Source organism: Equus przewalskii, chromosome 4 (assembly GCF_037783145.1).
Source record: "Equus przewalskii isolate Varuska chromosome 4, EquPr2, whole genome shotgun sequence".
Lineage (NCBI taxonomy): Eukaryota > Metazoa > Chordata > Mammalia > Perissodactyla > Equidae > Equus > Equus przewalskii.
Genome location: NC_091834.1, coordinates 79,941,208 through 80,085,386, shown reverse-complemented (window position 1 = coordinate 80,085,386; position 144,179 = coordinate 79,941,208). Strand labels below are relative to the sequence as shown.

The window sequence follows — 144,179 nt, the reverse complement described above, 5'->3', positions numbered from 1 at the left end:
ATCTGGAATCAGCAAGATTAGCTGAACTAGGCCTGGTGATTAATACAGCGACAAATAAACACGTAAGAAAAACAAGACAGTAGGAATTTTTAAACGCATCTAGTAATGATCTTGCCAAATTTCTGCTTAAAACTCCATGACTTCTTCCCATGAGCCCTCCTTAATAAGGCTTCTAAGACTCTCCAATATCCTTCTGCCTCTTCTATCTCACCTCCTGCCTTTCCATAAACATTGTGCTGTAGACAAATTAGCTTTGTGGTCGCAGGCACCTTGTTCTCACAGGCTGGCTCCACTTTGAGATATGATTTCCTCTCCCCACTCCTAAGGCCTGTCTTAGATTTGCTATCTGACACTCATCTTTTAGGTCTTGGGTTATATGTCCTTTCTCTTGAAGCTTGTCCTTGAATTCATGAGACTAGCTATTGTTCATGCTTTTTCTCTATAACACTTCTAATATAGGAGTAATAGCTCTGTGCTGCCATTCCTGCTTGAATTGTCTGCCTCCCAACCACCCTAGACTGGAAGCTAAGAATGTCTCTTTGCATCTTTATATCCCAAGAACTTAGCTCAGTGCCTGGGAAAAAGTAAGGTTCCAATAAACATGTGGTACATGAATGAATGAATGAATGAATGAATGAGTCAATTGCTAGCAGACTGGCACTGAAACAATATCAGCCTGTGCCTTAGAAAGAAGACACACACATACACTCAACTTCAATGTTTTCTTGAGTTTCAGGACATCTCTTTGCCATTAGAATTAAACTTCATTCCTTATGCAGGAATTAATTTATGCAATATCCTGTTTTGACATTTGTTATTGAAACAGCTGAATCTTGAAAAAAATCAGCCAACTAATCAACATTTATGGAGAATCTATTAAATGCCTAACTCTGTGAATTAAAAGTTTTCTGGCTCTAAACCAGTGAGATTGCAGAACAGAAGTTCGGCACTTTGAGTCATGTCTTAACGTTTACAAAACAGTATAACAAGTTTAGTAGCAAAATATTAACTGCTTATCACAAAATCACAAAAAAAGGTCTAGCAATATATGTGTCATCTGTTATAATTATAGTCTTCTTACTTTTCAAGACCCCCTCTCTTCTACGCTTTCTTTGGTTTATCTCTACACTTAAATAGGCAGAAAAGTCTAATTTTTGCATGATTTTCTGGCAAAAATGTTGTTTCTTGTGGCTCCCATGGAATACCCAGAAAATTTTTTCTCTAAGTTTCGATATATGAGTAAGGTTCTAGTGATCTTATAGGCCATCTAACATCATTAGGATCCAGAGATATGAATTAAAACATCAGCGTCATCAGTTATCAGGATTGCAAAAGGGACTGCAAGAAAGATGTCTAGTGAAAGATCTAAGGGATAATGCAGGAGAGGATGTTTTATAAGTCATAAATCACTACATAAACTTAAATGTATATGTTTATTAATTCTTAAAAATATTCCAAAAGGGAATAGTGTATCTGTGGAGATCTCTCCATCATGGAAGGATCTGAGAGTTTGAGATTGATTGACATTTGGTTATTGGTAAGGATAAAGAGTGAATGGCAGTGTTGAGATGAAGGATATGATCACTGGGGAAAGGTAGGTCAAGTAACCAAGGGATTAGGACATTAAAAGGATTCTCTATATGGAGATTAAATTTCGTTAAGGATCATGACAGATAAAATTGGAAAGCATGACAATGAGCCTGGAACTAAGCATAAGAGAGGGGAGTGGCCTACGGATTGGTGACATAACTCAGAGAAGAGGATGGGATAGTTGTAAGGTAAAGTGTGCTTTTAAAAGTCCTTGCATTTTACTAAGCATAACATCCATCTACATACAAGTGAAAAGTAATTCAGAGAAATACATCTATGAAGGCAGTGTGTGGTACATGCCTTGGGGTTCATAGGGTCTATGCAATGAGTCCGTCAGGATATATTTCCAATAGGCAGGGAATTACTGTACTATATCAAGCTCAACCTGATATCTCAACTGAATTATTTAAGATCAGAGAAGGTGGCCCAAGTTGTCGGACATTTGAATTGCTCCTTGAGTAATTTGTTATTACTGCCACAAAATCAATTCCAACTCCTAGAGACTTTGTGTACAGCCGAGGGAACCCTGCCTTGTCTTTTTGTACCATCCTCTCACCTTCTACTGCCATATCAGACAAGCCTCTGCTGCTATTCATAGGGTTTTCATGGCCAATTTTTTGGAAGTGGTGGCCAGGTCCCTCTTGTTAGTTTGTCTTAGTTTGAAAGTTCTGCTGAAGCCTGTCCACCATGGATGACCCTGCTGATATGTGAAATACCAGTGGCATAGCTTTCAGCATCACAGCAACATGCAGCCACCACAGTATGACAATCAACAGATGCGTGGTGTGGTTTCCTGACCATAAATGAACCCGGGCCTTGGCAGTGAGAGCACTGAATCTTAACCACTAGAACACCATCTTGAATAAGACTTTTTAATTCTATGCCTTTTCTTTCATAGTTTTTAGGTATTCTTCTAAAATCTGAGTGTGAAAAAACTTCCTGTTCTTTGGTTTCTTTAATGCTTCTCATCTGTTTTTTTTTTTTTTCTCCTTAATTGGAATAATTTCAAGAGTATGTTCAGAATTTCACTTTTTAATGATGCTCCAACCTCTGTTCCTATCCAAAAATCACTTTATTTTCATGTACTTTCCACCAGTAAGGTCTTTGCAGATGTCAGCTTTTTGGTTGTTTGCTTAGTTAACTCCTCCTCGTCTTTCAAAGCCCAGCTCAAAATATGCCTCCCTGACCTGCCAGTCCCCAACAGTGAGACACTTTACTAAATGCACTCGCAGCGTGGTCCCATCCCCCAGCATTTATCAATACCAGAACGAAATGTTTAACACAGTAATTTTCGGTTATTTTCTGTCCTGACCACCACTGTCTTCCCTGTGCCAGACATGCTACTTTGCATAGAGTAGATGCTCAGTAGCTAATTACTGTATCAGTGAACAGATGTGAGAATGAATGAGGAGCTCAGCATCCATTCATTCATTAAGAATTTTATCATTAGGTGAAAAAATTACAAAGCAGCTTTATAAAATTACACCATTTTTGTTAATAAAAACAAAAATTAAATGTCAAAATATCTACAAAGTGTTAAAAATGGTTATCTCCAAGGGATAAAATTAAGGGAAATTTTATTTTCTTCTCTTTTTATCTTAATTGTATACATTTTTATACTTAGCATTTATTATTTTAGAGTTAAAATAAAGTGCCTAAATCTGCTTGACGTATTTTTTAGAGGCCCTTTTCCTTATTTGGTTTATATCTATTTATTTGAATATAGGAAATATCATCTCCCAAAACTGGCATATTATTACTACCATCTTATAGTTGTCGAAGGCTTTACAGTCTCTAGTGTTTTCTGATAGACCTAACCTATTTGACCTTCAGAGAGAATCCAGAATATAAGCAGGATGGGTCTTGTTCCCATTCTACAGATAAATCTGTGAATATGCTTTTTTTTTTTTTTTTTTTTTTGCTGAGGAAGATTAGCCCTGAGCTAAAATTTGTTGACAATCCTCCTCTTTACTTTTTTTGCTTGAGGATGATCAGCCCTGAGCTAACATCTATGCCAATCTTCCTCCACTTTATATATGAGTCACCACCATAGCATGGCTGACCAGTGGTGTAGGTCCGTGCCCAGGATCTGAACCTGTGAACCTGGGCTGCTGAAGCAAGCACACCAAACTTAACCTCTATATCACAGGGCTGGCCCCTGTGAATATACTTTTATAACAATGTTTAATAGTCTCTTCTTTTCTATTACTATATTCTCCAAGGTTCTTATCACTAAAAAGTACTTGCTCATCATATCTAAATCAAGGAAGGTGGCTCCCTATGTTGTTTCACCTACTCTTTGAGGAATGATGTTGTCAGAAAAGGGAGTCAAGATTTTATCCTGTGTTCCACTTTAACCATTTTGCAAGAGCTATTTGGAGAGTTGAAATTTCCATGATTATCAACTTTTTCATTCGTTCAATAAATACTTACTGAGCAATTACAATGTGTTAGGCACTACAGTTATAAAGGTAAAAGACTTTCCCTGGCTTTAAGGAATTTGCAGTTTAGAGGAATATAAACACCCAGAGAAATATATGATGTTTTAGAAAAAGCTAAAGTGGGAAAAAACTGGATGCAATGAAAGAGAAGAATAAGATGGACTTCACTTAGCTTGGAAGGATGAGTAAAAGCCTTCCGGAAGTATGGGTGAGAATTCTCCAGGTGAGGAGTGGGGAGGAACGGTGATTCACTCAGAGGGAATAGAAAGTGCAAACACCCTAAGGCAAGAAGGCGCTTGGACGCTATGAGGAACTGTCGGAAGGTATTGCTGGAGCAGAGGGAGTAAGTTCAAGAATGGGACAAGATGAAGTAGAAGAGATAAAATACAGCTCTTCCCTTTCCATTAAAGGAGCTTGTATTACATTCCCAGGAATCAGCCAGTGATTTATCAGCTTCCATTATGATGAGTCAGTCTTTATCATCGGCCCTTTCTGCCAATTCCCTGTGCTAGCTGTAAGACATGAGTTACCTTCTTACGTAAAAAAGCCAACTTCACCTTGTTTCTTATCCTCATTTTGTGCACTGCACAGAGAAAATCGAAGTAGTTATTGTGATGTCGGAGAGTACTTCTTAATTAGCAAATTATTGAATTATCATTATTATTTATCTTTAATTTTTACAAGTTCCTAAAACTTTGTATCTATGATTCTATATAGAGAGTTGGTGATAAGTAAGTTCCTAATTAAGGTGTTAGGAAATTTATTGATGAGTGAATGAAATGATAGAAATGAAAACAAATTGCTGTGGAAATTCCATAGTTAAAGGATACTGCAGCAGAGTTTTGAAATATAAGAAATACTAACCAATTATTTGTTGTAAGTCTGGATTTTCTTTATTGGTTGTCAATATACCTTTTTCAGTTATAGCTGAGCATATGTGCGTAAAGTCATATAGAGAGCAAAACATGTGGCACTCAAGAGAGTATAGCTTATCAGGATAACAGAGCTGGATGAAGGAGTCATTTCTGTATTTCTGAATCCACGTAAGAGACGAGGTTCCAAAGGGAAGGAATGCAGAGGTCACCTAATCTAGGGGAAAAGAAACCCCTGCAGTTCATTACAGAAAGAAGAAACCTGGAGGGAGAGTGACACAAATACACTCACAAAAATGAGGGCATCACTAGATGCCTATGCGGAAGTTGAACTTCAAGACAACTTCAAGCGGCATCCTACAGAGAGCAGTCACTAGTGCTGTAGTCAGTTTAGGCACTTATTTGTCCATTTGTTATTGGAGGGAAAAAAACTAAAAATGCTCATTGGATTGGATTTAAAGAAATTTTTGGTGATCATATGGACATAACTTTCCAGGGAAACAAATCAATGTTTAGATAATATATGAGAATTTATTTAGCCAGATCTGTTAGATAACTAACACATGTTACACACCAGCTAACTGAATACTCACTTTGCATATAGACTGTAAAATGCCTGTTATCCGTAGGACGTATTAAGAAAATTTTCAGACTCAAAAGCAATGTTAGGTTAAACAGGGGAATTTTGATAGCTCAAACACAGTTCTTGCTGTGAGTATATTTGATGTTGCTGCCCTTATCAAAGAGTGTGTTTGCAGCGCACACACACATTATATATATATATATATTTTTTTACAGAAATGAGTATGTTTCAGAGACTACAGTTGCATTGTGAAGATTTATTCTCTAACAGCATAAAACACATTTGACGTGATGTTCTTAACCCATCCATTTATTCTTTAGAATCAGTTTTACTTAAGCCTCCTGAGTTTTGCTAAGTCAATTTTAGGTACACTTTTAGAATTTTCTAATGCTCTGTGATAAATGGCTTCAACAGAAGACTCTTTCCATACATCTTTCAAAACTATCATATAGACCATTTAGTTAAAGTTAGCTAAATTAATTCTATAATGACTGGAGCCTGGATTTCCTTATTTATGAAATTAAAGCATATCCATTTTTAAATTATTTTCTACTGGAAACTGTCCATGTCATAGTAATTTTCTTAAGGGTGTATTGTGGGTGTGGCCACATCAGTCTTCTCTAAAATATCTGGTTTATCTGTGTCAATTGATAAACTGTTTTTAGAAATGGTCTCATTTAAGCTGCTTCACATGCCTCCCCTCTATGGCAATTAAGCTGTTTTTGAAGACAGAGAATCCAAGGATGTCCACACAGGGCTGAGTCTTAGGGAAATCTCCAGAGCCAAGTACTTATGCATCACTGACCAAGTCTTCTGGAGCGCCACTGCACTCTGCGAAGAAGGTTTTACTTTATTTCTTAAAATTCTGATTATGACCATTTCTGACAGTAGAAACTTATTTGCATACACTAGAAAGGTACAGCTATGTATCAGTAATGGCGAACTTTTAATAAGCCTATACTTCTTAACACCCCACTTTTCCATCCTTCTAGAAAGCCAAGCCCTCCCAGTAACTTTGCATGTATTAACCAAGCCTTAAATTGGAAATCTTAATTGGGTCTGTTTAACATCATTTTGCCATTTGCGTTTGGTATTTTAACTAGCAAGACGTTTCCTCATGGATCCTAGTGAGTTAGCTCTGCAGACGAAACCTTAGATGATTAGCCTAGTTGGCTTGGTTGATTAGAGAGCACATTTCTAATGTGAATAAAGTCATTAAATCCCCAGAAGCCAGTTACCTTTGTCCTAAGGGCACAGTCCACACTGAAATAATAGCAAGTTTTCTTATCATGTGTTAAACCAGCTGAGAAAATGAGGATGACAGAGCTCAAACCTGTCAGCACTAGTAAAGAGCAATTTGGTTCAAATATTCTTATAACCATGTATGGGAATGCTATCTTTACAGAGAAAAAATAGGCAATTATTGGTGTCATGGATCAATTAATCATCAATTGCTTCTGCTTGTATAGTTATATATCTATAAAAATATATTTGTGGGGCAGAAGGATAGAAAAATGAGAAAGACACTACATTAGGGAAAAGGATATTGTGAGATTGGAATGAAAAGGAACTTAGAAATCCTCTCTCCTCATTTTATAAAAGACAGGGCTGGAAAGACTGAATGAGTGGCTTATCCACTGTCGCTAGGATCATAGGAAAAAAAACTGAGTGTCAGTGATGGTTAATTTTATATGTCAACTTGGCTGAGCCACCAAACCCAGATATGCAGTCAAACGTCCTTCTGGATTTTTCTGTGAAGATGTTTTTAGATAAGATTAACATTTAAATAAGTGGGCTTTGAGTAAAGCAGATTGCCCTCCATAATGTGGGAGGGCCTCATCTAGTCAGTTGAAGGCTTGAATAGAACAAAAAGACAACTTCACCAAAGGAGAGTGAGTTCTGCAGGAGACAGCTGCTGGACTTGAACTGCAACATTGGCTCATCCCTGGGTCTACAGCCTGCCGGCCCATCCTGCAGATTTTGGACTTGCAGCCTCCATAATCACATGAGCCAATTCCTTAAAATAAATCTCTCTCTCTCTTTCTGTATATACATATGTATACACATCCTGTTGGTCTGCTCCTCTGAAGAACCCTGACTAATAGAGTGTCAAAAATTATATATACCTACAAGTGGAAAGAATAGGTAAAAACATCGTGTCTTCCCTTCTAAACTTTTTTTTTCTTTTTAATTGTTTGGATACGGCTTTCAAAAACCATAACAACAAGAAGTATAGAAAAAGATCGAATTTCCCTTTAAATTAGTATCTTGAGTCATGAACTAACTTTGTTTTTTTGAGGAAGATTGGCCCTAGGCTAACATCTGTTGCCAATCTTCCTCTTTTTTTTTCTCCCCAAAACCCCAGTACATAGTTGTATATCCTAGTTGTAAGTCATTCTAGTTCTTCTATGTGGGATGCTGCCACAGTACGGCTTGATGGGCAGTGTGTAGGTCCACGCCCAGGATCCAAACCAGCGAACCCCAGGCCGCTGAAGCAGAGTGTGTGAACTTAACCACTTGGCCATGGCTCCAGCCCCATGAACTAATTTTATCTTCTCTTACTATGAAGTGTTCAACTCAACAATGTAAACAAACTGCATAATTGTAAAGCCATTAATTATCTAAGAACAACAACAGAAAATTTTCTTTTTATTACAAATTGGCAGGATCAGTGTTTTTAGCCTATAATTGGGGACCCAAATCACATGGATGTATATGCTTATTTATCCCTCCTGCCTGTCCCTATGCTATTCCCATTCAGCTTCTCTTCCTTTGAAGCATATCTCAAGCCTCACCTTGACCATGACGTTTTCCTATTGGCTACAGCTCATGTTCAACTCCCTTCTCAAACTCCTTTTTCATCTCCCAGCATTTTCTAATTGCCTGAACCACTCAATATAGTTTTTAATTCTGTAGGTTTATTCTTTAAGATGAAAGAGAGACATTAAGGCTTATAGAAGATGCCTGGGTGACTTAATCCTCTAGGAATTAATTGTACAAGCAGTGTCATTGTAGGACTCTGAGGACAGTAGGAAGCATGATTTTAGTAACTTAAAATTGGACTCTTCTCCAAGAGAATTTAGGTAATTGTAGTGTAAGATACACAGAACCCAGAGATTGGTGGGAATACTGGCATGTCCCCTATCCCAACAACTAGAGGGCCATGCCTTAGAAAGTGATTGTACACAAAGTTAAAATCATTTCCCCAGTCTCACCCCAAACAGGATCTTGAACCTTGTACACACAGGGAGGGACAAAAAAGTTGTAACATTTAATGGCCTTGCCTTCTCAAGCAAGGAGATTTTAGAGAGCTGGGAAGATACATCACTGGCAAAATTAGTAGAGTGACTATGAAAGTTTGTTGTCAGTTTTCCAAAGGAGGGTAAAAATGGAGAACTCTTTTAGGGGACTTCATTTGGTCCTTGGCAGAGCAGGCTTACAGGGAAATAGCCTTCATAGTTGGGCAATTTTCAGTATGGTGCAGATATAAGGAGCTGCAATGATCTCTGGAGAATCCCGCAGAAAGCCACTGGAGAGCCCTTGACGTGATGTGGATGGTGGTGGAGTGGGTGTTATGTGATGGGTGTAGCAAAGAGGAAGCAGTGACGTGGTCTCCAGCCAGAGGAGTGTGGGGCTTCGTCCATTAAGGTAGCAGCAGCATGCCTGTGGAATCAGTAGTAGCCAGGATGTATTTGGGATGAATGATGGAATTATAAGGACCTAAATTGAGGAAAACAGGATGTAAACTCAGATAAAAAGTGGGATTAGAGTGTTTCAGATAAAATTTGTGGGCTGGTCGCATACAACATGAGAAGAGCTCTTGGGGACATGAGGCAGCCTGAGGAGTCCTGTGCTTTGGATTTTCCTCATCCCTCGTCTTTCCTGTTCTTAAAAAGACTCCTTCTCTGAGAGGCAAAACTCTTTTAAAGCCTAGCAATACTTTCCAGCTTTGTGACTCCAGATGTTTCTAGGGCAATATTAGATAAGAAGCAGCAAAACCTTAATTTATCGGGGGTTTTCTTTTCTTTATTTTAGGAAAATACAACTTTCTGTCTTTGCTCTCTGTCTCCTTGAGAAAATGAGGCACAATTACTGAAGCGCTTCTGAAAGAATTCCATCATCTTGCATTTAGAATTCCTTTGGGTAGAACTGAGTAAGAGATATGCAGGAGAAAGCTCACTTTCAAAATGTGCCTTGTTTGCATGATGTTCGTATAGATCACTTCGTATCACCTATCCTCTTTCTCACAGCTGCTCATTCCACATTAACTAAATGCCATATCAACATACAATTCACAGCAACTGGTTTTCTGGTTTTGAGGTAATTTGTTCTGAAGTGACAAGTACCTCTGACATTGCTTCTGACTCTTCATCTGTCTGTGATCGTGGAGCTCAATGTTGTGGCAGGAGTAAAGTCATCAACTATGCCTTCACACAGAGCAATGTGGTTAATCTTAAAGACATCAGGATGTTAAGTTTTGTCTGGAGACATCATCACGTGTCCAATTAACTCCCTGCTTCTCTTCCCAAAAACACACTTGAGATTATGGAATATTTCATAAACTTAGGCATTTGAAATGCGGTATTTAAAAAATAAATGCTAATGGTCATTAAGTTTCTCGAGAAAAAAAGTTTAAGAGAAGAAAAGTTCTAAAAACTTTTAAAGAACCAAACATCTGATTCAGTATAACTAGAAAAACATTTCTCAGGTTTAAGAGCTTAAGTAATATTGATTATAAATGTATAAATCTTTTTATATTCCTTGAGACTGTGACTTGCATCTTGTTCATACTCCTTTGCCCTATCCCTTGCCCTGATGAAACCACCTGCCGAGTTCTGAGCTGTCTATGTGCCCAAATGACAGACAACTGAGGGTGGCCCCCAGCCCACTGTCAGAGAAGAATTGAAGTCCTCAATCTAAGAGCCTGCAGTGAACTGAATTCTATCAAAAACCACAGAGAAAATTTGTAAGCACATCCTGCACCAACAGAAGCTTGAGATGACTACAGGCCTGCCTATAACCTGGAGCCTTCTAAGAGACTTGACCTTGATTTAGAGGACCCAACTAAATTATGCTCAGATTCCAGACCCACAGAAACTGTAAGATGATAAATGTTATTTTAAGCCCCTGTGTTTTGGGACAATTTGTTACACAGCAATAGATAACTTATATACATTCCATAGAATGTTCCTATGCCTCCATCTCTGAAAGATACCATTTATTTGGGGAGTTAATCACAAATTATCTTGCATTGTTTACTTAGTGTTAATTGGTTATTTTCAAATGATGTTCTACAGAACCTTGAGAGGTGTGTGTGTGAATATGTGTATGCTTTGTGTATATAGTGTGACTGTGTGTTTAGAGGGAAAGTTTAAATGATAGAGTGAAGTGGGAAGGTCTCTGGGCCCATTTCCCCTGCCTTAACTAGAACAGTTCCTCTTTTACCTCCTAAATGTATTAGGATATGACATAATGTTTAATTGAGAAAGAACTGTGCTACTTTTAAAAGTTCAAAAATTACTGACTTAAATGTTTCATGCATTGTTAATGTAATGTTTCAAGCAATATAATCTTGTCTGCCGCAGAACTTGATGCAATGTAAGCTTTTTAAAGACCAAGAACTATACGATACTTTTAGACAGTCTGGAATTTTCTTTCAGGTATCCAAGTCTAAAGCTTCTAAACTAGAACTCTTAAACTCCACTTTATGAAATATATTCAATCAAGTAAAACAAACCTAGATAGTCTGTAAATCAGGCAACAGTATTACCACTTTATGACTTGGGAATGTGATTAGCATGACAATAAATTTTGGTAGCAAAATTGATTCTACGCCTGAATGACCATTTAAACCATAAAATAGTAGAATCTCAGAACTGAAGGAGATCATAAAGGTTATTATTACGTAAAATACCCACTTGATGCTTTAACCTCCCTATAAGCACTTCATAAAGTTGCTAGTCTGTTCAAAAAAAACTATAATTCCAAACTGGAGGCTTAAAAAGCAAATTCACGGGGCTGGCCCAGTGGCATAGCAGTTAGGTTCATGTGCTCTGCTTGGGCGGCCCGGGGATCGCCAGTTTGGATCCCAGGCATGGACCTATGCACTGCTTATCAAGCCATACTGTGGCAGGCGTCTCACATATAAAATAGAGGAAGATTGGCACAGATGTTAGCTCAGGGCCAATACTCCTCAGCAAAAAGAGGAGAATTGGCAACAGATGTTAGCTCAGGGCTAATCTTCCCCCAAAAATAAATAAAAAAATAAAAATTTTAAAAAGCTATTTCATGACTTGGACTGAGGATATTATTCCTGGAAATCCAGAATTTTGGCACATACGTCCTCAATAAGAATTCAATAAGCTTAATATAACTGGTAAAGTTGCCTCTGGAAGTAAAACATTCTATAATTATAATAAGGCACAACACAGTTAGTACATTAATTCATTCACTTATACTTTTATTTATTCTCCTATACTGTTCATGCAACTTTTCAAAAATGTTGTCTACATTCACCTACTCTTCTCCGCTTTCTCATCCTTCTGCACATTACTCAACACTGCACTGTCTTCCACTTACACCACTCCATTGAAATTGCTCTTGCTAAGGTTAACTATGATTTTATATGACAGTATTTCTTCCTGAAACTCTTGAATATATGTTTCATCATTTAGAAGGCCAAATCATCAAGATGTTGTACTTTACCAGATATTCAAGGTAAAAGGAAATGAGGGCCCAAGATGACTCCTAAATTAGTTTTAATAACCTGGTTACCCACACTTCTACGCTTATCCCAGGGAAATATCTAGAATATTTGTTCAGATTTCCCCCCTTATTAATATCTCTTAGACCTTGTTGTGATAATTTCAGTACTTTGTAGAGAAAGAACGAAAAAAAAGAGAGAAGGCTCCTGAAGAAAAAGAAAAATTAGTAGACGCATAAGGAAAAAGCAGAATTAAGAGGAAGAGTTTTCAACTGAGAGTTGAAAATGAGGAGTGACGAAAGAAAGGTCTAGGCACAGCTGTAGTATGTAAGAGATTTGACTATCAGTTGGAACAATGAAAGAAATGTTAAGAGGTGTGTGTTGTCAATTGAACCTTTTTAATGTTCTAAAAGGAGCACCAAAGATCGAAAGATGAGAATTACAAATTGCCTTTATCAAGTGCACTATGTATTCTTTTCATGTCACCTAGGCTGAAACTTGTAGGATCCTAAGACTGATTCAGGTAACATATTATCAGTATCCTTTTACCAGGGTAAGATGTGCTCCTTTCCTTGGTGCTGTGCTTTGAGATGTTCATATTCTTCCCTCATAGGCATATCCAACCTCACAGGACGAGAAGGCTGTAGGACTAAAATAATAGGGCACATGGAGACATAACTCGCAGGCTTCAAGTGCACTGAACCCTTTAACACTCTGTCCACGTCATCCCATACAGTTCCAGAGCCTAGGTGGTTATCTTCAGCGGTACTACTTTCCAGAGAATGGTCATGACAGCTTGTATGGCACACGGAGTGGCAAGAGGCAACTGTGTGCAGGAAAGCAGGAAACAGGGCTTGAAGATGGGGCTCTGGTTACATCCTTTGTAATGTGGGATGGGACCAGGGATGGAAAGAGAAAGGAGGCTGGGCCTGAGACGCCCCAAAACCTGTCCTGGGAATGAGAAGCCAAGAACCAGGGACTGGGGGATGAGTCTTGTCTTACTGCTATTCTGGAATGGAACTCTAAGAAATTCAAGAATTTTAAATTCAAATCTAGGTTGTTATGATGGTTGGAAGATAGGTCATATTTTATCTGACAATTTGTCATCCTCGTTTCTAACTTAATATTAAATAATATTATATTATATTATTATTATATTATTATTATGTTATAATATTATACTTTATAATAATAATATTCATCTTTTAAAAATATTTAATAACTATTTAATATGACATTTAGATCTCCATTTCAACTTTTTCCCTAGGCCAGGCAAATGCCAGGGATAGGCTTTCTTGTTATTATATCTTGAATGATGTGAGGGAGGTGAACAAGGTGGACATTTGAGGTAGAGTTTTATATACATGCAGGTGTGAAACAGCTTAGCATATTTGTCTAGTCTGACAATCTCTGCCTTTTGATGGATTATTTAATCCACTTATATAGATATTGATATAGTTGAATTTATATCTGCCATTTTACTTTTTGTGCCTCTATTTTTCCTTTATTTTCTTTGCATTAAACGAATATTTTCTAATGTATCATTTTAATTTCTTAAATGATTTTTTAAAATATTCTTTTCAGGTTATGTTTTTGTTTTGGGTTTTTTTTTAAGTTGTTGTTGTAGTGTTTACCATATACATCTTACTTATCAGAATCAGCTTCAGCTTTAGACTGGCTTAATTGAACTGACACATAGAAACCTTTCTCCATGCTCTATTCCTTCTTCCTCCTTTTTGTCATATTCTTGTTATACATATTATATCAATTAATGTTACAAACCCAATAATACATTGTTCTGATTATTACTTTGCCATCTGTAGTCATTTCTTAGCCCATTATAGCTTCAATTGCCCCCCTCCTTTGTGCTGCTATTGGCAAATACATTACGTTTCTGTATGGTATTGGCTCAACTGTATATTTTATATATATATACACATATATATATATATATATTATCTTATATAATCGCTTTTTAGGTCAGTTGAGAGAAGAAAGGAGAAAAATATCCATTTATGCTGTCTTTTATAATTACAATTACCTTTACTCTATTCTTTGTTTTTCTGTGGATGGATTCAAATTACCATTTGGAGTGGCTTGCTTTTAGCCTAAAGAACTTCCTTTAGGATTCTTTATATGACAGGCCTGCTAGCAATAAATTCTTTCTGTTTTCTTTATCTGGGAATGCCTTGCTCTAGCCTTCATTTTTTAAAGATAGCCTTGTTCTTTATAGGATTCGTGGTCAGCAGCTTTGATGGGATTTTTTTGAGCACTTGGAATATGTTACCCCACTGCCTTCAGGCCTCCATTGTTTCTGCTGGGAAATTAGCTGTTAATCATATTGGGGTTCTCTGATAAGTGACAAGTCATTTTTCTTTTGCTGCTTTCAAGATTTTCTCTCCATTTTTGACTTATAGCAATTTTACCATGATATGTCTGTTTATAAATCCTGCTTGAAGTTTGTTTATCCTCCTTAGAATTGTTGAACTTCTTGGATGTGTAGGTCAATGTTTTTCAATAAATTTAGGGAGTTTTCAACCATTATTTCTTAGAATACTTTTTCTGCCCTTTTCTTTTTCTCTGAGCAACATTCCCACTTTAGGAGCTGAGTACTCAGTGGGGAAAGAGAGGTACCAGTAGCCTGAGTTCTTCTCAGCTTGCATCTCCTTGGAGCCAGGGCAACAGTGATGGATACCCCGATATTGTCAGCAGTTCTTTGCCCTAGGTAGAGCCTTCATTGCATGAGTGGTGACTGGGCAGAAGGGAGCCCCCACCTCACAACCAGACTCATTTGAAACTTAATCTTGGTAATAAGTAGCTGGGGGCAGGATGAGAAATACTCATGTCCTGTTCCTCCCCAGAAGAAAGCCCTTTGACTGGTGCTGGAATGAGAGAGCCCTTTAATCTCAGCTGCACAAGTCTGGAATGGAGTGTCTGCCTCACCAAGCTGAGAGGAGGGAGAAGAGAGAAGTCTTGGCTCAAATACCACAGACTCATGCTTTTCTTACTGAGTTTTCATAAATAAATGTTTCTTCATTTGCTGTTTTCCCTTAGGGCCATTTTAGAGCCTTTAAAATGATTTTTAAAAATTTTTCACCAGTTTCACTGTAGAGCAGGTCCACGGAGCTCCTCACATGGTCATACCAGAGCAGCCTGGCATATTTGGCCTGTTAGGTGATCTGCAAGCTGTCTGGTGCTGCTGGAACATTCAGGGCACATGAGTTATTGTGGTAGATGAGTCCAGAAATACAAAAGGCAAACATAGAATTCATTCTTTTAGTAATAAATAGCTACTGAGGGGTTTTAAGCAGAAGAGAGGTAGGAGCAAATTTGCATTATAGAGCAATTTTAAAAAAACGTTAAAGAAGCCGATGTGAATTTTCAGTGTGCTTTAGCATCTATTTGTGTCTCTCTATCTCTGCACTGAGTTTCTGTACTAGATCATGATTTAATATAAGAGAAGGAAACGAATAGAGAAGAAGGACAAGAGATATCTTTGCTGCATTATATATTAATGCACTTGAATATTACACACTTTGGGAAGGATGGAAACTAAATGATAAAAAAGGAAGGAGAAAACCCAGTTAGCCAGCCTGATCTGGGAAATGCTGTGCGCTATGTATGTCTTGGATATTCCCAGTGCATATTAGCATTTAAAAGACCCTCAGCAGTACTCAAACAAAGAAATTTGCTTAACTTTGTTTGTCTGTAGTGCCCAAACTTATTTACCATTAGGGACCTTTTTCATGTATCATCTATAAACTACCCTCAATACAGCTCTGTGATGAAATAGTTTGTAAAATTGAAAATATTGAAAAATTTTTAAAGGTAAGTGACAAGTTTCTAACTCAGAAAATATTCATGAAACGGAATAACTCATAAAAATGGAATGGATAAATATGCCTAACTTTAATTCTAAGGGAAACAGTTGTACCCAGAGGGAAAATAAAAAAGCAGTATACCTTTTGAGCTGTCTAAGGAAAAAAGCAAAGAAGGAGACTACTTCAGATATTTATTTGAAAATCTTTTAATAGTGTTAAGTTTTCAGCGTTTGGTGATTAATTTAATTTTCAAATATGGTCTAGAATTATTCAGTGACTGAAGAGTGAGGCATATGTTTAAGTGGGATCATTTTACATTAAAAACTACAGTGTGATTGTTAAGTAATTGGGTAGATTTTATATGTCACAAAAGTTAATCCTCAACTTGTTTCCAAAGGAGGGGTTTTGTAAAAGCCTTTGCAAAATATAGACATCATTAGTATTAGCACATTCTCTTTTAAAGTAACTATTCTGAAGGGCAACATGTACATTTTACTTACCTGAAAATTAATCCAAGAGATTTCTGAATCAAAATAAGAGAATAAATATAGACAAATGTAGTCTCTTCATCCTATACCCAGAGAACACCTACAGAGTATAAAAACTAAAGAAAAAAATACTATGAATAAGGTTTATAAGTCATTTGCTGGAACTCCAAACCTCATTCTGAAAAGCACATCTAACTAAGAAGATGAAGCCTGAAACTGAAAACCAACACATGCAACTTAGACTTTTAGATAGCCCAAAATAAGAACCTCTAGCTATCCACTGATTTGAATGCTGTGACGTAGAGTCATAAGCCAGCATGAGTGTAGCAAGAAATGTCACTGGAGGTTCCAATGTGATAGCACAGAGCATCAGGAAAGGTGAGACTGAAGCAGAACTCATGACCACATGTCATTCCTATAGTCTACAACCCAGTCCCCAGGTGAAGGGGCTGTTGAATAAAAGCACAGTGAAGGAGAGATGATGGGAGATATTGTGATTTAAAGAGTTTTGGTGTAAGCTACAACTCTTGAATGCCAAAAACTGAAGAAAAAACTATCTCCTCAATAACAACAACAACAAATAACAGATTTTGTGTGCTTGTTCTTTTGTATTTATTTATTTTTTTAAGATTGGTCCTGAGTTAACATCTGTTACCAATCTTCCTCTTTTCTTTTTCTTCTTCTCCCCAAAGAGCCCCAGTACATAGTTGTATATTTTAGTTGCAGATCTTTCTAGTTCTGCTGCATGAGACACCTCCTTAGCATGGCTTGATGAGTGGTGCTAGACCCGCACCCAGGATCCCAACCAGTGAAACCCTGGGCCACCAAAGTGTAGCACGCAAACTTAACCACTTGGCCACAGGGCTGGTCCCCTGTACTTGTTCTGAGAAGAAACTGCACAATGACCCAGATTACTCTTCTCTCTTCCACCCCAAAACCATGCATTTTAGCAGAAAGTTAAAAATTAGTAATATTTTTGTTATGGTAAAAATGTCTAATTCTACTTCAAAGCTGGTATCATGCTTCGCAGTCAAATATTTGAAACAAGTCTATTAAAAACAGAAATGATGGCCATTATCTCCACTGTTACTTAATATTTTTCCTGGAAGTAATAGCACAATTAGAGAAGATAAAAGATTTATAGATGTAGAAATTGAAAAGAAGAAAGTAAAACTGTTTTCCTGGAAAACTCAAAAGAATCAACTAAAAAACTACTAGAAAAGGTAAGAGAATTCAGTCAGTGGATGGGTTAAAAATTAAAATGCAGAAATTGATACCTCTCATATGTGCAAAAAACAAGAAATTAGAAAATATATTGGGGGCCGGCCCAGTGGTGCAGTGGTTAAGTGCATACATTCCTCTTCAGCAGCCCAGAGTTCGCTGGTTCAGATCCTGGGTGGGAACATGGCACTGCTCGTCAAGCCATGTTGTGGTAGGTGTCCCACATATAAAGTAGAGGAAGATGAGCACGGATGTTAGCTCAGGGCCAGTCTTCCTCAGCAAAAAGAGGAGGATTGGCAACAGTTAGCTGAGGGCTAATCTTCCAAAAAAAAAAAGAAAGAAAATATATTGGAAGAAAAGATGCCATTACAATAGCATCCAAAAAATATAAATTACCTAGGAATAAAACATAATGTAAAAATGTGTAAGATCAATATGAATAAAACTTTAAAATGCTCTATGAGGAGATGAAAAGAAGACCTGAACAATTGGAGACATGTGTTATTAGAAAACAACGCTCAAGATTAAGAAGATGTAAGTTTCCCTAAAGTAAATCAAAAGTGTAATATAATCTCACTAACAATATCAATAAGATTTTTAAATTATATATAAGTTAATTTTAATGTTAGTGTGAGCAATTAAACTAGAAAGAGAACCCAAGAATGCTCTGAGACTACAGAATGTTGTAGTGGACAAGCCTCTTCAGATATCAAAACATGATAAAGCTAACCAAATCAGTGTGATACTGGCACATAAATATACAGACAGAAGTGAAGTTGAAGAGATAGCTATAAGAATGAAAAACAAACCAGACTGGGAGAAAATATTTGCAAAGCATATATCTGATAAAGGACTAGTATACAGAATATATAAAGAAATCTCAAAAAGCAACAATAAAAAACAAACAACCCAATAAAAAATAAATGGGCAAAAGATTTGAATAGACATTTCACCAAAGAAGATAGACAGATGGAAAATAAGCAAATAAAAAGATGCACAATATTAATAATGATTGGGGAAATGCAAATAAAATCACAATGAAATACTATTACACCTCTACTGGAATAGATAAAATTAAAGTCTGATGATGTCAAGTGTTAGCAAGGATGTGAAGAAACTGGAGGTTCATACACTGCTGGTGATACTGAACCTCTTAATCTCAAGTTCATGTGCCCAATGCACAGTAAACCAATCACTGAGACATTGGTGCTTGGAGATGGAGAAAGGTTTATTCATGTTGACCAACATGAGAAAGCAGGGGGATGGGTTCTCTCAAATCCACCTTCACAAGAGAAGAAAGTAAGGGGTTGTGTAGAGCTAAGGGCCTTGGCAGGAGGAGTTTTGGAGAAACAAAGGGATAGTCCATGTTTCTTTCACTCCAGATAAGCCCCTGGGCAATCTGACTTCTGGGCATCAATGGCAGCTGGAGGCTGGTTATCTGGTGATCATAACTTCCTTGAAGGCATTCTCTTTCTTCTGTAAAACAAGCTCATAAATCCTTGTGATCCTTGAGTCAACCCTCAGGTTAAACAAGAAAACAGAAAATTGGCAAGATTAACTTCTTTTCATCAATGTCTGTGTTGCTAACAAGGTCCAAAGGTAATCATGTTCTTATTGAATATTTACAGTAACCCTCAGGTACTCATCTTCACAGGTAGAAATGTTAACCATTAACCAGATATAACCACTTTGGAAAACAGATTGGCACATTTTTAAAAAGTTAAACATACACTTGCCACATCTAACCAATTAATAGATATTTACTCAAGATAAATGTAAGCATATGTCCATACAAGCGCTTGTATATGAATGTTCTTGATAGCTTTATTTGTAATAGCAAAAACTGGAGACAGCATAAAATTCCATCAATGGGTGAATGGATATACAAAGTGTGATGTGTCTGTATAATGGAACACAACTCGGGAATAAAAAGAAATAAACTTTCTACAGAATATCTGACCAGTATTCTTAAAAACTTACAGTCATAAAACTCAAGAAAAAGCTGAGAATTGTCAGCTATCAGAGAAGACTAAGGAGATGAGAAGATTAAATGCAATGTGGTTAACTAGATTGGATTCTTGCGCACAAAAAATTTAGTGGAAAAATGGTGAATTCTAAATAAAGTGTACAGTTTCGTCATTGGTGTTGTGAGAAAGTTAATTTCTTAGTTTTGACTAATGTACCACAGTTATATGAGATGTTAACATTCGGAGAAGCTGAGTAAAGTGCAAGGAGCTTACTGTACTATCTTTGCAACTTCTCTGTAAATCTAAAATTATTACAAAATAAAAATATTTTTCTAAAGGAATGAACTTTCGATACACATTACATCATGGATAAATTTTAAAATTATTACAAGAGTGGAAGAACTTAAGTGAAAACACTTAAGAACTACCCTCTCAGCAAATTCCAAGTATACAACATAGAATTATTGACTACAGTCACCAGGCTGCACATCAGATCTCCAGAATTTGTTCCTCTCGCAGAACTGAAGCTTTGGCCCCTTTGACCAACATCTCCCCTTTTCTCCCTCCCCCCACTTCTTACCTGGTCTACTGGCTCTTACAAGCTGAAACTAAATTCCAATATTTCTTCATTGATAAAGCTCCCACTAAGAGATTAACATAAGATTAAAAACCATATTAAAAGCCTTTAACATAAGATATTGCCTGTGGATAAGGAAAAAAGAGAAAACAAACAAAAAACAAGGCCAAGGATACTTGTGAAAGAATGCTGTCAGCCAATTAAGTTCAAGGAAGGAATTGAGGTGATACTTCAACCAAATATTTCACCGGGAGGTGTAGATTATGTTATCAAATATCAAACACCAAGATACGTTTTTCGACTCCTGTGCATTTAAGAAACTAATCATGGTGATGCCCACTTCTTTCATCACCATCTCATCTTGAAATTGGTTTTCAAGATCCTAACTTCAATCTTCAAATCTTAATAGGGCACAACATTCCAGAAAACAGTTGTACAGAACAGCAAAGCCTCGGTTCTTGATGGTTCCAGTCTTTCTAAAATGGTTCTCCCAGCCAGCAGAAAATATTCTGAAGAGAGAACAATGCACTGAGCACTAAGACACTCTTAAAGAGGTAGGAATTTTTGTAGAAGATCAGTGGAAGCTCCATCAGAGAAATGGTAGAATACTTTTGAAGAAACACACTGTTGTTTCCACCACGCAGAGCCAGCATGGACTCCCCCTTCAAAATATGGTTTGGACGTCAAGATTGATAACATCACATATGCTCCAAGAGGGCATAAAAAGGTTTATTATGACCATAATGAAGCTGTGTTGGGAGAATAGAGTAAGACCCAAAGCAGTCCTAAAATGGCTTGAGAGACAGTAGAGAGGGGCAGTTGGCTTGGAGTTTTATCCTGGTTGGAAGGGGGACTGGGGTGAGGGTTCCTTGTGTGGGCCAGAGTTTGGAAGGTTTGAATTTCCTGCTGATACCAAAGGAGGGAACCCTGGGCTTTCTTATCAGCTTACCTAGACATGCTGCAGAAGGAGTACGGGAAGTAGTTGGGCTTGAAAGCTGTCATCAGTCAAACATCAAAATTGGAATCACATTCTTTTTTTTTTTTTTTTAAAGATTGGCACCTGGGCTAACAATTGTTGCCAATCTTTTTTTTTTTTTTCTGCTTTATCTCCCTAACCCACCCTGTACACAACTGTATATCTTAGTTGCAGGTCCTTCTAGTTGTGGGATGTGGGACACCACCTCAACGTGGTCTGACGAGCAGTGCCATGTGCGCTCCCAGGATCCGAACCCTGGGCCGCCGCAGCAGAGCGCACAAACTTAACCACTCTGCCACGGAGCCGGCCCCTGAATCACATTCTTTATTATACATACAAACAAAGGTAGACAAAAATAGCAACACGAAACCCTTTTTTCCAAATGCCTAGAGGGCACCATTACTGGATATCTCACACATATCTCAAACTAAGTTACAGTTATGCTCTGCTTAATGACGTTTTGGTCAACTATGGATAACATATACAACGGTGGTTCCATAAGATTAGTATCATATAGCCTAGGTGTGTGGTAGACGGCACCATCTAGGTGTGTAAATACACTCTGATGTTCGCACAACAACAAAATCACCTAATGATACATTTCTCAAAATATATCCTCATCATTAAGTGATGCATGACTATATTTGGTTCATTTCCCTCAGCTCAGTTTCTCCTCCTGTATTCACAATCCACCCAATTACCCAAACCAGTACCCTATGAGAAGGCTCATTCCTAATGTCTGTGGGGCCTAGGATAAAATCACAAATGGAAGCTCCCAACCTGAAATTCACTCCTCTCTCCTTCCACTTCCTTCCTCTCAAACTATAATGGGTCTTGTGAACATATGCCCTTATGTTCAATTTCTCTTCACCCACCCCCAAACAGCGGACCCATATAGTCTACGGATTCCTGCCTTTTTGCTTTCTCTCTCATGCTGCTGCCCCTGCCTAGAACTGCTCCAATACTTCCTCTACGCCCACCTCTATCTGCCAGAGTACTACTGTTCCTTCTAAACACATGAGAAGGGCCCCCTTCCCTGAGAAGCCTTCCTTATCTCCCAGAGTTAGCAACTCCTTCACTGCTGCTTCCGGAGGCAATATATGGTGGGGTTTGAAGTCCGTCAGAACTGGGCTCGAATCGGGCTTCCACCAGTTATTGTGTAACTTTGGGGAAGAAAACTAAATTTTCTAAGCCTCTTAAATAGGAGAAAAACTATCTGCTTCTTGGGATTTCTGTGACTATTAAATGTCATGATGTATGTGAAGCACAGTGCATGGCACATGGTGGGTCCCCAAGAAATAGTAGCTATTGCATTAATTGATTGAAAAATTTCAATCAATTGAAATTGATTGAAAATATAGATAGATACTTGTCTCTATTGTTGCATTCTATCATAATCTTTTATTTTATGCAATCCATAATACCTGGACAGCGAGTTCTCTTCATATAAGTGTTCAATAAGTATTTGTGACGTGAATTGCTCTCCTGTAACTGAAAATTGGATTCAAATGATCCGCATGTGGTCCCACAGTCCCTTTCTTACTGTCTTTACATTGTTCTTTATTCGCATCTGCAGCTGCTTCCTCCAGGGCCTCTTTCTATTTATGGTCTTGTCTCTTCAGCACTGATGTATCTGGATAAAGATGAAAGCTTAAATGTGAATTTTTATTACATTGCCTTTAAAGCACTCTCTTCAGAATTTCTTGTATATAACTTTTGGAAGAATGTGATGATTTTTAGACCCAGGCTGAAACTCACTTCTGCTTCTCAAAGGATCAACGTAGTCTGAAAAATTTTTTAAAGGAATCATTTTTTATAGAAATTATTTTAGAGTGAGTGAGAATACTGGTTACCAAGAACCTGAATATAGTATTTAAGTCCTGAAAGAGAGCCATAATCAATCAACTCCTCAAAAAATCAGTACTTACTATGTGCAAAAATAAGTACTTACTATTCCCTGTTAGAAAATGGGTCCCAGAACTCAATAATGTACATAAAACAATCAGAGAACAATTAGGTAATCGTTTGTGGTCTCTGTCTTTACTTGCAAACCAATTTCAAGGAAGGAGGAAATGAAAATGAACTTGGCTACTCAAGGAAGCTGCATCAAAGACGTAGAACTGGCCTGATATTTGACCTAGCCACAAACGGAGTCATGATGTTCACACAGCAGAAGGGAAGGGAGGATGTTTCCAGATCATCAACAGTGTGAATCAATGAATGGAGAGAAAGCTGAGTGTGGCGTGTACAGAAGAAGGGAGTAGGATGTTTGGCATTCGTGTATGTGAGCTTGATGGCCTGGGGCAGGGAGTAAGTTGAGTTGATACATGGGGTGGAAAAAAGGACAAAATGACCTTTAAAATCAAACAGAGGAATATGAATCTATGGATGAAGAAAGAGTTACTAAACACTTAAGCAAGGCAGGCTGAAGAGTGTGCCTTCAAAAGATCCACCATGCCTTCTAAGGGATTAAACGTAAGGGAGGCGTAAAGCTATTGGAAGGATAGGTGAAATCGGAAAGGCACTTCCAAGGACTATACAGGAGAGGGAAATAGCAAAGAATTTGAGGTCTCTAGCCTGTGAAAAATATGTTTCTATTGACAAAATGAATAATTAAGATGGAGAGTTAGAGTTATTTCTTTGTCTTGGTTTGGTTTGGTTGGTGGTATTCTGGAAAGGAGAACATATAAATTCAGCTTTAGGCAATAAATATTGGAATGATAATAGAATAACAAGTAGAAAAGCCCAGAAGACAGTAATACAAAATACAATTAAGGCTAGAAATAATATGTCATATCAGGAGGTTCAATTTTGAGTGAATGGGTGAGAAGCTATAGCTAACTGCATAAAAATGAGTGAGAGATAAGAGAGCTGCTGTTCATTCTGAAACAGAATGATTGAAACTTCGAGTTCTGTAGACTGACCCTGTGGTAGGTTCCTGGCCTCAAATTACTATTAGTAGATGATCCTGTGCAAAGGAATATGCTCTAAAAGTGATGAGTATTTAATGCAGAGGAGTGGGTGTTCAGCGTTGGGTGAGGATGCATTTCCTAGTTTTTACCTGTTTAAACATATAATGAAAGAGATGGTCTTTCATAACCCACAAAATACAAGTGGTGAGAAAACATTCAAGAAGATTCCACCACACAATGGAGTCAAAATCAAGTTTGACACTATGATTACTCTCTAGAAAAGATCTTGAAGTAGCATCATTCAAACAAAAGTCTAATCAATCTCCAAGGAAATACCTTAACTATATCCTACCACTTTAGCCTAAAATATTCTCAAAGGCTCATTTCCAAATGCTTTTTAATATATCAAAAGCTAAATGAAAAAATCAGAAAATCCTGCAAAAGTGCCTTGGATGCCCTTATTGAAATGCAAAACAGGTGCATTTGTCTATTACTAACTACCACAAATCTTCAACGAATATGGCATCTGTTCTTTTAATAACACGGGCTTAAAACATGCCTTTTGGATTCATACTAAGGTCTGTGGACTTTAATGTTTGGGAGGAAAAAAAAAACATCTATGGCATAAAATCAGTTTATCTTTTTAAACTTTTCACTAATGTAATTGAGAAGAGCTTAGTTTTGAAAAGGTTCTTTGTTATTCGTGCTGTGCCAAGATTTAGTAAAGAGTAAATGTCAGCCATTTGTTATTAAGTGTAAGACCTCCAACTTCAATTCCTGTGCTCATTTTACAGCGTCTCCTCTGTCTCTGAGTGTCTACTTCATTCCTCTCTCCTGATTTCCACCCTTCAAGGCTTAGCAAGAACCCCTACTAGTCTGTGAAACTTTTCCTATATACTTATATACTTGTGTCACATTCTCTCTCCCTCCTTTAATCCTGTACAATTTACTATTTTTCTGGTATTATCATTTAACATGTCATATATCTATATACATTACATACATACATATATACATTTATGTTTGCACATATACATATACAGACATATATGTAGGGAAAACATATGTAGTATATATATACTATATGTATATATAGAGTGTAGTATATGTAGCACATATATACTATGTAGTTGTATACATAGTGTGCAGTATATATAATACATATATACTATGTAGGATATATAGTATACGCAACTTTTATATATGATATGTGCACTTATGTATGACACGTATAGTGTCTTATATACATATATATGACAGTATCACTATATGTGTGTTATATATATATATCTACATACTTATATATAATCTTATAAAGAGAGAGAAAGTTACCGTTTGTTGAGGGTTACTATGTGCCAGAAACTAACATGTATATAATGTTATTCAGTCCTCTCCATAACCCTATAAATTGGTTATTAATATCACTTCCACTTAGATTAGAGGCAACTAAGATTTAAAGAAGCTAAGTGAGTTTCATGCAGTTTCATAAGTAATGCTGAGTAATGAAGCTGGAATTAGAAATTCAGACATAGGCTGTCCCAGTCAGACAGGCAGCACAAAATTATCTATTGATTCACACCTTGGACATTAACCTCCACTGCTCAGAATGGCATGAAGAGTATGGAAGATAAAGGATGTTTCATAAGATGTAGCAGAAGAGGAATAATCTGGGAATTGTGTGTGCTATGGACAATCAAAGGCAACAGTTTTGTGGCAAAGGGTGGCAGCTAATAGTGACCCACTATTTTTCTCTACAGTGGTAGTGTCTTGGTTGTCAGCCCCCACAGTGAGGCCACAGCCTTCCTGCATGCCGACTAGCCCCTTCCTTAACAGGTCAAAGACCACTCAGAATATGGAAGTCAAGAATTACAAACTTTTGGCCTCATGGGCTAATTAAATATAATGTTGTCAATTTTTTTTTCAAGTAAAGATGACAGAAAAAAAACCCACCATACAGTAGCATGATTACTTCATAAACAGTAGATATTTTAATATCAGAAATATAGGAAGAAGTTCATCTCAGAAAAAAGGACTATACTTTAAACTGAGAGAATTTAAAATTCTTTCCTTTTTATCTATATTATGAAATTTTCCTTCAGCCTTGGACTGGTAAAAGCTCTGTTGTGAGGGGTGACCTGTGGCACAGTGGTTACTTTCACACACTCTGCTTCAGTGGCCGGGGGTTTGCCGGTTCAGATCCTGAGTGAGGACCTGCACACTACTTACCAACCCATGCTGTGGCAGGCATCCCTCATGTAAAATAGAGGAAGACGGGCACAGATGGTACCTCTGGGCCAATCTTCCTCTGCCAAAAGAGGAGCATTGGTGGTAGATGTTAGCTCAGGGGTAATCTTCCCCAAAAAACTCTGTTGTGAATTAATGCCAGTCTTCCGACAGTTTTAGGGAAGCACCACTCTAAGCAACGTGGATTCTGATAGCAGCAGGCTCAGAATAATGCTCCGCCATGTTATCTGTTAATTTTATGTGTTACCTCTTACAGAGGAGTGCTTGGAAATATAATGTCTCCATTCAAAATAGAATCTCTCCATTGTTAGCCATTTCAGGCGGTCTATCAGGAATCATGCTTTGTTTTATTAATTCAATCAACAAATGCATGTTCCAGTCATTGTGCTTCAGACCAAGGGCCTTTTTAGTGTACTTGCACCTTTCTGCCTTAGAGAAGTTTCTGCCAAAAGAACCCCTGAGAGCCACTTAAGGCCATCACCTAGCTCAGTTTATGTTTCCAAAAATCACATTCAGAAGTTACAAACATCGTTGAAAATCTTTCACTAGAGGGTCTCCCTTTTTCATTGTTTTTCAGTTATAAGATGATTGACTAGAACCAGATTATCTCCAAGGTCTGTTGTAATTCTAAAATAACATGGTTCTGCCAACACACAAGCATCAGAACTTGATATTATGATCATAGCTGGATGTGTCTCAGTATGCACAGCAGTATAGCAGCCAAGTTTAAGAATGCCTTTATTCATTAATTTTTCAATGCCAGAATATGTGACAAGGATTCCAGGGAAAAAATAACAGGAGAAAATTTAAAACCATAGGAGTTTTGAAGGTTGAAGACTAGGTACATCCTACAGTGATGCTGTAGGGGGAAGTGCTCCAGAAACTGCCCCCTCAACTTAGGGAAGTCCCATTTTTCTGTTTGCCTCCCTTTATTTGTTCAAGGAGGTGGCCTCGTGCCTTTATCTGTGTTTGCTTTGGTGTCAAAGCTTTAAACCTTTGACAGTGAAAGGGCACACATAAATAACCATGTGTTCATAAGGAAGCATAAAGACCCTTCCTGAACAGAATAAAAAGTCTCCTTCCTTGTTTGGAAGACAGGGCATTGTCTTTTTGACAAGCTTTACTCTCAAGCCCGGGAGACACCATTAGAGCACTTTTCCTTTCTTCCCGATAAAACCACTGAGACTAGAGTGGCAAACGATCGTGTCCTGCAATTGTGGCACATTAGAGAAACGGAAGGTGTCCCTCATCCCTGACCTGTGCTTTCACCTCTACTATGGCTTACAATTAGGCAGAAGGATAAAAGCAGCTTCAAGACCAATTCCATTTTCCACTTCAGCCCTTTAGAGTGGCTGCATTGTAGGAAAATAAAAACATTTCTTTCCTTTTAATATAGGCCAAAGTCTGATGAACTGGAAATAGAGGGAAAATGCACATGAAAGATCTTATCTGTGGGGTGGGCCGTTTGTGTCTGACATGTGTTATATTTTTCACTTAACTACATGTAGGGTATTAATTATGGTGCAATTCTGCTTCACTGCCTGAGGAGCAATGGCAGCAAAAATGCCTCAGCAATGTTTTTAACAGAGAGAGTATGAAAAAGAAGTGGAGCATCTTTTAAAATATATCAGATTCTTAAAAGAAAAAAAAATCTCTTGAATGTCAATGCAGAGCTAAATCTGGAAAATGGCACTTGTCTGATATCTGTTCATTCATTTATAGGAAAACCCACAGAGGTATTGTTTATGTTAAATGTCGAAATCCAGGTTAGCAAAGATGCTTTGTACAGCAATTAAACCAAGTGACTTACCCAAATAGGCAAAAAACCTAATCAAAAGGTTTTTTTTCAAAAGATGCTGAACATCAAAAAGATGGTTCCTCTAGCACACAGAACACTCTATTCCTAATGAATATTTGTTAAGGTTCTGTTATCTCAAATTATTGATGTGACTCTTCTCTTCTTGAGCCATGGGCAGTATAGCAGACAGTGAAATGAAAAGTTCAGAGGACTATGTTGAAGGATATTAAAAATTACGCCTGCAAAAGATGACAACGTTACAGTGCTATGAGTTTCCAGGGAGTTCGCTGCCATTTTTTTTTTTAAAGTGTGCCAGGAGTAACTACCTGAACTGACAACACCCGGTCAACAAAGAACCAGATATCCAAGCTCTTAAAGCAGTCACATTCAGCAGGAATGTCAGTACTAAGAGCTAGAATATTTCTTGAATCGCCTCTGTTATGTCCAACTGCCCAACCAGGGATTAAAACTTTAAACATCATCACCAACAATAAAAAAGTTAAGTCATACTGATACATAATCAAATCTGCAGGTACTGTATTTGGAATCCAGTGATTTGGGTGCACTGGATAAGAATAAGCTTATCTTGCAACTTAGATATTGACTTTATAACCACTAGTTTAGAAGATAGTACCTCTCAAATAAAATTGCTGGTGATTGTGATTTAAGCAGTAAAGTGGCCACCATTGTGACAGGTAGCGCATCTTGCAGTGCGTTTTTAAAGAACAAGATAATTACATCCATATCACCTAAGCAGTGATGCATTGGGGAGCCTTTTCCTTACCCAGAAATAGTCTGAGCCTTTCTCCTGATTTATAATCACCTTGGTTTGCTCAGATGTATCCAAAGCCCACCTGTCCTCATTGCCTTACATTGCTTTTTGGACAAAACCATTATGAAGAAATTAATGAGGCATTCTTTCCCTCTTTTATCCACTTTCAGAACAAACTAAGATCACTGCTCAATTTCTTCTTGCTTATATGTTCACAGGCCCTACCATATCCTGAATACGTTTAAATCATTCCTCCTGAAATATATCTCTGGTGTCTATATCACCAGTAAAGTGAGATTCATGAACTTACAGATAAATGCATATCATCTCAAATTTCAAACTATGGCTCCTTTTTGAAATGTGAGAAAATTATCTAGAAGAATTTAATACGGTTTAGTCAAGCTGAAGTTGCACAGTTCCTCATCGTTTCAATGACTCCAGAGTAACTACCAGCTTAATAACTTATAATGCATCCCTTACGATATGTGCATGACAATGGAAACCTCTGGAATATTAAAATCACCTGGATAGATTTTTAAAGTCAGGACCCACCTCAGACCAAATAAATCACAATCTTTGCAGGGGTTGAAATCCAAGGTATTAGTACATTTTAGAAAGCTTCCTAGGTGATATAAATGTGCAATTGAGAGCCACTCTTCTAGGATAGATAAGGTTGTTTGGTGCAACAATGATTCTTACTTTCAAGGAGAGAAGTAACAATGGATATTGCTGTTATTGTTATTATCATTTGGCTGGAAAATCATATTTAGTGTATTAGACGAAAGCTTCCTCAATATGAGGACAGGGATCATTATGTCAAGAATTTTTCCAATATATCTATGAAGAACTGTGTTTATCCCCTATTTAGAAGGTAAACTTATAAAGGTAGAGTGAAAGATGCAGCTTTATCTTGTCAGGTTATGAACCTCTTCCTTCCAGTCTTAACCAGCGCAACTTCCACTAGACCACCTTTGCTAATGGACATGCTAAATAGACATAGTGGTAGGCGGAATAATGCCCCCATCGAAGGTGTCCATGTCTTAACCCCCAAAATCTGTGGATATGTTGCCTTACGTGGCAAAAGGCATTTTGAAGATAGGATTAATTTAAGGATCTTGAAATGGTAAGTTTATCTTGGATTATCTAGGTGATCTTAATATAATCACAAAGATCTTTATAAGTGGTAGAAGGAGGTGAGAATCAGAGAGATTTGAAGATGCTAAACTGCTGGCTTTGAAGTAAGAAGAAGGGGCCACCAGGCAAGGAATAAAAGCAGCCTCCAGAATCTGGAAGACGCAAGGAAGTGAATTCTTTCCTTGAGTTTCTATAAGAAATGCAGTCCAACAACTCGAATGACCCACAGCTAAAATATACAACTATGTACTGGGGGGATTTGGGGAGAAAAAGCAAAAAACAAAAAAAGAGAGAGAAAGAAAGAAATGCAGTCCTGCCAACACTTGATTTTAAGACTTCTAACCTCCAGAACTATAAGGTAATAAATTTGTGTTGTTTTAAGTCACTAAGTTTGTGGTAATTTGTTATAAGAGCCGTAGGAACCTAATACAGACATGTTGAATTACCTCCAGCATTGCTCACCCAGAAGATCCCCTTCCAGTTTTCTCTAGGTCTACCACTCATTCATTTATTTATTCAGAAAACTGAATTAGATATTGAACACATAGATATAAAAATATAGCCCTTGCTCTCAAGGAGTTCACAGTTAAGTGGGGGTGTAGAAACAACCATGAACAATTTAGCAAAGGACAGGAAAGATTTTCATAGTGCTGTGGAGTGTCTCATCCAGGCCAGTGGGGTTGTCAAAGTTTGCTTGGGGAGATGATACTTGACCTGTTTCTTTGAGGATGAGCAGTGGAAACACTAGGGGGAAGTGAATGAGGTGGGAAAGTTGGAACACTATAGGTTGAAAGTATAGGATGAAGGGGATAAGTAAAGAATTAATTATGTATAGGCCAACAGCATAAATAATTAGTATGTAGGGCTGTAATATAGGCAAAGGGTATAGCTAAACTCACGTATGGCTGGAGCTCAGATACAAATTATGCAGTGTTGAACTACGAGATGTTCAAGCTCGCATACCCATCATTCAGCAACGCCTCACGGGTATGCAGCACATGCACTTTGCTTAAAGGGTGACTCATCCCAAAATAAAAAGGCATTCCAGGAACACCTTAATTTAGTCATCACCTGGTACCTTGATCCTCATGCAGATTAGGCTTCCTGTAGGCCTAATTTCCTAACTTTCCAGAGATGTTCAGGTAGAGCTGGCTGTAAATTAGACCCGAGTGGAGAGAGCTAAAAATCCTGTTTCATTATATAAATACCCAGTCTGGTCTCCTATGTTGTTTTATGGGTGATGTGAAGAGTGAATGCATTTTGAATCATTTGGGGCAGAGTGGAAAAACTCCCCTACTCCCATTCCATTTTTGCCAGATAAACAGTAATAGAAGTAATATTGGGGAACAGAATTCTTCAACAATAACCAATTCAACATTTCAAATAGGAGGAAAAAGAAGATTCATATTGCATGTATTTGTGTGTGTGTGTGTGTGTGTGTGTGTGTCTGTGTGTGTGCGTAATCCTGCTCCCACTTCTTCTAAACAGGTAAAAACTTCTCAGGAATGTGTCTCCCATACTTTCTCCCATTTTCTCTTTCCTCCTCTAGTCTCTTACCTCTAGATTCATATAGGAATCTACCATCAAACATGCTTCTGGAATAAATTAAAGGTAGTCCACAATATGGTATACCAGAGTCTGAGTCTAAAACCCCAAAGATGGTTATTTATATGACTAACCATTATCAGCATTGTCCACCTTACTTTCTTTCATTATTGTTACTTATATTTCTTGTTACACGTGTCTCCCTTGAGGGATTAGAAACAATTTGAAAGGAAAACATGTGTCTTACACTTTCATCTAGCTGCATTCAGTGATTATGGTACATTTAGGTAAGCCTTCATTAGAGAATTGTTCATGTTCAAGTCGTCAGAGGTTGTCGTTTAGATAGTCCTTGGTGATGGGGCCTAAGGCATAAAAGGGAATTTCACATTACCTGCAGCAAATCAAAATTTGACTCAGTCATGGCTTTTGTGCTTTATCCTTTAAAATGTTGTCTATGTAGCATTCAGACTTCTGAGACAAAAACGTATTTGTTACCTAATTCTTTTGTAGTAAAAACTCTCATCACAGCCTCATTCTGGAAAACATCTGAAATGTAGGTTTGCCTGTCCTGCATGAATTTTCGTGAATTTTCCTGATACTAAGGTATTATGATTCAGCAAAATATCTTCCCACCACATGGCTGCTATCCTCACATAGCCAAAAATTTCTCAGAGGGAATATACGAAACAGTCGAGTCACTTTCAATGAGGCTCATCATTTTGTTGTTTCCTCCTCTCTTGCTCATGGTGGCGCTTAAGAGCCTAAGGGAGTTAAGAAGTGGAAGCAACCAAGGACTACTAGTTACTGATTCCAGTTTATTAACTCGTAGGATTTTAGATCTCTGCCGTACTTTAGAAATCATTTTGGCCCACTCGTTCATTTTACAGATAATGAAACCAAGACCCAGAGAGGTTAACTGACTTGTCCGAGTGCACACACCTTGCAGTTTCAGAGCCAGGGCTACGTGCTGGGTCTCCTGGTTCCTCTCCAGAATTTATTTAAAGGATATTTTATGTTCCTTCTATGAAACTGGTAAGTAGACTATGGGCTAGTTCTTTTTAGTCATAACCTGGGTGTTCCAATTATCTACTTACTACCGTGTAACCAACTACTCCAAAACTTAGTAGCTTCATTCTTTATCACTCATGATTCTGTGGGTTAGTATGCTCAGCTTGGGGTGCTTCATAAACTTGTAGCCATGTAGTAGCTGATGCTGGAGTTGAGTCATCTGAAGGCTTCCTCACTCATGTCTTGTACCCGGGTTGAGAGAGATGAACAGCTGGAGGCTGGTTGTCTTGAGGCTAGCTTGGGCTTCCTCACAACATGGAGTCTTAGGGTTGTACTTCTTACATGGATGTTGGCTTCCCCCCAAATGAGTGTTCCACAAGACCAGAGCAAACACTGCAAGGCTTTTTCTAGTCTCACAAGGCCCAGAATGCTATTTCTCTTACATTTTCTCTTGCATTCTATTCTATTCTATTCTATTGATCAAGTAATGTATTCAGCTCAGAGTCAACCTTTCAATAGGTGGAGTAGCAAAGAGTTTGTGGCCATGTTTAATCTACTTATTTTTACATGTATTTTACATATATTATTTTACATGATGAATGCCTTATTTTACCTAGAATTTTAAATCTCTGTAAGGGTAAAATGCAGTCATTATTCAGGGAAAATTAGAGGAAACAGCAGTTTGTCTAAAGATGAGAAATATTTCCTGTCCCAAAATTATTCAAGGACAGCTCTGAATGGTTGTCCTCATCACTGCTAACTTGTTTATTTCTGCAGATAAGTCTCCATCTGCTTAGACAAAGAATACAGTTTATCTAAGTTTCTAAAATGGATTCCTTTCCTCTCTCATAATTATAGGTCCATTAACCTACCAGACATTTAATATAAAACGTATACTGTTTGCTTCTTGACGAGTTGAAAACCAAGGCTTCTCCAATCAGTGGTTTGCATTGGGAGCTAAGTTACAGGTACAGTATTTCTTCTATCAAAATGTTATATTTTTAACAATTCACTAAAAAATCTGGAAAAAATACAAAAAGCTAGTTGACACATTTTGTGCTTTTTCCTTCAGCTTTGGTTCTGTGAATAGAAATGGGCTGTGAAGTATAAATTAGTATACAAAATGCCTAGAAGAAAACAGACAAAAATATAAGTGGTTTTCTCTGGTTGATAGGAATATGTGCCTTTTATTTTTACTCATATTTTTTATCTACCAAGAACATAAATGATTTCTGTAACAAAACAATAATAAAATTTAAAAGGAAAGATTATAGACAAATTTTCTGAAAATTTTTTTCCCGGCAGATTCTCTTCCTGTTGTAGTCTCCATTTTCAACTATTTGCTCTATGCCTAGTAAGTAGTAAAATAAGTCACATTTAGTAATTGCAGCTGAAATTTACACATCATAACCTGTTTATCTTGGAGATTAAACGATAAATGACATGGTTCAGTGCCAGATATGCACTGAATGTTTTACTAAACAGAAGACCGTAGTTAATATGCCCATCAAATTATATGCATTTTTAAATATTCCAGGTTAAAACAGTTATAGCCAGACTGGAGCATAAAAGCTTGAAACCAGGATCGCTCCTTTGAAAATGCATATTAGAATACATCCGAAATGACCTCTTGAGGAATACCTTGGGATAGTAGATAAGTATCTCCCTCAGCTCAGCTCGTGCCCAGGCAGAAGTGGTGCAGCCTTCTAGTAAGGCTTATGTCTGGGAGGACAACCCTGATTGTGAAAGCTTATAGCTTTCCCTTCACTGGCAACACTGAGTCGCTGTACTCAGGACATTTGTTAATTGGAGGGGTATAACCTCAAAGCTACTCTGGCCCAGGTCTTATCAGAAATTAAGTTAAGAGAAATAGGACTCATGGTGTGACTCACCCACACTAAGATCTATCATTGAGAGATCAGAGCGCCAGAGACGCCCTCCCTCCCATCTTCTACTCCATCCTCCTAAACAGCAAAATTATTCTTTTTGTGTTTTTTCTCCCCAAAGCCCAGGTACATAGTTGAATATCCTAGTTGTAGGTCTTTCTAGTTCTTCTATGTGGATGCTGCCACAGCGTGGGTTGATAAGCAGTGTGTAGGTCCGTGCCCAGGATCCAAACCAGGCCGCCGAAGCAGAGCATGTGAACCTAACCACTATGCCGCCGGGCCAACCCCAACAAAATGCTTTTACTAACCCGTGGTTTAAATGATGTCACATCATAGGACCTGATAGGAAGAGCTCTGTGTGGGACATTATTTTATTTACTCCAAGATGCTATTGTGGTTGTCATTTAATATGGCACACAGTTTGTCCCATAAGAAGAAATGCATCTCTGTTCTTAATGCAGTTGTGCTTTTCCTGAATATCTGCCTTACTTATGTCACAGTCATTGTGCATTACGTAATTTCTGTACTTTCCCCCACTTTGTGGGTGCTAGAAAAGTGAGAATCAGGTTTTTGCACTACCTCAAGAAGAGTGTGGGATATCACCCCGGAAACTTGGTGCAATAACTTTGCTTCTGGCTTCATTTTAGTTCTCTGAACTTATTTTCCTTTTGCCTAGATTCCTCTAAATTTTAACCTTCTGTTCTCATGGTGTTCTGTACGGGATCTCTATAAGTTGTGTTAAATGAATTTTGGAACAAGGAAGGAGAGTGAAGACATTAAACCAAATGCTCCGGATTCTCACCAATCATATGATCAAGGCATGCTCTTGATCCCCAGGTGAACCATATTAGACCAACTAGAGGAGTCAGCCCGAAACCAGTATTAGGGGAGGAGAGGACTAGATTTAAAAAGTATGTTTTGTGAACGTAAGTAAACAATATAATCTGCAAATAAGAAGAGGGATTCCTAGGGGCCAGCCCAGTGGCATAGTGGTTAAGTTCATGTGCTCTGCTTCAGTGGCCCAGGGTTCTCGGGTTCAGACCCCAGACGTGGATCTACACATCACTCGTCAAGCCATGCTGTAGCAGCATCCCACATATAAAATAGAGGAAGGGGCATAGATGTTAGCACAAGAGCAATCTTCCTCAAGCTAAAAGAGGGAGATTGGCAACAGATGTTGGCTCAGGGCCAATCTCCCTCACGAAAAAAAAGAAGAAGAAGAAGAAGGATTCTTAAAATTTGCATTCTAAGGTTGGAATTGTCAGGGAGTTAGCAAGTATTCTTTGTTGGGAAGGTATGGGGAGCATTGACAGAAGAAGAGTTTGGGGGAAGAACCACCAATAGTCATTATGAGAAAATTGAATAACTTTCTTCCATAGTGAAAAACAGTGAAGGGACCTTAACCTGTTGTCTGAAGTTGCTTTTTTCATTAACAATTTAGTTACACTGTATTAATAAATAGTTCTAACAAAATGTGATGCAACTTTTCTTTTGGTCACAGTTGGTTTTCTTCACAAAAACAATTTTGATAGTTTTATAGGTGTCACACAGTAGAATTAATAATAAAACCAAATGTCAAGGAGAAGAAAACCATTCAGAAAGCATATTGCCCGTGCTGGAGGGCTCTGCTCTGGTAGTTTCATGCCCTGTGGATAATAGCCTTTCTACTATTATAAATACAGTAGAGAAGGTATATCTATGTTTGTTTGTTTATTTTTTCTAATGACTACAGTTTATTTATCTAGTGCTGCTGGCTTGTAACTCTTACATTACTCTATTGAATAATTAAATTTGTAATGTTATAAGAACATACAAAGGTTTGGCATTCTAGGCCATCCTCCATCTTTCCACGCATCCATGGTAGAGCCAATAAACAGTGTTTTAGCTGAGTTTCTTAAGTCATTCCATTTTGGGCTATCTTAATAAAACCAACAATTAGAGGGCTGCTAAATGAAGTATGTTCCACCATAGTCCAAATGAAAAAAGAGGCTAACATGTAAACCGTAACGTAACCTTCTATATGTGTTGTCAAGCTGAATTCACTCATCAGTTTTGGTCTTTAATCATGTTTTCAGTATTTAGGTGGTGAAATAAACAATACTCATTGATGATGACTAGGGCTTAGCGGAGGGTATTTAACTTGAACTGCATGTCATTTTTATGTATTTGTCATTCGGGAAGACAGCAGAGCTAAAAGGAAAGGGCATGAGAAAATTCAAGAGACTTTGATTCCTAAAAGTAGTTCCTAGGCTATTAGCCTTGTGAGGACTTCGTTTCAGTTAATAGTGTAACTATTACTTTATCAAGGGTGTATAAGTGATCATATCAAAAGTAGTTGAAAATCATCTGTATTCCTTTTTTTTTTTACTTTTTGACTACAATTAGCCCTGAGCTAACTACTGCGAGTCCTCCTCTTTTTGCTGAGGAAGCCTGGCCCTGAGCTAACATCCATGCCCATCTTCCTTTACTTTATATGTGGGATGCCTACCACAGCATGGCGTGCCAAGCGGTGCCATGTCCGCACCCAGGATCCGAACCAGCGACCCCTGGGCCGCTGAGAAGCGGAATGTGCGAAGTTAACTGCTGCACCACCAGCCAGCCCTGAACATCATCTGTATTCTTAAGATTAAAGATCCTGTGGTCTTACTTCCGTCGTTCACTTACCACACAGAAATTCTGTAGAAAATGAAACCAATTTATTCAGTTTTTTACCAGTGAAAGATTAAACCACAGACTCTCTCTTTATGGAATTTTAATTATAAATAAAAACTGTGTGGGGCCAGCCCCGTGGCCGAGTGTTTAAGTTCTCGCGCTCCACTCCCACAGCCCAGGTTTTCGCCAGTTGGAATCCTAGGCAAGGACATGGTACTGCTCATCAGGCCGTGCTGAGGAGGCATCCCACAGGCCACAACTAGAAATACACAACTATGTACCAGGGGGCTTTGGGAGAAAAAGGAAAAAAAAAATCTTTTAAAAAAAAAAAAGCTGTGTTGAATATCTTAATGGACTTTACCTAATCGCATGAGGAAGGGTATATTTTTAGCCTCTGAAGGCACAGTGAGAAATGCCCCTCTACCATACTTCATCATCTGAAAATGTATATTTAGCATATTTCATACACAAGGGCCTATGTCACAGAAAGTTTCATAATATAAAATACAAAATAAATATCAATAACTTTCCACTTGTATCTTGCTTTGGTCCTGATTTAAGATCAGGGATCATGCACTGAGAGTATGATTATTTTTAATTCAGAAGAGAATCCAACATACTGTCAGAGAAGATACTCAGCTGATCCGAGCTGAAAACAATATTATTTTTATTTACTAACTGAACGATCTTTGTCTTGTTTCTAGAAGCTGAGTACTAGTTACCTTACAGCAATAAGACAATTTAAAAAGAAGAAGTTTAAAGAGAGCCTCATTGCTACCTGGGAGAAATACGATTCTCTGGGCTCCCCAAGAGGAAAACCTCCTGCAGAGAAAATGACATTTCAGCATAAAAGCTTGACATTTCCAAGGTCTTGTCCTAGGCTTGTTCATAATCCTCCCAGGATTCTCAGTACACAAACTGATCTTAACCATCAAAAAAGGAACACCGGTGACATCGTCTTCTTCACTTCGCACCAGATGTGCTAAGATGTGCTAAGCAGAGGTTGTTGAATTATCTTCCTCTGTTGCACAGTTGCCTTCTCATTCTTTCTCTAACCTAAGGGTCTAGAAGGGATGAAGAGTCCCAATATATTGTTCCCTTCTTGGTGATTATTTTTCTTCCTTAGAGATTTTTTCATTCCAGACTATCAAATTGCTACTTAAATTAATCTGGATGAATAGACCATGTCACACAGCTTGGTGAATGGAAGAGAATTATATGAAGTAGTAAAACTGGGCATGTGGTTGTCCATTCCCGACAATTCTGACTACATGACATTCATTTGGTCTCTCAGGTGAAATAATTTTCATTTTTATCACTAATAAAAATCAGTATGAGAGATCTGGAGACACTATTTGAGTTGTAAAAAATTCTAAAAGCTAAAAATATTAAAATTTAAGTTCCTTAATTGAAAATGGGAATGCTTTATGAAAAGATTAATCCTCAGGGCTGGCCCAGTGGCACAGCGGTTAAGTTCCCACATTCCACTTCAGGGGCCCGGAGTTCGCCAGTGTGGATGCCAGGTGCGGACCTACACACTGCATGTCAAGCAATGCTGTGGCAGGCGTCCCACATATAAAGTAGAGGAAGATGGGCATGGATGTTAGCTCAGGGCCAGTCTTCCTCAGCAAAAAGAGGAGGATTGGCGGCAGATGTTAGCTCAGAGCTAATTTTCCTCAATAAAAAAACAGGGTTAATCCTCAATTTTGCTGACAAACTGATTACTTCTAGGTGGTTTATGAATTTCTCAACATCAAAAATTATCAAGGCTTGCAACAAATAAATATTGTTTGTTAAATATGAGAGAGAATAAGACAGCACAAATTTCTCCTCTGAAAAGCAATGGAACACTAATGTTACTTATAGCAATTAAACACTTCCCACAAGACTGTATTCAACAAAAATGAATGGATCAATGAGAATGAATGAACGAAATTCCACATATTGACTCAAATGTACTCACATATTTAAATGCTGTTTAATGACCACAACCCAAAGAATCAAAAATTATAGTTATATCCAGAGCACTCTACCCAGAGCTTTTAATTTCATCCATACTTGTCTCTGACCTTGGGGCTGTTATGGTCTGTAACCACAGTGGTCTCCAAGAGTGTAAAAACCAGCTTGTGATCATACCAATATTGATCCCCATACATATACTTCATGGTGGAAATTCAGAAATTGCAGGCCACATCCCTAGTATGTACATCATCAGGAGAAATTTACATAGAATAAGTTGGACAGATGTCAAAAGCATAAGACTAATTGCTATAAGGACAACATTCTTTGTTGTTGCTCCTTCTCCCCACTTGACAAAGATAAAAGTAACCAGGACTGAAGACTCCCAAACACTTCAACCCAAATGACCAACTGACTGCCATGGAAATGAATTCTTAAGTAGTGAATGGCAAGGTGCATTTGAAGTTTTTTTATATCCGGGATCCAAAATACACAGGAAAGGCTCTAAAACAGACCACTCAAAAGACAATTCAAATGATTAAATAGATGATTATAAGCTACAAATAAATTTCAGTATTTAAAACAACAGGAAGTATGAAGTTAAGGGTATTTGACATTTTTAAAGAAAATATAGACATCTTTGACATTGGCCTTAGCAATATTTTTTTGGACTAGTCACCTCAGACAAGGACAACAAAAGCAAAGATAACCAAATGAGATTACATCAAACTAAAAAGTTTTTGCACAGCAAAGGAAAGCATCAACAAAATGAATAGGCAACATAGTGAATGAGAGAGGATATTTGCAAATCATACATCTGATAAGGGGTTAGTCAATATCCAAAATATATGAAGAAGTTATGCAACTTAATACCAAAAAAATAAACAGCTTGATTAAAACATGGATAGAGGACTCAAACAAACATTTTTCCAAAGAAGACACACAGATGGCCTACAGGCACACGAAAAGATGCTTGATGAGAATTGCAAATCAGAACCACAATGAGATACCATCTCACACATGTCAGAATGACTATTATCAAAAAGACAAAAAATAACAAGTGTTGGCAAAGATATGGAGAAAAGAGAACCCCTGTACACCGTTGGTGGGAAAATAAATTGATGCAGCCACTATGGTAAACAACATGGAGATTCCCCCCAAAATTAAAAATAGAACTACTATACAATCCTGCAATTCCACTTCTGGGTATTTATCCAAAGAAAATGTAAACATTAATTCAAAGAGATATATGCGCCCCTGTGTTCACTGTAGCATTATTTACAATAGCCAAGATATGGAAGCAACCAAAGTGTTTATGGATAGATGAGTGGATAAAGAAGATGTGATATATATGTACAATGGAATGCTACTCAGCCATAAAAAGAGAATGAAATCTTGCCATTTGTGACAATGTGAATAGCCCTAGAGGGTATTGTGCTAAGTGATATAAGTCAGATCTAGGAAGGCAACTACCATATGATTCACTCATATGTGGAATCTAAAACACAAAACAAAACAGAAACAGACTCATAGATAACAGGAAACAAATCGGTGGTTAGCAGAGGCTGGAGAGGTTGAGGGGAAAATAAACAAAGAGGATTAAGAGGTACAAACTTCCAGTTATAAAATAAATAAGCCATGGGGATGTAATGTACAGCATAGGAAGTATAGTCAATAATATTGTAATAATTTTGTATAGTGACAGATGGTAACTAGACTTATCATGTTGTTCATTTCATAGTGTATATAAACATCAAATCACTATGATATACACCTGAAACTAATAGGATAGTGTATGTCAATTATACTTGAATAAAAAAAGAAGTCAAAGTTGTGTAATAAAAATATTGATTTAAAAGTGGGAAAAAGGAGAATATTTTCCCCACAAATTAGCAATAAATGAAGAGAGAAATATTTGTTTATTTAATTTTTTGGTTTATTTTTGCATAATTTATGTAATGAATTCAAATACAGTAACTTGGATTACGGCTACAGAGTAAATTTTACCTCATATTCATTAGTATAGTGACATGTTCTCAGCATTCTCAGGCATTTTTATGCTGTGCTTATTACCAGTGAAATCAATGATATCCTGTGGTCCAGAACTTGAAACGGACTTCTGTTCAGTACAACTCCCAATACTCGGGGTTCAGGAAGATGGAATTACTGCTATTGCCACTTGAATTTCCTTCTGAGGCTTAAAAGAAAATCCTCTCCATAGAACACCCCACAAAATAATCAGGGGCAAACACAGGTTTTACTTGTGGTTGGAGTTTTCATTTTTAATCTACCTTTATCCATAAGACGTAGAATAAAAAGCTTATTGCCTAGAGATATTCATTTGTGGTTAAAAGGTCCTTGACCATTAGGTCGGGATAAGCGAGAAGACCTCAAAAGTGTGGCTGATACATGTCCGTAATGTCTGTGAGACAGGCAGTCAGAGAGGAAGAACCACATTTCTAGGAGAGCAGCATGTCATTGTAAGGATGTGACAAGTCCAAAGTATGACATGCAGTAAGGGCAAAGAGGATGGTACAGTGTGGATGACCCATTAAAAAGCAGCCTTTCATGGAGTGAGAAAATAGGTAACTCTCAATATTTTCTAGAGAACAGACCCAGTCAAGAGATTTTAAAAGAAGTTACTGAGGACTTGTCTTTGGACGATTTGAATGTTTGGGATGGACACAAGTACAAATTGAAATTCCTGTTTGGATTATATTTCTGCAAGTGACACATCTTTCCAAGAATATGTAACATGGTCCATGGATCTATAGACATATTTTATATATATATATATAGTGACAACTATCAAATCTGTATTTCCAAACCTGATATCTTTCCTAAGCTCCAGACCGTAGATCCAGCCACCTGTGAAGACCCTTCTTCAGTTGTCTCAGAACCCAACGTGTCCGAAGCTAAACTTATTAAATTCCCCTAAAACCTCTTCCTCTTCCTCCATTTCTTTTTCTTCTTCCTTTTCTGCATCCCAAAGCCAGTGAATTACACTGCGAGCCACTCATTTTTCCCAAGGAAGATACTGAGTTCTTCGTTGACTCATCCCCACCCTCTTGTCTTTAACTTCTGGTCTCCAAAGAGTGGGTTCCATCTGCTAAATGATTTTCAAATCCTTCCACTTCTTTCCATTTTCAATGTATCCAGTCCAGTTCAAGACAATATCATCTTTCATAGATACTTCTGTAATTATCTCCCTATATCCTTCAAACTTTCCCCAATGCAACATGGTCTCCAAACTAGTCAAACTGATTTTTGTGGGATGGAAACCAGTACGTGTCACACCTCTGCTTGAAATCCTTTAATGGCTCCTCGTGGACTTAAGTATAAATTCAAATTCCTAAGGTGATTTGCAAGGCCTTACATGACCTGGATTTTCCCTGATCTTCCAGTTCATCTCTGGCACTTCTTTCATCTGCTCTAGAGCCAGTCATGTTGAAGAATTTACAGTAAGTTTGCTCTTGCTTCTGGGCCTTTGCATATGAAATCACTTCTTGTCCTTTTTCTAAAGGATATTGTTATTCATGCTTCAAACTCTATTTTATTATTAGTCATAATAAGAGTAATAATAATGGTTATCACTTATTAAGCACTTCTATGTGCTTAGCACTATACATAAATTTTTTGGTTTGCACAGCAGATCCATGCAGGAGCATATTAGTTGACAATTTAAAGATGAGATAACAGGCCAAATAACGTAAAGTCATTTCTTACAAATCCCTTACCTCTTAGACATCATATTTCTGGCTCACCAGGACCTGGATTGGTTCTCTGTTCTTGTGCTCCATATGCTCTGTGAGTACTCTATCTGGGGCATTTCTCAAGCTACTATCTCCCTTTCTTATTTGCTGTTTGTTCTCTGTTTCCCATGCTATAATTTCCTTACACTCCAGAAGCAAATCTTAGTCCATATCGTACTCCCTACCACCATGACCTATCACAATGGCTGACACCAAAGGCGTTCAGAAAATATAATTTATTGAATCAATAGAATAATAAATGTCCTTTCCTCTGAAGTTTGCTCAGATGCTCAGAAGGAAGAAACTATTAGATATTATTTATTAACCTTCTCCTATCCCCTGTACCCAAAGATCTCAAGGCTTTGTGGAATGAAAAAAGATTCTCTTCACAAAGCTGTTGGAAATGCCCTGCTCTTTGCTTCACTCTTTAATGCAAAAAGACTAAAACTTGAATTAGATCCAGAAAGACCCCAAGTGCACAAAAGGAGGAACACATTAAAGACAAAGCTGCTATTTTGAAATTTGTTTAAATTTAAAATTTGTTTAGATTACACAACAGCCAAATTCTCTGTAAACTATGCTGGTAAAATAAAAGCTCCCTGTCTTTTTTTCTGCGTCACTAGCAACTCTTGCATTATTTAGTGAAAAAGAATCCTCTCACCAACTTGAGCCAAGTAGCTTGTACTCATTGAGCAAAACCAAAAAAGGTGGGAGTGATATTTCATCCATGATTTCAGCATATATTATAGTAAAAAGAGACCCGCACAGTCCGATCATGTAACAGAAGCCCAGAGATCTGTTCAGAGTATGGCAAGCTCTTCACTGTTTAATTATGGGAATACAAGCCTTTTAACCTCTTGGTGCTTTTTTAAAATATAGAATGTGATACATTACCCACGTTTGCCTCTGATGGTGTTAAAATTACAAATAAAATAGTAAGTTGGGAGTGCTTTTAGAATTGTATAACAATAATAAGGAGTTGCAAATTTTATTTCAGTGCTGATACTGTTATTCAAGGTTGATTAGCTTATTTGGGTAGAATCGTAAAGAATGTACCACATTTCATATTATTGAGGGTCTATTAATCATTTACTGCCAATATTTTCTATGTGCCCAAAGCTGAAGGCCAAAGATCTCATTTATTTGCCTTTCAAATAAAGTAAACATTTTAAGAGTAATTCAAACGAACTTAGATATAAATACCCACAAAATAAATCCTTTAAAGTGAATTTTACATTCAGTACATGCACTTTTCTGAAATATCTCTTTTTTGTTGTTGTCATTAAAATAAAATAAAATAAAAAGAATAATTTCCATCTCCCCAAAATGCAGATATTACTTAGGTCAATTTTTATATTGCTTACATACGATTTTCAAAACAGTTAAGTCATGACTCTCATACAAATATAAAATGAGCATGAATCAAAGATTTTATTTAGTTCATTAATTAGTGAAGAAACCAGTAAGATCTTAGAACCAATTTAAAGAGAATTTGAAGAACAGACATATATGTATAAAGGCAATTAGAAATGCTGAAATACATTTGCTAATAAATGCAAAGCAGTTTAATATCCCATAGGGTAATAAAATATAAAGTTTGGAGTCATCTTTTCTACAGAATATAAATCACCCTGGACAAGAATAATTTGCAATACTCTCAGTTTCCTACAACTTAATATTTTACTCCCACAGAGTTGTAAATCTCTCTATTGAATAGAAAGACAGCCAGAGCTGCACATCCCTGCAGAATCAGATAACTTCCCAAGATCCACCAGGTAATACCCAGCCATCCACCAAAAGGACACCTGGGAATCTCTTGCCCATTTCCAAGTCTGACAAATTTTCCTGACAATGTCTATGGAAATAAAACATAGAAAGGTGTGGCTGGTAGAGGCCCTTCCTTCCTTAACATATTTTTGTTCTGAAATACTCACAAGCTTAAGTCTAAATGATCACCAAGTTAGAATCTTTAGTTGTTTCAAGATAGACCCTCAAATTTCTACGACTAGAAAATGGTTCAGGAACTAATTATTGTGTAAGTCCCTATAAACATATCATCTTTAAGATAACTGTAACTGGACTTTTCAAAGAAATAGCTCATAAAATAAAGCATTTTAATATAGAACATCATCCAAAATAAAGGTTTTGCTGTTGTTGTTTGTTTTACTTTCTATTCTATATATGTCCTATTTTGTAATGTAATTTGGGTTTGGTTTTACATTTTTTTTCCTTAGATCTCCCTGCCATGTAATCTTTCATTAGATGTAAACAACATCAATAATTTCAATTCCATTTAAGTTTCCAGTAACTTCAAATAGCACAATTAATTGCTTTGGCTTCTCTCCTGATGAAAAGTAAGCTCCGTGCAGCAGGAGTGTTCTCTTATTCATCAATGCTCTACTCCCAGCGTACCTGCTGAGGAGTGAGGGCTCAATAAACATCTGTTAAGTGAATGAATATGTTGGCTGAACTGCAATCTGAATCATCCCTTACGAAAAAACAAGAATACTGAATTGACTTTACCCATTCAACTTTCATTCAATAAATATTATTTAGTATTTTTAACCTCACATTTTTTATTATAAGGTATACATATAACTCATGAATGAATAAACATAAAGTTAAGCATATTGAGACAAAATGACAATTTCTATTCTACATTTTTTCCATTGAGCACAAGACGATCTTTGATGCTCAACAACTGAAATATGATTTTTTTCAATTTTCCTTCATTTTTAATAGATTAATAGCAAATCACTTGTTTATTGCGTAATTCTCTAACAAGGCCAAAAGATAAATGTATTACTGAAAAATAATGAAATGGAGTCTCTCCTGTTAATATCTTAGGTTTCTCCTTTTTCAGAATTTAGCTAACAAAAGAAAAAATATCTCTATATAAAAATAGATATCAAGGACTTTTTGGTTTTTATTACGGCTGAAGAATGCCCACCAAATCAGGGCAAAGTTAGACCAATACTTTGTAATTTTACATGGAGTATATTATAGTTGGGAATTTGAACTCATAATGACAACACTTAATTAGATAACCTGGAAATATAGATAAATTTCTAGAAACAAATAACCTACCAAGACTGAATCATGAAGAAATACAAAATCTGAACAGACCAATATAGCGGGAAAGGAAATTGAATTAGTAATCAAAACTCTCTTAAAGAAAAGTCCAGGACCAGATGGCTTCACTGAGGAATTCTACCAAACATTTAGAGAAGAATTAATGACAATCCTCCTCAAATTCTTCAAAAGAATTGAAGAGGAAGGAACACTCCAAACTCATTTTATGAGGCCAGCATTACCCCAATACCAAAGACAGATAAGGACAGTACAAGAAATGAAGACCATGGGCCAATATCCCTGATGGATATAAATGCAAAAATCCTCAACAAAATGCTAGCAAATGAATTGAAGAAAAATTAAAAGGATTGTACACCATGATCAAGCAGGATTTATCTCTGGGATGCAAGGATAGTTCAACATAGGCAGATCAATAAAAATTATATAACAAATTAATATAGTGAAAGAATCATATGGTCATCTCAATGATGCAGAAAAAAGCATTGACAAAATACAACATCACTTCAAGGAAAAAACTCTCAACAAATTAGGTATAGAAGGATTGTACCTCAACACAATAAAGGCCATTATGAAAAACCCACAGCTAACATCTTACTCAACGGTGAAAGCTTGAAAGCTTTTCCTCTAAGATGAGGAACAAGGCAGGGGTGCCCACTCTCACTACTCCTGTTTGACATGGTACTGGAAGTCCTAGCCAGAGCAATTAGACAAGAAAAAGAAAAAGAAATAAAAGACATCCAAATCAGAAAAGAAGTAAAGTTTTTTCTGTTTGTAGATGATGTAATCTTATATATAGAAAAAAAGACTCAACCAAAAAACTGGTAAAGCTAACCAACAAATTCAGTAAAGTTGCAGAAAGAAGAATCAAAGCACATAAATCAGTTGCATTTCTATACACTAAAAGTGAAATATCTGAAAAAGAAAAAACAAAACAATCTCATTTACAATAGCATCAAAAACAATAAAACACTTAGGAATAAACTTAACCACAGTGAAAGATCTATACACTGAGAACTATAAAACTTTGATGAAAGGAACTGAAGAAGACACAAATAAATGGAATGATATCCTGTATTCATGGTTGAGAAAAATTAACTTTGGGACTGGCCTGGTGGCATAGTGGTTAAGTTCACCTGCTCCACTTTGGTGGCCCAGGGTTAGCAGGTTCAGATCCCAGGCATGTACTTATACACCACTCATCGAGCCATGCTGTGATGGTGTCCCACATACAAAATAGAGGAAGATTGGCACAGATGTTAGCTCAGCAACAATCTTCCTCAAGTGAAAAGAGGAAGATTGACAACAGATGTTAGCTCAAGGCCATTCTTCCCTATCAAAAAAAGAAAAATTAATATTGTTAAAATGTCGATACTACCCAAAATCATCTATAGATTCAAAAAATCCTTACCAAAATTCCAATGGCATTTTTCATAGAAATAGAAAAAAAATTCCTGAGATTCATATGGAACCACAAAAGACCTCAAATAGCCAAAGCAACAAGAACAAATCTAGAGGCATCACACATCCTGAATTCAAACTGTGTGACAAAGCTATAGTAATCAAAACTGTATGATGCTGGAATAAAAATAGACACACAGACCAATGAAACAGAATTGAGAGCCAGGAAATAAACCCTTGCATAAACCTTTTTTTGATAGGGAAGAATGGCCTTGAGCTAACATCTGTTGTCAATCTTCCTCTTTTCACTTGAGGAAGATTGTTGCTGAGCTAACATCTGTGCCAATCTTCCTCTATTTTGTATGTGGGACACCATCACAGCATGGCTCGATGAGTGGTGTATAAGTACATGCCTGGGATCTGAACCTGCTAACCCTGGGCCACCAAAGTGGAGCAGGTGAACTTAACCACTATGCCACCAGGCCAGTCCCAAAGTTAATTAAACAAAGTTAAACAGTCAGATAGTATTTGACAGGGGATTCAAGTGTATTCAATGGAGAAAGGGTATTCTCTCCAATAAACGGTGCTGGAAAAACTGGATAATCACATGCAAAAGAATGAAATTGGTCTCCTATCTGACACCACTCACAAAAAATTAATTCACGATAGATTAAAGACTTAAACATAAGACCTGAAATGACAAAACTCCTAGGAGAAAACACAAGGAAAAAGCTCTTTGACATTAATCTTGGCAATGATTTTTTTTGGATCTAACGCCAAAAGCACAAGCAACAAAAGCAAAACTGAACAAGTGCGGCTACAACAAACTGGAAGGCTTCTGTCCGGCAAAAGAAACAACAGAATGAAAAGGAAACCTATGGAATGGGAGAACATATGTGCAAATGACATATCTGATAAGGAGTTAATATTCAAAATAGATAAGGAAATCATACAACTCAATAGCAAAAAAGTAAACAGTCCAATTAATAAATGGTCAGAGGAACTGAATAGACATTTTTCCAGAGAAAACATAGAAACATCCGAAAAGTATGTGAAAAGACGTGCAACATCATTAATCATCAGAGAAATGCAAATAAAAAACACATGAAATCTCACTTTGCATCTAATAGAATGGCTATCATCAAAAAGACAAAAGATAGCAAATGTTGAGGATACAGAGAAAAGGGAACCCTTGTGCACTGTTGGTGAGAATGTAAATTGGTGCGGCCACTATGGAAAGCAGTATGGAGGTTCCTCAAAATTAAAAGTAGGGGCCAGCCCATGGCCAAGTGGCTAAATTCCCATGCCTTCCACTTCAGTAGCCCAGGTTCGTAGGTTCAGATGCCAGATGTGCACCTATTCTACTCATCAGCCATGCTGTGGAGGCATCCCACATACAAAGTAGAGGAAGATTGGCACAGATGTTAGCTCAGGGCTAATCTTCCTCAAGGAAAAAAAAGAGAGAGAGAATTTGTGATGGATGTTAGCTCAGGGCAAATCTTTCTCACCAAAAAAATAAATAAAACTGGAACTATCTTATAATCCAGCAATCCCAATTCTGGATATATATCCAAAGGAAATGAAATCACTATCTCAAAAAGATCTCTGCACTCCTATGTTCGTTGCAGCATTATTCTTAAGCCAAGGTACGGAAACAACCTAAGTGTTCATCTACAGATGAATGGATAACGAAAATGTGTATATATACAATGGAATATTATTCAGCCATGAGAAAGAAAAAAATCCTCCCACTTACAACAACATGGGTGGACCTTGAAGGCATTGTGCTAAGTAAAATATGCAATAAGTCAGACAGAGAAAGACAAATACTGTATGATCTCACTTATATGTGGAATCTAAAAAAAAAAAAACCATAAAAACCAAGAGTAGAATGGTGGTTGCCAGGAGTTGGGGAGTGAGGGAAATAGGGAGACATTGGTCAACAAAGGGTACAAACTTCCAGTTATAAGATGAATAAATTCTAGGGATCTGATGTACAGCATGATGACTACAGGTAATAGTACTGCATTATATGCTTCAAAGTTGCCAAGAGAGTAGATCTTAAGTATTCTTACCACACACACAAAAGGGTAATTATGTGAGATGATGGAGGTGTTAAGTAACCTTAATGTGGTAATCATATAACAATATACAGCTGCATCAAATCATCATGTTGTACAGCTTAGACCTCCTCAATGGTATATGTCAGTTATATCTCAACAAAGCTGGAAAAAAATAAAAATGTTTTCTTTATGTTGACTTTTATTCAGAAAGTTCTACAACTTTCTTTTACGCATGGATCGTGTTTGTTACCATATATTTTCCACATTACTCATACCATTTCTTATTATCTTGCCCAAGCTTAATATGGGATTCTTTGTTAAAATTCCTGTTTGTTCCAATATAATATAGGTAAATTATCTGTCATCGCCCCTGGGCTATAATACTCCTGGTGTATTGTATTCTATAGTTCTGGGAAGTGAGAGTGGGGAACGGGGAAGAAAAGGCTCTTCTGAAGCTGTGTGAAACTTTTGTTGATGGAACTTGCCTCCCTCCTCTCTGGGGTGGGTGAAATGTCCAGGGTACTCTTGGAGTTCAAGTCTTTCCCCCTACTAACTTTGGAGTCTTTTGTGAGAGGTCTTTGTCTACATCTCCTCACCAGCTATTTCTACTCTCCCTCATCTGAAGTGGACAAACAATGAGAAAATCACCACAGTCACGTTTCTGCAAATATCAGGCTATTTATAAGAATTTTCAGGGTGCTATCATGTCACCCATGGCACTTGCACCAGGTGGTAGTGGAAGTGGGACTAGGAATCTCTTCAGAATCCTTGGACTCTCGTTACCACCCCTTGAAGTTTAAGCCATATGGATAAGACCCTTCCCTTGCTTTTGATACTTATGTTTTCAATATGTCTTGTGTTTAGATTTTGAATGCTCTGAAACAAGGATCCAAATTTATTTTTTCCACATGGATAACAAAATTTTTCAGCTCCATTTATTGAACAGTCCCTCCTTTCCCCAGTGACTTGCCATGCTTCTTCTGTTGTATAGCAAAGTGTCGCATATATACATGGTTCTTTTTCTTAAAAATTGGTCAGTTTCTTGACCCCTTTGGTAATTTCGTACTATCTTAATTATTATAGTGTTATAATAAATCTTTATTTCCGTAAGAAGAAATCCTCCCTCTTTCTTCTCTTCCTCCCCCTCCTCTTCCTCTTTCTTCTTCTTGGAGTTAGACATTGAAAGGATGATTTGTCAAATGATTATTTCCCTGAGGGATAAACGCAGTGCTAATGAAGCCAAGGTTGGGTTATCAGAATTGTAGAGACAAACTCTTCCAGGATCACAATCTCTACCTCCAGACACTTGTCTTTCTAATGGCTGTCAGAAGAGAAAGAGGACTTAACCAAAGCCTATTTTCATTATTAAAAGCATTGTATGGCACTGTCAGCAGTGATGTCTGTATGCTAGACATCAACTCATTGTCACAGCACCACCTGATGTGTTGATGGGTGTCCATTACTGAGTGTGGGGCAGGGCCTGGCAGAAAATAGTCTTAATGTCCTCCCAGGCACAATTTCTTAGCAGATGCTAAAAGAGGAAAATTTGATTGGCTGTCAGTATGAGAAGAAATCAGTGCAAGGTGAATAGTTTTTAAGGAAGTATGAATTTTTCTCTCTTACACTTTATAAATGTATTTTAGAACCCTAGAAAAGAAAAAGAAGAGTGAAAATGTTCATTTTCCGAGAATATGATTTCTTTCAGGCGTTGAGCCTATAGACCTGAAACAATTTACAACTGAACTAATGTCTTTAATGTGTGAACTTGAAGCGTCTGAAGACATAACACATGCTCCAGATAAACGCCCTCAGAGACAAGCGTGTCATTTGGAAGACTTTCCCCATGAATAACATTACTGACATATGCCCTAACAAAGTCTGTCAGATGTTTTCATTCTCAAGTGAAGAGAAATCCATCTGGTACCCAGAACGAATAGTCTCAGATCACTAAAAGAGAAACTTAGTATTCTATTCCAACTAAAATTTAGGCAAATTCAAAGAAAAAAAGATAAATCTTTGATCACTAGAGTAATTTTCCACCCAAGTTATCAGGCATGATTTTGGTAGAGAGAAATGTTCTCTCAGACGTGAAATGCTCTATTGATCTGTGATAATTTAAGACTGACAACCATTTCCAGTAGTCTGTTGAGTAGGTACCACAGAGACTTGCCTTCATCTGGGGGCAGGTAGTTAAAGTGAATGTGGAGACTTACATATTCATTGATTTATTCAAGAACTATGGGCCAGGTATACGGTTAAGTGTTAGGGACAAAAAGATCATGGTCTTCCCTCAAAAAGCGATACTGTAGGGGAAATATACAAAGAGATCTTTAAAAGCAATGTTGAAGAGATGGAAAAGGGCTCCACAGAGAAGAATAAAGGGAAGGAACGCTTCACCTAGCTGGACGTCCACAGATGGCCTCTGAGACCATGACTAGAGATTCATTTCACACAATTACTTACATTAGTAAGTTTTTATAATAACAACTCTTAAAAAGTTATACTGCCTTTCAGATGATTTCTTTTCCTTTTTCATAATGAGTTTTTTATCCAAAACCACAGTAAATAAATGCGCTCTAGGAAGTAATAGTTTAAAATTATAGTTTCAGGCAAAGACACACACATTTACTCAACAGAAAAGTCTGTAGCCAGAGACTATCATATGGAACAAATTTGAATAGTATGCCATCTTTAGGTGAACTCAAAACATGTTTGGAGGGATGTAGGTCAAATGTGTGGAATGAAAAGTTTTAACTTTATGTAACTTTTCATAGAAAATGTGTACGTGCACTTTTTCTGTAGACTTCAAAGCACTCTTGTGTTTAACCTTTATTTTGCTCTAAAAGAGATATTTCTGCACTACAACTTTTCTTTTAAGTGCAGTTAGAGAAATTGATGAGGAAAACAGTGCAGAAAAAGGAATCTACATTCAAAGAATGATTGTCTCAAACCCTTCCATCTCCAACACCGTCGTGTCTTCTGTTCCTCATTTAGTGCATACAATCAATTTTCAGCGCATTTCATTTCATGCACAATCTACATTTCTTTACTTGCAAACTTATGTTTTGCTTATATGAGCTTGCTTTTATTGTTTTATTGCTAAATGTTTCTATCTGTGAAAATTGCTTGGTTATTTTATGCTGAGATAGAATACATCATGATCTTTCTCATTCAAATTAAAGGTATGCTTTTTAATTTAACAACTTTTCACTTAGTAGCAGAATTTTCAGGAAAAAGCTAAAGTTGCTAAGTAAAGAATTTATGTACAAGTCTGGGTTAGATCTTAGAACGTTCTTTGGAGTAAGCCAGAAAATAAAGAAGTCAGATGTGTGTGGAGAAGTAAAGGAATGGGGAGAAAATTTAAGGAAGTCAGGTCAGCTCAGGTAAATACGTGGAGTAAAGAATGAATGTTTTTATTAAAAAAGAGATAGGAAGATTTGATCATTATTCCTGAAGGTGTGATTTCACAATTTCAGGATTGAATATCATTGAAAACCAACCTTCTAAAGATCATTTTAAAAAGAAATATGGTAAGTGCATGCATTGTGAAGATAAAAATGTACAAATACAGGATGAATGGCAGAGGGAGAGAGACTGTCTTAATGTCCGAATGTTACATAAACAAGTGCTCATGCTCAGGATAACATTTTCATGAACAGAATCATGCACAGATTCTTTTAGTCTGATATCACAAACAGCTTAATTGGAAGTGAAGATGATTTGCTCCGGGTAAACATTAGTTGACTCAAAAAGCACTTTTACAAATTTGCAGTCACTAATGCTGAACATGCATATGAATAGTTTGAATAAAATTACTTCAAGAAAATGTGAGTGTAAACTATTACTCCAGAGATTTAGCCATGTACTATTCTATACTATTTCTAGTTTATTTTGATTTGCTTTGATTTGATTCACTGTTTCATGAGTGTCTGTTTCTATTCAAGACTATAAGCTTCTCCAGAATAGATTTTATACACTACTGTCAGGTCAAACTCTCTTGCAAGCACATTAAAGCAGTTAACAATTGTTGAATTAAATTGCATTGGCATATAAAGACATGATGAACTCAAAGCAGACAGAACAGAGTGGACTGCGGAAAAGTGATAATCTTTCACTATTCATCACGTGTGAAGTCATCACTGACATGCCATCAACAGGGTCTGACTTCCAGTTAGGTTTCTGTTTGTAAGATGGTTGGCAGGGCGGAAGAGAGCAGAGCTGACTGGCCCATATTGGACTTCAACTCATGACCTTGCTCTCTTTAACACAGTGGCCCAACCAATTGAGTTTACCCAGCCATCTGTTCATCTTTACAGTTGGCAGGAGAAACAGTGCCACTTGAGGTGTTTTTTACGCAATCACAATAGGTCATTCCTTCTGACAGTAAAAAATTTTCCTATCTGATTTTTCACACCTCTAGCAAATAATAAAAGCTAATTACTAGTTGAAAATAATAAGGATGACAGTTAATGTCTCAGTACTGAAACTGCTTCTACATTTTGGTGAGAATATCACCACTTTTATGCCCATGTGAAAGAATCCTTATCAAAACCCATTCTTTGTTATCTTTGGAAAAAAAGATTAAAGATATAGATTTTCTCCAACTTCTGATGATTCGACAACAATTTTTCGATTTTACAATACTGTGAAAGTGATGCGCATTCAGTAGAAACTGTACTTCAAATTTTGAGTTTTGATCTTTTCCCAGACTAGTAGTATGTGGTACAATACTCTCTCATGATCCTGGGCAGCAGCAGAGAGCCACAGGTCCCAGTCAGCCCCTCGAGCACAAGGGTGAATAACCAATACACTTACAACCATTCTGTACCCATGCAACATTCTGTCTCTCACTTTCGGTACAGTATTCAATAATTTACATGAAATATTCAACACTGTTATAAAATAGGGTTTGTATTAGATGATTTTGCCCAACTATAGGCTAATGCAAGTGTTCTGAGCATGTTCAAGTTAGGCTAGGCTTAGCTATGATGTTCCATAGGTTAGATGTATTAAATGCATTTTAGACAATATTTTCAACTTAACTTTGGTTTATTGGACATAACCCCAATGTAAGTCGAGGAAGAACTGTACTAAGTACCTATTCAAACGTTAAAAAATTGCTGCCCTTTCTTTTGGGTTTTCTTCAAAGCGAAGAAGGGGTCCAGAAAGTTATTATTAGCAAAAGAAACTAAGAAGCTTATTTAACATACTCACATACTCAAATTGCTCATCTTTCCTTCTTTCCAATTAAAATAACTTCTCTGACCATGCTTTTCAAGGAAAAAGAAGATGGAAATTACATCCCTACTCAGCTCCATGAACTAGGCTTCTTGGAATCCAATGCTGGAAGAGAGCCTAAAGATAATCAAGCCCAACCCTCTCACTTCGTGGTAAGAATACTGAGGGTTAAGGTCACAAAAATAGTAAGTGGTAGAGCCACTCCTAAAAAATATCTAGTATTGGTCATAGTATAAAGATATTGAATTAAATAAAGTTAAACACAACTCTGTCTTTGAAATTGGGGTAGGCAATTTAAAGACAAGAATTTCCCAACTAGTTCTATTTTTGAATCTCAATGACTTTATTTCACTTGTTCTTTCAGGCTCTACTGGCTAAACACCTGTATAGTTAGGATGAGGAAGATGTTTTGGAACAGCTATTTTGGCTTCATTTAGGCAGATTGAAAGAGCAAACTCAAAGTGTAAAAGTATTCTACACATAATAGGAACCCCTAATACCCACTGTTTTATGCCACTCTCAGCCTATCGATTGTATCAGCTAGAAATGCCTGGGAGCACTCACCCGCCCCGCACCCCCTCACAGCGAGCTTCCCACAGCCATCTCCCCTTTCCAAACCAATGTTACGCACAACTAGACTGGACTGACCCTTTTGGTTCTTACTATGATTGCAAGATGCCCTTCAGCAATAACCATTACGAAACTTTGAAGAAAAAAAGAGTTTATTGCTTACAAGCCCTGGAGTGTACAAAGCACATCTGGGACCACACTGCGAGGTCTGTGGGGAGAAAGAGAGAGAAAGCATGGGCTGTTACACAGCTTGCTCTGCTCACCATGATCTGAGCCAATTAATCACAAGTTAAGGATCGAGAAAGGAAGTTTTATTTCAATTCCTGGCATAATCAGGAAGATGGCAGACTAATGTCTCAAAAAACTGTCTTCAAGGATTACAGAATCTTGAGGCAGTTATACTGGGAAAATGGGCAGTGAGGAGAGGGTCCAGGGATGTTGGTACCCAGCCATGATGGGCTCCAGACATCACATTCTTCCATTCTTCTGTCACAGTGAAGGATACCTTGTAGGTGTGTTTCCCACCTGTGGTCAGCTCGTTCCTGGAGAGAAACTCATAAAACAAAGTTTTAATTTATCAAGCTATAGGAGAGTACATATGTAAGTGGAGGGCATAAATCAGGAGAGCATATGAAGGTTTTTAGAATAAGTGCATAGCAGCGAGTAGTCACACAGAGGAGGGGCTGGGGTCGTTTAACGTAACAAGATGACTTCACTTATGCTCACTTACAGATCCTGGGGTCCTGCTTTTACTGAGGTGGAGGGCGAGGGTCTAGGGTTTGCTGGCTCACTCTTTATTGGCAAATTTAAAACATAAGAGTGGGAATTGAAAGCGCAGGGAGAGAGAAAAAGAAAAAAAAAGCAAGTGGCCCAAATCACTAGTTATCTAAATCAACCAGATTTCTAAAACAAAGGAGCCTCCTGGGTGGTGTTGGGGGCATGTGTCCTGGCTCTTTATGGAATCACGTGGCTGGCAATGTATTGATTCAAGATAGCCTTTGTTAAAGCTTAAGTCAGGCACCTACATTACAAAAAGAAAAGCCAACTGTCAGGGCTCACACTATACCCAACCCCTCCAGGAGCCCTGCTTCCCCTCTGAGACTCTAGTGGCTGAGACTCCGGAGAAAAGTGAGGGATGAATTGATGATCGTGGATGATGTTGGGTCAGGGTGTCTATTACCAGGGTGCTCATGTTATCTTTGAAATAAAGAAACAGTAGTTTCTAGACGTTATAAAATCAGTCATATGTAAAAGCCAGGCACCTGTGTAAAAAACAAATAAAACAAAATTATATCTCTGCCCTAAAACAAGCTTTTACTATTAAGATTGCTGAAATAGCTTCTTAACAGTATCCTCTCCATCAAAAATTATGGCGAATTTGAGATGCTTACACTACTTGCAAGTGACACATTAGCCTGCCATGCTTTCATGGATTATGGCAGAAGACATGAGACTGTGGGGTCAGAGACAAAGTACCTTATTTCTCACAGCACAGCAAGCAACATAAACAACGCATCGATGTCAGTTGTCTTTACTTCTAAGTACCACAGGGGCACTGAAGATGGGCCCAGATGGATTCCTGCATATACAGTGGTTTGCATTGCATGAGAGGAAGCCCTGAGCTTAGGGAAACTGAATCTTTTGTAACAGACAGTAGGCCTGCCTGTTTCTGCTCTGAAGAGAGACACTAACTCCATCTTCCAAAGCTGCTCATTTAAAAAAAACATCTTCAAGGGGGTGTCCCAGTGGTGTAGTGGTTAAGTTCGTATGCTCTGCTTCAGCAGCTTGGGGTTCACAGATTCGGATCCTGGGCGCAGACCCTCACAGCGCTCATCAAGTCATGCTGTGGTGGAGTACCACATGTAAAGTAGAGGAAAATTGGCACAGATGTTAGTTCACGGCCAATCTTCCTCACCAAAAAAAAAAAAAAAAAAAATTCTTGAAAAGATAGTTCAGAACAAAGGCAGTGCCTTTGTTGGGAAGATATGCATAAATCCAAGAGACACTTGAGAGATTGCTGTGCAATATTCCCTGTCTCCAGTCTTCTAGCTCTAACACTTCGAGCATAGTATCTCTAGATGCATCTTCCTTAAGCACAGCTGTGATCTCACCAGTCTCTTCTTTTACAGTTGTCAAGGAATCCCCATCCCACACATCATCAAATCAAACATCAAATCCTCACCCTGACATTATAGGATCTGCACACTCTTTATCGAGCCTTCCCATGCAGGCTCACCATTCACTGTTCACCCTTAGCTCCAGTGTCTGTCATGAGAGAGTTCACCCTTCTCCAAACACAAGCAGGCTTCCCCAGCTCCATGCCTCATTCCGTTCAAGCTCTCCCCTCAGCCTGAAGGCCATTTCCCTGCTCTGTGTCTGCTCCACGTCCCAGGTGTCCTTTATACTCACGTCTGCTCTCTGAGGCTCTTCCTAAGGAAGCATTCACTTTTTCTGTTTCCCTGCTGCTACCTGTTCGCATCTTTATTTTAGATCTTACTTCAGTGGGATGTGAATGATTGTTTCTTCCGAATGTGTCATCTCCCTTGCCATATTGCATTACCCTCAAAAGGGAGGGACTGTTCTCTCATTTTCTTACCCCTCACAGAATGAAACATAGTGTCTGGCATATATCAAAGCCCCTTTCATCTTGTTAATTCGATTGAATTTTATGCCACTGCTTCCCCAGATCCAGAAACGCTAAATGGCAGAGCTAAATAGCTTTCTCCCTACTCTGCATCCTCTGATGGGGAAAAGACTCTCCAGAACCATCTTCCATGCCCCTCACTGTGCCATTATGATTATTCTTTGTTCTTTACTGCTTTGCCTCTCTTCTCTTTCTTTCCTCTTACCCTTTTCTCCTCTAACCCAAGAAATGTTCATTAGGATGATGGCAGAACGATAGCCATCCTACTTTCTTTTCTCCTCATTTAAGCCCCCTTCCAGTAACTGCATAATTGTCAGCCTGGTTCCTTCCCCAATCTTCTGTGCCCACCAACTGATTTAGATGTGGTTTTATATGCCCATCCACAAGTAGGGCAGGACAGGAGAGACACTGGGCCTGCCACGGGCCTGCTGTTGTGCTCTCAGGCCTGGCTTCACAGGGTCCAGAGTGGCTCTGGGACAGCTCCTGCAAGTTCTTGCTTAAGTTGTACATGTTCCCAGATGGGAGTGACCTTGGACTCTCCACCTGGTCTCTCTTCCAGGTGTCCTCACCACTTCCAGGTTCCAGGTGTCTTCACCTGGGCATCCTTCCAGGTATCCCTACAGAGAGCCCTGTAGGGGAGCCTGGCCTGTAGAGGACATGGCCAGTTATATCCACCATAGTCTCTATCTAGTGATACTCATTTGACCCTAATGGGAATGTCAGCCCAAGGGCTGTGTGCTCACACATTGTTTTATTCTTGTTCCACATCTTGTTAGGCACATTTTTATCCTTAATTATGCTTTCTTTTAATCAGATCTTCTCCTGGTTCAGTCTAATTGCAGATTCTCTGTGTGAATCCAGAGAGTACCTGCCTCCATCAAGTGTGCATTACAGCCATTGACAGGCACAGGGTAAGAGGGGCATCCTGGGTGAGTAGCTAGAATAATGTCAGTGACTGAGGCTGAGAAATATTCTGTGTAAATATGTTCGGGTCAAAACAAAGGAGGAAACCCAGCCACAGTCTTAAGTTTTGGAAAGAAGTTGTGCCAAGTTGGGTCCCCAACACATGTGCTCCCTGGCAAAAGAGCGAAAAAATAATATATTAGTCACTTTTTCTTATTTCTATTAACACAAATTGGCATTTTCAAATGGGGACAGGAGATAACAGGAGGGGGCAGATGAGAAGGAATCTGTGGCTCAGGCAGGAGGAACTAGAAGACTTTAGCATCGCATTAACCCTGCGTCAGCTTTCCCTGGAGCCTGACACAGAAGCCCTGCCAACCCCTCACGACCCCTGTTCTACTAACTAGAGTCAGGTCAAAGATTGACAGCTTATTTTTATCCATTCAAGTAACTTAGGAGATCCCCAGAGCAAATTACCCCAGCAGAAATTTAATAAGGGCAGTTTCAAAGACAGCTTACGGGAGTTGCTGGCACAAAGCTCCTCTCTGGCTCTCCAGGACCATTCAGCGCCTCACTGAAGACATTTGGGCACAGAATCCGAGGTCCCTGCTATACACAATGCCCTGATTGTGGCCACTTCTGAGCAGGGAGTGTTACCTGGGGACATGCATCTGGCCCTCTCTGATTCTTAGCCAGGTCATGTGAAATCTTTTAAAAAGATGTTTTGGAAGAAGAGATCACAGAGGGACAATATACAAATGACCAAAGTCTTTCTATGCTAACCTACTTCCAAGATAAATTTTAATAAATTGATTCATATGCCTTCAGGGCCAGGACCTAAAAGAATAGTAACTCATGTGTAAGTTTTCCCAGATTTCGGCCCTCAGGAGATTTAAGGCAAAGATGACTAGAATTGGTATTACTTCAAAAAAACATTTTTTTCGGATTGTGCTTTCCTTCTTCTCAAAAATCTAGGTCTATAAATCTTCAAATAATCAGAATACAGAATCGAGGGCCTTTAATATCAGAGAACCAAGTTAGTTCCTGACCTCCCTTGAAGGTGCCTGTAATTAGCAGAATGAGTGTTTGGAAGTTTTTTATTCATTTACCAATGGAAGAAGTAGAATGTTATTATTGGCAGACTTGAAACCCTATAGAGCTAATAGATTTATATATAAAGTTACTTCTTATCTCTACACCCAAATCTCACAAAATCACAAATTCATATTTCCAAGTGTCCTTACAGCTCAATGCCCAAGAAAAATAAATACAGGGGGAAGTATTCCAAAGAAGGAGGAGAAAAGAGTTTTGATCCATGCAAAGGCTAGTCACTGTCTTCCTTTTGCCAGTGCATTCCATAATAGCATGACGGAGTTCTTGTCCTTGGACAGAACTCAACTGCATCAGCCCTTTCCCTCCTTATAGAGGTGGAATATAATGATTGAAAAACCTCTAGGCAAATACTCCTCAAAGAACACACATTCTTCGTCGTGGCTTAGATAACACCCAAGTCTCTCCTTCTCAAGCTGAGAATCCAGGTCATTTTACATGCTATCGTCTTTGTCGTAAAGCGATCTCATTCCACATCCTCTCTCTCCCAGACCTCTAGGCTGATCCCCATCTATATTCAGTTACACTTTTACCAACCATAGAATATTGTCACCATTTGTGTCCATCTAACGCCTCCCTTTCCCAGGGAAACCAGGGTAGAAAGCCAGGCAGCCCTAGGAGGATGAAAACCTGTACATTGCTTGTTCTAGAGTAAATTAGAATAAACTCTCAGAGAAACTACTGGTAGTATGAATCAAAAGCCTTACGATCAGCCCAGCAATTCCAGTTACAATTGTTAATACTCGGGAAATTTAAAAAGATATGCCCAAAGACAGACCAATAAATGTCGTAGCAGGCAGTAGTAGATGAGTTGACATACATGTGACTTTTCTTTTTCTGTTAAAAAGAGAACAGAACAGTTCTCCCCATGTGTGTGTGTTTGTGTACGTATGTGTGTATATGTGTTCATGTGCATGTTCATGAATAGGTGTACCCCAGAGCAGAAGGAGAGAAAACAGACCAGTGTTGGAAATAACATGATGTCTGTCCCTTGTTCAAAAGCCTCTGGAAGAGTAGCTGGGTTTCACATTGTCTTAGGTCAGATTTCCTAGAAAGAGAGACTGTGAAAGGAATTTGGGGTGCTCTCCAATAACATTTCTATAGTGCTGGTGAAACCTTGATGGCATCTCTGGGCAAAACGGCAAATGCAGTCCTCTGGGAAAGATTGCAAGCACAAGCCGTTAGGCACAACATTTGCAGAAGCTGAGAGAGGGCTACAACTCAGAGGGAGATGAGATCTAGACAGAGCACCAAAAAGATCTACGACATACAGCAAAACCATCTGATCAACTTTGAAATGCACAGCCCAGGGCTCCACCCGGGAAAGTATTTCATCAGATCTGAAGTATGACCTGGGCATCTACATCTTCTAAAAGTCCCACGTGTGGCTCTGATGTGCAGCCAGGATGCAGAACCACTGCCCTGGAGAGGGAGGAATTTGAGTCAGAAGCTGAAAGACTGTTTTCATGAAATGCCTGGTGAGACTCTGGGCATAAGCATTGCTGCCTTAGAACCTAGAAAACAACTCCAGCTCTAAATGGGGAAAGGCAGATTCTGCCTATTTCTTTGGCAGATCCCTGTTGTAGTAAAGTCTGAGAGTACTGCAAAGCACATACAGAGGCTCAGTGTGGCCCGCTGAGAAGCAGCCTCGCCCTAGAAGGTGCCAGCACTAGCATTGGAGTCAAGACCCCTCCTCAAATGTCTGTGGTTGAGGATCCCTTGAAGATGCATGAGGGAAAGAGTAGACATTGACTTACCCCTGTCCACAAGTAAGACTTCTCCAGGGCCTTCTAGAAATTACTGATGGGATTGAATCATGCAGAAAGGGGCTATGAGACATCTTAATTCAAAAATTAATGTTAGAGTGGCTCCTTTTTCATTTATAGGCTGATGAAACTTGAGCCATTTGGGGTTCTGCCATATTTAAGACAGCAAAAACAAAAACAAAAGATTGAAGTCTTGAGTTCTAAGAAAATGGTTGTATACATTATGGCAAGTTCATACAATGAAACACTAAGGAACCATCAAAAATCATGCTGTACAATATGTGCGGTAATATTTGTTGACACAGGGAGATGCTCCTGATACACTGTTAAAGTGAAAAACAACACATACAATTCTCTCTAACAAGTGTTCAAATGTGAATATCTACAATCTCTATAATGGTGAGTAAATTTTCTTTCCTGATTTTTCTGTATTCAATATGTATTATTGTAACAATTTAAAAATATAATGAAAAATAAACAAAATACAGTAAAACAAAGTATGTAAATTTTCCCATTGTAAGACATTAGCCATCTATACTGAATCTCAGCCAGGATAAGTGCAGCTTATCTCAATAATGTCACAATAATTTGGCTGTTGTAGATGCTTGCACCCTGCATTGCAAAAGAAAAGTAGCTGCCTGGTCCTCGAACGACCTTAGTAGACACTCAAGGTCACAACCCACCTTCCCTAGGATTGGGTCATGGCAAAGGCAGACGAAGAGACTTCTCTGAATAAAACTCAGAAGGACACATAATGCTGACTACCTAGAAGAGACCTGGAGCTTGGAAAGTGAATTAATTCCACGTGACACTCTTAGCCTTTCCCTCTTTGGCAAAGCAGTTTTGATAGAAACAAATAAAGATTAACCTATATGATCTTAGTTAGGTTGCATTGAACAGATAATACTGACATCTTATTCCCCCCAAATAAAGAGAGAATACTGAAAGTTTCCAGAAAAGAAAAACAGGGAAGCCAACAAAAATTAGGAGTAAGAATGGCATTGGACTGCTCGTCACAAACACTGGCAGCCGGAAGACAGTAAACAATGCTTTCCATTTAAAGTGCTGAGAGAAAATGACTTTTAACCTAAAATTATAGAACCACAGGACTGTCAACCAAATATGAGGGTAGAATAAAGGGATTTTGAAGCATGCAAAATTTCAAAAAAGTTCTCTCCCGTGCACCATTTTTCGTGAAGCTATTGGAAGATGTGCTTCACCAAAATGCAGGGTTAAATCGGAAAAAAAAAAAGGAAAGACCTGGGAATTGGGAACCTGGGGACCCGATACATGGAAGAGTCAAAAGGAAGTCTTGTCTAGCAGCACAGTCATCAGCGCTGTGCCAAGCCCAGGGAGCAAAGAATTCTGATGTAGCAGGACGGCAGAGGCCTCCAGAAGCAGATTCTCTAGAGCAGAAATGCACCTGATGAATGGTCTGAGAGGTTGGACTGCATAGAAAACAATTTCCAAGTTCCTCAAGGGTGCATAAAGCTTAAATATTCCAAGAGAATTAAGTAAATGTAAAAATACCAATTATCTCCAGGAAACAAATAGAAAGTTGTTCAGGGACCAAAATATAATTATAGAATATTATTTTGCTCAAAGTAAATAATATTTATATTGTAACAAGAAAAAAATGTGTGGGTTTTACCAAAATTTTATTTTAAGCATGATTGGCAGGGAAAGCACTAAATGAATCCAAATCCTCATCTCTCAAAATGGAAATCAAATGATGTGTCTAAAATCGCTGAATCAACAGGTAGCAACAATCAATGTAATTGGCGTACCTAGAGATAAATATCAAAAGGAACAACCAAAGAATTGAGAGTTGCCTGTGGGGAGTCGCTTAGGCATCGGAAGGGAACAGGAGACTGATGCTTTCCATGACTCTTGGCACTATAAGACTTTTTAAATTGTTTTCCCATGATAGTTTGTTACAAATAAAAATTAATTTAAAATTAAAAGATTCTTCAGTGCTCACTTCTGTCAAACCTTTAAAGCAACAAATGAATCCTATTTGCTTTATTTTTCATGGCAGTCCAAACTTAGTTTTATTTCACCCTTGAGATTGTATCCACAGAATATAGCTACAATCCAGCCTCAACACATTAGGTTCATTCAGTAGATTAAAAGCACCAGCAAGATACAAAAATGGTGCAAATATATTTCTACAAACATTTAATGAATATACTTTCTTATCAGTCACATATATGGTGAATTATTCATACCAACACCTTGCAAATGAACTTGAACATAAAAAAAGTAAAATTCTGGAATTCATCGCCCACGTAATTACAAATAATTTTGAAAAGTTTACAATCAACTTATCTTAGAAAAATTGACATTTTGTATGAAAATTCACCAATGATATCTTGAAAGATGTTGGTACCTGCTCGACACCTGGAGGATAGACAAACAGCCTATGACGCTGACACTTCCTAAACAGGTAACATCACAAGCTGACTTTGAAATCGAGTACAGTTTGAAATGCAACTCCCCTATCTTATTTAATCACCACCATAACAAACAAATGTATTAGCGTATATTGGAATTTAGAGGTATAATATATAAATCAGAAGTAAACTCTGAAGGAAAGCAAAGAAGTTTGGAATTTTCTCCCCAGTAGTCCACTCACAATTAGGGAATTTACCATTAATACAAATGAAGAATGTTTGATTGTCCAGAAATCTGAATAGGGCTCTATCCCAAAACGATGTACATTCTAACTTTCTGAGAATCCTAAGGGTAATACTGACTAGATGGGATTTTTGCCAGAGATGTTAACTTGTGAACCTAATTCTTGTGGGAGACACTGTTGTACTTTGCAAGAACTTCTTGAAAACATTTTGGTTATTACATTATAAGAGGTACCTCACCCGAAGGGTTTTCTGCTATTGCAATTACTCTATCAGCACAGAGGTCACTAGACGCCACTTTATTTAATAGTGTGTTAAATATTAATATTAAGCTTTTAAATTTTTTTCTCCTATTATGTATATGTATGTCACATGTTTTAAAAGTAGCAAGTCTTCCTTGTATTCATTCCCCAGAATATATGGCATCAAAATCAAGTGGCACAATCTACAGCTTTTGGTGTCACTAGAACTGTAAAAATGTTACATAATTTCTGTCTTCAAGTAAGTAGGTGTATATATTAGCTAGTATTTTTTATAACTGAATGTGACAAAAAAAAAAATAAAATAATAGTGGCTTCCCAACACAGAAATTTATTTTGTTTCATACTAAAGAATCCATTAATAGTCAGCCCAGGGCTGCTAAGGTGGCTCCAGAAAACTAGCAGAGACACTGCTCCACCATTCCTCAGTCAAGCAGAATTGCTGCCAGGGTTCCAGTAGTTACATTCATGTCCCAGCCAGTGGGAGGGGAAAAAGGGGCAAGAAAGGGCAGAGGCGCTCCCAGAATCTGCCATGTAACGTTTCTGCTTCGATGACTACATCTAGTTAAAAGAAGGCTGGAAAGTGCAGTTTTTGTTTGTGGAGGTCCGTGCCCAGCAAGGAGCCATGTTTCTCTCTTAGGACAAAGGAGGGACGAGAAGAGAGAGTGGAGAAGACAATTTGCCATCAGCACCATCCATGCATGCTTAGATGCTTCTCTAAACTATATTTACGAGACAATAGTAATTGCTGTTCAATGGACGCTCGTATAACATACCTGCTTCAGTGTCACTAGCACACACTTTAATGAGATTTTCCTCACTGGTGTGTTCCATTTTCTCAACTACCAAGTGGTAATATTTAACTATGCTAAAAGTACCTTTTCATTGTCAGATTTCAATTTATTTCCCTGAATTTTATCTTTAAAAGAAATGGAGGACCTCTTTTATATGCTTACAGTGCTGTGTTTCAAGATGATATTATAACTTAGCAGGGAGAACGGAAACATTTTATAAAATTTTACTGTATAAATACATCGAGGACTTGAGTAATTTTTTTTTTTGCTATAAAATTTGAATCTCAAGTACCAATAAATGTCATTATATTTTCACATCTCCAAGTGCCTTGTGAGTTTCTGCATGTGGCTTGTGGTCCGCAGTGCAGCAGCAGGAGCAGAAAGTAGGCATCGGCCAGAGGATGCCCTTGAGCTCTGTCTGACATTTTAATAAAAGTTCACTGGGTGTGTGCCCTCCCGGGTCCTTGCTAGTACAAATTTGGCTCAGTGGCTATGTGGAGGCTCGACTTTTTAAGACTTCTAATACAGCTACAGTCTTTGTAATTCAGTGTTGGCAGGAAAAGTCTTCTTTTTATTTAGATCTGCCCCCAAACCGGTTAGCCTAACACTACAAACTAATGCACTGGTAGTTTCCAACTTTAGGAAATTGGTACAGAACCTATTGAGAAAGTGTCAATCTTGATTAAACTTTTAAAATTGTTTAAAGATAGATTTTTAAGGGGCCAGTATGGTGGTACAGTGGTTAAGTTTGCGCATTCCGATTTGGTGGCCCGGGGTTCGATGGTTCCCAGGTGTCAACTTATGTACCACTTGCCAAACCTTGCTGTGGCAGGCGTTCCACATATAAAGTAGAGAAAGATGGGCACGGACATTAGCTCAGGGCCAGTCTTCCTCAGCAAAAAAGAGGAGGTTTGGCAGCAGATGTTAACTCAGAGCTAATCTTCCTCAAAAAAAAAAAAAAAGATTTTAAAATAAATAATCAGGCATGTTATAGACACTTCAAATCATCTGAGATTCTGGGAATTCAGCTTAAATGAATGCCATAGTTCTAGAAAATAAGAACTGCATAACCCGTTCAGATTTCCCTTTTCATTTTTTTTAATCTCATTTATCCACACAACAACCCTGAACAGTTCTATAGCCCCCATGTTAGCTCTTTCTTTCTTCCTTCCTTCCTTCCTCATTTCTTCCTTCCTTCCTTCCTGCTTCTCTGACACGTGGTTTCATGCCCCCAAAATCGTCTTAACACTTTGCAAACATGCAGTCCTGGGTTTGCATGTGACAGACATTTGTGATTGCCACTAGAAAACTTGGCATACGGTTTCACACTTAACAGAAAAACAGTCTTGTAGAATGGTCACATTGTGAAAAGAGAAGCTCCTCGTTGGTCGAGAGCTCTCTGCCAAGTTCTACACCAGATGAGTTGAACAGGGGAAGAACAACGAAATTGTCTCTAGCGTGCCTGTGGTGTTATTTTGAAAAGACAAGCTAGATATGTTTTGTTGTCATTGTCATTGTTGTTGGTTTGAATATTATCTCTGGGGCTCCTAGCTGCAAGCTGCTACACCAGTTCATTAATCCAGCCTCGTTAACTGAACGTGGAGTGTTGGAGGTAAAAGATCGCTGTGAATGAAGTGTTCTCAGGGAACAACAGGTTGAAAGAAATTTTGTTGACTCTCAGTAACTACAGAGGTGCCCATATAACCTGGGAGTCAAAAGACACTAGCTCTCTTGTTGAGGCTGAATTATTTTTGGTTTTCTCTTGCTGTCCCTCTCTGCTGACATTTCAAATTGATGAACTTTGCCTGGGTGCATCCTACCCCCTCTCAGAAAACCTAATGACCTCTCTCCTTCCTTCTTTGAGAGTATTTCCCCTGTGCACAAATAAAACCAGATGAAAGGTGTTTATTAAACATAATCACACTAGGTTTGAGTAGTTTAATATCCTGTAGCCCTCAGAAATATTCTTATTTTTAAAAGGAGATACATCAGAAAAGGGAAAGAAAAAGATTAACGTTTACTGAGCAATGACTGCACCACACATTATCTTACATAAACTTTATTAGGACCTCTTTGGAGGTGTCATTAACCCCATTAGTCCAGAAAATTGAAATTCAGGGAGGTTAAATGTTATCACACGTATTGTTATTGATAAATAAACGGCAAGCAATAGGATATCCTGGAGTATATAAGGAAGCCATTTGGTGTAAAACTAATTCAGCCTGACCTTGTTTTTCCAAAAGGGCCTGGCGTGGCCATTGAGCATACTTTGTATATCTGCTTTAAGTATTTCCTGTGTCCCAAAGACAAGAACAATGCCCTTTAAGATAAAGATGTAACTTCCCCCACACCTACATTTCCTTAAGGATAAGCATCTCTCCCCAGGCTAGGAATTGATTGCTGGCCTGCTGCATTCACCTTGAGACCACAGACCCTGAGACCTGCTGTGTTCATCAATTGCTGTGTGAAATGCTGTGCCAGCAGGCCATCTCATGAATATTGTAGAAGGGACATTACAATCACATGTGACACATGCTCTTTGATGGTATATAACCACTGTGTATACCCCCACTTCTTTGGATTGCTCCATTCCTCTGTGAATGGACTCTCCCAGGCTATATGGTCCTCAGATCTGGCTCATAATAAACTCACCTCAATTTTGATTTGTAGATTGATTATGGGTTATTTGTGTCAACATTAGTAAGTATTAGCAGTTGAAAGTAAATAGAAGAGTGAGGCTTTTAACCTTACACCATGGCAATTCAACCTATCATTAGGTGAATTGCTTAGAAAAAAAATTGGTAGATAAGGGAGATATGAGCTACAACATTCTAAACTGATATTTACCTCTGGCAAAAAATAATCTCTAGACCTGCAATGTTCAATACGATTGCCACTAGCTACACATGGGTATCTAAATTTAAATGCAAATTAATCAAAATTAAATAAAATGGAAAATGTAGTCTGTTGGTGGCTTTAGTCACATTTCAAGTGTTCAATAGCCATGTGTAACTACTGGCTACTGCCTTGAACAGTACAGATATGGATCATTTCCACCATCACAGAAAGTTCAGTTGGACAGAGCCCCTCTAAGCTATTTTGGACAGGGTGAGATGAAGTAAGATATGTTCTTACTCTCAGTTTTAAAGATCTATAACAATACCAAAATGAAAACAAGTGGTGGGGGGGTGTGTGTGTGTGTGTGTGTGTGTGATGTTTTCTCTCTTAAAAGAAGAGGAGGGATGAAATAAAGGGAAAAAAGAGAGGAAGAGCAAGAAGAGCCTTTCAAACTATAATGAGGGTGCAGGGGAGGAAGACAATTCCTCTGTCCACTCTAAGTCCTTCTGGCCGGGCTATGAATTAAATTGACATGAGATAGAACAACAGAAGAAAATCAAACAACGCTTTAGGACATGTGTACATGGGAGAAACCCAGGAAAACTGAACAACTTGCCAGAATGGCTGAGGTTGCCACCTTAAATACCATCTTCAGCTAAAGACAAAGGAGGATTTCAGGGGTGGGGGGAGTTGGTTATGGGAGATTAAACCGGCAAGGAGTTAGTTATTGATGATTAAGTAGCTAGGAACCAAAGCTTTGTCCTTTTTGCAATTACTGATTATAGCTGTTAGCTGTTTAACCCACCCATTGTTAACTGTGCTGTTTAGGCAATATGCTATCTGACTCCCACTAGGCTCCTATAGATAACATCTTCCTGGAGCCTGGGTCACCATGATAATGGGTGTGTGAACTGTTTTTCAGGAATTAGAACTCCTTGTCCACTTCAGAATGGTTGAGACCACCAACTCATCAATTGGGCCCTTGGAGATGTCTGATAAGTGACCTTTTGACATCAAGAGGCTAAAGACCCTCAGATCATGCTAATGCCACCATTTTGTGAACATGGGTCCTAGGCATGAAGAGGCATGAAGTCTGACTATACTTGCATAGATCATCAATTGCCTCACCTTGCCTCACCTCCAATCACCTCTCTCCACATTTCAGACCACGTTGCCCCCTATCCCATAAATATCCCTGAGTCCCTATTTTCAGCGAAGCAAATTTGAGGCTCATGCTCTTGCTTCCACACATGGCTGCCTTGTGATTAAACCCTCTCTCTGCTGCAATCTCACTGTCTTGGTGTTTGGCTTTCTGGATGGTGGGCAAAAATGAACCTGGTTTGGTAACAAGGTTACCAGAAAAAGCACAGTAAACAACAGTAAGGTTATTATGCAGATTTAAGTCCTTGCCTTTCACATTGATAAGAATTTCTAGAGATATGGTCATCCCCTTCTTCCTGGTACAGAGAGGGAGACATCTTTACAAATGGAGATTTCCCTTACAAATGGTAACTTCTACCTGGTTTTCAGAGCTTTTCCCATGTCTGGAGTTTTTAAAAAAATAAGCAGCCAAAAATAATCCTGATACCAAAGAGAAACATCTTGAAGTGGCAAATTCTGCACCCCTACAAGGGTAATTACCACAGGCTTTGTTTTGGATGGAGGGGGTGATGCAAGACATAATTGAAACTTGCAAGGAAATACTTCCTTGTAAAAGTAAACCAACTGTACAAAGACAGGTTTAAAAGATAAACTCCAAGGACTTCCACTTCTGGCCAAGATGAAGTATCAAGGGACCGACTCACTTTCCTCTTTGAAGCAAACAACAAAAAAACCAGACAAAATATATGAAACCACTATTTTCAAGACACTGGACATCAGAAAACAAAAGACAAAGATTTCTGAAAGTTAGCAAATAAAGGAAGTAAATCCTACAGTTGCCCCAGGTTACAGCTTGAAAGAGATCCCAGGTCATGGATCAAGAAAAGGGAACCCAGGCAGAGGCTCACAGAGTAACCTGAGTAGAGCAGACAGAGCTGAACTTCCTGGAAGACCAAGGCAGACGGAGTTTGTAAGACAAAGAAAGCTGCCCAGAGAGAGAACTCCACAGATACGTAGAGTCCACCTCCAGAATTCAGCAGAGTGCTGATTAGCACAGGCTTGTGAGGCTGGGTCAGGCCTTTCCCTGGGCAGCTGATATGATGACTGACACGACTGAGGCAGGAGTCCAAAGGAGCAGCTATTTTTCTCTAACATGGTACATCTCTGTCGGGCATTATTCACTCCAGATCTCCCTGCCACTTGGCTGAAGCACTGTTGGGATTCATTTGCACGTTTAAACCTCCCTTCTGCCTAATCTTGCTTCCACCCGCTTTCTTTCACAGGTATTGATCCCTAATAAACATCTTGCATGCCAAACTTCATCTCAGCATATGCTTCCAGAGAATCCAACCTGTGACAAAAGGAAAAGACTCCAGGATGACAGCTAGTTTAAATCTGGCTTGAACAACAGTATGGATGGTGGTGCAATTTATTGAGATGAGAATTACTTTGAGAAAAACAGGTTGAGGGTATGAATGTGGGGGATGGACAGGAAGAGTCTGTTTGATTATGTTATGTTTGAAGATGCCTATTAGATATCCAAATAGGAATATAAAGACAGTTAGCTATGTGATTCTGGACCTCAAGGAAGAAATCAGAGCCAGAGATAAAAATATGAATATCATCAGCATTCAGATAGAATTTAAAGTCATGGAACTGGATGGAAAGGGTCTCCCAAACTGCTTGAAAACACACTAGAGGTCCCACAGGTATTATAACATATTTAATTGAAGAAAGCAGTTCCTGGTTATATGGATTTTGGGAAACACTGAGTCCTCTACCCGCTTTGAGGGGGGGGTTCACATTTCACGTTTATTATCAAGGCAATGGTTTTGAAAAGTCTTACAAAAAAGAAAAGTATTAGCTTTGTTTCACTTGGAATTCTCAATTTTTTTTTTTTTACCCCATTTGGGAGAATACCCATTAAAATTTTTTCTCCTGAATCATAGTCTGAAATTGTTGATCTAGATTAAAAGTCCAACGTAGAATTGTCACTTTGATTCAGATATATAAAAAATTAGATGATGACATTTTAAAATTCTACATTTGCCTGTATCTAAATAGACTACGCCTTCTAGTCTGTACTTTTTCAAAACTAAAACTCTAATTTCTCAACCTTAATATTTATGGATTTTGTTTTTCTTCAATTCTCCTTCATTACAGCTGAGCCAGATCATATGTCTAAAAATGAAAGGAGAATAAGGCAAAGAGACACACTGAGATTTAGCGGACAACATACTGTTCTATCACTCATAACACCCAAGTATTAGCTCTGCTGCTAAGAGGTTGGAGATCCTGGCCAAGTCACAACTCTGGATCTCAGTTTACTTGGTACAGAAAGAGGAAGATGAGCAGATGGACTTTAAGGCAACTTCTAGCACTCGCTTCATCAGTACACGTACTAAAAGGCTCTTTTTAGCTCTAAAATTATATGAAATGAAATAAATCACAGTAAGGGTTAAAGAGAGCAAAACACACTTTACTGGCTTTATGTTGAGAAACGTTGAGATCTACACTTTCTCTCCTTTCTGCAGTGCATTGTGGTCATTTTATTAATACCTCTGGAATAGAGACTAGAGGATATTCCTGATTACTGTCTTAATAGGTACGAGCAGACTTTTTTTTTTTTTAAAAAGGTTACTAGCTAAAATAAAATTTGCAAACAGGTAGATTTATATCCTTCCTCATACTACAATGAAGATATGAGAGTTGTTTATGATTATTTTCCATGTTAAGCTTGTTTCTGAAGCTTTGGTGACACCTATGTTTCTTGCTGCTAAATGTAATTTCAAACTTGCAGATTAATGAAATAAGTTTCCTTAAGCTTCAACAAGTTTCATAGGGGCCTGGCATTTAATAGTAAATATGCTCTAATCCTTTCAAAGAGAATTAATACCTGAGAAATGTGGAGAATAGACATATAGAAAATAAATGCCTTATGATAGGATATTCAACATTGAATCTGGAAGCCCCCAGAGCCACTAAAAGGATGCATATAAAACTTGAAATCGTTTCTGAACACAATTCATCGATTTCAAGGAAAGGTAACTCTAAAGTATAAAGCATCTCCAAAATCTTCATATATTTTCTTTAAAATAATCAAGTAGGATACAGCACGGGGGTTTTCCCCTATCGCTTCATCTTTATTCTTCTGTGATGGATGGACAGTCTCACATGACACCTCAAGTGTGATAAGTCAAGTAAATGAGCAGAGACATGAGCGCAGATCTTGTCTATGCAACACAGACATGAAAGTGAAAAATTCACGCCCACGCTGCCAAGAAACAAATACAAAAGTTAATCTGATGCTCCCCCATGCCAGGCCTATCAGGAGGCACAGGTGTTGGTCTTGGTTTTGTTGTTTTAAACCACAGCTTACATTCATTTGTCCAAATGACATTTACTTTATAGAAAACCATGGTACTTTGGCACTGAGCAGCATCAGTCTAAAAATAAATGGTTCAAGAATAAAAATTAAAGGACAATTTCATATATTCAGCAGAGAAAAATGCATGCTGGCCAGCAGAGGAAAACCCTAGGCAGCCCTAGTCTGAAACATTTCCAACAGAATTGTTCATTTTGGAAGAATAATTTTAAATAGTTTAAATATTTAAATAAAACATTTAAATAATTTTAAATATTTTTTAACCAAAGGTCAGAGTTCCTTTTGCTAATAGGGGAATAGAGAATTCTGGGAGATTAATCAACCCTCGTTAGATGGGGAAAGCATTTCTAGTTAGGAATGGGAGAGCTTTCTCAGGTACTAAATGAATATAGATGCTAGTGATGGAACACAGTGGAAGGATGCTTACGATGCCAGAATGAGGCAGGAGACATCTCTGGAGTTAAAAAGGTCTGAGACCTCAATTGAAGAAAGAGGGTATAAAACCAGCAATGGCCAGGGATGGATGAGCAGCAGCTTGCCAAAAATGAGATGGTATTTAGAGGATACTTAGCAGACTTAAGGGAAAAATCAAATATTTCATAAGCCAGCTGTGTAAAGTATCTCACGAGCCAAGGTTAATAATGGAACTGAATTTAGCATTAGGATTTTAGAAGAAAGCATTTTAACTTTAAGCAACAGAATCTTTAAAAAATGCATTTTTCTCTCCATAATTTATAAGCTAAGAGAGCTAACATACCAAAGTTTTCTACTAAAGTCTTAGATTGTAATGACAAAATAATTTCCTAGGAGAAAAAAAAATCTCTGCTAAACTTAACCCAGTAGTAATCTCAATCACATTTCAAAATTCTCTGTGACATTTATAGAAGCATGAAGAGGAAATTTTGGGTTTGACTGCAGTAAGGGGTAACACAAAATTATTTATATTATACCATATCATATTATTATCATTATATTGTATTATATATTCTGACACTTCTCTGCTTATATTTTGATTAAAGCCTGAGACATATATTAGAGGAAATGAAAGCTGGCAGTTTTTTCTCCACTGGAGCACGTGGAGCCGAGCTGCAATTTAATACTAGCATACCTGAGAACTCAAGAATATATCTTGAGAGAAGGGAATAACCTTCAGGGTTTGGGAGAAGTTTTCAAATGGAAAGGTGTTTTTCACCAGAAACATAATATTAAGTTAGAAAAGATCTGTAACACCTGCCATTCATCTGTGCTTGGGAAAAAAATTAAAAGCCAGGCTTTAAAGGTGTGAATGTGCACTGCACTAAGAAAAGATGAGGGGCCCCTCCAAGCACTGACAGGAGGACAGAGGACGGACAAACATCCTAATAAGAAGAATCGCCCAGGAGACAGCCCTCAGAAAACATTGAAAATACTAAGCACACACAGAAAATAGTACTAAGAGCATCTCCTTATACCTGAGCGCAGACCTTGTACTTCCTTATACTCTTCATATTGTACTTTAACACATCATCTTATTTAGGCTTTAAGACAAAAAAACACCATTAGCTAAAAAGAGGTTATTATCCCCTTTGTACTAATGAAGAAACATTGGCTCAAACAAGTTAAGTGATTTGTCCAAAGTCACACAATCTAAAAAATCGAAGTACCAAGTATTGGTGTATTCGGTATTTAGGAATATTAAACCATTCAAAAGCCCATAGCTGGTTATACTAAGCCATATATAAATATGAAATATTAGCCGTCTTGAGAATCTTTCTCAATTAGTGGAATTAAATTGCTGTGATTATCTTTAAAGAAGGAATGCCTTTTCTCTGTTTCTGGGGTCCACAAGGAGGGATTTTCCCAAGCACCATCACACCTCTGTCCTTCTTTTGCTCCACCTTCAGTAGTTGACACATTTCTGACCAGAAAACAGGCCGGCACGTCGAGAGCTAAAGTTGTCTCTTGCTCAACCTATGGTCAGGACAGGAACATGAAGAGACTGCCTTGTGAGGCATGGCTTGTAACTGGCTGGGTCCATGTGCCTGATTCTGGGTTTCATTTAACAGGCCAAGCTGACTTTCATGCTAAGCTATCCCTACAACGTTGACTCTGTTATTAATAAGGGAGTTATCTTGGACCCAGTTTTCACTCTTGGTCTTATTTCTCAAGTTGTTAATCCCAAAGGGAGGAGAGGGATGCCATTTCTGGAAGACCCACTCAGAAACCCCAGTGTTACTGATAATGTTTTCATTCTAAGCATGAGTGCCATTAAAATTTCAGATCCAGGCACCAGCAATGGTAATAGCGGACTGGGTAATTTGGCCCAAACTCTGAGTAGGAAAGCTCATTATCACACTTCTATGTTACATTTGGGCATATGTGCTCTTTGATTACCTCTTCATAGAGATCAATTTTGTAAAATTGTTTTCTACAAAAAGAATAGGAAAGTAATTCAAGGTTAAAGGCAACGATAGACAGATGTGGGTTCCAGGTCGATCTCACAGATTCTAGTTGGTCTTCACAGTTTTCAGTTTTTCTTTACTCTCCCTTGCTTCATTTCCAACATTTCTTCTTAACTACTGGCCCCTTGACCTACCTCAACTTCAGACTCACCGTATGCAGAAGTAACAGCCCTCCACTGACTTCTCCACCAGCTTCCACAAATGCACTGGGTCTAATCCCGGTAATAAATATGGTTTTTTGTATCAATTATGGTCGTTTTGCTTCCCTGATCAAACTCTAACTGATACAACTCCCTTTAATAGGAAACTAGGGGAAGAACTTGGAAACAGGTAAAAACAATGGTTACAATAAAAATATTACATTAAGTCTATGCACACTTATGTATATGTAAATAAAAGTTTTTTAAAAAATTGTATACAGAAGTTGAAGTACTTTCTTCCTATATCCCAATAGATAATCTTGTATATGTTTAACCATGTACGCCCTTACCTAAGACCACCACCCAAAGGGCTGAGGTGACGAAATGCCCAGTATCTCTCGTCTCTCTTTTTTTAATTCTCTTTATCAGGATGCTTAAGGACTCAACTAGGGGAGAGAAATCCAGATTTTGTGTGACCCTAGTCATATACAATTTCTGCATGCTTTTTTAAGAAAACTGATACAAAATTGGGTCTTAGAATGAGTGTATATGTGTTGTGGAGAAGATATAAAAAATTACAAATTTGAAAAAGTCGACAAACAACACAAATGTCACAATATCTAGAAAAGAAATGTACTATTTGAGTTAATTAACTGCCTTACACACTTCTATGTTACATTTGGGCATACGTGCTCTTTGATTACCTCGTCATAGACATCAATTTTGTAAAATTGTTTTCTACAAAAAGAATAGGAAAGTAATTCAATTTTTCCTCTAGCATGGTTGATGGAAATTTACCTATTATTTATTATTGATAGCTTAGCTTCGCAACTCATGTCACATAAATTTTTAATATTGTTGTCAAATTTGGGGAATCTTCTATCAAGTTTCTTTCATATACAGGACAAAACTCTAAAGAATAGACAAGCTGTAATATTTTAGGGCATATCAAGTTTTGTTGTGCTGTGAGTACTTTTAAGTACTCTGACTGCACTCATGGAAAGTTCGTTGGCGTCATGAAATTCATTGGTTTAGTGGGAATGTACACTTCTTGGAAGCCATTCCTTTATCTGGACAGCTAAAAATCACCTGTATGCAATATGACTGCAAACTACATAAAAATAATCTCATTAAACCCAACCTTAAATGTATTATCAATTTAACTCTCCCTTAGGCAGATGCCAAAAATGCCCACGGTCACTCCAATGCCACCCACATAAGACAACATACGACTGAGTGGAGGTCAGAATTGTTAATAGAGACTACGGTATTGACTGTGTTCAAATATTTTATTTTTATAAATATTATCAAACATGTGAACACATTGCTAGGGCCTCTTGAAATGGCCTGGGGACGTGATGCTCCTGAAGCTCATGTTGTGTTAACTTCATGGTAAAACCTCTGTCAAATATCACCAAGCTTTTGGAAAAATCTGAGAGTCAACTCAAGTGGCCTAACTCCTACTCCATAATTTCCTTCTTCTTCCTTTTTTTTTAACCTGGGAAAAAGCAAACAATTTCTTCAATGCAGAAATCTCACCACCAGTCCCAAGTCCCAATGTTAAAGTTTTGAGACTCTGCTAGTTCTCAGCAATAAATCTTAGAAGTTGCTTGTGTTATAATAAAAATACGTACTGGACAGAAGTGGGTGTCAGAGAATTTGGATTGCTAGGTCATGCTGCCACTCATTACCTTGGTCAATCTTCCCACCTGTAAAGGGAGGGCCTCACTAGATTATCACTTAAAGTCCTTTTCTCAGCCTAAAATGTTATAACCATAAGTGTCACTCCACAGCAAACTTTCATACAGTTTCCTAATTTACCTCCCTGACTCCAGTCGGTCCACTTTCCAAATCATCCTATAAATCATCCTAAAAATAATCTCATTAAACCCAACCTTAAATGTATTATCAATTTAACTCTCCCTTAGACAGATGCCAAAAATGCCCACTCCAAATTAATATACCTGAAATTTTCTTTAACCATCTTATCCTACAACATAACAGTACTACTTTAAGTCTTTCGTGCTACAATATGAAGAGCGTATAATTCAGAAATTTTCTAGTGAGCTTTAATTGTTTGGGGCTTACAACATATTTTATATATGATTTATTCTACATATGAGTTCCTGGAATCTGAGAACAAAGAAAATATCTTGATGTCATGTGTATTATGAGAGCAAAGTCTATTTTGTAATATTAACAAGGCAAATACTGTCTCTGTTTTATTCCACTTGAAGTAAATAATAAAAAGGCTGCTTCTCTTTTATTTATACTGCAACCTTTGCACAAGACAACTCACAGGACGCAATTTGTGCTTCTCAAATTGCACTGGGTGATGGCATCTTAATTAGAAGGAGTGAGCAGATTGCTGTTAAAATAAAATGAAAACAAGAACACCTAGGAAGCAGACAGCTTCTGGTCTTCCACTGCTGACGGCTACAAGGATATCATTGCCTGACACCTGGAAGCATCACAAATGCAGCTACAACCAACACCCATTCTTAGAGTTCATGCCCAATGTAAGTTGAACAATGCTATCTTGATAGTCTTCTCCAGAATGGGATATGAATATTGGAGAGTTTCAGTTCAGAGTTCTACAACAGTCTGGCAACCAATTCACATAATGGAGAAGTGGTCCATTTGATTAATTAGCACTGAAATTCACTATCAATTTGTCTAGATTTTTTTTTCCTGCTTTTTCTCCCCCAATCCCCCCAGTACACAGTTGTATATTTTTTTAGTTGTGGGTCCTTCTAGCTGTGGCATGTGGGATCCTGCCTCAGCCTGGCCCAACGACCGGTGCCATGTCCAAGACCAGGGTCTGAACTGGTGAAACCCTGGGCCACGGAAGTGAAGCATTCGAACCCAACCACTGGGCCATGGGGCTGGCCCCTGTCTAGATTTTGATTTTTCATTGAAGTAGCTTTTATGTACTGAGTAAAAAAAAAACAAAAGATCATCTACAGCATTTGCTACGTACCATATAAATAATATTCTGTTTCGACAGACTAGTTATGTCCTTTAAACACTTCAACATAAAATTGGTGACTTGGCCAAATGTAAATATTCTCTGTGATCTGTTTAATCCACATCTCAGATTTGGCTATGTTTAGGTTACAAATTAACACAAATGATTCAATGACCCCTATTGTTCTCAACTTAACTAAATTAATGTTTTATGTAAATACATTGAAAATATTAATGTGGCAAGAAACAAATTATGGCATGGGGTAAAAAAAACAACTGATTCGTAAACTGTAAAGAAGCAATTCTCCACTGTGTGGCACTGAAAGGTGTATAACTTTGGGAAGGAGATATTCAACTTTGGAATATTAATTCTATTTTATTCATGTGAAAAGCCACGAACTGGAAGAGAAGAAAGTGTGTTACTCTAAATAAGATTTTTTTCAAGGTACATAAGACCACAGAATATATCAAACAGCTACCAATTAATAATTAAAAAAACAAAGCTTAATAATCTAATAGGTTCAATGTTATAATGTAATTATCAAATTGAAGCTCAACATAATACTCTAAGAATCAAATTATTAATCTAACATGAACTGCCAAAGGTAATTTGGTGACTTAATTTTGGTTCTGGCAATTAAGAGTTAGACTAATAATTTGGTACTTAAAAGAGAATTTTAAAAGCAGTAGTTATAAAACACATGCAAACAAAAATGTCATGGGCCTAAAAATTCAATTTTGTAAAATCGGACTATAGTGCAAAAGTTAAATGATAATCATCCCCCATTCTGTTTTAGTTTGTTGACAGAATTGGGAAATTTCCTTCCTTTGTGTAAGGTGGCAAAAAGAATACAATGGGTAGTAGTAAATCTTTGGAGATTTCATCTCACTAAGTTTTCAATCAAACAAGGGTAGAGAGTACAGAATACCAGAACATGCCACCCCGAAATATGCCTCTTTGGCATATGGATTATTTTGAGCTAAAGGCCATTGAGAACTAGCAGTTAAATCTGAACAATAAACCTTACTAAACAATCCTTCTTTACCACGCTTTTCCTGATCACCTTCCCATAACTTCTCTCTCCTGCCCCAAAGCCCAAAATCTCTTTTCCTTTTTAGCCCAAGATGGTGTATATAAGCCCAAATTCTAACCATCCCTTTGGGTTACTCATCGCTGGGTGCTCCCATGCGCATTTGTGAAGCTCATGGTAATAAATTTCTATTTGTTATTCTCTCATCAATCTCTTTTGCCAGTCTAACTTACAGGGCCCCAGCTGGAGAACCTAAGATGATTAGAGGAAAAGAATTTTTTTTCTCCCCTCCAATAGGAAGGTGTATTCTGATCCCAACTCTTCATATCTTAGTATATACATTACTTAATTCCACTTGCATATTTGGCAACTCATTTATGTGAAATCAGCCAGATTCTTATTTATATAAACATACAAGACAGGATATTCCCACTGTGAAGGCTGTGCCTTTCTTCTCCCCTGTTGCCCTCTCATGTCACCCTCATGCCATGGTAGAAACATCTCGTCTGCATTTTTTCGATGAAAATTAACTCCTTCCTTATTTTAGATCCAATCATAAACACTTTTTTGCTCTTTTTTTTACCCAGCCCTTCTCTACTCCCAGTCTTGCTTTCTTCTTTTTCCCATCACTTTCTCTACTTGAACCTTGTCTTCTCTTCTTAAATTCTGACCCTGATGTTCCTGGAAATCAAATGCGTAGAAGCTACTCTCATTAAACTGACAAATAAATGAGCCTCAAAAAAGAAAAGGAAGAAGCAGTTTTCATGTCCCCTACCATTCACCCAGTGTGCTGTAGATCTGAATGTCTCAATTCTGGGCACTTCCTGTTCCATTTTCCTTGCTATCTTAATTAGCCAGCAATGTTTCAAAGTCTACTAAAATGAAATAGGTTTGTTCTATGAAATGCTAACCAAATATTTTCGTGGATTTTTTTTCACTATCTTTTTCTTTCAAGTAATAAGATACTACGAGCTGATGAGAGGTTTAGTATATGCCCCTTAACTGGCCTTTAATGTAGATATAATAAAGTTTCAATTGTTCTGCTGAAAATATTTAATATTGCAGAATGTCTAATTAGAGAGCATTCTCTTTGAGATGCTTTTACACTGAAACTATTTAATCAGTATTTGTCAGCTGACATAATTCATAAAATTCATTTAGTTTATAGATTTTTTTTCCTGGAAGAAGCCTATATTTCAATTAGTCTAAATTTCTTAATGTACCAACTAAGGAAATCGAGACTCTCGAAAAGCTAAGTGATTTCATTACTTCTTCCATGCCATTAACAAATATTTTTGAGCACCAAGTATGTGCCAAGTTCTGTGTTTGTCACTGGCAATATAAATATGAATAAGACAGTGTTCTTGTCCTGGAGAAGTTCACAACCTCCAGGGGAAGACTGATACCTGGCGCCATTATAACATCTCTGTATGAATTGATGGAGGGCACAGCTAACTGAGGAGCCGCCTCTGCCTGAAGTGGGATGGAGTGAGCCAGCTGGTCTGCTATTCAGCCCACAAGCACCACAGAGTCATTCCATTTGTGGCCAGCACTGCTTCTAATTGGTCAAACTAGAGAAGGCTTCAGGGAAGGTGACATCTGAGCTGAATCTTGAAGGTCGTTCAAAAGCAGACTAGATGGGAAAGATATTTCAGCCTAAGAAAACGGAACCAGAGCCAGCCCTCGTGGCCTGGTGGTTAAGTTCAGTGCATTCTGCTTCAGCAGCCCGGGTTCAGTTCCTGAGCACAGGCCTACACCAGTCATCTGTCAGTGGCCACTGCTGTCGTGGCGCCTCACATACAAAAAGAAGAAGATTGGCAGTGGCTGTTAGCTCAGAGCAAATCTTCTTCAACAAAAAAGAAAAGAAAAAAGAAAAGGGAAGTTGTAAGTTCAATGGTTTATTGTGGGGAGATTACAGTGTGTGTTGGAGGTTGACAAGAAATGCAGTGACAGCATACGCAGGGGTTTGAAAATAAAATTTTGGAAATCAAAATGTCTCTTATGATAGATGATACAATGTAATTAATTAGTCAGAAGCATGACCTCTAGAGCCATATGCTCCTGGTTCAAATCACCGCTCTGCCACTCAATGGCTGTATAAGCTTGGACAAATACTCCTCTGTGCCTCATTTTATCATCTGCAGAATGGGGCTAAAATAGTTCCCACCTTATAATGCTGCATAAGGCCTCAATGAGCTACATTCACATATAAAATAGTCAGAGAGGAGGCCGGCCCTGTGGCCAAGTGGTTAAGTTCACGCACTCTACTTCGGCGGCCCAGGGTTTCACCGGTTCAGATCCTGGGTGCGGACATGGCACTGCTCATCAAGCCATGCTGAGGCAGCGTCCCACATGCCACAACTAGAAGGACCCATGACTAAATATACAATTATGTACTGGGGGGATTTGACAAGAAAAAGCAGAAAAAAATTTTAAAAAAGAAGATTGGTAACAGTTGTTAGCTTAGGTGCCAATCTTTAAAAAAAAAAATAGTCAGGGAGTTCCCGAAATGTAGCTAGTGCTCTGTGAATTTGGTTGGCTTTATTATCATCCTGTAGAAAGTGAAAGTCATTGAAAGCCTTGAAGAAAACAACTGACATGGTCAGACTCACATGCCAGAAAAATCCCTTTGATATTTATCAACAGCATGGCTTGGACAAAAATAATATATTTTAGTCTTTAAATGTCCAAGAATGCTTTTCTTTCACCATCGTTTTGTTCAACAGTTTAGCTGGATATAGATTTTTGTAATCTTAATGATACAAGATCTAATCTATCCAATCTAAGTGATCTTTTGTTTGGTATACACAGAATTTAGGGAGCTCTTCAATGTAAAGATTTATATCACTCCCCAATTTTGTAAATTGTTGGCCTCTCTCTATCTCTCTCTTAGATTTTATTAGAGCATCTAAATTTATGTTCTATTTCTTTGAACTTTACTTTATATTTTCTATTTCTTTATCTTTTGTGTGTGTGTGTGAGGAAGATTGGCCCTGAGCTAACATCCGTTGCCAATCTTTTTCGTTTTGCTTGAGGAAGACTGCGACTGAACTAACATCTTGTCCCAATCTTCCTCTATTTTATGTGGGATGCCGCCACGGTGAGGCTTGGTGAGAGGTGCTATGTCCACACCTGGGATCCAAACCTGTGAGCCCTGGGCTGCCAAAGAGGAGCGCACGAACTCAACCAGTATGCCACTGGGCCAGCCCCTATTTCTTTATCTTTCTAAGCTATGTTCTAGATCATTTTCAAAGTTCTCCATTAGAATTTTCCTATTCAACTGACCCAAGCGTGATATTTACTGTGGTTCCCATTTTAATTACTTTTTTCATCCAAAGAATAGAATTGGCTCATGGTTCACAAGTACCTGTTTTTGTTTCAGTGCTCCTTATTTTTGTTTTATGGATATTTCTTCAAGGATTTTAAACTTTCATTTAAAGTACTTCCTAGATTATTTAATGACTTTTATATTTTCATGAGTGAATTATTATTTTTTTGGTTTTGCTTTTTGTTGTCGTTTGTGTGTTTGTGTGCTTGCAGTGAGGGACAATCCATATCATGGAGCTGGATTTTGTCAGGTGCTTTGTAAGTTTTGTTGGTATGTTTATTTTCCGTGGATTTATTTTTCTTTCTCTCTCCAATTTCTCCTTTTTTCTTGGGCATTAAGTAGTCTCAACTCAGCTCTGAGGGGCCTGCAAATCAGAAGCATATTTTATATCTTTTCAGGGGCTTCACACTTTCAGAACTGAAGCCAATACATACCATTTATCTAGTTTTTAATCATTTCGGATTCTTTGCTTTCTCCTTCACCATGCGTGCAACGGTTGTATCTGTATGCAACATTACACAGGAAAATAAAGGTTTTACAGCCTCCCTTTATGGATGCGCAAATATATTCTCCAGTCCCCTGCCTTACATGGAGTATATTCAGTCTATTTTTCCCTGAGGCACTGAAATATGGACCCCCACGGCCAGCTCTAAGTGTCAGCACCTTGTGTGGTAATGGCCTTAGTCCCACTTTGATAGCACGGGCTTGGCCATTTCTGATAAAAGACATATTTTTTTTTTTAAATGGGAAAGTGTATTTTTAACTATAATATAATTACATATGATTTCTACATATCAAAAATGAAAGAGAGGTTCAGAGCATCTAGAATTTCAAGATAATACAGCCAGTAGGGGTGGAGCCAAAGTGACATGACTCTGGTTTCTCTGTGCCTGATTAAGATCACCACATTACCCACTCACTCAGCCATTTTCCTCCAGTATTCTCTGTTGATTTATCTATAATTTGTTCACTTTTCCCCAATATCTATCATCAACATGAACTGAATATGAATCTAGACTTTAGAATACATTCCCTCATAATTTAAAAACTTCAAAAATATTTAATCAGGAAAGAAGTATTCTTATTGTCTAAATAACATAATGTTTTTCTTATTTCTCTCCGTATATATTTTCATGACAAAAAAGTCTACAATGTATCACTGACTTGTGCTTCTTTAGTCCCTTAGTAACAAACAACAACAGATAAGAATGATAATGATAATTGGGAGATTATTACTAAACCCTAGTGTTCTTTGACAAAATTGGCTGTATATATGTGTGTGTGATTCTGTTGTAAAATAAAGAAAATTTGACTGGCCTTCGTTCCTGGCTCCTAGGAAGGAGACTCTAAATCTTTGGGACATCCCCAGTTTTAGGAGTATCTTTGTTATGCTAATGAGATGGTTCATGGTGCACTCCTACATAGCTTCAGGATGGGAGCTGGTCTTGGAAAGGCCAATCACATAATTAAAGGGTTGGGTCTGTGAGCCAAGTGATATCAGCCCGACCTGCCACAGAAACTCTGAACACAAAAGCTCAGTAGAGCTTTCTGATTGATAAACACATTGATTTCAGGAGAATGACACACCTGGATTCCATAAGGAGGGGCACAGAAGATCTGCATTCCCTCCCAGACCTTGCCCTGTACATCTCTTCATTTGGCTGGTCCTCTTGATTTGTATCCTTTCTAATAAAACTGTAATGGTAAGTATAGCACTTTCCTGAGCTCTGTGAGTCATTCTAGTGAATTATCAAACCCGAGGGAGCCGTGGGAACCCCCAGCTTTACATCCAGTCAGTCAAAAATGTGAGTGGCCTAGGGACCACCTTGAACTTGTGGCTGTCACCTGAAGTGGGGATGGCCTTGTTGGGAACTTTGCCCCTAAGCCTGAGGAGTCTGACACTACCTCTGGATAGTTAGTGTCAGAATTGATTTGCAGATGTCAGTTGGCATTGGAACACTTGGTGCAGAAATAGAATAAATTCTTACTATTTTTAATGAAAATTATCACTGCTGTGTCAGACATATAGGTATTTTACAAAATCTGATTTGGAAACTTTAAGATGAATAGAAAAGCCAAAAGGAAGCATGTTTCTAAATTTTAGTAGCTGGCTGCCCCCTACTGACATTGTCTTAGTCACTACTAATATGTAAGCCTCAAAGCTGATGACTTCTCTTAGTTTTTGAAACAATTAAGTCTGCAAAATTGAAACTCTCTGAAGCTTGTTTCCAGCATTGATTTAGTTCAATGGTCTGTTCCTTTGAAATGTAAAGGCTACTTGAACCCTTCAGGTATCAATCAGCTGAGCATTGAAATAAAAAGGCTGCTACTCATTGGTAAATAAAGTCTAAAGTTTGTACAACATAATCAGTCTCTCTAACTTTCTCTCAGGTAAGACATAGCAAGCCTTAGCTTCTCTCTACGGGATCTTGGCCACTTCAACGTGACAATTCCATATTTCCTTACCTGTAAATTGAAAGCACTTTACAAAATGATTTCCGAATTCCCTTCATCTAACCTATTACATATTTTTCAAGAAGAAAGGAATCAAGGGGCTTAATGTATCAAAAGAGAATTAGCATATGATATTGCACCAGGGCAAGTAAAAATCCCTACTTTTTCAGTTCTCAGTTTTTAGAAATTCATGTTTTATCAATTTTTGAATCAGTTATTTCTCCAGTGGGGCCCAGAAATAAGTCATATTTTATCCTCCTCAAAGATGTAGAGCAAAAAGATAAAGGTAAAGTGAGGAGAGGGAAAAACTAGAGCCTGGTAATTGACCCAGCCACTAAAGTGACAAAGATCTAGAGCCTAAGATGTTCAGCAAACTCTGCTCTCAAGTCCAGTAAAGAGCTGGCATGATGGATCCAAGGTAAATAATACAGGCACAGTGGGCAGGTGATAGGAGGTTGGCAACAAGAATAGTGCTGAGCGGTGCTCAGAAATCCAGGCAGTACCAGCATTAGAGAAATCTGTCCCCAAGAAGCAGGGACCAGTCTTTGGAGGGGTTCTGGGAAACTCCTCTTATTAGTAAAACATGATTTAGAAAGTGTAAGATAAATACATTAATCTAAAAGAAATGTATGTTTTTAAATTTCTTAGAATGCAAACTAAAGCCTTTGCCAAGCAAAAGGACTCATCAGTGTTTACTAGCAATCCCTCAGGGTCCAAGAAGAGAGAAGCCCAGGCTGCCACTTAGAGAAAAAGGTAGGCTCTGAGTTTTCAGCATTGAAACATCACGCAATAGCTAAGCTGGCAAAAAGGAGGATTCAAGGCACCATTTTGGAGTACAGGGGTCAGTGTTGAACAGTGCGTCCTAAATCCTCTGAAGAAGGAGGGCCATTCAATATTAATGCTTCAAGTTAGAATTGGCCTAGGAACTGGAGGTGAGTTGAGTCTGTGGGGAAAGAAGTCAGTAGGCCAAGTTAGGGGACACTGGGAAGGAAGAGGGAGAGAAAGTGATGGGCAGAAACCAAGAACATTTGGCAGGCTGTATCTAGCAACAGTGCGGTCCACACCTGTCCAGCAAATTCCAATGGAGCCGACATGTTGAATTTCAAACAGGTTTTTAAAGATTTCCTAAAAATATTAAACATGTTCTGTCAAATATTATCTTGATGTAAAATGAGCAAATGCCATCCAACAATCTTAACGTTCCTGAATAACATGAAGCAGTTAGAAATATTCCCCAAATAGTGCTCTATGCATTCCTATCTGGGCACCAAAATGAACTCCAAAAATAGTCTTAAACATTACCACAAGTCTGATGCCATGTGCGTCAAATCTCAGCTGTGATATTTACTAGGTTTCAGAAATGTCTCAATTTGTCAGGTATAAATCAGATATCATCTACACATCTTGGAATTCTGGAACATTTTCAGGATTTAAAAATACAGGCACGTGTATATTGACAAGCCCGTATGTGGTTTGGAAAAGAGTTTCCCTGACAGCAACCACAATAGTTCGTGAAAAATGTTCTAGTCCATTTAGATTTCAAATCTCATTACTGCTATGACAGTCAGCTAGATGTGTGTTACAAACGAAAATACATGTACAACACAAGCTACTGGTTAAGAAAGCACAAAAAATATGCATAGTAACTCTGTAGAATCCATGTATCTAAAACATTTACAAGTGGCACATGCTCATATAAGGAGAAGTATGACATGTTAGTGACATACAGACACAGAGGAGAAGGATAGAGTGCTGGATCATTATAATGGAAGCACAGCTTTACACCTGCATATGTTCCAGATGGATCAAAGATATACGATCAAATAATTTTTTTAATCACAAAATTTCTAGAAGTACTTCAAACAGCATGGAGAAGTAGATGCTTTTGAAGAATCTCTTACTATAAGACAGCTAGATCCTGGATAAAACATAATTTTTATTTTTCACAAGAAGTAAGGGAAATCATCTAAGTGCAAATAAAATAAACACAATCTATGAACTGAAACCAAAGAGGTAAGCTTTGAGAACATGCAAAGAGCAGGGCTGCCCTGAAGGCAAATGCTGCTGTGAGTTTTGATTAGCTGAAAACACAAAACCTAAAATTCTGGGATTGAAACACTGATGGTAGAGGGACTGAAGAAGCTCCAGATGAGGAATGGCCCCCTGGCTCCAGAGAAAGCAAACTCAAATACTACCTGGATGCAAATAATATCCTCGATTTAGTCAAATAGGTTTTTTGTATGTAAAGATCAACCAAATATGTACTCACCTTCAAAATTCACCAGCTTGCAAAGAAAGCAACTATCAGAAACAGAAAATCATGACTTAAAGTACTGGTACTAGCAAAAAGACTATAAAATAGCTATTGATATGCTTAAACAAACTTGAAAATAAGTGAAATGAACAATAAACTATAAAGAATGACCAAGAATATTTGAGAAGAAACTAAATATGTCTTCAAGAAATGAAACAAGTGATAAGTAAAATTAAAAACTCGAGAGGGTTTAACACAAATGCTTGGTGCTCAATTAACATTTATTGACTAGAATTAATCAATCAATCAATCAAGTGAGAAATTGCAATATATGCATCTAATTGGAGTTCCAGAAAGAGAAGAAAAAAATATGAAGTAGAGAAAATATTTGAAGAGATGATGACTGAGAAGATGACTGAAGAAATGATGTTAATTCTCCAGAACTAATGAAAGATTCCGACAGAAAGATTCAAGTAAAATAAATGAAAGGAACTCTACTTCTAGAAATACTAAAGTGAAGCTGAACAAAACCAAAGGAAAATTAAAGATCAATCAAAACAAAGCCAAAGAACGCAACTGGAGAAAAAACCCAAATTCACTTCAAAGGAGCAACAGAGAGCAGTTGACATCTCATCAACAAGAAGGAAAGACAGAAAATGGTGAGACTGTATCTTCAATGTGCAGAGAGAAAATGATTGCCAACCTACACATATCTATCCAGCAAAAATATCCTTCAAGCACAAGGAAGGACTAAAGATATTTTCAGACAAATAAAAACTAGGATGTTACCAACAATAAATATACACAGAAGGAGTTAATAGATGTACTTCAAGGAAAAGGAAAACAATCCCAGATGGAAGGTCTGTGATGCAAGATAGAATGAAGAGCACAAAAAATGATACGTTTGTGGATTCATAATTCAGAAGTCTAGGTTACACTATGATAGTACATTAATCCCCAAAGCTCAGTGTCTTAACACAGCAAGGTCTGTTTCCCACTCAAACTACATAACCAACAACAGTCACATGGAGAATCTGCTCCACCTGGTCATTGTGGGACACAGGCCAATGGGATTCCCCCTCATGTAGCCATATACTTAAAAGACGTAGCCTCTTAGGAAGCTATGGTTGGGGAAGAGAGCACATGGGGATCTTATTTGCTCATATATATATACATATATATATATCAACTTACTCTCTCTTGTTCCCATCTTAGCTTCTACTCCTCATTCCCAGTATTGCACACTAAGACGCCTGGTCCTAAGAGTTCAAGTTTGGGGTAAGCACAGAGTTAAGAGAACAGAAAAGTTCTCTAACCGATACAGCACTGGTGATCTTGTGTCAGCTTTTTGGACTTTAGAAACGTTTAAATCTGAGATTTTGTTTCTTGGACACTTGGAGACACCCACACCTTCAGCGCTGATCTGGGGAATCTCTCACTTGCAATTCCCTTAGCAGGGTAACTTCCAGCTGGGCCCTAATTTGGTTCTTAACCACTAGGACTTCTATAAAGCAGAATTTTTGTTTTCCTTTCTCTGTATAATCTCAGAATCCCAAAGGAACATAGCTACTCAAAAGAGATTGGGGTATCCTGATGTTTATAATGCCGTTTTAAAACGAGGGAAAAAAACAGATTCACTGTTCATCTTCTATATGTACACACAGCATAAGCCTGAAAAGTTTTTATTTTTTGATATGTTTAATAGCATTAACTTTTGAGTTGAAAGGTCCGTTATAAGAGGTAGCAGGCAACAAGTTGCCAACAACCTGACACCACTTGAAAAATGATCTCATAAAATTGTAAGAACTTCTCACAACTATAATAAACATCCTAGGCATTCTAGTTGTGGTGGTTGTTCTAGCTGTTGAAATTACAACTCTCTCTTTTGTGATTACTGCAATTATCATGAACTGAGCAGCCTTTGGCACTTTGTATACATCATTTCTAATCTTTAAAACAATTAAAACTAATGAAAAGAAGATATTATTAGCCTCATTTTTAAATAAGTAAAGGATTAATAAGGCTGAGCTAGTAAATGGTTTCATTGAGATTTAAACTCAGGTCCCCATGCTTCCAAAGTCCATTGTCTTCAACAGCCACAGCATGGTATAGTGTACTTTTATTATCTACAGTGATAAATACCTTGAATAGTTGCCTAAAATATGACTTAAATTTTATATCTTTATATTTTATTCACTCATTCATTCATTTGTTCATTCAGTACTGATTGAGTACCTGTTCCCCCAGTGCTATTCTGGGCACTGAGGATACAAAACTAAGCTCATAGATAGAAAACAAATGAACTAATAAATACATGTCATTGGTGCTGAAAACGCTAAGAGGAAAACTAAAGCAGGATAAGGGATAGTGAGTGCTATGGTGGGGTGGAATGGGCAACTGTTTCAGATCACATGGTCAAGGAAGACCTTTCTGATATAGTGACATTCATATAAATAACTCAACAAATAAAACTAGATATACAATTATTTGACCATAAAATATGGCCATCTGTATATGAGTTTGAGGGTCAAATGAAGGGCATCTTCTAGAAGGATGGATTCCTTTTGCTCAGAGACCATGGAATAGAGGCAGTATAAACAGAATAAATAAAACAGAGACAAAGGAGACGAGACACCACCCTGGAATAAGGGTGTCTCTGACATTTGATGCCCCTAACTCCATACATTGACCTGGAGAACAGTGTGGGAGACCACAGGAAAAACCACTAGAGATTTCAGTGAGAGTTTGAACTATTTGGAAAGGCAACAATAGCCCAAACCAAGATTTCTGAGACTGCTCTATGATGCTCCACTTTTATAAGATTATCTGTTTCAAGTCCTTTTGAGAAAAAGAGAGGAAGAAGAAGTCACTATACAACTGCCATTGTGGTTTTTTATAAAACAAAAAGGAAAAGTTGGTGACACATGTACGTGGAGTATTTGGTAATAACAAACTCTCATGGTCACTAGATATATGAATTTGTGCTTAACCTCTTAATGTACCTTAAAGGGAGTTACTTTTTCTCCTTCCCTGTTTTCCTTTGCAAGAACAGCCTGTAAAATTCTTTGTCTTCCCAAGACAATCAATCAATAAAAACACATGATGTTCCTAAAGTAGACCCCAAGATATGGTGATAAACAAAACAGATACAGTGCCTATTCTCACGGAGTTGACTGTCCAGGAAAACCATCAGTCCCAGGAGCCATCACGGCCCTCTTGGAATCACAGAGCACCCAGGTTCACTGATTCCAGGATCTTTAGGGTGATCCTCCCAACTCCATGATAGATCTTACCTGCTTAACGTAGCCTGAAATTCTATTTAATATTCTGTATAAGGCATGGATACCTAATTAGTGTAAACCCATTGGCTAGAAAATCCCTCTAAGTTTATGTAATTCATTCATCAAATTCCCACTAAATTTGTAATGTCCATTTATGGGGTGCAGGAAAAAGGTGTCACTAACCTGCTGGATGTTGGCTCTACACAAATTGGGCAACTCAATAGATAACTGAATTTACAACCAAGAATGAGTTTCTTAACTTTTCTGAAAGGAGGTGCTGCCAGGGCAAAAGGGGGCTGGAAAAATAAGAAGAAAAAGGCAAAGATATAAGATGAAGAAGATGGAAGTCGTCTCTGCAAGACAGAAAACACACAACCTAACTGAGCTTTTTTTTTCTTGAATTTCTGAAACCATTCTCATTCTTTCTTGCCAATTTTTACTAATTTATCAGGGTTCTTCGCTCAAAGATTAGACTGGAGCTCCTGGAAACACTCCATAATTGGCCAGTATCTGTGATCAGCTTCAACTGACATTGATGTTTTTCCTGCTCCCTCTCATGTAAAAAACCAGCGAAACCCTGATTTTATCACTGATAACAGTAATAAGTGCTACTGGAAGACAGGGCCACTGAACACACACGAACTGATAAACAGCAGAACAGATAGAATTGGGGTGGGGTAAGGCTAGAATAGTCGAAATGCTCACAGGCTACAGCATCTGGAAAGTCATAAAGTAGGGCTGGTTATATATGCAAGAAAGCAGTTAAGTATCCTGTCAGGGTAATGGCAGGGGACACCACAGGAAAATGTCTGCCTTAAAATGGGCCCCATCTCCGTCACTGTTTTTAATCAGACTACAAATGACATAACAAAGACAAACGTCCCTCACAATGTATCTAACACTTTGTAGAGTATAACCCTCAGAGTTGAATCAGAATCTGAAGAGCAGCATTATCTCCCAAATGTTCTTCTTAACATTCACATTTTCTCAGGAAGTTGAAAATGAATCCTGCAGACCATGTCTAATCCTCTCCCATGAACACAAATCACTTCATCATTTTCACCCTCAACCTGTTCCACTCCGCTTCCTTCCTCCTCCCAGCCTGCACCCTGCCCCTCAACTAGAAGAGGGCAGTACCGGGAGACCACCCACCTCCCCAGATTTGTTGCTTTGGTGTAGGCACAAATGTCTGGTGGCCACTGCTTAGTGTAAGTAAAGAGAGAACAGAGACAAGCCAGCCTAGCTGCTATGAGTAGAGATATGCTGCTCTTTCTTTCTTTCTTTTGTTTTTTTTTTTTACAGTATATGTGTTGAATACTTACACTGTGTTAGGGCCCAGATGAAGTTATACCTAGAGAGATAATAAAAAGATAGATAGATAGATAGATAGATAGAGATAGAGACAATAGATGGAAACATAATAAATCTTCACAGCAACAAACCTATAAAGTAAGAACTATAATTAACTTCATTTTACACCCAGGAAACTGAAGCTTAGTCAAGTTGAGAAACCTGCTCAATGGCTCAAATCATTCTGACTTATCCCAAAGTCTGTGCTGTCAAGTAGAATACCCTCAAAGTCTCCAGCTGTGAAGCTAGCATCTCCCTGGCAGGTTGACTTAATTTTCCAACCTGTCTCTCCTCCTGTGTTTTTTCCCTGTTTTTGTTTATCGTCTCACCATCATGGCAGTTTCTCAAGTTTAAAACTTGCTATAATTTCTGATGCTCTTTGAGGAGACTAGCCCAGGAGGATTCCCCAAGGATAGCTCTGAGCACCTTGAGGACATGAAGAATGCTGGGCAGTGGGACACTCAGGGATCTCTTGATGGTGGATGGAACTGTCACAGAAAGTACAAAAGGAGAAGAGAAGACATTAGCTAAAATAAACCTTAATGGCTTCCCAGTGCTTCCCAAAGTAGCCCATGTTCCTACACGTGAAGAGAAAGCTACATGCACAAATCTGCTATCTTTACTACCAGCTAGTGGGTGGGGAGTAGGCTGGCGTAGGGGATTTGAAAGGTGATCTTACACTGCTTATATTGTGTCCCTAGTTTGAAAGGAATGGACAAGGGCAAAGCCAGGAGCCCAGAGTCCACCTGTGCAGCCCTTCAGAGGTTGGGTCTTCCTGGAACCTGGCCATGAGCTCCAATGGCAGCTGGTTCTAAATAATGAGGAGAGGGAACATGGCATTCCCAAGGGACATCCACAACTACTCAATAAAAACAAGAATAACAAGAATAATGATAGCTAACATTTACTGAGTGTTTCTCCGTGTTAAGCAGCATTCTAAGTAAGTCATTTCCAATAAACCAATGTCTTTAATCTTAACAACATCCAATTTTATCCACATTTGACAGAGGAGGAAGCTGAGACACAGAGAAGTTAAATAACTTTCCCAAGGCATGCTGTTTATAAATTGGAGAGGCAGATTTCAAACCCAGGAAGTTTGGCTACAGAGCCCAGGCTCTGAAAATGCCTCATCTTTCTTTAACAAGTATAAATTCCATAGTGCTAAACTTTTCTTTAAAGTAAAAATGTGGATTTGACAAAGGCTTGAGAAGAATTAAATAAACAGACGGCATATGGTATTTACAATCACCAATTGTGAAAAGCACTTATCATGGAAAATTCCAAAACTGGTTATTAAGGAGAATGTTAAGAGCAGCTCTAGCAAACCCTGCCAAGAAAATTCTGAAAACTTAGAAATCAAAGAAGAGTTCTGCAAAGAAGAGTAAGCTTTAGCAGAACTGAAAAACGGAGCTGAGCCTCTGACCTCTTTTTAAACGAATAAGGAATCTGCAGAGGAAGGGACTGATAAGTCCGATTCCAAGTCTCCTTTCTCATTTCTGTGGGGAACTCTGTCCACTGCTGACCCTGCTGAGACTTGCTGCTCCCTCAGTTTCCTGGAGAATAATTTGTCCTAGAAGATTGGAATACGTAGACTCTGATCTCATTTCTTATGCGAGTGTTGTTAGTCACCTGAAAATTAGAAGGAGTGCAGATTCCACAGACAAACCTGTTCATAAAACAAGGTCGATTGATTTGGAGCATGTGTTTCTCCCAGGTAAGCTGAACTGCAGTTAAACATCTTGCATTGAAAAACACCATCACCCTTTCCTCCAGTCAGTTAACAACACAAATCTGGGAGGATATTATAAATAGAGGTTGTCAATCCATGTTGTGAAATTGTTAACCGTTATTACCATGTTACAGGCCAAATTGTGCCCCCTCAAATTTCATATGTGGACTCAATTGTGGAAAAAAGGTTTTGACCTTAAGAAAGACTATAATCTATTTTATAGAATCTTTAGACTTTTGTCACTTGTTTTTTTCACTCATTCAATAAAAACTTGAAGCCTGTTTACTGTCAGGAACTATACTAACGCATAATGGAAAGTGAGACTAATATAACCACTGATTCATTTAACAATAATGAAGAAGCAAGTGGTAGTGTGGTTAAGTCTTAGAATTAAAATGCCCTTCACTAGCTGTGTGGCCTTGCACTTGTAACTAAAACTCTCTATGCTTCAATATCCTTTTTTTTAAAATTAGAGATTAGAATCTGCTTTATGGCAGGATTTTCTTTTCAATGGATGAAATAAAATAGCATGTGCACACTATCTGGCAATAGTAAGCGTTCAATAAATGTTATTTATTATTATGGTAGTGAGTACCATTATTTCCAGAATAATATAGAGCCATTCTACCACCAGCAGAAATTCCAAAGTAGATAACATAAAACTACCCCATGGTTTTTTAATCTCTCCTTATCTATTTTAAAAATATAGAAGTGTTGAAAGAGATTTGTGAAGAGATCCCCTGGAGGGAGCCGCTCCCCTGAGTGGGTCTCAACCCTTCTTCAAGAGGGCAACAAGTTGCACTGTGAGAGGGAGGAAGTGACCGAGGACCAGTGTTTCTTCCTTCCATTCAGCCTAAAGAGAGTAGACTCCCATGGAACCACTTGGAGAGCTTGGAATTTGTTGCCTGCAATTGGGAGACTGTGATTCCTGGCATACACCTGACAGGTGCACTAGACAGGGAAAGGTAGAGAATAGCGTTTGGGAAGTAACTACACTCCCATGGATGGTGGGGGAAAGAAGTCAGTGATTTCCCCTCATAGATTAAATGTGGGCTAAAAGAAAGAGAAATTTGGTGCCTGGAGCCATTTCAAATTCTGCTAGGATGACCACCTGGGAAAGTGAGATGGGGACTCCAACAGGGAGAAGGCATGTACAGAATATGCCCTCAGAGACTTTGGCTGAGGGAGTAGCAGCCAGCCGAAGGGAAGTCCACTGGAGAAAGAACCAGGCTTAAACATCTCCTGGAGCCAGAAAAGAAACTAGTTCACGCCAGGTTCAGTTATCAGTCAAGCAAGAACTTGGCTGTTCCGTCCCTTATTCTCTCCTCCCTCCCCTGAGTCATCCCTGGTGTGGGATCTGACACATGGCAGATGGGAAAGTAAAAAGACTACTGCGATGTCTCTGAAACCCTTTCCGTCCTCAGGCGCATGGTCCACCGACGCAGACCCCTGAAGGAGCAAAAGAGAGGAGGTGAAATTGTAACTTTGATGGAAGAGTAAAATGTTAATGCAAACCTTAGACAGAATACTAGATTTATGACTTGACGGAGTATTTAGTACCATGAAGTTACCATAATTCTGTGCTTACTTTTTCTTACTTTTACTGAGAATGAACATGAAGATCATGGAGTGGCTCAGTTTCATATAGTGACAAGAGAAAAGCTCTTCCTGCTGAGTAAATTGTAAAGGAGCAGTCGGAGACGAAAATAACTTTTCATTATGATTACGGACTAACCATCATGCTGCTTTAATGCACCATCTGCACAATTATTAAAATACTACTCCATGCTAGGCACTGTGCTAATACCACATTACTATTACTATTAATCAATATTGAGGGATGTCTATCAGCTTGGCACTGTACTAAGGTCTCTACATGGATAATCTCAATTATTCCTCACAACAGCTTTATGAAGGATGTATCGTTACACCCATTTGGCCGATTAGGACAATGAAGTACAGGCATCAAGTTAAGTAATTTTCACAAGGTCACCCAGTAAATTAAGTGATCAGCCAGGATTTTATTTCATTTCTGTAGCAGAGTCATTTATATCTTTATTGTTTTCCACAATGCATAGTTTTTTATTTACTATTAAAGTTTTCTTATTCAGAAAAATTAGCGTTAACTTAGCAGTGAGCTCACTAGCCTGTTACCTACATTTTAGCAATCATTTTCTAGCATTTTTCCCATGATGTGTCTAGAAGTAGCCCCTTAAAACTTGATCCATTTTATCAAGGAGCACAATGCTCAAGTAAGCAAACTTGAGCCCAGGATGTAACGAACCCTCAGTGGATTTAGAAAAGATGGGGTTAAAGTAGAATGTCAAGAGCATTCCACTCCACCTAAAATAGAAGCGAATGAAGGTGTTTTCTCTCACCCATAGGGCCTGTGTTTTGCATTCAGAAGTCAAACAAGGAACTCAGATTTCATTTAGTAACACTTAGGACAGCCGAGTAAACATCGATTACGTGGATACCACAGTATCCATGACTTACATATGCCATGTGAGTAACTGACTTTAAATTACTATATAATCACTGAGTGGTGGATATGGTCACTATATAAAACAATCCTATAAGACAAATGTAGAAAAACATATTTCCAAGAAAGATAACAGTTGGTAGGACTACAATCCAATGGTAATTTCCTTGAATTAACATACAACTCTCCAACTCAAAAGACGACCTATGTACATTGAATTGTGTATTTAAATAGCAAATTGTGCCTTCATCACTGACTGATTGTGGCTATTAATGATGAAAACTGTGTTTGGATTACACTTAGATTTTTAGGCCTGAAGGAAGAGTTCTTTTTATATAACTCCACGATTGAAAGCCTAAAGCGTGACTTAAACATTTAGCTTCAGGAATTAAAGACTAAGCAGAAGAATAATTCATGAATTCTTAAATCATCCATTCCTATTGCAGCTATTATGTGACCATCAATAAATTAGAAAAGTAACGTGTTTACTTATGTGTTACAATTTTATTCAATTATAAAAATAATGTGCCTACCACTTGCAGTGCAATCTTTCTTATTGTTTTCTGCTATAGATTTTCGTTTAGCCTTTGGGCAGCCTCCACATTCACAAAGTGCTTTGTAGCCATTTTGTACTTCTTTTTGATGGCAGCCCCTGAAGACAACCTCTAGTATTGAGTGAGAAATCCATCCTTTGGCCTTAAAGAAGGCTCAAGAAAGCCAAGGGAGAAAAACTACAGCCAAGAATGGTTTTACATTATTTTTTCTGTTCTCACAAAATCAGAAATCCATATCTTGTCTAGTAAACAAAAAAAAAACTCCATTTTGTTTAGTCAATACTTTTTAAATTATTTGCAAAGGTTTAAAGCAAAGAACTTTAAATATATTTCAGTATTTTGCATAAGAAGTCAATGGTCTGGATTCTATGATTGGCAGTTTCTTGATTCATTTTCTCAGGTATTATTCAATGCATGATTTTACACACTCAATCCCCCCAGGACTAGTGGACAAAGCAGATGGCAGCGCCCTTAGGAAATTGCTTTCATTTATTTAATAATTTGGATGATACTCATGCTACTGTATTGAAACATTAATGGAAGAAGATGCGTCCACAAAGTTCTCTAGCGAAGAACAAGCTTCCTTGCCAAAGTTCATCACATCACATTTCCAATCAAAGGGAAAAAAAAGGCAACTTTGTTTTTGGACTAAGGCTTTCAAAGCCAGACTTCTTTTGCTCAAGTTCTGTAACAGGCCCTCTAAGAATCTGCTAATGGAAGCTGACTATAGAAGCCCCCGGGGTCTTTGCAAACCCTTGAACAGGAGAACATCTGGTAAGGCCTTCAGGATCACCTCGTGGTCCAACTCCTTCGTTACACATGTGAGGATATGAAGCTCACAACTCGTGGCTATTTTCCTATTCCTTTCTCGGCCTCTTCTGGTGTATCGAAACAAAAAGGAATTTACATTGAATGCTTTCCTTCACCAATTTGGAATATCATTTACTCTTAGCATTGAAATTTAATTCTTTTTGTAAATTATTGAAATAAAGTGGTTTATCCATACTCCCTTGCAAAGTACTAGACTAATACAGATAGATTCATTTTTTTAAAAGTCACACTAATTGCCTTGTTGTTATGGTTGATAGGCCTTAGTCTCATAGGCAGTTAAAACATTTGTTTGCATTGTCCTCATTCAAAGATAATTTGAACAAATAATCTCACATAATAAATTCAAGTCAGCACCCACCAATCCTAAGTGGCTTTACACATATCACCACCTAGTGTTACAAAGAAGCAATTTGCATTCCGGCCATAGAAAATTCAGATCATTCTAATCATCAGAGTCAATGTTATGAATTATCTGCCTGTAGATAGACTGGACAGCATAATAAGCTTTATTTACTGTAATCCAGTCCCTGCCAGGAAGAAACTTGTTTCAGATCACAGGGTTGTTTTTTTTCTTTTAAATAAATGAATAAATATGAGACACTAAAGCTGATTTCACATTCTACATGGATGAATGCAATAGCAAAAGGGATGCATTACCCAGTTTTCTCCAGTTTCTGCTTACAAAACAGCATATAGCACTATCTACTAATTAGTATATACCATTTAAAAAATGAAATACTAAGAGAATCGTTTTGTGTCCTAGGTTTTGAATACTAGCACTGAATATAGACTCCTTTGGTATATGTATCAGTATATAAACATGAATATCTTATAAATACTTGGTAGAATAAATAAAGTATGGCAGTCTCACTATCACAGAAGTGAACATAGCCTGGAATGCAGTATAAATTAGGTCTATATCAGTATACCATAATAAGAACATCTAATAAAGAAAGTAGCACATGAGCTTCTTTGCATTATTAATTGAGTAATTAATCGTCAAGCCATGAGTCTGGGAGAGGCACCACTGATGTTTTATTCCGGTGAGAAATCAAATCAAGTGTTAATATGATGTCATTAGATTTCATAGGGAATTTTCTAGAAGAAACATTTTCGGGAGATCTATAAGACATTTAACTTACATTTCTTTCTGTTGCAAATGTGCCATTAGTCTGTGCTCTCAAAAATGTAAACTTAAATCAGATAAAATTGGATCATAAGCCATTTCTGTTAAAAGCAAATTGAACACTAGCTAATAAGTAGGTAAAAGGCAAAAGCACAAATAAAAAAAATAAAAACAAAAGAAAGGAAATGTGCAGTTACCAAAAAAAAAGCAAGGTTCTGTCAGCCTCAGGCCCAAACTCATCCTACCCAGGCCGGGGGCCCAGAAGAACACACTTGTGGAGTAAGACGGGTGCATGGCCATCAAGCAGCAGATGGAGAATTCAGAAATAGCTACAACGTGGTAAGAGGAAAGGTGGATGACATCACAGGTGGAGCCATGGAGAGTCCACCTGAAATCCACAGGGCAGAGACACAGAACCAAGTACGGGATAGATCCAGAGAGTCTGAAAAGAGGAGAGAAAGTCAAGCCTAGTGCTCTGGAGCTTGCTTTGGCCCCTTCTATGTTGGGGAGGGATGCTGACAAGGACTCCAGACCCCCTTAAGCAATCCTTACCCCTTAATATCCCTTCCCACCCAGATGCTCTTAATTGAATATATAAAAGTGAAGGACAGCAAGACAACAGAACATGCATTTGGTTGCAGTTGAACACAAGTGGAGAAATGGTTCTGGAAAAGGAGATACGGGTCAGACTCTTAAAGCGCCTTAAATTTGTGGAGTTGGACATTGAAGAGAAAGACACAAACGTAAATGGTTCTGCTACTCCCTGACTCTTCTGTAAGTCCTGTTTTTGGAATCACTTCTACCTACAAAGCTTTGACTTTTGAGGTTGATTCTGGCCCAGGCAAATGAGCATAGAGTACGGTTACAAAAGAATGAGAGGAATTTCTTTTTAAACAAGAGTATCAAAGAATATACATACAGATAGTCTGGTCTTTCAAACTACAGGTAGACTTTATTTCCTAATGATGGAATTCTTATAATTAACAGCACTCAGTCAAAAATACTATATTATCAACTTGGGTTACTATATTTCTTAAACAAGTAAGAGGTATTTATTTTATTGCTCATTTTGACTAATAATTTAAATTGGTTGTTTTAGACACCACCATTAGTATAGCCTAGAAATTAGGTAGAGTTACGTTATTCACCAGAATAATAAAGCAGAGTTGGTCAAAACTGGCATTTGCCCATTTCCACAAGCCTAATAAAAGTTACCAGAGAAATGAGCAACGAGGCTGCTTCTCCCTGTGGTGTGAGTCAGACTTCAAGGCTTGGGCTGGCCTCTAACCCTCCTCCTGCCCTTCAGCCTTTCCTCATGGTCTCTTATATGCACCAGAGTTTATCTTTGGCACTCCTCAGGCTGTTGTTAAAGGGCAGATGGAGGAAAGAGGAAGAGGTTGAAGTGACATGTTTAAGACCACACAGCTGGTCGTCTGTGCCAGAATTCAGTTTGTTTTCCACTATAGACTGAGGGGCTCTGGACTCAGCGTGGCTGTCACATCCAGGGTCAAAATGATTCTTCTTGGAAGCTAAAAATAGGGACAGAAATTTCATTAGCCAGTATGAAAACTTGAACTAAAAGATCAAACAGACTTGGGAATTAAGCATAAACAGCCAATCTGTAAAAACAAAAGAATGAAGCCGATGTACATCCAAGGTGAAGGATGTGTGTGAGTTTGTGTGTGTGTCTAAGAGAGAGACAGAGACAGGGAGAGACAGAAAGAAGCTTGATTACTTCCTCCTTTCCAGCTCCTGTGAGGACCAGCTGCACTTATTGCAATTGGGTCTTAGAAAATCCCTGTATTTTTAATTGTCCCCATCAAACCCTCCTGGATTTAAGGTAATGTTAAAGATAAACTGAGGCATATTAACAATTTTAAGAGTTTATTTGAGCAAAAACAGATTCCAAACATGCAGCGCAAAACCAGAAGTGGTTAGGAGTGTTCTGCCAACAGGAGCCAGGGGAAGACTTATCCAGAGAAGGTGTGGAGCAAAGAAAGTTATTTAATTGGCTATAGCTTAGAGGCTAATTGGATATTTGTGATTGATTGTCATTAGTGTTTTGATTTTGTAACCTTGAGGCATTTATAGGCTTAGATTTTTATTTGCTTGTGTAGGCTGCCATGGCATTAGAGCCACATCAGTCTCTTGGCCTCCTCATTTAATTAATTTAACAGTAGTTTGAAGTTGTTTCTTGTAACAACTACTTAGCTATAGGCCTTCTACCAGCTGAAAAATGAGATACTTTGTGGGGAAGTAATTAAAAAATGGTACTCTGGCCACTGCTAGTATTTTCTTAGTCCAAGTAATCTTCTGTTTGAATCAGACACAGATTTTTCTCTAGGAAGGCCAATATTCACTCATTGGTTGCTTTAATAGTCTTGGATCAGTCAGCTCTCCAGGATGACAGAAAAACATGGCTGCTTCTTCACTCAGCAAAGGTTAAATCGGGAAACATCCTGCAAACCTGCCATTACAGTCAACCATTAGCATTCTTTGCTGTCAATGAGGCCACATTTCTTCCCAAAGATATTGGTTGGATTAAAATACAAAAACTGATATTTTCTGGGTAACATCTGCTATAATTATAAACTGAAAAAAAGTAAGTCTAATGGAGATTTTGCATGGGAACTTTCTTCTTTTGTTTCTTTTTGGTAAATCTTTATTTTAACCACTTTTATTACCTTCATACACAAAAAGAGATTTTTGACAATGAAAGATATACTGAAGTTGTCTTCAGCAATGAATTTGGTTTCACAAATGAGTGATTATTATTCTAAAAGTAAAAGGAAGCTTCTGAATAAAGGAACTTAAAAGTGGGTCAACATATAAACACATTTTCTCAATGGCATTTTTTGTACTTAAAATTGAATTCCACACTACAGTATTTGTGTTTAGCATCTCAATGTACAATCTACCAGATAAGAAGATAGGATTAATGAGTGAGCTTCTCTCATACAGCTTCTGTCATTGAGCCTCTCTCATTAACACTGAGTAAAGCACACTTTAACACTGGGGTGTTCTCTTTCACCAAATGTTAAAAGTTGGTGGAGTCACTCAGCTGTCTAACTCCCTTTTTATATCATCAGTTCTCCTTTTAAATACCTTTCTGACACTCAATTGAATGTTTATATATAATAATAAGAGTTATGAAATAGCATTTTAAATTCTCAAAACATAATCACAAAGATACATATTGAAAGAGCATCAGGCTGGCTTTGGATGGATAACAAGAAAATAGTTTCCCACAAGTCAGCTTACCAGTTAGTTCAAGTACTTTAAGAAGTTCTTGAAAGAATCATAAATGTCATCAATGGAATTATAGATCCTAAAGAAATACCTAGTGTATCTCAAGCCCAGAATAGATACATGACAGCAGTGACAGCTCTCCTTGGAGGAGCTGAGACACCCTATCATTATGTCTCTAGTTTCATGACACTACTTTCCACTGCCTCTTATTTGTGAATTAAATTGTAAATTATTTCACAGTCTGAAAGACTAGATCAGGGTGTCAGGATTGGGAGTCATCACAGTGCCAGGCTTTAGCATTTTTGGATGTGGCTTTACCACCAAGTCACTAATATAGCACGTTTAATAACTTAAGGTTCAAATTGTGGCAGAGAGGACTTCATCTCTTCAAAGTAGGACACAGAAAGTTAAGTAGTCAACCACAGTGAGACTTGGTGTGAGGGAATGTTCAAAACCAAAGTCTATCCTGCCTTTAAAAAAAAGATATCATCCTTGGTGTTCTTTACCAAGTTACTTGATTATAACCAAAATTTCTTAGACCTATAAAATCAATAAAGAACCTCACTAAAATGCTACCTGTGAGATTCTCTTTGAGATGACATCATATTAAATTAAGGATCATTCTTCTTCTCAGCCTATGAAGTAAAATTTAAGGGGCTCAGAAACTCCCAATTCATTCAAGAATGCTTTATATTCCTTTAATTAAAGTGAAAGACATCTTGTCTATTTGGAATTAGAGATAGGATCCTAACATAGTGGCTCAAGATGTAAATGAATACTAGTACCTTTGGAGTAAGGGGAAGGAGAAACAGTATGAGAGATCCTGAAGGATTGGATAAAATATTCTCAGAGGGAAAAGGAGAACTGTGTGGAAAATTAGGTTAGAGAGACTCAAAAGGACATCATAACATTGTCCAGCGTAAGTCTTATTTAATAAGGTTCTTATGGTTCTTTAGAAATTATAGGCTTGGAAGAAATCCAAAATAGTCCTATCTTAAAGGGTACTGTATTTTATAGCAAGCTTCAAATGCATTAGCCTCGGTCATTTTTCTCTCTCATAATCTTCCAGCATATGTATCCATGACATGCTGAGCATTTTCAAAATCTTGTACCTTGTTCTATGTGTCTCAATGAAAAGATATCATGTACTTTGTGCTAAAATAAGATATAAAATATTACTTACCACTGAAGAGGGCAGACCATTTACAAAATATGTGGCACATCTCACTGCCATAGTTATTAACACTGAAGAATCTTGGGGTGAAACAACAGTGGTGTAGTCACAAAAATGCACATACGCACACCATCATTGACCACCATTATTCAGACTATGATGGTCACATGGCTTAGTGCTTCAGAAGGGAGTCTTGTGAACTCAAATTCTTTTCCTAAATGAACATATTATTTTTGATGAAGAAAGCTAATTTCTCTGTAGGGTTTTTAAAGTAATTTCTAGTCTGCCTACTTCAGAAAACATAGACAAGTGAGGAATTAGGGTGGTTTTAATCGAAAAATAAAAGGCTAGGAGGGAAATGATGCAGTAAATAAAAAATGCTTTAAAGGATATGTCTTTCTGATGGGTGGAAATTAGGAGTGTGGGGGTAGATGAGGGAGAAAATTTTTAATTTTTACTTTAAGACTTTTTATCCTAATATTTTTTAACTCTGTGCATGAATCACTTTTATAATGAAGTCAAAGCCCTCCAAATGTGCCAAGGAATATCTTTGGACATTTCAAAAAACGCAGTTCTATGTACAGAATTTGTTTGCATGGCAGTAGCATTCAAGGGGAGTTCTCTGGTATTTTTTTTTTATTTGAGTTTATGATAGTTTACATCATTGTGAAATTTCAGTTGTACGTTATTTCTTGTCTGTCATCACACAGGCCTCCCCTTCAACCCCTGTGCCCACCCCCCCACCCCCCTTCCCCTGGTAACCAATGAACTGTTTTCTTTGTCCCTGTGCTTGTTCATATTCCTCATATGAGTGAAATCATCTGGCATTTGTCTTTCTCAGTCTGGCTTATTTCACTAAACATAATTCTCTCCAGGTCTTTCCATGTTGTTGCAAATGGGATGAATTTGTCTTTTTTGATGGCTGAGTAGTATTCCATGATATATATATATCATGACATATATATACATACCACATCTTCTTTATCCAATCATCAGTCAATGGGCACCTGGATTGTTTCCATGTCTTGGCTATTATGAATAGTGCTACAATGAACATAGGGTTGCATATGCTACTTTGGATTGTTGCTTTCAAGTTGTTTGGGTAGATACCCAGTAGTGGGATAGCTGGGTCATATGGTAGTTGTATTTTTAGTTTTTTGAGGAATCTCCATACTGTTTTCCATAGTGGCTGGACCAGTTTGCATTCCCAGCAGCAGTGTATGAGGGTTCCCTTCTCTCCACACCCTCTGATATTTTTTTAAGCTGGGTACGTAACCTCTACATATATAACTGTCATTCTGTTAGTAAAAAAAGAAATAGAGTAGGGACAATCTGGGTTTGGCACCTAGCCATTTTCCTCAGGGTCGTTAGACCCATGTAATACTATGAGGATGACAAGATGAGAGGATGGGTTCTCAATAATAGCAGGGAGCTGCTGAATCAAATATGGAGTGGGATCTCTCCAGAATTTTTGTGGGCAATAGTATCACCATGGTTTAATCTACTTTATGAGGAGATTCTTTTATTTGCAGCTGAAAGCTAGAGGAGTCCTATAAGTAAGTGTGACGAGTATTTTGAGACTCACAAGCCTGCAGGAACTAGGGAAAGTTTCTTGAAGGAGAAACACAGAGCTGGGTCTCTCGGGTGTGGAAGCAGTTGTCAATGAACAATGTCAGGGTGGGTATGCCCCGACTAGGGAACAGACTCTTTGACCCTCTGAACACTAGAGAATAAACTCTTCATATACGGTGACTGACTGGCATAAGATCTCTATTCTTGAAAACTTAAAAAAGCCATTTTTATGTAAATCAGAATTACTTTTAAGTTGTGAGAGACTGAGAGCAAATATCTCTAAAGTAATATACAAAGCAAAAGTATAATAAAAGAAAAAATTATAAAAGTCTGTCAATTTATTCTCCATTTCACGCAAACAAAACTGCTATCTAGCTGAGGAAAATGTATACATATCTCAAAAAGAATTTATTCTGACTTGTGGAAAGCTTTACATAAGGTCAACTGTCACAAAATAATAGGAAGCATTGAATGCGTAGTAGCTCCAGATACTATTCAAAGCTCTTCACATGTATTAATTCATTTAATTCTTTTTTTCTTCTTCTCCCCAAACACCCCCAGTACATAGTTGTATATTCTAGTTGTGAGTGCCTCTGGTTGTGCCATGTGCGATGCCACCTCAGTATGGCCTGATGAGCACTACCATATCCTTGCCCAGGATCCGAACTGGTGAAACCCTGGGCCGCCAAAGCAGAGCTTGCAAAATTAACCACTCAGCCACTGGGCCAGCCCCTCATTTAATTCTTATAACAACTCTATCAAGGAGATCCTATTATCTCTCCACCTTTACAAATGAGAACACAGAGAGGGTAAGTGACTTGCTCAAGCTGCCCAGCTAATAAAGGGCAGAGATGGAATTAGAGCCCAGATAGCCTAGTCCTAGTACTGAGAGCTACTCCATACCATTTCTCTACGATGGTTGGGTACCATCTCTATATATTTTCTCCTCCTCAAGTTTACAGCAAATAGTTTCTTGTATACGCTAGGATTTCAACCAATATATATTTAATGATTTATCCATGAACACCCATTTCTTTTTCTTTATTACCACATGGTTGTAAAAGATTTGTGTTCTTTTTATATTTTGTAGCTAGTTAGAGATTGAGAGAATTCTTCAAATGCAAAAATGATGTTTCTTATCATTGGAACACTCATTTTAAATTGATTTTCAAAAATGGATTTGGATTTGTTCAGATCCTCACAAACAGTTGCTCCCTAATCCACCTGAGACCAAATACTGTGCCTTAATGAGAAAAGAGCACAGGATTTGACCTCAAGGGCACCAACAAAAGGTTACTTTAGACAAAATCAGAAACATATCATCACAGTCCATAATTTTTATTACTTCTGTAAAATTGGTATTTTTCTTTTACCCCTTTAGAAAGAAGGCCAAATGCAACGAGAAGAACAAGGAAAGAGAAACAATATGCGTCATTGGAAAATTGACAAAACAATGAATCTCCCCCAAATTTAACAAGATGAACAAAGTGGAAGAGGTGTCAAAGGCAGTAAGGTGCAGTTGGGTTATGAGGAAGAGTTACGACAAGAATCTAATCCTTGCAGAAAAAAGATGGACATCTCCAGAGTGCATCTTGATGTGTACACCCTTGGGTATAAAACTAGAATTAGCAAAACCGCAAGCATGCTAGAGATGAGAGCTTCAGTTATGCCAATTTGGATCTAATAAGCAGAAGAAAGAGAGTTAAATATGGCATCATATAGATAAACCATATTTGCAAGAGCAGGTGACCTCCTGTAAGGAGAGAAGAGAAATTTTGAATGATAAGCAGACCTCCAGCTCTTGAAGTCTCTTGACTGGGGAAAAGTAAAGACCAGGAATATTTGCTTATAAAAATGCAAGGACATAAGGAAGATGTGTACAATCTTGGAATATGGCTCTAGGCCATACTCCTCAAATCACTGGTACAGGAAATCAATTTCACTTATTCAAAGATGGGTGATCAAAACGAAGCCATCAGAAAATCTTTTTTAAAAGGACACTATAAGAATATTGGGAGAAAAGAACAAGAAAAACAAAGACAGATGAAGAACACTCACCACAAAAATATTGCCATAGAGCAAATGAAAAATATGACAAAATATGTTGCTTTGAATGTAAAACACTGGCTGAAACAGTACCTCTGTAAAGCAAATGCATAACACCAAGGTCAAAGAGACTAGTTAACCATAGGAGGCAGCGAAGCGTAAGAGAGAGAAGGAGAGACAAAAGGCAGAAAACATCAATATGAAGAATGGAAATGGGAACACAATATGGATCCTACAGACATCAAAAAGATAAGAAAATATCAACTTTTATCCATAAATTTGAAATTTTACATAGAATATTTCTAGAAAAACACAAATAGCAAAACTGACACAAGAAGAAATTGAATATATAAATAATCCTGTAAGTAGTAAAAAATTCAATCTGTAGTTAAAAGCCTTCCCACAAAAATAATCTCCGGGTATGTATAGCCTATTTAAGAATTCTACCAAACATTTAAGAGAGAGACAGTACACTCCTTATACACACTCGGAGAATAGAAAAGTAGGAAAACTTTTCCAACTCCTTTTATGAGACCAGAGACATCTTAATACCAAAGATTTATATGAAAGGAAAAACACCAGTCAGTCTCTCAGGAACATAAATTCAAAATCTTAAACAAAATATTAACAAGACAAACCCAGCAAAATACAAAGAATGTAATCTTTCAGGATAAAATTGGGTTTATTCCAGGAATGTGAGCATGATTTAACATGAATAATTAATCAATGTAATTCACTACATTAACAGAATGTAGTAGAGTGTGTAATTGCCTCAACTCGTCACCTCTGTTTGTATCCATGCCCTTTGTCATTTAAATTTTTGTTCCCTATCACCACATTTGAAATGTATTTCCCTTCTCTTTGATTTTGAGCTCAGCTACGTGATTTTTCTGGCCAAAGAGTGCAGGGAACTAGATTTTGAGAGAGGGATAAAGAGAGAATGAACAATTCTAGTTTACTCTTTATCTGCTTTTCAGGACTGATAATGATAAAGGTAATTCATATATGGAGACCCACAAAATGGAGGCCACCCGAGTGGCCAAGCCCACATCACAAATCTTAACCAAGTCAGACTGCACTTATGGGAAACACCTCACTGACAAGAAAACCTAACACACACCAATCACAATCCTCCAACTCAGTTTTAGCTAGTTGACCTGACCCCGTCTCTTAGCCAATCATGCCGTCTTTCTCATTGCCTCTCTAATGCTCTGTAAAAGTCGCTTTCATCGAAAATCTCTGGGGAAGAGTGTGCCACTGCTTGTGAGGCATCGTACTTCCCCAATCCATGGATTGTTTTTCCTTAATTAAAGGACATCAAACTCGTTACTGAATTGTTTTAATTCTGTCATTTGACAATAACAAATGAGGCTATGCTTTTACTTCCTCTGATCTGTACTAGTAACTAGAATGCAACAGGTCCTCACAGATAGCAAATGTATTGTTGACTTGGTTACCTTCTTACACAGCAATTAATAAAATGCTTATTCACTGAATGTTTAGATTTCTACCTACCTACCAGTCTGTCCTTCAATATTTTCACTCTTATATTTTTGGTTGTTTTCTTCTTCAGACCCAGTCTTTAGATTTTTATTTCTAATAGGTTGTGATAAGAAAGAAGTGAATGCCCACCTGCAACATCAGTATTTCTTTTTTCAACTATTGTCTTTTAAGAAGAGGCCTTGCATAGATGGAAGAATATTGTTCCTATGCTCTTACATTACAAAGAAAATTAAATTTAATGGTCTTTAAAAGTGTCCTTGCATGAGTTAGCCCAAAACATTTTAGTTTCTTATCACACACATTTTCCCCATAAGCTTAGGTGGCTGAAGAAAGGACAGTTGACCAGACTCATTTCTGAACTTCAACAATGTGCGTTTGTGATTGTAACATCCAGGATTTGGTGAAAGGGTGAGTCAGATCAATAAATGTAGTTTCACAGTTATGGACATTGGAGGCAAAAACAGTTCTTGCCTGTGGTTTGGTTTTGGTTTTAGTTTATATTTTTCTTTTTTTCTATTTCAAAAGAGACTGACAGCTCTTAAAAGACAACAGAGATGAAACTGTCTGTGCTCATGATTGACACTGCGTTCAAACTTCTAGTGTGTGCAGGTATAAATCGATTCAATCTTCTCATTAATCCCACAAAAATGGGAATATAGGGAACAAATGGCTTTCTGAAAGGCACGGTAGACCAAATTATCTGGTTTTGACAGTATCTGTACAGTTAAAGAGTTCCCCTCCCTACCTCCTGCCCTCAGAAAAGAAATCCACAGTTTTTAAAGGCCAGAAAAAAAATGTAAAGGGCATTGAGAGAGGGCAGCAGAGACTGGATGTTTCCAATTATCTTTCTCATTATGAAAGACTGTTCCTTTCATATTATTTTGCACCAGCTTTGAGTGAGCCAAGTTGAAAAGCAGTTTCACCTTGCTCTGGGAAAATAAGAATCTGAATCTTCAGTTGGGGAAAAGGAAATGTGTACCAGCTGTTATTATTTAGGCACACCTCTAGTTTCATATCCGACTGAAAATGTGAATAGCAGGCAAACACAAGAGTCTATTCTTTGCACTGGGCTGAAACCAGGAAGTGATGAATCCCACTGGAGAGAGCTGTTTCTACTTGGTTCCAAACCCAGTTTTCAGATGAAAGCGCCTCGGAGAGGCGGAGTGAAGCCTTGCTTTGTTAAGCAAATGGTCGGCTTACCTCCAAAGCTTGGACCAGCAGGCCTTGTTCTTTCTATTCTGTTCTGAACCAGTTTCAAGAGCAAAAGGATGTTTGTTGTTTCAGGACTGGATGCTATGAAGGACCTTTGGAAACCGAATAGTCTCAAGTCTATGCTCCTGCATACCAATGTTTCCAGAACTCATGTGGCTTTCAGAGATAATTTTGGGTTGCATATATCCTAAAATAGTTGAGTATGTTTCATCTCTTGCTAGAGCATTTACATTTTAAGGAGGCAAAGTAACTAACAACATTTTAAGGACACAAAAATTATGAGAAAAAAAATAAAATAAAATTGAAAGTAGGACTCCAGATATAAAAAGAAAAAAAATGTCCTTTTCCCTCTATTTAGGAAATGAAGGCACCATAAAAAGAAAAGGATTGAGTTGGATGGGAAGGAAGGAGAGTGAAAAGTGTGAGAGAGACTCACAAAATCCAAATAATGAAGCCGTACCTAAATGAAAGAAATAAATATTAAACTCTGCAATGAAAAATGTGAAATTTCCACATTATTCCTCTTTACCCCCCTCCTGAATATCAGAATGTACATTGATATATTGGGGTTTCTTGTGAATGTGAGTAACTTAAGCAGCACAAGACCACTGGGAAATGAGGCCCAAGAGTTTTCACAAGCCTATCACCATAAACCAGAATGTACAAATTAACCAAATTTCTATCTAAAAAAAACTCAAAAACAATTTTATATATATTTTTTCCCATTCCAAACTCTAATGTCTTCAGCCATTTAATTCACTACAGCATTGAGAAGGACTCTCTCTTTGACTAAAATTTTTTCAGGCTCCTTGAGTCCTTCCCTCTCCCCACTCCCTTGTCCCAGGGCCTTGGGAGCTCAGTTCTGGCAAAGAACTCTCATAAACCAGTTTATCGAGACTCTCCACTCTTGATATCCATTCAAGTTCCTTTTCCTCCCTCCTGATATCTCAACAAGTACCTCTTCCTTCTTACCTTTGGCACCTAACCAACTTCCTTTTAGTAATTTTCCTTCCACTCCCTTGCCCTACCCATTGGCTATACATCCCCATTGTCCCTGTTGTATTCAGAGTTGAGTTCAATCTGTCTCCTCTACTACAATAGTCTTGAATAAAATCTTCCTTGTCATTTTTACAAGGGTATGGTACAATTTTTTTCTTTGACAGTGTCTGACCAAGGATGGTGATATGATTACTCTTGGGGCTCTGAAATAATCTGATTGGATTCATACCCCAACTACAGCATTTGCATTGGACACAATATTTCCCTTGCCAAGTTTCAATTTTCTCACCCATAAAATAAGAATAATAATAAAGTCAACATTATATGATTGTTGATAGGACTAAGTGAGAGGATTCTTATAAAGTTATTCCTGTGTCTGGCCCAGAGTTGGCCTTTGTTTCTTCAGAAAAGAACTGGATCAAGGATCAATAACCTTCTCTTTTAATATCCTGATAGCTACTTGACAAGCTACACTATTTTCAGAAGGCACTGGATATTTTACTAGGCTTTCTCAATATCCAGTATTGCTCCCTCGAAAAAGAAGGGTGAACTACCAACAGCCAGAAGACCAAACACAGGAGGTGGTTGTTGCTAATGATCTAACATGTGATGTTGAATTGAAAGTCACCAAATTCTCACACTCTACCCCAGCAATAACAAGCTGCCAGTCTTGCTTCCCAGAAGCTTCTTTGAGTTCTTAGCGTTGTGATGTCTTATCTTTATTTTTCAATTGTCATCACTGAATTCTTACCCTTAATAAATAATTAATTCAAATTGTGTCCCCTTCTCTTTTTGACAGAGTGGACTGAGGGAGAGATGCTGGATGACTTCCAGGACAAGTAAGATGGCTGGAAGAACAAAGAGGTGAGATTCAATCTGAAAATGTATAAATGGAAGTGAGAAAGAAGCAATCTCGGGTAACATTTTAGGATTGGCCCACAGCAAACTCGATGCTTGGCATGATTTTCCACTTCCTCTTCCATTGAGAAGCCTTCTGGGCCAGACTCTTCAAAATTGGGTAAAAACAGTTAAAACATCAACTCTTTCTCAAGAGAGAAGAAGAAAGCAGGCAAGAAGTTCTTAATTGACTAGTGCTTGGTCTTCTCTGGGCCTAGCAAGGGTGTGAAACTTCCTCTCTCCTGGGTACTTTCATGGTTCCCTGGAGACTCCTCTCCCCTGTTGACCAAGATGGCCTAATGATCCTCTCAGCTTGACTTAATTTTAGACACTTTCTTCCTGACTATAGGCCCTTGACTTCCCTTTACTTAGAGCATTTACTTTAGAAAATTTGCAATTGTAAATTCTTTCTCTGTGCCTTTGAAATGTAAATCTTTTCACAGAAATGTAAACATCTGGGAAGATAGTTCCTCTGTCTCCCAGTCTCTGAGAGAGTAGAAGCCTACCTGGGTAAATCAGCAAACACAAATGGCCTGGGGTTGAATTCAATTGACCCCCATTGCAATAGTCTTGAATAGAAAGTTTCCTGCTGTTTTTAACAAGTATCCAGTGCAATTTTTCTTTTACACTGTGAATATCTCAATTGCATTTTCTTAGGCCAGAGTGAATGAGTCTCTATTCTGGTTCATACCTTTTGGCTCCTTCATTAGCCCTTAGGAATTCCAGGAATACAGATCTGCTGACCTAAGACAACATTAAATGGGATATGGATTCTCCAGGACAATGCATTGGCTCTGGAGTGAAGATCTGGAGTGGCTTCCACTGACATTGTACCATTGCAGCAATGGCACTGTCTACCTCAAAAGTGCCAGCTGGGGAACTTTGATAGTTGGAGTTTGGGGCCTCCTACCTTTTGCCTTGAAAATGCATAGCTTTTATAGAGCATCTGGCTTTGTGAGGGCTGATAGAGCAGTACCAAGGCTATGCCTTTAAAGTGGTTACACAATCTGAGGCTATCCTAGTGAAGAGGCTCACGATGTAATGAAGATCCACTTTTTCCAACCTGACATCCGTGCTCTAGAAAGTCCTATTTAGATGGTTCCGTAATCACCCTGCTTGTCAGAATCTTCCCTTTATCATGGCTAAGGTAGACCAACTTGGACTTCAAGGAGCAGTTTAGTACTGCAAGTATGTAATCCAAATAAATTCTAAGATAGCCAATGACATGAAGCCAAACCAGAGTCCTTCACAGGGAACTAAAGGGCAAAGACAGAATACGTGTGGAAATGCCTGGTCAAAAGGGCAGGAGTCATAGGTTAAAGACAGTCTTTAACGTCTAAAACTGAGCCATGAAATAGTAAAAGCAGCAACAATTGAGGCACTAAGGAGGAGAGAAAGTAAAATAAAAGAGGATAATTCACCCTTAGGACTACTGCACGGATGTAGAAGGCTAAGTGTGCCTCTAGGATAAATAAAACCACTATTTGTTAAGTTTCCAATGTTCACCTGTAATTATAACTATTTCTGTAATTAAAGAATGAAGCAGAAGAAAGACAAAGCCTCCTATTAGTCGCTAGTTATAGTGTACTCTGTCTTCAAATAAATATGTGTTACAGGAAAGATGTCAAGACAGAGCTTATAAATTCTAGTTATAGGCAAAGCTGTTCAGAACAACTTTATACTTGATAATCCAAAAAACTCCCAAATAACTGCATATTATGGCATCCAAATATCATACCAGAGAAAAATGAAAATCCTTTGATGGATTTTTCAGAGATGTTCTCCCAGCGAATGCACCTCTGTTTTTCTTTTTTTTATAAGTAGTTTACAGTGACCACATAATTGCATCAATTTGGCAATCTGCTGTTAAAATCGACAAGTTTAACACGTCTTGGGTTGAAAACAATATTTATCAGAGCTAAATTGGCTCATTTCAGCTGCAATTTTTTTTTTAATTGGGACCATTTGAACAGCTATGTTCAATTGAAAACAGCCTTTGAAATGGCCTAAGTAGAGGTGTTCAAACTGTCATTTAAATGTTTTACAAAATGTTATTTTCTGGCTAAAAGAAAAGACATTTTTGAAACATTTATTTATACCATGTAGTTCATTGATTTTACTGGATACTTTTAGAAGACAAAAATCTTTTTTCCGAAATTTACCAAGTTCCTCAGGTTTCTTTCAGAACATATACATTCTTTGTTTTCAACCTGTTAATTAATTGATTACATGTTTCAAAAATTCACCTTTTTAATTTTTTATTTGCAGATAAGTGCTTGAAGCTTTCTAAATTATTTCGTTTAAAATTGAGAATATTTTTAAAGTGAACCATTGTAAATGTTAGCACAGTTTAATAAGCTTCAAAAAGCAACAGGATATTAAAAAAATTTTCATGTTATGCAGATATATTTAATTATTTCATTAATTATTTTTATCTTCTAATTTTTCAATTTGAAATAATCTCATAGAAAAAGTTGCAAAAATATTACAACATATTACATATGCCCTTCACCCAGTTTCTCAGATGTTAGCACTTTCATAACCATTGTACAGTTATCAAAACCGAGAGTTTGTTTTTCTCCACCCATTCAATTTTAATCTATATGTGTCTTTATATTTAAAGTGGGTTTCTTGTAGACAACATACAGCTGAGTCCTGTTTCTGATTCACTCTCACAACCTCTGTCTTTTAATTGGTGCACGTAGACCATTGATGTTCAAAGTGATTATTGATGTAGTTGGATTAATATCGACCATATTTGTTACTGTTTTCTATTTGTTGCTCTTGTTCTTTGTTCCTATTTCTGTCTTCCAATATTTTTCTGGCTTTTATTGCTTTAATTGAGCATTTTATATCATTCAATTTTCTCACCTTTCTTAGCATATCAGTTCTACCTTATTTTTTTTACTGGTTGCCCTAGAGTTTGCATTATACATTTACAATTAATCAAAGTCCTCTTTCAAATAACACTATACCACTTCATGGGCAGTGTGAGCATCTTATGATAATACAGAGTAATCTTAATTCTCCCCTCTGTCCCTTGTATCATCGTTGTCATTCATTTTACTTAGATATAAACGTATATAAACCTATATATGATATATACATAAGTATATAATTAAATATGTTGTTGCTATTATTATTTTGAACAAACTGTTGCTAGATCAATAAGAACAAGAAAAATAAAAGTTTTTATTTTATCCTCAATTATTCCTTCTTCTATGCTCTTCTTTCTTTTATGCAGATCCAAGTTTTTGATTGCATTATTTTACCTCTCTCTAAAGATGTTCTTTTAATATTTCTTGCAAGGCAGGTCTACTGGCAACAAATTCTCTCAATTTTTGTTTGTCCACAAAAGTCTTCATTTTTCCTTTGCTTTTGAAGGATAACTTTGCAGGGTACAGAATTCTAGGTTGGTGGGTTATTTCTATCAACACTTTAATATTTCACTCCACTGTTTTCTTGTTTGCATGGTTTCTGAGGAGAAGTCAGATGTAATTCTTATTTTGATTCCGCTACAGTTAAGGTGTTGTTTTCTTCTGGTTTCTTTTAGGATTTTTCTTTATCTTTGATTTTCTCTAGTTTGAATACGGTATGCCTAGCTGCAGTTTTTTGCACTTCTCTTACTTAGTGTTCTCTGAGCTTCCTGGATCTGTGGTTTGATGTCTGACATTAAAATGGAGAAATTTTCAGTCATTACCACTTTGAATATTTCCTCTGTTCCTTTCTCTTTCTTCTCCTTCTGGTATTCCCATTATATGAATATTATACTTTTTGTAGTTGTCTCACAGTCCTTGAATATTCTGTTCTATTTCTTTCCAGTCTTTGTTTTCTTTGCTTTCCAGTTTTGGAGATTCCTGTGGAGATATCATCAAGCTCAGAGAGCCTTTCTTCAGTCATATTCAGTCTACTAATAAGCCCATTAAAGTCATTCTTCATTTCTCTTACAGTGTTTTTTTATCTCTAGCCTTTCTTTTTGGTTCTTTGTTAGTTTTTCCATCTCTCTGTTTATATTGCCCATCTGTTCTTGCATGCAGTATACTTTATCCATTAGAGTCCTTGGCATATTAATCATAGTTATTTTACGTTTCCTACTGATAACCCCAACATCCCTGCCATGACTGGTTCTGATGCTTACTCCATCTCTCCAAATTCTATTTTTTTGCCTTTTGGTATGCCTTGTAATGTTTTCTTGATAGCCAGACATGAGGTACTGGATAAAAGGAACTGCTGTAAATAAGCATTTAGTATTATGGTGGTAAAATGTGAAGGGAAAAGAAGTGTTCTATAATCCTGTGATGAGGTCCGTCTTTTAGTGAACATGTGCCTCTGGACTGTGAACTTCACAAGTGTTTCTCAGGGTTTTTTTCCCCCTTCTTTTAGGTAGCAGAGGATGGCTAGAGTGGGTTGGACTTGGGTATTTCCTTTCCCCCAAGTCAGTTAGTCTCTAATAATACCCCAGTAGGGTATTAACCTGAGCCTCTGGCTAACTAATTTCTCCTGAGGGAAGGCCTTGTTAAGAAAACTGAGTCCTGTGAGTCTGTTCCAGTAAGCTATGATTCCTTGTATTCACCTGTCTGTCTCTCCAGTTATGGGAGAAGCAGTTTTCCCTGTGTCCTCACTTCTCTGAAGGATTCAAGAAGAGTGATTGATTTTTCACCCTGTTCAGCTTTTTACTTTTTAGGACCGAGCATCAACAACCAATCTCCTTACATGCAACACCCTCAATTATCTTTTAATTTGTTAATGGTATTCTATGCATGCAAATAATTTTCTTTTTATGTAGTCAAATGTACCAATTTATTTATTGTTTCTAGATTTTGAATATAGTAGAAAAGCCTTTTCCTACACTGAGGATAAAGAGGAATTTACCTATGTTTTCTTCCATTACTTGTAGGGTTTGTGGGGTTTTTTTTACATTTATGTTCCTGTCACGTTTATTCTTGTCTCTAGTATGTTTAGGTTAGTACAGGAGTTTATTCCTGTGTATAGTATGAGGTATGTATCTAGTTTTATTTTTTTCTCCAAGTTGTTACCCAGTTGCCTCAGCTCCATTTACTATAAAGTCCATCTTTCCTACAATAATTTGAAATACCACATATATCTTGTACTGAATTTCCACATGTGCTGTGTCTATTTTTGGATTTTTTTTTTCATGTTCTACTCCTCTAGTCTGTTTGTCTATTTATGAGCCAGTATCACATTGACTTAATTATAGCAACTTTGTGGTGTGTTTTAATGTCTAGTAGAGCTAGTCCTTCTTGTAGTTTTACCTTTTCAGTGTTTTCATGGCTATTCTTGAATTTTTATATGAACTTTAGAATCAATTTGTCTAGCTCCATTAAAAAATAGTTGCTGGTATTTTTATTGGATTACAGTAAAATTCTAAATTAACTTAGGGAGAACTGACAAACTTTATGATGTTGAGTCATCCTGCCCAAGAACAGGCGATTTTTCTTCATTTGTCCAAATCTGCTTCTGTGTCTTTCACAACAGAAATTCAGTCAAACATACAAAACCGCTTAAGTGTATACTCACTCAACAAGTCAAAGACAGCCACTAAACTTGTATGTACATCCAATCCAGATCCCTCTTGGGTATACCCTGCGACCCAGGGCCCAATAGAAGTCCACAGATGGGCTTCAAGACTATTATGAGCCCCTTAAAAATTATACACAAAACTCTGTGTTTGGGTGAGTATGTAGTTTACACAGAATTTTTATTTTCCCTTATTTTCTCTGAGAAATTATTACAGGTTTCCCCTGCATTCTCACTCAAGTACAAACTTTCTAGAGCATGAGATTCCCCAACAGAGCAATATTATGTGTTTACAAGGAAAGACACACACACACAATATGATTCTTCTTTTTTATTAAGGTTTCCAAGTTCAATGAATGAAGCAGCAAATAGATTCTCTCCACCCAGGATTGAACTAAGCAATTTGAGAGAAGGAAACCAAAAAAATGATCCTTTTTCTCAAAAACCTTGCAGACTTATTTGGGACATAACACTAAAATCAGGTAGAGAACCATAAAGTCACCTGCAATCTAATTCAACAAAGAGTTCAATAAGGAGGAGACCATAGGTAGATCACTCTGTCTGCAAAGAGGTGCCTTAAACTTAGCCTTTTCCATCTGGAAAGAGGAGAGGAGAGATTTCAGAGAACATGATGTAAGTTATAAAAATGCAATTGTGTTACTTCTTACTCCCAACCTTTCTCGCATTCAGGATTTTCATTTCCCAGCAGTGACAATGGAGTCGAAGGTATGGAATGAAGGGTGAAGGAAAATGTTTCTTCTTCTTTTTATAATGGAGTAATTGTCTTCATTGGAGTAAGTTTTCAAAATGTAATAACAACTTGAGTTTGGCAGTATCCCTACCATGTGACCATCTGTTCTTGTATATTTTTCTTCCCAGATTTATACCCCATGTCTTCTACTCTCTCTTTCTTCTTTTACTCTCTTATTTTCATTTGCATCCTTTTCCCCTCCAGGCTTGTGCTTACACCTTTTGCTAGTATTAAGAATATTGTTTATCCCTAATAAAGGTTTTAAGCTTTAATGGTCTTTCAAATTATCTGAATCAGTGGCTCTTAGTCTTGTTTGTGGGCTAGAAGTGCCAAGAGCACTTTTTAACAACTACTGAGATTTGGGCCCTACCCTCCAGAGATTCTGTGTAGTTGCTCTGGGTGGGGCCCAGCCATTACTATAACTTAAAATTCTCCCCAGTGAACATTATATAAAGCCAGGGTTAGTAATACTGACCCAGAATTACTATCCATCAACAAACTGGTTCTGTGCGAGAATTTGTAAGCTAACTTTTCACATGGCCATGAAAGCTCTCTTAGCCTATATCTTTCACCAGTTGAAGTTGCAATTACCTTTCCCCCTTACTCTGCAGTTCTGTTGGTAAACATAGAATTTTAAAACTGTGGTATCCATAGAGATTATCCAGCTAAATTTTGTGATTCTAAAGAGATGTAACCTAAACTCCAGAGAGGGAAGAAACCCTACCCAAGATCACACATCTTACAAGTGAAGTGCCAGGACTACACTATGTACTGGCCCTTACAATGGGATTTTACCTCTGTTTTTTCAGATAACCCTAGACATATGTCCAGTTGTTAGCTCTCTCCACAAAATCTCTATCTTCCCTTCTACTTTCCGGCTTATACATTTCCCATCCTATAATAATAAAGTTATTACTTCTGTTGATTGGAATTTTAGTATCAAAGGCTTTGAGGTATGTGCTTCCTCTCACCTCATAACACAAACCCTCTCACCATAAACTTTGTTCTAGCAATTTTACCCCCAAACGCTATCTTCATCTGTAATAAGAGCACAAAGAATTTAGGTCACGTTTTGGTAGCCCAGAGGACCATCTGAAAGATGATAAAACATGAAACATCATACTGCTTTGAATGAATTATCCATATAAGGAAATTGTGAAATTTTTCTCAATTTGAAAACCTAAAAGCAAAAATATGCTGTGAGCGCCATCTCCTGGAGAGATCATAACAACTTGTGGATGTATCCTCCCTCACTTCTGCATGGAGATTTCACTTTTGTTCTTTATTTTATTTATTAGTTCACTTATTATTGTTCCATAACAGATTTAAGGTGACTTTCAAAATATCCAAACAATAGAAAAGTAAAAACTAAATTTAAAAGCACAAAATCAGAGAAATACACTACATTGGAAAGGAATATATGGAACAAGGAAGAAAAACAAAATAGTGATAACCAGGGATCCCACACAGCAGCACAGAAGGAGCTATAAATCTGATAACGGGCTTGGAAGGGTTAAATGAAGAGTTTGTTTTATTGCAGGTTAAGTCTGAGTTGCCAGTGGGACATTCATGAGGAGCTGTCAAGTACGTAGTTGGATGTTTAGCTCTAAAGCTCATGAGATAGATCTGAGAGAGAAATATAGATATGAAGATGATCAGCATGTGGTCACTGAAGTGCTGGGGTGCATGGGATTTCCCAGAAAGAGTCTGAATAGAGGATAAAGTAGGGCCCAGCACAGGACCCTGAGGAAGGTTGATGTTTAAGAGATGGTCAGTAAAAGGTAGGCAGTGTAATGAGTATGGCCTTTGGAGCCAAACAACTTGGTTTAAGTCTCAGCTCCTCTACTTACTAGGGAGAATATTTAAGTTATTCTAAAAAAAATTTTTAAATTGGTTTTGAAAGAAAGCCAGAAGAATGATGTCAGCACCATGATGGAGTGAGTGGTTCCCTTTGTCTCACCCTTCTAAGTTACAAGTAACAGACATTCGTTAACCAACAGAGAATTCCCTACACACCACAACAGGATGCCTGAGAGATCCACACAGCCATACAACTGAAGGTGGGTGGACTGGATCCCCGGGAAGCAGTGGAACTAGGTGAATGAATCCTTGCCCCCCCTGGCAGCAGCACTTCAAGTCGCAGATCCTCACACAGCAGCTGGCACAACTGTAAGTGGAGGTGGAGCAGCCCAGCCAACACATGAACACATTCTGAGTGGTAGCTGGGCCGCAGGAGCACCAACTGTGTTGCAGCAGCCCCGCCCAGGGAAGCGCTCCCCACTGAGTAGCAGCAGCTCAGCCCTGGTGAAGGTGCCCCACCCATGAAGCACAGCAGTTCAGCCGAACTGCCCATGACCCCAGTGCCGGCCCATGTGAAAGAAAGCACCCTTCCCACCCACTGCAGCAGATCAGCCAGTCCCCTGCAGAGCACACCAGCCCTGCCAGCAAGAGAGCAACCCACGTGCCAAGCACAGAGGACCTGCAGGCACATGTGTGACCTGCCTGCCAAGCACAGAAGCCTTGCCCACGTGAGTGCAGCCTGCTGAGAAGCTGCAGCCAGCCCACTCAAATGCACAGTGGCCCAACTGGGACAAGTACAAGCAGACAGGGTGGATCATAAAACACAGCTCCTGCCCCACCCCCCAGCAGTGGCAGGTGGAATCTGCTACCTGATACTACCACAAATGTGCCAGGAAAGGATCAATTCATCAAACACCAGGAGGAACTGCAGTAACGCTTCAGAGGAGAAGGAAAATGACAGGTCCCCAGAACCAATCCTAAAGTCATAGAATTTTACAACCTAAATGACAGAGAATTCAAAATAGTTGTCATAAAGAAACTCAATGAGTTACAAGAAAACTCAGAAAGACAGTTCAATACGCTCAGGAATAAGATTAATGAGCAGAAGGAATACTTCACCAAAGAGATTAAAGACCTTAAAAAGAATTATACAGAAATTCTGGATATGAAGAACACAATTAATGTGACAAAAAGTAATCTAGAAACCATAAAAAGTAGAACTAACCTTATGGAGGACAGAATTAGTGAATTAGAAGATAGAAATATAGAAATGGAGCAGGAGAGAGCACTAAGATTTTTTAAAAATGAAGAAATTCTTCGAGAAATGTCTGACTCAATTAGGAAGAGCAACATAAGGGTTATAGATATTCCAGAGGGAGAAAGGAACAGAGAGCTTGTTAAAATAAATAGCTGAGAAGTTCCCAAACCTGGGTAAGAAAGTAGACTTACAAGTACATGAAGAGGAGAGAACTTATAATTACATCAATTCAGAAAGACCTTCTACAAGGCATATAATAGTAAAACTTGTAAAGTCAATGACAAAGAAAAAATATTAAGGGCCACAACACAGAAGATAGCCTACAAAGGAACCACTATCAGGCTATGAGCAGTTTTCTCAGCAGAGACCTTACAGGCTAGGAGAGAATGGAATGATATATTCAAAATATTGAAAGACAAAACTTCCAGCCAAGAATACTCTATCCAGTGAAACCATCCATCAGATTCAATGGAGAAATAAAAACTTTCCCAGATAAACAAAAGCTGAGGCAGTTCATTGCCACTAGGCCTTCTTTTCAAGAAATGTTGAAAGGAGCCCTCCCTTTTTAGAAACTAAAAAGCAAAGATTTACAAAACCTTGAGAAAGGAGATAAATAGACAGGCAAAATCAGAAGACTGCAGCTCTCTATCAGAACAAGTTAATAAACACTTTACTATAACATAAAAGATAAAGGGAAGAAAAGCATCAAAAATAACAATAAACACTTCGATTTAGTCACAAATTCACAACACAAAAAGAACAACTTGTGACAACAATAACTCAGAAGGGGAAGAAGATAGGAATAGAACCTACTTAGGCTAATGGAGAAAAGGATCTACCAGAAAATGGACTAGCTCATCTATGAGATCTTTTGTACAAACCTCATGGTCACCAAATCACTAAACAAAAATCAGAGCAGAGCCACAAGCCATAAATGAAGATAAAACTGAGAAAACCATCACAAAAAACTACCAAACTGAAATGACAGTCAGAAATACAAGGGAAAAGAAACTATGGAAATATATAACAACCAGAAAACAAGAGATAAAATGGCAATTTTAAGCCCTTATATATCAATAATCACTCAAATGAAAATGGATTGAATTCTCCAGTTAAAATACACAGAGTGGCTGGATGAATTAAAAGTCAAGATCCAACAATATGTTGCCTCCAGGAAACACATCTCAGCTCTAAAGACAAACGTATGCTCAGAGCGAAGGGATGGAAGATGATACTCCAAACTAATGGCAAACAAAAGAAAGCAGGTGTTGCCATACTTATATCAGACAAAGCCAACTTTAAGATAAAAAAGACAATGGAAGACAGAGAGGGGCAGCATATAATGATAAAAGGGATATTCCATTAAGAGAACATAACACATATGAATATATATGCACCTAACACAGGAGCACCAAAGTGTATAAAGCAACTATTGACAGACCTAAAGGGAGAAATTAACAGCAACACAATAATAGTAGGGGACCTCAACAGCCCACTTACATCAAAGGATAGATCATCCAGACAGAAAGTCAACAGGGAAACAGTGGCCTTAAATGAAATACTAGACCAGATGGACTTAATAGATATATAGAGAACATTCCATTCAAAAGCAACAGAATACACATTCTCCTCAAGTGCACATGAAACAGTCTCAAAAATAAACCATGTTTGGGAACAACGCAAACTTCAATAAATTTAAGAAGATTGAAATCATATCAAGCATCTTTTCTGACCATAAGGCTATGATACTAGAAATCAACTACAAGAAAAATGCTGGGAAAGTCACAAATACATGGAGACTAAACAACATGCTACTGAACAACCATTGGATCAATGAAGAAATCAAAATATATCTGAAGACAAATGAAAATGAAAATGCAACAGGTCGACTCTTATAGGATGCAGTAAAAGTGGTTACTAAGAGGGAAATTTATAGCAATACAGGCCCACCTCAACAAACAAGAAAAATCTCAAATAAGTAATCTTAAACTAAACCTAACAGAACTATAAAAAGAAGAACAAGCAAAGCCCAAAGTCAGAAAAAGGAGGAAAATAATTAAAATTAGAGCAGAAATAAATGAAATATAGACTAAAAAAACAATAGAAGGGATCAATGAAACTAAGAGCTGATTCTTTGAGAAGATAAACAAAATTAACAAACCCTTAGTCAGACTTACTAACAAAAAAAAGAGAGAAGGCTCAAATAAATTAAATTAAAAATGTTAGAGGAGAGGGCCACTTCTGGTGACCTAGTGGTTCACTTCAACATACACCACTTTAGCAGCCTGGGATTGGTTCCCAGGCATTGACCTACACTTCTCTAATAGTGGCCATGCTGTGCTGGCTGCCCACATATTAAAAAATAGAAAAAGATTGACACAGATGTTAGCTCAGAGCAAGTCTTCCTCAGCAAAAAAAAAAAAAAAAAAAAAAAGAGTAGAAATGAAAACAGATACCCCAGAAATACAAAGGATTATAATAGAATACTATGAAAAACTATATGCCAACAAATTGGATAACCTAAAAGAAATGTCTAAGCTCTTAGACTCAATTGAATCAAGAAGAAATAGAGAATCTGAATAGACCAATCACAAGTAAAGAGGTTGAAACAATAATCAAAAACCTCCCAAAAGACAAAACTCCAAGACCAGATGGCTTCTCTGGAGAATTCTACCCAACATTCAAAGAAGATTTAATACCTATCCTTCTCAAACTATTCCAAAAATTGAAGATGGAACTCTTCCTAACTCATTCTATGATGCCAACATTACCCTGATACCAAAACCGGACAAGGACAACACAAAGAAGGAAAATTATAGGCCAATATCACTGATAAACATAGATGCAAAATAACTCAACAAAATATTGGCAAATGGAGTACAGTAACACACTAAAAGGATCATATTCCATGACCAAGTGGTTCAACATCTGCAAATCAATCAATGTGCTACACCACATTAACAAACTGAGGAATAAAAATCACATGATCATCTCAATAGATGGAGAGAAAGCATTTGACAAGATCCAACATCCGTTTATAATAAAAACTTTCAGTAAAATGGGTGTAGAAGGAAAGTATCTCAACATAATAAAGACCACACATAACAAACCCCCAGCCAACATCATTCTTAATGGTGAAAAACTGAAAGCCATTCCTCTGAGAACAGGAACAAGAAAAGGGTGCCCACTCTCACCACTCCTATTCAACATAATACTAGAGGTTTTGACCGGAGCAATTAGGAAAGAAAAGGGATAAAAGATATCCATATTGGCAAGGAAGAAGTGAAGCCCTCACTGTTTGTGGACAACATGATTCTATATATAGAAAACCCTAAAGAATACACCAGAAAACTGTTAGAAATAATCAACAACTACAGCAAAGTTGCAGGGTACAAAATCAACTTACAAAAATCAGTTGCATTTCTATACACTAACAACAAACAAGCAGAAAGAGAAGTCAAGAATACAATCAAATTTACAATCACAACAAAAATAAAATATCTAGGAGTAAACTTAACCAAGGAGGTAGAAGACCCATACAAAGAAAACTATAAGATAATATTGAAAGAAATTGAAGAAGATATAAAGAAGTGGAAAGATATTCCATGCTCATGGATTGGAAGAATGAACATAGTTAAAATGTCCATACCTGATACAGCAATTTATAGATTCAACGCAATACCAATCAGGATCCCAATGACATTCTTCACAGAAATAGAACAAAGAATCCTAAAATTTATATGGAACAACAAAAGACCCAAATAGCCAAAGCAATCCTCAGAAAAAAGAACAAAGCTGGAGAGATCACAATCCCTGACTTCAAAATATACTACAAAGCTATAGTAATCAAAACAGCATAGTACTGACACAAAAAGACACACAGATCAATGGAACAGAATTGAAAGCCCCAAAATAAAACCACACATCTATGTATAGCTGATTTTCCACAAAGGAGCCAAGAACATACAACGGAGAAAGGAAAGTCTTGTCAATAAACGATGCTGGGAAAAGTGGACAGCAACAAGCAAAAGAATGAAAATAGACCATTGTCTTACACCATTCACCAAAATTAACTCAAAATGGATTAAAGACTTGAATGAAAGATGACAAACCATAAAACACCTAGAAGAAAATATAGGTAGTATATGTTCTTTGACATCAGTCTTAGTGGGATCTTTTCGAATACCATGTTTACTCAGGCAAGGGAAACAAAAGAAAGAATAAATAAATGGGACTACTTCAGACTACAAAGCTTCTGCAAGACAAAGGAAACCATGAACAAAATGAGAAAACAACACACCAACTGGGAGAAAATATTTGCAAATCATATACCCAACAAGGGGTTAATCTCCAAAATATATAAAGAACTCACACAGGTCAACAAGAAAACGAAAAGAACCCTATCGAAAAATGGGCAGAGGATGGGGCTAGCCCAGTGGCAAGTGGTTAAGTGTGTGAGGTCTGCTCCGGCAGCCCCGGGTTCACAGATTCTGGATCCCAGGCACAGACCTACACAACACCCATCAAGCCATGCTATGGCAGTGTCCCACATGCAAAATAGAGGGAGACTGGAACAGATGTTGGTTCAGTGACAATCTCCCTCAAGCAAAAGGAGGAAGATTGGCAACAGATAGTAGCTCAGGGCCAGTCTTCCTCACCAAAGAAAAAAAAAGAGGGAGAGGATATGAACAAACATTTTTCCTAAGAAGATATACAGATGGCCAACAGGCATTTGAAAAGATATTCAACATTACTAATTATTAGGGACACACGAATCAAAACTACAATGAGATATTTCCTTACACCTGTCAGAATGGCTATTATTAATAAGACAAAAATAACAAATGTTGGAGAGGATGTGGAGAAAAGGCAACCCTCACACGCTGCCAGTGGGAAGGCAAACTGGTGTGGACACTATGGGAAACAGTATGGAGGTTTCTCAAAAAGTTAAAAATAGAAATACCATATCCCTGAGCTATCCTACTGCTGGGTATTTATCCAAAGAATGTGAAAATAACAATACAAAGAGACTTATGCACCCCTATGTTCATCACAGCACTAATCACAATAGCCAAGACGTGGAGGCAACCCAAGTGCCCATTAAATGATGAATGGATGAAGAAGATGTGGTATACACATATACAATGGAAGACTAACTCACTTGTAAAAAAGACAAAATCGTCCCATTTGCAACAACATGGATGAAACCTGAGGGTATTATATTAAGCAAAATAACCCAGACAGAGAACGACAAACACCATATGACTTCACTCATATGTGGAAGATAAATATACGGACAAAAAGAACAGATTAGTGGTTACCAGAGGGGAAGAGGGTTTGGGGTGTGGGCAAAAGGGCTAAAGGGGCACGTGTGTATGGTGGCAGATAAAATCTAGACCATTGGTGGTGACAAGAGGCAGTCTATACAGAAACTGATATATAATAATGTACAGTTGAAATTACATAATGTTATAAAACAATATGACCTCAATACAATAATTTTTAAAGAAAGAAAAACATTGGTTTTGCCGATAACCTCATTATGTTAAGTAGACTGTTGGAATTTGTTTGTTTGTTTTTAAATCTCTCGTGCTCTAACCAACAGTTCCTGAACGCTTTGGAACTGCCTTTCCTGACACCTGTGAAACACTAATCTCTGACCTCAGAAGAGTTTGGACTAGAAGGAGTTCAAAATAATTCTGTCTTATTATTTTTGTTTCTAAAACCGGATGTCTGCTGGGCTAACTGCTTCCCTTCCGTCCAGGCTGCAGCGTCACGGTCAGGAAAGGAGCAGAGGGCTCGGCACCTCTGCCCTCCACACTTTCCAATGGTCCTTCTTGGTTACCTTGTTCTTTGCTGCAATACAACTTCCTCATCCTGAGGAGGAACGCGCAAAGAATTGCCTTGGGTTTTCCGGTTACATCTTACTTTCCTAGAATTATTTAAAATGCTTTTCTTTTTGCTCTTTTTAAATACCTTGTGTGGTTATAAACGTTGCTTGTTTCAGCAAAAATCCCATTTCAGTTATTTTCCATTGTGAACCAGATGAACTTTTTCACTGAAACAGTCACATTGTCTCATTGAATTTCAGGTCACTTGCAATTTCTTTTTTCTTAATTCCACAGAGAGAAGAGGGCTGAACTCCTAAAAACTCTGCCCTACTCTCACTCACACTCCCTTGGTAGAGCTCAATTTCAGTTGAAATCCTCATCCATCATTTCTGTTCAGGAGTGTAGTCAAAGGAAATATCTTCCATGGAGCCCGGAAACTTGGCTAACAGCTTCTGTAACTCTTTATGACCAATTCCTTTTGCATTTTCTCTCTCAAAGCTCTGTAATGGTTTCTAACCAGGTTTAGATTATGGGTTATAAGGTTCCTTCATCTACTGGAATTTTCTATGACTTTGAATATTTCAATCTATTAGAAAAATGTCATCTCTTTCCATCTGTGCCAGTAGCATAACCAGCTGCTGGTGTTTCTTCCAGCTTAGGAAATTATAGCATTTTCCTCCAGAATCTTCCATATGTTCACTTCATGTAGATTTCTATATCTATTTCACATCTCTTTTGATTGAATTTCATACTTAATGCATTTCATCTCTAAGTTAATATTTGATATGTGTACTCTGAATTTTCTTATTCAATTCAGGGATAATTTTTAATATGGAATCATATCATATAAACAGCCAGGGCACTGCATATGAATTCTTAATATGAGTAATATGTATTTAATCAAACCAAACAGAAAGAACAAGAAATTTAATAACCATAAAATAGGAAAAAGTGTTTGTGTTGAAATTCTCTGGTATAATATTGTACCACTTATTATTCTATCATCACTTTTGGTGAAAACATGCGTTATGAGGTTAAAAGAAAGTATAATATAATGCACAATAAAAACAACATAAGTTTTTTTTTTTTAAGAATATGGAGGCCAGAATTTATCATTGTTAATAGAATTCTAATATGCATTTTCTAATTACCAAACAGGGAGGTTTTAATATTATGCAGTATATTTCCAAAAATATTTATGTCATGTTTAATACCCTCAGATCATGTCTCATCAACGAAGAGGTAGATACAAGTGAAACTGACATAGAGCTACTAGTCAACTTAGAAACACAAAATCAGAACTTGAAAGTAAATTTGATCAATATTCATAAGACAACAACAGATAGATATTTCCTCAGCTCCACCTAGGCATTTGAGAAACATTCTCGTTACATAGAGAATATGGTCTAGGGATTAGCTACTCTTAAAATCATAGATTGTTACCAGTAGAACAGATGGTCTAAGTGGTCTGACTCTATTATTTTATAACCGAGGAAATGGAAGCTTTATCCAAAATGCTAGTGGCTTATCTAAAATCACACAGCTGGTTAATGCAGAGCCCGGAGCAAGCCATAATTCCTGTCTCCCAGATAATTTTCCTCCCCACTCTGCTAGTGCACTGCCATAGGCCAATTTCCAGCATCTGGAGCTCCTCTGATGCCCCCCCCAGGACCTCACCGAACCCCTTCCCTGCTGTGGTCCTGCTCTCTCCTTCCCCACTGAAGCTCACCAATCCTTTATCTGATCCTGCCAAGGAGTCCAAAATGGCAGCTCGCTATCTGATCCATTAACCAGGCAAATGTGCTCAGAAAAAGTCCTAAATAAATTTCCCCATATGTATAGGGTTTCCGTGTACCCTTCATAGAGTAATCTCCGGCCTGTTATCATTAAGCCCCGTGGTAAGCAACTGGCATGAGGGTTCATTTGAATAAAAAATGTTTACAGACTCCTTTTACTTTTCCATTTAGTCTGAAAATAACTGAATTACCTTCAATGGTCAAAATATATATTCTCATAATTTAGATCATATTACATAATTTATTAAGTAGACAAATATTTTTTGGAAGTGTCATTGATTCTAACCAACAAAATTTTAGTATCTGGGAATATTTGAGAAGATTAATACAGCTTTCTAAGCTTTCACCTAGAAGTTAGATCACTAGTCGTGTCTCAAATTTAGGCAGCCCTATAGATACAAATTACTTATCATTAGGAATTTACTGAGGATTTCACTACCAGGAATTTCAAACCAGATATATACGGAAGGCAGCCCTGCAGGAGCTGAATGGCAAATATTTATTGTGTTCAAGGACATATAGAATCTTCCTGAACCCCTGAGATTACACACACTCCATATATGCCCAAAGTCTACCTTACTGGGTATTTCATATTCTATAAACAGGAATGGAGACAAAACTGGGCTTTCAGTAAAAGGCTGTGAATCCTGACTGTGGACAGCCCTTAGAGGGCTCCAGCTTTAACACTTAATGAAACCATCTAACAAGATATACCTACTCCTTCATCTTGCTCATTTTTCCAGCAATGTTTTATTGGGCATAAGTTAAGGTAAAATATGTCAAAAAAAAAGAGCAGAAAAGTCATTAATAATAGAGAAACAAAGGAAGGACAGAACGTCAACAGAAATTGTAAAGTTTCATATGGCACGTGTACAAAAAGTCATTGTCCCAGATAGGTGACCATATGCCTATAATGTGGCAGAGCTATTCTCTGGGCACAAATCCAGGGTTCCGGTCTACCACTCTCTAATTTAGATTAATAATTCATTATATTATTTGAAAACATTGAATAATATAACTAGTCAGTTGAACCATAAAGAACAAGCCGTCCCAAGTTACACACGCAGTTATCAATGTTACCATGCAAAGTAAGTCCCCACTTTAACCTGCCCATGGTAACACTCATTCACTCAATTAGGATGTAAAAAGAAGCATCTGACCACAGGTGACTTGGCTATAGGTTCTGTGAGAGAGAAAGGGAGGGAAGAGGGGAAATGAGGGAGATAAGAAAGGACATCAATATGTGTTAGATTCCTGCCATGTGCCAAGCATGCTGGAAACAGACAATCCTCTTGACAACTCTGTGAAGCAGGTGACAGTATTCTCACTGGGGAGATTAAGCTTTAGGAAAGGTAAGTAAATTGCCCATATTTATTCACCTAGTTGGAAGGACTCCAAATTCTACATGGATACAACCAGATAAGTGGGCAAAGAAACATACCTGAAAAAAAAAAAGAAAAAACTAGAAAGCAGCTCCAGGACAACATATGGGCTGACATTTGATATGTGGTACAAACTGAATACATGAATGCTGAGGAAATTTCAAATAATATTAATCAAATAATGTTAGTAAGAACTAGTAAGAATGCTTCATGGAGACGAGGCTTGACGTGGCCCCAAAGCTTCTCAACTTTTAAATAGTGAGTTGCTCTATATTTAAATGCTGACCTAATTTCTGAAGCTGAGAAACACCAGATGAGTGTGGAACTTAAAAGCACTTGACTTTTAACAGGAAGAGATCCCGGCTGGCCCGAGTAGAGGTTAATGATAGCATCTCTCTTCTTTATGAGGAGGGAGGAAGGAGGCAGAGAAGACAGCTTCTTCCTCTTCTAGCAGAAACCTATCTAGCAGGCTGAGAGATCGCATCTGCAACAAGAGGTATCTTTACTTCTTTACTGTGTAAATCATTAAAATTAGCTCATGCAGATATATCAGCATTACCCACTTAGGAGAGTTATCAGTTCTAAGAAAGAGGTTTGACTCCTGTCAAACTTTTCTTGGCTCTTCAATATCTATTCTTCTTCATAAAATAAATAATGTTAAAATTCTAGAATTACTGGCACACTTTCTAAAAAGTACTGGCTACCAGGAGGTTCACAAATGAAACTCATGAGACATGCAAAAGACAAGTCCTTTTTACCCTGACCGCTTATTGAAAGCATCTCACTTCAGTATCATGAATTTTCATTGCTATCCCGGTAGAGAAATGGGCAGATGGAGAATGAAGAGTATTTTGGCAAAATGACATTTCCTTTCTTTCCCTTGACTGTGGAGACACTGCTGAGAGTGATTGGGAAGGAGAATGCCTTGACTCTCTGCTCACCAGTTTTAACCTCCATAGTTTGAGGGGGCTGGAGTAGATGATGGAAGATGGAGGATTTTTTCCAGATGTGACATTCTGTGGTTCTATAGATCAAGAAAGATAAGGACTGAAAACCTCTTTTGGATTTAGCAAGCAGGCAGCCAGTGTTAACAGTAGAGAGCAATTTCTATGAAGAATTTGGGATAAGTGGTTAGAGCTAGGTGAGAGAGGGCCAACTTGAGATGAAATGCATTAAGGAGTGAACGGGGCATGAGAAAGGAGAGTCAGGGATTAGACATTGGTCTTTAGAATAGCTTGGTCCCAGGAGAAGGGGAGAGTGAAGATGGATGGGAGGGAATATCCATTTGGTGGGATAGAGGAGGTTGGTTGGTTGCTTGCATTTAATGATATGAGAAATGTAAGTACATTTAAATGTTGATGAGAAAGAGCTTCCAGGGAGAGACAAACAGAAAGTAGAAAAAAATGAGGTCCCTGAAAACATAGACGTGAATGGCTTTCAAAGTGTAAGTGCAAGGAGTCACCTTGGACAGAAGGACGTGATAAAACTGTTCAAGAAAATGGTCAACTCCCCTGAGAAGGAAGGGAAAAGAAAGAGGTTGAAATAGTGACTTCACAGGAAAACAAAACTTCATAGAACTTTGAAAATTCTATCCTATCTTCATATCAGGATTGACTCTCCGTGCATTCAGGCACCAAATGACAGAATCTGAATATCTGCAACGCATCTGAATGAATGCATAGAATTAGGTGGAATCAAAATATAATTAAACCTGAATTTAATGCCAGGTACCTTTGTTTAAACTTTCTTTTTTCTGTTTCAGAGTAATGCCCTCATGAATATTAAGGTCAGAATAGATTCTAAAATTGGTCATTAGCCCTGTTTCTTCTGTATTGTAATCACTTCCTTTTTCAATTTCTTTTATTTAAAGAAGCTACAGAGAAAGTATTCTGTAGGGGAAAGAAAACAGAACTAATGACCCAAACAAAAGGAGACTTTAAGCGGCCATTCATGGTCTGAGTGACTTTGGACAAATCAGTCTAGCAGTCCAGGCCTCAATCTTTTCATCTATAAGAGGAGGGGATGGACTCACAGACCTGAATAAAGACCTTGCCAGGTCTAAGAATTATCTGACTCTAAATTGTCTAAATTAGAGAATATTTTCCAAACAATGAGCAATGTGCTTTTGACCAGAAAAACAAATAAAACAAATGTTTCTCTTGGATTTTCACCTTGAAGTTAGTGCTTAAATTTTTTTAAAAAACAAGAGTTGAGATTTCTTTTTTGAATAGCATTAACGTTTTACATGAAGTTCTTTTCTACTAATGTTTAGTTTTCTGTCTGAAGTACTAGTGAAATACCACTAACATCAATTTGTTCCTTCATGCGCTTAATACATGAGGCTGACTGTTTTCTTCTGTTAAATTGATGGAGCTTAATTCAAAGTAAAATTATTGTTTTTTGTATCTGCTCCATTCCTAGAGCACACTCAAAATAAGTCTAAATATCCAGAGAAGCAGAAGCATGTATACTGATAAACTTGACAGGATCATTAGTCTCTTTCAAAAGTTGTGATTTCTAAAAAGGCTCAGGACATAGAAATCAGAATTTGGTAGATTAAGATTTACATGATTTTTAATTTAATTAAATGGGAATTAATTTATTTTTTCATTTACAGGGGAAACTGTATGTGCCTCTGTGACTGTCTTAGATAAAACTTTTTAGTGCAAAAAGTTGAAACCCACTCGAATCAGCCCAAATCAAAAAAATGGGAAATTGTTAAAAGGACACAATAGAAATCTCAACGAAAAACAAAGTAAAAGCAGGTCACAGAAGCAGGCCCAGCCCTGATAGCCATAGCACCTGGCACAAGAGTACAGTGGAGACGTTAGATACCGTAGGGGACCAAATATTGAGAAAGTGATAAGATAATAAATTGGTAAATAAAATATATTCAATCCATCTACTTAACAAACGATCTTTTTTTTTAATGTAAACCTATGGTTCGTTATAACTGAAGGTTAGCAAAATATCATGGACAAATTAGTTTAATTATTATTGTACATAGCTGGGTATCCTGCTGATAGGGCACGCATTTAGATGACTAATAAAATAGAGACACATGCAAGCAATAAATAATACATTTATTCCACAAAATTTATTCTTGTTTTCGTTTCAGCAAAATTGCTAATTATGTTGTTACAGTCAAAATGTCCACTTAATTCGTGTTTTATCAATGTAATGCTAAATTAGACAACCACACTTAAGTCACTGTAGTTCTTAAATAAAATATTTGTATATTTCAGTTTGGACAAACTTTGTTGTTATGAGGCAGAGACAACAAAAACTGTCAATAACTCAGAAATAACCAAGGATTTCATCTACTATAATTTAAAATGTAATAGAATTGCTTATGAAAATTATAATTCCACAGAAAATATTATAAAACATACTAACTCTATAATGTCAACCCATAACATTTCTATTTTGATTTTTATTATCTTTTTCAATAATACCTATAAGCTCTCAGTCATGTAAAGAATCAGTATCATGTATGTTACAATTCACATTTATATACATTTATAAATAATATGAATTGCTTAATTTTATTAAATAATCCTTTCCCACCATGCACAACTGTTTCTAGTACTGTACTAATTTGTGAATTCCTTGGGAGTCACAAATTGGAGCATTTGAAGAGAAACAAGAAAATATACATCTTACATTATTGTAAATCACGTTTTATTGTGCAAACATCTATTGCACTCATGCTGACTGAGAGAAACAATGAACAAGTAAATTGGTCTTTTCTCTTACCAAGAGCTTCTACTTGCCCAATCCTACCCTACACTCTGAAACAATACCCATCCCTGACACCAAGGAGGAACAACCACAACCGGCACAGCTGCTTTCACACAGTTTCGAGGATATAGGGCAGGAGATGTGGAGAAGCATTTCCCTTAGGATTGAGTTGAGTTACAAGAGTTGATGTTCAGAATTTGGGGTCTTGCTGTGCCAGTGTGGAGTACTGGCTATCAAATGACAGAGGTGTCCTTGTGTTCTTTAGCAAATTGATTTTTCTTGTGTGAGTTTGTAATATGCGGGTCCCATGTACTTTAAAGGGTCTGTGGCAGGAGTCCCTCTTGCCTGCATCTAGCAGCAATCCTCAACATAAGGATTAGAAAATCTGGAAGCACACAACTCTATTTCTCAATGAGCCACATGGTCTTATTGCTGCTTCTCTGCATTTTTGCTGTATTATCTTGCTTCTTTCTGTAAATTGGCTTTATGTGCTTTATATGGTTTCTCTACTACCCCCCAAATTTCAGCTAGTTTTGCTGCTTTGGCATGTAATGGCTCTCACCCACTCTACTGAATCTTTCAGTTTAAGCTCCTTCATCACGTAAGTGATGGTCTCTCAGTCTTAAACAATCTGATTGGCACATCATGGATCAGATATCCACCTCTCATTCAGCTGGGGCTAAGTAAAGCATAATATATAGTGTGATTTCCAGTTTATACATTAGCATTTTTAAAAGTCAAAGTGTATGACCTATTGGCAATTGGAATCTTATTTGTACCTAGGAAAAATACTATTCAAAGATCAAATATTTCATCTTGTGTTTTATCCTTGGCAAAGTGAATGTTTTAATATCAAGAAAATGATAAGAATATAAACTTTAAAAAAATTAATTTAATTACTGACAATATCAGATGTCAAGGCAGTGGTTTTGCTATTCTGATTTTTGTATTTCCAGTGGAGTGTACTAAATAAATGAATGATGAATCACTATTACATTCTATCAGATGTGTTTGACCACATTATACAGACTGAGACCTACAACTTCTAACACTAACTAACCGTGTGTCTCCAGATAGTCATTTACTCTCACCTTTTTCCCAGAAAGGGCCAAGTTCTTTTTCCTGACTTAACATCTATTATCTCTGTCTACACTGCCTAAACTACTCTTCCTGATAATTGCAGAGCCCGTTCATGCTCAAACTCCTGGTCTGTGGTCAACTGTGAACTCCTCAGAGGTCTTCCCTGACCATTTAGTGGCTTCCTCAAGTACTTTATTTCTTATCTCATAGTTGTGCCTTTATAATAGCTACTCAAATCTGTAATTATCTTATTTGTCTAGTTGTTTATTTTGTCTTCTCCACTATGACAAAAGCTCTATAACCCAAGATCTAGCTACCATCTCAATATCCACATATCATTTTGACATATAGTAAGTCCTAATTATTATTTGTTCAATGCATGAATTAACTATAAAATAAGAAGCCTGAACTGGCCCTAGTAGATCATAGTACTAAAATCAAAGTTGGAAGACAATAACAACGGCAGACAATCAAAATCATGATATTGTGATTTCTATTTACAAGGTAAATGCGAGACAAAATTGATACTAAGTAGTATGGAGGAAACAGGTCATCGAATAAGAAATTAAAATCTAACGTTGCATAATCAAGAGACAGGGATTTCACAAAAACTTTAAGTTAAGTGGATCAATATCAATTTACATTAAGTAATATATAAATTTCAAGTGTCCATGGATTCTGTTTACAATCTGATCATACAATAAATATCAATTCATAAATAGGATGATGCAGGGTCTGAGCAAGGCTACAACATAAAAATTAAAAACATTGCTCTTTCAACTAGTTGTTTTGTCTTCAAAGGTAGCTAATTTCATTGATTGAGCTAAACCAACTGACTATTTCAAAATTATAAGAAAATTGCCTAATTGTAACAATTACCAGGTCAAAAGGAGTGAAAAGTTTTATAACTCACATTTTATGTTGTTCTACTGAAAGAGATAATCCAATTTGCAAAATGCCAAGGAGAGAATCATGACTAATTATCAGTTGGTTGATTGAAACAGAGAGAGTTTCCTGGTTGAGATTTTCTTCACTTCATTATGACATTGAAAGATATAAAGATAGTCTTAATAATATCTTTAAAATTACAAGCAAATCCTTCCAATATCTTCTGACTAAAGTAAGTTTTAGAAGCCTGTTGAAATGCCATTTATTAGACCACGAGCCCCTAATTTGGGGGACTGTCATATTTGTTTCTGCCTCTCCCAACTTTGTAGAGTCTAGCACATTTTGGTAGTTAATGCTTGTTGAACTAAATAGAAAACAACTATGAAAATAAACCTACATAAAATAATATTTTTTCTGGACCACTTTGAAATTAAGAACTTCCGTGTAAGCCTAAATGATAAGTTAATTTTGCCAAGTCAGTAAAATGAAACCCTCCAATGAGCGGTTCCATATCATATAAATAAAAGAACCCATTGAATCCTATCTTTTTTTACTGTTCATTTGGACACAGTCTCCAGCATACATTCAGTTCTTTCATTTGATTACTTTATTAAAATTTAATAAACATCATAAAAGCATAAAAAGCAAATGCTTCTTGTCTTAATAACTAGCTAATGGAATATTTAATAGAAAAAGAATTATACTCATGCTTCAAAGAAACTCTGTGAATCAGACTGGGAGCTATCAAGAAGCTTAAAAACCCACCACTCACGGATCAGGGTTAGCAGAGGGCATTTGGCAAGATCCATCAAAATTATCAGCATTCATTCCCTCTGACCTAGAATAGGTCCTTCATTTTTGAATAAAGAAATAGTTGAACATGTGTGAAGTGGCATAGGTACAAGGTAATTTATTTAGCATAATTTGTCACAAAATAATATTGGGAACAACCTAAATATTCATCAATAAGTAACTGGTTAAATGTATTACAGTACATCCATATGGTAGAATGCCTCATAGCCACTAAAGTAAAATAAGTAATGTGTAGAAAAGTTAAAGTGCAAAATATGTACTTTCATTTATGTAAAAGAGGAGAAAAAGAATGTCTGTGTTTGTGTGTTTATTTGTATATGCAGAAAATGTCTCTGGAAAGACCGAAGAAACTTGAGCTTGTCTTTCTGTCCCAAGGGAACCAAGTGGCTAGGGGACAGACACGGAAGGAAAATTTTTCTCTATGTTCCCTTCTCTAGTTTTGAATTTTGAAAGATGTGACCATATTGTCTAGTCAAAATAAATAAATGCATTTTTTGAAACAAGAAAAATAAAACCAAGTGAGAAATAGTTCTTTCCTGTAATGTGAATTGCACTAATTTCCCCATAATCATTCCCTTATTTGATTCGCTGACTTGCCCTCACCATTGCTAACTTCTTAAAAATGAACCTCTAGGAATAAAAAGGGGAGCATATAAAACAGATGTAGAGACAATAAGGAAGAGGAAGAAGAGAGGGAGGAGGAGAAAGAGCAGCAGAAGGAGAAGGAGGGGTGGGAGGGAAAGGAGAAGAAATACAATAAATAGTAGATAGCTTTATATAAAGACAGAGAAAAATTCTTTCTGATTCCTCTAGCCAGAGTTTTGACAAACACATAACACCTTCAAAATTCATTATTCATTCCGTTTATCTCACTAATATCCCAACAACTCACACCTTCCATCCGAAACTCCTGTATTTTTTACATTTAAAGTTTTCACAGTATCCATGATGCAGGTGTCCGTGACCTAAGAGACTTACACTGAAGTCTGAGGAACAATCAGAAAGTAAACTCAGAAACATGTGCTATCCCGTCTTGCTCCATTCACCCACACACAAAACTATGCTTAAGTAAAGGTTGCAGATTAGGCAAGTGATAAAGACTACAATTATTTGTTTGTTTTTCGTTTTGTCGGTTGGTTTCTATATCAGAAATAACTTGGTGTAATTAACGTTAATTAATTGTGTAATTAGTGTTAATATCGAACTGAACACCAGTTCTTGTTCTGACACTAACATCTATTGGGCATTACTAAGCACTAGATATTCTTCGAGGCCCTGGTGATGTACAAATGAAGAAAACAGAGCCTCTACCTTTGAAGGACTCATTCTCTAGTAAGAAGGAGGGATTTGAATGTAACTAACTGAAATTTAAGGTGATAAACATCATACCTGCAGCATCACTGTGATCTCAAGAGCCGAGAAGTGAGAGCAAAGTTCTCCCTGGTTGGGAGAATGACACTTGGTCTCTGCTTTAAAGGATAAAAAGACGTTCTTTTTCCAGACACAGAAGGAGTGAAGGACATCTCAGGCAAAGTTATGTAACAGTTAGTCACTTAAGGATTGCGACATGGATAAAACAAGAAGTGAAATTCCCAGCGTATTAACTGTAACTATATTCCTTTCCTCCTGACTCAAGAAATGGTAATGAAATGAAAGCAAGTGAGAAAGAGGCTAATATTAGCAATAATGCCCTGTGCCTTACCAAAAATAAATAAATGAATAATCTACAAAGCAGTACTTTATCATTTCAAAGACATGAGTTATGCTTTGGATTTGAAAATACTTCCACAAATGAACCTCTCAGATCGCTCCACCCCTACCGCATGAAGAATCAGATGAGAGAGGAATGTGTTATTTTATATGTTGCAATCTCTTTCCTATCCCCACCCCCTCACTCCTACTCCTCTCTTTTTGTGTGTCCTGAAGATGAAAGACAAATGATGGCAAGAACCACACCTTGCAAAACAGGGAGGTCACAACACCTACTCTGTGACCTAAGACCTGAAAGAAGTGCTGAGCGCTTTGGGAGGTCAATGAATTACCACCACCTCTACGTCAGAGACTGAAGTCTGGCACTTAGGTTACACACAGCTCCCCAGGGCCTGACGCACTTGAAAGAAGGAAGCATATTCCATCTTTCGTGTAGACCGTGTTCATTAATCTCAAGCACCTGGCCAAGTGGATCTCCTGCTAAAACCTCAATAGCAATAAAGCCAAGGAACAATCCTAGCACAAGGCGATTAGCTTCAGCAGAGGGAAACAGATGTCTGGCCACAGATTCCTCCCAGCCCGGTCCAGCTTGCTTATGTCTCCAAAAGAAATGGAGGGAGAGAACGTAAACAACTCTGAACTGCATATTTCCACACTAGCAAAATGACTCAGAGTGTTGTATACCAACAACTCAATGACTCATTCATAATTTGAGTGAGAAAAGAGGTTTGTCAACCAGAAAGTGTTTGGTGTGGAGTATGGAATCCTGGCAGTGTTAGCCCCAGGCCAGAGTTATTTCAATATTGTCTTGTTCTCTTCACCATCTCAAAGATGAATGTTTTTAAAAACTCAATTTTAATAATACAATAAATTAATGGGGGAATGGGGAGGATAATACAGTAATATGTTACTTCTGTAGACACAAATAATCCATAACCAATCTATAAATCAAAATTGGGGTGAGTTTATTATGAGCCAGAGTGAGGATTATTACCCGGGAAGGCCTTAAAAGGCATTCTGGAGAAGTATACTTTTCAGTACAGTCTTATACCTTTTTAGAACAAAGAACATACATTAAACACACCCAGGATACGTTTCCACCGAAATTTCTAAGAGGTATTCAGTTGCAAATTAACATGACCCTGACGTCAGGAAAGGGAGTAATCCAGGCGTTACCAATAACCAAAAGGGCATGGGAGAGGAAGCATGCCTTCCTATCGTGAGAGAGTACATTCTTTGCTTTAATGGATAAGCAGATGTACAATGTATGTTTGATAGGCTATAAATTGGGCTTTTTAGTTCAAGCTGATCAGTTTTGAACTTGACAAGTGACCCTATATACCTCAATATGTGAAAATCTCTTGTTACTTCTTACAAAGCAGTTTCCTTATTTTCTTTGTTTCTGGAGAGTGTACTGTTTTTCTTAATACTGAAACCTAGATGAATCATCAGTCTCCTTATTACCTTTTAACAGCTAATCTACCACTTCCTCCACATACCTACAGCTGTTCTCCAGTTCAACCTCATCAACTTCACGAGGAAATATACTTGGACGTGATGTTGAAACAGCACTTCTGGAATCTTGTAATACAGAATGACATTACATATCACATCAAATAAGCAGCAGCTGAAAACAGTCCTATAAAACTGGGGTCAAGGGAACCAGAATTACACTGTATTTTCCCACTCTCTCACTCAGACTCACAGTGTCAAGTATTCAAGTCCAAAGAGACCTGTTCTTGATACCAGCTCAACACAAGGTTGACATAAGGGAAGCCATATTGTAGAAAAGAAACTATATTGTAGCTTTAAACGACCTCTGATTAATTAGCCCAGACATGCTCTGTAGATGTTATGGCCCCTCCCAGCTTCAAAAAGATGCTAACTTTGTTCTTTTGAGTTCTCTAGGAATGTGATGACCCCTAGGCAGAGAGTCTATGCTGACAGCCATCATCAATGACAACTGAAAGAGCCGGGTATAAGTGTTGCTCCAGTGTCTGATGCATAGCCAGTAAAAGAAAGGACTATCAGGAACTGGGACCAGATGTCTACCCCCACCTGGAGATCACATGGAGGCCCCATCCAGAGACCAACCACCTCCCCCACCTGGAGACCAGCCCCTATATAACTGGCCTGTAGTCTTTGTTCTGCAAGACAGTTTTTTTCTGTCATGAGTCGGCCATCTTCCCTCTTGCTAGCAAGCTATAATAAAGAAACCCTTTCTCTCCTACCACCTTGCCTCCTGACTACTGGCATGTCTTGCAGTGAGCAGAGAACCCCACCAGGCAATAACATTCTGGGGAGAAATTATATCAGGATAGATTTTTATATACTCATTTATCACATAGTATGCATAATTTTATGCTATCTTTCAAATAAACTATATTATAAAACCATTTCATTTATTTAGCTTTAGGGAAGAATGAAGTGTTCAATGGCAGTGAATTTTGCCCAATAGTAAAGCCTACTACTTTAAATACCAACATTTTTTTAAAACATATATGCTGATTTTAATGAAATTCTTTCTAAGAGAAATTACATCATACCCTTATTAAGTAGTGGTTAGTGGATATCATTTAATTTTTTCTTGCTGATTCAGAGTCTTCATTAAGAATAGATCTCATTAAGAATGTATGTAGACTAAGTCTGTCTCCATTGTTAACTGTTATTCTTCCTTGCCTTCTAGTTTTCTGTTCCTAATTTTCTATTTGTAGAGAAAACAGATGAAGCTTTGTGTGTAAAGGTACACACACACACACATATTAAAGCAAAAGTCAGTAAGCTTAGTGTTGTGGAATCAGTAATTGTTAAGGGCGTACATTTAGCGCAGAGGTTTTGTGACAATTGTTTAGAGAACTTAGAAACCTTTTCCACATAATTCCAATTCAGGGCTCTGTTCCAAAGAGATTACTGGCAAGGTGTTACTGTAATTTTAAACTAAATATAAAATCCTCTATTCTTTAAACTTTTTGGCACATCTACAACATCAAATAAAACCAAAAGTCAATGGTATTCCTTCTGAATCTGGGAAGACTTCCTTCCCTATGTACCAAAGATGCCCTAAATTAAAATATCACAGTAAGCACTGAAGATTAAACTGTAATTTTTCTGGATCCAAAGTGGATTAAAAACATGTTACACTATGGAAGCTTGAAAATATTTAGTTTCTTATTCAACAAGATTTAAATTTAGGAATTATTAACAAAACCTAATTTACTCTATCTGTGGGTTCAAAGGCAAAAGATAATTTCTAAAATGTCATTTCCAAGGATAATTCTGATATAACCTGATTTTCGAAAGATATTTGAATAATCTTATTTTGAATATTTTTGAATATCTGAATTTTTAGGTAAATATAAGAAACATAATTCAATAATCATTTGTAGGTTTTCTGATATGAATTCATATCAGAATTAGAAGTATTACTTGCTTATTTATACTTAAGCATGTTCCCAAATTATTTCACTTATTTGCTGTACAAAAATACAATAACAATATTTAACAAGCAAACATCTAAATGCTCATCCGAAACAAACATTAAAAACCTTAACTAATGATGTCCACGTGAATTTCATCCAGATCTCTAGAAGTAATGGTGGCTCTGAAATACAACTCAGCTCACAGACCCACTGCCAAATATTTGAATATTATATCTCTGAGAATTCTGAACATAATTGCATCATTTTGTTTCATATGTTTACAGACGATTAGATTTGATCTGAAAAGATGCTCTCAGAGTTAGATTAAACCTTGTCTTGCTGTACAAAGAGAGTGACCATACATTCCATTTGTCCAGGACAATCACTGCTTATGCCAATAATTACAGTGTAATTTTATTAGTGCTCCCATTTCACTCAAAATATCTTAGTGTAAGTGGTAAATTATATGGTCACCCTATCCACTAGGTTAATTCGGAGACAACACAAGAAATAGAATGGTTTTGCTTCTTCAACCTAAACTCAGGCAACTTGGGTTCTTAGGTGGAGAGGGTAGAGGGGTCAAGAAAGGGAGAAGGGCAGAAAGGCAGGTAAGAATATTTGGTCTCCTGCTCATGAAAAGAGAGTAACCATCAGGTAGGAGAGATTGCATTATCACTCAATCTGCTACATGCCTGCTTCTAATCTGGCAGTTCAATAATATATGGCATATTTTCCAAGAATCAAAATAACACATAGAGTAAGAAGGTATTTGGAACTGAGCGAAACTGTGAGAATCTCTGAGATAAATTCTTGAAGTGATATTCAACACTCATCATTTTGGATAGTACCCTTTCTCTTATAATACTCCTTCTAATCCAAGAATATATGAAAATTAAAAGATATATGATTACCTAATTTTGTGCTAAGGTTACTTATAACTTTAATAATAACCCCTGTACTATCATCTGCTGGCAATTTTTGATAACAAGGACCATGATGCTACTGCTGCTGCTGGTAGCGGTGGTGGTGGTGCTAAGATGAACAACGATTTCCAGGAATACAACATGGCAGATAGCTAGACTCACACTTGGGAAGAGTACCAAGACTAACATCCAAAGACTTGGGATTTAACTATGTCATTCATCAGCTGGGTGAACTTGAACAAATCAAGGCCAGATCACAGCAAGTCAAGGTTCTGTAAAATTTCACTTGTAAAACAGGGAGATGGACGTCTTGGAGCAGATCCAGCTCAAACAATCTAGAAATTTCTTGAAGTTTATTTTAATACTATAAGCAAAAAATACATATTATCTGGCTCAGCAAGATTAGCAATCAGACACTCTTCACATCCAGCACATCGTCCCCAAAATTTCCCCTTAGAGTTTGCTAAGGGGACACTCTCATGGAGACAATTATATTGAAGAAGCAATCATCTTCTCAGGAGCTGACTTTTTCTGTTTTATTATTCATTCAACCATTCATTCCTTTCCCCTTCATTGAAATTCCAGAGTGAGTCCAACTTCTTTGATTCCAATTGTCTGTTCTTTATTGTTTTACTAAGGCATCAGCTAGTCATTAACTGTGATATTTTCTCTCCTGTCTCCTTCCTTGACCTTTGATCTAGTTCCATCTCTAATTTAGATTTTAGTTCCTTGAGGCAGAATCTACCTACAACTCAATATTTAGTAACAAGTATTGTACTTGCTCTGAAAATGTAGCTTCTTCTCATTGGTATTTTTTTTAGGTACAATTGATTATTTTCTTTATTTCCAGGTACTCTTCAATATTTTAACTCTTCATAGTGTTATACAAGTTTCGTTGGCTCAACTAATTCATTATTTTTTAAATTGTGGTTTAAAAAAATAACATAAAATTTATCATCTTAACCATTTTAAATCACATTGTTACACAGCATATCTCCAGAACTTTTTCATCTTGCAAAACTGAAGCTCTATAACCCATTAAACATAATTCCCCATTTCCCCTTCCTCCAAGGCCTTGGTAGCCACCGTTCTTTCTGTTTCTATGAATTTGACTATTTTAAATACCTCATTCAAGTGGCAATTCTAATAAAATCTGAACTACATTTTTATTATGTATGCAGTCACAAAAGTCATGACAGTGATGATTTTATACCTTATATATATAGCACTTTAATCATTTCAAAGAAGTTTCATATATTTTAAGCCCCTCTTTATTGAGAACGTTGTCATCTGTCACCCTCCTTCTCACACGTCCCACTCTTCCAAGCCTTTCCATCATGGCCTCTAAAGCCTCGTCCCACTGTAAACAAGCTTCCTGTAGCTCCGTGTCTTAACTGAAACTTCACTTTCCCTGGAGGATCCCCCTCTGTCTACAGTCTTCTAAGGAGGCTCTTTGTTCTCTCATAAGTCACATGGCCCAAGGCTGTGGTAATGGGGTATAGGAAGAAGTAATTAATTAATACTCTTTTGGTTGGTAGTAATAGAGACCCAAACTTAAATGTAGCTTAAGGTAAAATTTTTTTAAAAAGTTATTTACAGACTTACAAAACTGGAGAGGAAAGAGAAGAGAAGTATTCTCAAAGACACAAACAAACATCAGAAATATCCCTCCAACTTTCAGCCATCATTTCCACTTGTCTCCACTTGAATTAGCTTTCTCAGGATCCTATTGCAATCTTCTTCTAGGCAGTGGGCAAGATGGCTGCTGATAACCTGTTACCACATCATCTTTACCCTCTTCACAGGCAGTACATCTGCAGTGTAGAAGGGCTCTAGCTGAAATAGCATAGGATAATGATTCTTTGATTCAATTACTATCTCTGGGGGATACTGTTCTGTTGGCCCAGCCTGGGCCATGACAATACATTC

General features: G+C 37.6%; 1 long non-coding RNA gene across 1 annotated transcript; it reads right to left on the bottom strand.

Moving 5' to 3' along the window:
- Positions 1–55,559: 55,559 nt before the first annotated feature.
- Positions 55,560–137,738, bottom strand: LOC139082901 (uncharacterized). The gene is made up of 2 exons (XR_011539246.1): positions 137,588–137,738; positions 55,560–55,805 (listed from the first exon to the last, which is right to left on the bottom strand). It is a non-coding gene; the product is annotated as an uncharacterized lncRNA (long non-coding RNA).
- Positions 137,739–144,179: the final 6,441 nt, after the last annotated feature.